At 43.0% G+C, this 144,179-nt stretch overlaps 2 protein-coding genes across 2 annotated transcripts; both read right to left on the bottom strand.

The window, feature by feature from the left end:
- Positions 1–45,617: 45,617 nt before the first annotated feature.
- On the bottom strand, positions 45,618–95,267 carry GPR63 (G protein-coupled receptor 63). The gene is made up of 3 exons (XM_084831220.1): positions 95,045–95,267; positions 63,204–64,596; positions 45,618–45,846 (listed from the first exon to the last, which is right to left on the bottom strand). Exons 2-3 carry the CDS (start codon positions 64,445–64,447, stop codon positions 45,843–45,845), a joined length of 1,248 nt encoding a protein of 415 aa, XP_084687346.1. The 5' UTR covers positions 64,448–64,596; positions 95,045–95,267; the 3' UTR covers positions 45,618–45,842.
- Positions 95,268–125,072: 29,805 nt separating this feature from the next.
- On the bottom strand, positions 125,073–133,409 carry NDUFAF4 (NADH:ubiquinone oxidoreductase complex assembly factor 4). Its single transcript, XM_084827148.1, has 3 exons — positions 133,235–133,409; positions 130,280–130,377; positions 125,073–128,605 (listed from the first exon to the last, which is right to left on the bottom strand). Exons 1-3 carry the CDS (start codon positions 133,356–133,358, stop codon positions 128,315–128,317), a joined length of 513 nt encoding a protein of 170 aa, XP_084683274.1. The 5' UTR covers positions 133,359–133,409; the 3' UTR covers positions 125,073–128,314.
- Between the last annotated feature and the right edge of the window lie 10,770 nt (positions 133,410–144,179).

A 144,179-nucleotide genomic window follows, 5' to 3' on the forward strand; every position in this document is an offset into this window, starting at 1 on the left:
CTTGCACAAGAATTTGTACATTCAACCCCAAGCTTTTTTCTCCCAATGGAAGATAAATCAGTTTGAATCAGATAATCATCTGCTCCAGTGGAATTAAAAGATCCACAATGAAAAATGAACCTGCCAAGTTACTATGGTATCCCTAATTTTTAGCAAGGGTATTTTTCACTAAAACCAATATCATCAGCATCCTTCCTGAAAGACAGTGTACTTCACTAACCTGTTATATGGTGACCAAATGACCAGTGGAAAAGCAACAAGAAGCCCTGTCCTGATGTAGCCTGTTCCTGTGCCTTTAACAGCAGCTTGATCTGTAGAACTGAGCAGGTTAAGCATTTAACAACTCATCACAGCTTCAGTATTATCACCAGTGAATCTCTGCAAATCAAGTTGCTATCGAAAGCATGAGAATAGTAGTTGTTGTTTTTTTAAAAAAAGAGCCCGTAGCTATGCCATATTTAGAAGTACTAACAAATCAGATATGCCTTCAATTTTTGTGGGTCAGAGATCTCCAAACACTATTTTAGTGCTTTAAAAAGACACTACCTGTTCCTTCATCCTCCTTATAGCGGAAGACGGGCCTAGCATGAGGTCTTCCGCAGCCTGAGGTGAGACAGAAGATGCCTTGCCACCAGAACGCCATGTCTTGCTCCCCCTTACTGCCACATCGGCAATACAGAGAGCTGTGTGGGCAGAAAAAGTGGCTGTGGGGCTCTTGCGAGACCTAGGGGAGCTTTTGTGAAGTTCTGCAGCCATTTCTTCAGGCCGCATGTGTCAAGGGAAAAAAAGAGTGGGCGGCCGCTTTACAGCACCCCGCTGGCTGCTCTCTTGCTGTGGAAAATGCCATGGCAGGAAAGCAACTGGTGGTGTTCTCTAGAACACCAGCTGGAGGCTACAGTGGCAGGCCCTCATGGGGCAGGGCAGAGCAGAGTGGTGCAGTCTGCTGTTCCCGCTGCACTGCCGCCTGATGCTGGCGCCTCACCCTGCTTCACGAGTGGGCCGGCCCTGGTGAAAGAACCTTCTTATCCGTATCTTGTTCGTGATCTGTCAAGCATCCTCTATGTCCCATGTCCCGACAACCACATCAGCTACTATTCCCTTGCTCAATCATCTCTTAAATACAACCACATCAGCTACTATTCCCTTGCTCAATCATCTCTGAAATACAACCACATCAGCTACTATTCCCTTGCTCAGTCATCTCTTAAATACCTCTTCTGTGAATCTACATTCTCTAACAGTAGGAGTTACAGATTCCACACACTCCCCCCACGCAATATCTAGCTAGAACAACTGTAGCTGCCATTAATAAATTTACAATCAATTCCTTAATACTTTTGCCTGAAACCTCCAGACAATAATTCAGTAATATAGTTAACACCTCAGATCTTACATTCTTTCCTGTATATACACCAAGAAACTGTCCTCTAATACTTTTGAACTTCAGGACAGTTCATTAATCAAATCTGCATCTAGACCGCCATGTTTCCAGCACCCAACCCTATTGATTTTATATATCCTCTTCAGTCTTTCTTGTGTCATGTACTGCTTTTATACTGAGCTTCTTTCAAGGAGGCACTAACCAAGACATGTTTATTAACTTCAAATGTTTCCAACCATGTTTTATCTTCAGTTGACCTCCTTACATATTTCCCCCATAGTTTCCTACAAGAAATATCTAATTTATTAAGGGTGCCATCCTGCTGGATTCACCCTTGCCTTGATAGTCATAAGCCTCTGAACTTGGGGGCCTACAAGTATCCACAGCAGAGGGGAAGGCATGCTGTGCCTCCTGCTCTGCAATTTGGCTAGATGGGCGTTTTCGCCCTCCCCGGCCTCCTTCCCTCCCCAACCTTCTTCCCTCCCCATCCCCGACACCTCAGCTAGATGGGCGTTTCCTTTCCGCCCTCTCTGGGCTCGCATTTGTGAGTTCGTAGAGGTAGCTGGCGCAGTTGTCTGTCTAAGGGCCATAGGATTGCTCTCCAAATGATTTAACTATCTGATAATGATGAGATTTTTAAAAATCTCCTCCAATTCAATATTTTAAACAGAGTCAGTTGACTAAGGGCGCAATCCTATGCAGATATGCAGCCGCCTCCGAACTCAGAGGCGACTGCCTATCCAATGCAGAACAGGAGAAGCACAGCAGGGATCATTCCCTGCAAGCTTCTCCTGCCCTGCATTTGCGGCTAGACAGACTATTTCAGCTGTCTAGCCGTGGGAGGGCAGTGCGGGGGAGGAGGCTGCTGTACAACACATAGGATGTGTTGTACCAGCATTTCCTCCCTCCCCACCCCAGAATACCCCCCAGAATGCCCTGTTTGGCCGCTCTGCACTCCTCTTGCAAGCTTGGAGCATGGGCAGCGCGGAAGGGGGGAAGGTTGGATCCCCGGGAACCAACCGCAGAGCACAGGCTCCGAGGTTGGTTCCCAGAAAACCAGATATCCTATGGCCATCAAGCCACTGACTAGTGGCCATAGGATTGCTCTCTAAGTAGCCTAATTTTCAATTCCTGTATAATAAACTTCCTAATTTGAAAATATTAAAACCAGGGAGGCATCTATCCTCCTCTGATCTCTAACAACATATAGCTGGGGATTACCCCTGATTCATACATCAAGTCTTGCAACTATATTTTTCCCATGGCTGAAAATACTGCCCTCACCTTATACAATGTCTTGTATTTAACAACTGAAATCAAAGGCGATATCTCTGGACTTAATTTCTTCATATATTTGAATCAAAATTTGTCCCAGAGTTACTTTAACATGAGTAAAATGTCTTACTGCATCTTTTTCCACCCATGTAACAACACCTAAAGAGATTAAATAGATCCTTGTTCCAGCATGCACTTAAAATTAAAATCTCTTCTAAACCAAAGCTTCATCCATAATAATTGGGCAGCTTCCAAATATGTCAAACAGGAGAAGCCCAATTCATCTTCATTATAGGAAGCTTGTATAGCCCTGGCCAGATTTCTTTCCCAAATCAACATCAACAAAATCAGATTTGTTTGGGCAGTATTTCTCCCTGTTCTTTGCCTCCTCTACTATCACTTGGCTCACTTTTGTTTATACGGTTCATCTTTCTGACCTCAGACATAGGCTTTTAGGCAGAATAGGGAGAGCACACATTTAGTTTAGTTTAGTTTAGTTTAGTTTAGTTTAGGCTGCAATGCTATGCCCACTTACCTATAAGATCGCGCTGTTAGTTTATTACAAAATGCCCATCTCAAAGATCACCTAAAACCAGTCCCCATCCAGCATGGGAATGAACAGCAAAAATAACCAGCCAGACCCTTAAAACTATCCAAATGCCCAGGAGAAGAGAAGCATCTTCACCTGGTGCCTGTCTGAGAGTCAGTGCCAGGTGAACTTCCTAGGGAGAGCATGTCGTGAGAGCCCAAGTGACAGCAGAAGGGGGCAGAAAGAGTAGCGCCCTAACAAACCTACTTCCTCCTTCTCCAGCCATCTCTCTTTCCCCTCCCCAAGGCTCCTCAGCAGCCTTAACCAGTACAAGTGTGGACCTTGCTGGGAATGAGGCAAGTGACCACAAAGGGGAAGGCTGGGCAGAGAAGGAAAAACACTGGCTTACCATCTGCTTCCTTTCCAAACCATTCTTGGCCTTCAACACTCCTGAAGTGGAGACAGAGCTTCAATTCCTATACTTGCCTGGGATAAAAATGGACAGGTGGCAACTATTCATATATGCCAGAGGAGCTCTTTGTGATCGGTGACAACATTAGAACAGGGGGCGGGGGTAATAACCTAGCACATAGCAACTTCTACATGAGTAGGGCTGTTGCTAGGCCTAGGCCCATGGAAACTCAGCCCTGAATCTATTTCCCAGGGTCCCAGATCTACAGAGCCCTGAGTGTCCATCGGTGCCAATAGATTTTTTTTCTCAGCTTAATTGCCATGCAGGGCACAATTTTCAAGGGGAATGGCAGTTGGGGACAGAAAGGTTCACTCCCCCCTTCCCACATGCTGCAACAGCCCCCCCCTCCAATTTCCCCTGCATGGCAATTAAGCTGAGAAAAAAAATACTCCATTGGTTTGGGAAGATATGTGTCAGGGTGCAAATTAATTTATTTTTTTAGTTTATTTGGATAAGAAATGTATGACTGGCCTTGCCGCCTGTGAAATTTAAATAAATCCTAGTAATCATTTCTAAATTTTCATATATGGATATAAATTAGCATATTCTGATTTGCAGATTTGGGTCCTAAGGGCCTGGGGCCTGAATCTTTGAAGTGCTTAGCAATGCTTCTGTACATGAGGGATAACATGCTTCGCTGAGTGAAAGAAAGAGGAGAGGCAGCAGATCAGCTGCAAGGCTCTTAGATGTATATACTTCTCATGGACCTCAGGCTGATGGCTCACGGTGCCAGGCAAAAGGACAGTAGTGGGGGTGTGCAGGGAAATCAGGAGCAGAATGAATCCACCTCACCTTGGGGCCGTGTAGTATACTGGCATTGCTAACTCACTGGAGGCTGGTGCAAAGCCCCTCGGATAGCTCCTTTAGAGTTCTGACTGAAACCCAGAGCGAATTCACTGCCCCACTGACAATGAAGCCACCAGCCTCTGCTGCAACTGGAGAGATTCTCAAATTAAAATGGTCTCTGAAACGGCGGTGGCAGGGGCGGGGAGGTAAGAGATACTTGTGTTTTGTCAAACTCTGCTCCCAGGCATTGCAATGGAAATGCAAAATTCATTGTAATCTATATTGTATTACAGCAGGCAGGAGTAGGGACAGCTTAACGGAGAGGAATTTTCCCTGATATAAAGATGCTTAAGACTTTACCTTAGCTGGTCATTTCCCAAAGTGGCATCACATTCAGGAGAATGCTAAAGGTAGCAATATAACACATTCTTACAGATGTAATTCTGCACCAGTGTGAAGCTCAATTAAAATGAATGGACTTCTGCATGCACAGTAGACACAGAAGTACAATCCATCTGATTTTGACTTTGGCCCACTAGGTGGTGCAACATTGCTACTCTCAAGTCAGCAAGGTGCTTGAGATCTGATTTCATCTGGTTCTATCAGAAGAAAGCTAATAGGAAAAAGAAACAAAAAGGAAAGTAACTTCACAGATAAATAAATAGGCACAGTGTTGACTTCAGCACTGCTAGTATTGATTTTGTCAAGCTGCACACCTGGCCTGATGACTTTTTTTAATTATGATGATGCAATGTATCACACAGATTGAATAGCATCCCTCATGATTCATATACTGCTAATGCAGCATGATCGGGTACCATGGAAACTGATACACAAAACTCTTGAAAGGGTATCTGATTCTTTGCTGCTCATGCCATGATTGCTACAGCTCTTTAAAACTGATGTACCACCCGAATCCCATGGCTTCTTTCCACACCAATGGCAGCAGCCCCAATGGACAGGACACACTGATGTGGGAAGTGTTCCTATGATTTGGGGAGCCCTGTTAAGACATATACTTATGTCTCAATGGATCTACTCAATGTTGAGAGGGAGCCAAAAGTCTGTACTCAGCTGATATGCATACAGCTCGTAGATACATAGGCATAGTTTGCACGCTCTCTGCAGATCTTTGTGAGAATGTGCAGAGATCACATGTGGGACCTGCTGCCATAATGCCACTGTCCTCCCTCCATGTGCCATATTTGTTCTCTGCGTGGAGTAGAATTACCAATGCAAAGTGGGAACATAAGATTTGCCTTATTGGATCAGAGACCAAGGATACATCTAGGCCAGGCATGCAGAACCTCAGGCCTGCGGGCCAAATCCAGCCCTCCAGGGTTCCGCAGATGCCCACGCCACCTCCTACTGGCCCCACCTCCTATCCCCCAATCACCAGTCATTTTGTGGTTTCCCAGCTTTTGTACAGTTTTCCCCCATTCTAAAAGGTTGAAATGCTTAGGCAGATAGAATATAGGAAGCTGCCTTATGCTGAGTCAGAACTATTGGTCCATCTAGCCCAGTAGGGTTAACACTGACTGGCAGAAGCTCTCAAGGGTTTCAGGCAGGATTCTTTCTCTGCCCTACCTGGAGAAGCCGGGGATCGAACCTGGGACCTTCTGTGTGCAAAGCATGTGCTCTATCACACTGAGCTATGGCCCCTCCCTTTAAAGGAGACTTAGTTAAGGTAAGATCTTTAAGCTAAAATAAGCTGGGATTTTTCCTATTTTTGGCCCCAACCCTTTGCTTCTCCCCCTCCGTTTTGCCTTAGACCCCGCCCACCTCTACAATGTGGCCTCCAACAGCTTCTCCAAAATGGAATTTGGGCCTTGGGTTGAAAGAGGTTGAACACCCCTGATCTAGACCAGAACTCTGTTTCTAGTCATGGCCAGCTGGTTGCCTATCAAAGCTCAAAAGAAAGGCAAGCTGGAGCTGACCACAATGATAAAGCAACCGTATAACAAATGAGACAGTCATCTAGCCAGGATTTATTTAGAATAACTTTTATTTGAGAAACCAAATAATGCTTCTCTGGTTAAAAACTATTGTGATTCTGATGAGGTTTGGATTTAGAGACAGGCAACTGCCTGGGACACTGGACTGTGGAGGTAGGGGAGACTGTTATGAGCTATCTCCTCAGCTAGCCATTCAACAGCTGGAACCAGGGCCTGGGTCAAAAGAAGGCATGGTGGGGCACATGCCGAGGGCCACATCCCAGCAGGACGCACTGACCAGACTCCCCTGGACCTGTTCCTCCTCCTCCCCATTGCACTCTGCCCTTGCCTTGGTCCATTGAGGGTGTTTGCCCAAAGGCCCTTAACAACCTTGGGCTGGCACTGGCTGGAACATATAGTACAAATGGTTCATATGGCATTAATAAATACAGATTTACAGAGAAAAATTGTATGACAGGGAGAAATTATGCAATACAATGGAACACAAGTGCAATGGTATAACAAACGGAGGAGGGTGCCAAAGACATTCCTTGCCTTGGGTGCCATTTTGATCTGGGGTTGGCCTTGGTTCTGGCGCAACAAAACTAGAGAGAAGCATCTTGACTGTTTATGTGCGGTGTCATTTTCAATATGGCACCTCATGCATTTTTTTTTCAGTTATTTAGGAAACCTCACAAAAATAAGCATTTGAATATTGCACAAGTAATCTGAAATAGTCACACATATTCTGTTTCTCAGATTTCCCCATCCCTTTACTATGTTAATGTGGGTACAAGAGAAATTGCTAGGCCAATGTTGTGTTTTTAAAAGACTGGATTTTCTTTATTACATATCCAGTAAAGGTTACAGGAATGTTACAGATAATCTAAGAAAAATAATCTCCCAAATATAAATTCATCAGAATGGAAGTGGTAGTGGGGCAAACTGCAAATTGGTGGCTCCTGAATATTGATTAGAAATAGTTGATTCAAAATAACATTCAAAAACTGCAAAACAGTGATGAAATTCCTTTGAATAACAAATATGCTGGATAGTTTAGCAATGCGTGAGAACTATATTGACCTAAAACACAACTGATTGAAGCTATTTATGAGAAAGTTTCAAGTCTAAAGCTTTGGTTGTTTCCAGATGGAGGGGGCTTAGCACTAGCAATTGGAAAGCACTGTACAGCTATTCCATATTTTCTTCCTTAATGGATTCCTTAATGGATCAAAAAAGATGGACGAAGCAGAGGGAAAACATGGGAGGGTTACAAGTGGAAGATGACATCATCTGGACACACCCTGCCTCCTGTAAAATTCTGTGAATGAGGCAGGTTGATGGTGCAATAAAAGCCTAACCTGGAAGCACTCCAAGATTCGTTTTGCTGAACCAAAATTAGGGTTTCAGTGAAAGTTGCTTTCTGGACAGTAAACTATTTCACAAACCATAAAGGTTTTCCTACAAATGACTCAACTTGGTGACAAACTGGGCAATGTGTTATGATGTAGGAGTAGCATAATAACTTACCATGTTGTAAATATGAATTTTACTGTCTTAACATTTTTGGAGTAAATCTGCAACAGAGACAAGTGTTACCTATCCAGATAGAGAAGGCAATTAACGTTGCAGGACTGGTGTTGCATGAGAAACAAATTGCCTCAAAAAGCGTATGTGCAGAGGGAGAAATACATCCAGCCATCTCCAAATTACAAAGCAAACATAGCAATACCTGGTTATCAACGCATTTGTGGGAAATCCCTTGAGGCTGCCTTCACCAGTACCCCGTGCCAATTTTTTTGTCAGTTTCTGAAAGGTATAATTCAAAACTGTAGCAAACCTGCTCTTAGGTCTTCGTATCAGAAATGACCAGAGACTCACCTTTCAAATACGAAGTACTTATCATTATTGCTCAGACATAAATGGTAAAGCAGTCTGTTACGTGGTGTCAAATGCCATCTTCAAAGACATTTATTATTGGTCACAACCTATAAGGAAAGATGTTTGGACATTTAAAGAAATGTTCACGGATTAGACTACCTAGCCATCCCTCAACCATATGACTGACCTGGTTTCTAGTTGTGAGAATATTACACTCCAGTAACCTGCACAGCATACGGAACTAAAAAGCTAATAGGATTTTGCAGAATTTAGGGACAGAGAAGAGCAAAGCAGAACATTTGTGGGATAGTACCTGTGTTCCTGATGTCTCCCTGAGTCCTATGGAGAAAGACTGCCGTAAGGGATACAGATTAATTTAAAATGTGTGAGGCTCTAAGATATGGTTCAACATAGGATCTTCTTCTCTTGTGGTCTGGATGCGTGGTATAGTGGTTCGAGTGCAGGATTAGGTTGAACCTGGGAGAGCCAGGTTCAAATCCCTACTCCAGCCATGAAGCTCATTGGGTGACCTTGGACCAGTCACTAAGCTTTTCTACATGAAGCATTTATTGTCCACTTGTGATTCTTATGGTTATTTACAGGTTCTTTAGACAATTGTGATCCACCAGTTTTGCTTCTGTTTTTTAAAAGCACTTTCCCAGGTTTTCTTAGAGGTGGGAAAATGGGATATCGTTTCTGAAAGTGAAAAGAAAGGTAGTTTCCTACTTGTGTATTTGCACAATTCTGCTATAGCACAGAGCCATCTTGAGGTTTTGTAGTGGAAAAGCAGGAAAGAAAAGGCTCTTGTGTAGACCTCGGATCTTAATTCCATGATGAAACCAAAAGCAGATACAGTGATTAAGAGCCTCGTGTACAAAAGCTCGCTATCTCTCAGTCTTACATTCTTCACTGGGTTGTTGTAAGAATAAAATTGGTGGGTGGGGAATGACTTGTACTCCACCTTGGGTTCTTTGGAGGAAAGGCAGGATAGAAGTATAATAAATAGATAAAATAAATTCCACTTTCAAAAGACTTTCAAATGAGGTGGCTAGATTGATAGCAGGGACCAGAAGGTCTGAGCAACTAACACCAATCCTGGCCTAACGGCACTGGCTGCCTGCATGTTTCCAAGCCCAATTCAAAGTTTTTGACCTATAAAGCATGACTCAGGACTGCAATACCTGATAGGGTGGCTTTCCTGGTATGAACCTACCCATACACTGTTATCAACATTTGAGGCCCTGCTCCCGGTGCCTCCTCTGAGGGAGGTTTGGAGGATAGCAACAACGGATAGGGCCTTCTTAGTGGTGGCCCTCAACTATGGAATGCTCTCCCCAGCGAGGTCTATCTAGTGCCAACATTGTTATCTTTCCAGTGCCAGGTTGACTTTCCCCTACTCCCAGGTATTTGACAGCATATGATGGGGTGCTTTAGATTTTTTAATAAGGTCATGGTAGTTTCATTGTTAATTGTTTTAAACTGATTTTTAAACTCTCGAATACTAAAAGTTTTATATTATGTTCTATCATATTATGAACTGCCCAGAAAGTTTTGGCTATTGCATAGAATAGAAATGTAATAAATGAAATTAAAAGCAAGCTTAAGGGCTATCAGTTGCACCTTGATGATCGGAAGCCACCAAACTTGGGGACTTCCAATCATCCAATGCAAGGCAGGAAGAGCAGTGGAGGCACCCTGCATTTTTCACTGGATGGGCTTTTTAGCCCATCTAGTAACAGTGCCCCCCCAGGGGGGGGCTGGCTGAGGCTCAGGAAAGCTCGTATCCTGGCCTCTCCAGTCTCCTCCCCTCCCAACCCACTGACACACACCCTTTGCCCCTCTCTGAGGTAGGTTTTCCTCAGACACTGTCTAGAGGCCATAGGATTACTCCCTTAATTGACTAGCTAGTATAATTAACCAACAGAATTCAGTACAGAATGGAGTATGACTCTATATGGAAGGGTAGCATGGTGAGGAAGGAAAAAAGCAAACTGAAGGCATTTCAAATGTAGCACTGAAAAAGAACATGTGACGTGAGCTGAATAGAAAAGCAAAGGAATAAACAAATATTCAACAGAGAGACAAGGGCTGATAACAAGTGTGAAGATTAGGACCAAAACAGACACGAGATTGGATCTCCTGGCTTTCTTCCCCCTGCCCATCGCTAGGGTATAGGGTGATTAAGCCTCTCTCCCTTCATCCTACCATGCCATTTCCCCAGTCTAAGTGACTTCCCCATATCGCTGCCATTAGCCTCCCTGGATTAAAAAAAATACAGGAGTGATACAGTAATTCAAGGTGGCTGCTTTGTGGTTTAAAAAAGCAAACAACAGAGATCTGAACATGGAGTTCCTGTAACTTGTCATTTTGGGTCCTAATAATTGGGGAACTATTCCAAGATATAACTGAAGGGAAATTGGAAGGAAGAGGAAGACGTAGATACTATTAGTAGATAAAGCAAAATAAATGAAAGAAAAGTTGGGAACATAGGCAGATCTGAAAAGAGATGTTAGACACCAGAGTGACCAGACAGCCAGGACTAGAGAACTGTGAAGGGCCTATACATGGATTAAGACATCAGAAAGAGACAGAAAATATTTTTTTTTTTTAGGTTAAAATTTGTCCCTAACTGTATTTGTGGAATTGACAGCAAGGAAAGGTTCCGTGGCTTGGAGTCTGGAAGGCATATAAATCTACTGTCTCCCTTCTTTCTGCATCAGGTTTGATGAGAAGAAACTAAAGAACTCCATTCCCCTCCAATTTGTATCCAGAGGTATCAGATCGTTTGCTTTTCTAGTGAAAGAACTATAGCTTTCCTTCTCCTAGAAAGAAACACTGTTAACTGAAGCAGCAATGTTCCATTGAAATCAATATCTTTTCTATTTAGATTTCCCACAGTACTCATGAACTTTGAACATGTTCATTCTTAAGCTATTTTAATGTGCCTCCTTAATAGGCAATATTCTACAACCCCTATCAGATGTTCTCAAACAGTGATCTGTGCAGCACTGTGGTGGTCCGCAAGCTCCATTAAGGTGGTTTACATAGAGGTTGCAGAACAACCAGTTTCAAGAATATCTGTACTTCTCTCTGCACTTAATTGGCATCCCAGCCGTGGAACGCCTTTGCCGAAGAGGTACATCTGCTGCCTGCATTGTGGTCTTTTCGGCACCAGGCAAAGACCTTTTTCTTTTCCCAGGCTTTCTAGTGCTTTGTTTTTGTTTTTAAATACGTTATTGAGCTGATTCGCACATGATGCCAATTCATGGGTTGTTTAACCCATGAATTGGTGGGGCCACGGTGGAGCGAGTGAGCGTGCTGCCCCCTGCGTGCTCGCTGCTTCCGCTTTGCACTCACGTTCATCAATAACCCAAGAATGCCCCGTTCCTGGGTTCTTTGGTGTGACACGCAAACCAGGATATCTGGATTGTTGAGGGACAAACAACCCAGAGCTTTAACCCAACAACAAACTATGGGTTCAACCTCTGCGTTGCTTGTGGGTGAACCTAGATGCCAAGGGGAAGTGGCCAGCGGGCCGGGGGTAGATGCCACGTGAGCCCAACAAGCCAAGAGCTGCCATTTTGTGTGAACTGGGCCATTGTGCTTTTAGATCTTTACACCACTGCTGGCTTTTACTCTGGTTTGACTTCAGCTGTGTTCTGTTTTAAACTTTCAGTGGTTTTATATTATGTTTTATCATGTTGTATTTTATGGTTTTGATTTTTGTGAACCACCCAAAGAGCTTTGGCTATTGGGTGGTTTAGAATGTAAGAAATAAATACTTTTTTTGTGACAACGGAGATCAAGGTTTTTTCTTTGTTTTTTAGGGCCAGATTTATCAAAGAGCTTAAGCAGGCCCTAGCCTAGGGCCAGTGATTGTCATAATACAGCACTGGTAGAGATGACTATTTGATTAAAGGGGCCCTTCTCAACAGTCTGGCCTAGCACTCAGGATTTTCTGGCTTTGATTATGTCAGTGCTGAACAAAAAAGTTTATTTAAGGCACAATCCTATGCATCTTTAGACAGAAACAAGTCCCAGCATTCCCCAGCCAGTTTTTTCCTGTCTAAACATGCATAGGATTGCACCCTTAGGCTGTAATCCTATAGACACTTACCTGGGAGTTAGCACCACCGAACTCAATGGGACTTACATCTGACTAGATATATAAATGCATAAGTTCATAGTTAATCAACAGAGTGGGGGAGGAGGATTAAACAATTGTAAGATCTAGATTTTTACTTTTTCACACTGAGAGAAATCAGTATCTTTTCTCCTTGGCCTAATTCAGCCTTCCCCAACCTGGTGCCCTCAAGATGTGTTGGACTACAACTCCCAGCATCTGCCAGCCATGTTAGGGCAATGTAACAGACTTCTTTGTGGGGTTTGTTTTCATGGCACCCCCCTTGATATGCTTTCACAGGCATGTAAAAACTTTTTTGTTCTGGCAGGCCTTTGAGGATAGCTAGTTTGGACCTGTGAGACTATGACAGATGGATACTATTGTTATATTTCTTGTTGACTTTTAATGTTTTGATATTTTATACAATTTTAAAGTTATTGTTGATTTAATTATATTTTAACTTTCATATGCTTCTATTTATAGGTTTTAAGTGTACAAGTTTTAATGTTGTAAAGCTGCCTTGAGTCCCAGTATTGGTAAAAAGGTGGGATATAAATATGATAATAATAATAATAATAATAATAATAATATACACATTTTCACAGCTTGTTGAGAATTATGTACATTGGTCCACAAATTAGGGAGGGGGGCACTATGGAAAAGGCCCTCTGCCTTCTTGACATCCTCTAAGCCTCCCTTGGAGGAGGGCCTCAGATAATTATCATAATACACAGGTAGGGTTATACCATGAAAGGAGCTCCATCAGGTATTGCGGTCCCAAGCCATGTAAGGATTTGAGACTGACAGATGGACCTTGAAACTGTTACTATTCATTTAGACTACTGCTCTTGGTAAGGTTAAAATATGTCTCTTGCAAGCGTGCTTGCATGAATGCTGGTAGAAGAAGAGTTTTATATGAAGCTTTGTGAGGCCCTTTTAAAGCAATGCCTCTGTCCTTCAAACAGCAGCAGAAGTTGCCTTTGGCATCTGTGTCTTCTTTAGTGGCAGCAAAGTGAAATCAGCTGGATTTCAGCTGCTCTTCTGGGTGTGCCAGAAGGTAATTGGAGATACATTTAATTGACAAACCTTCAATAGATGTGGGGCTGATGTTTTGCAGGCTGTGCTCCAGGGATTTACAGATCCAATTCTCTGCCAGGTAAGCCAAATTTAGAAAAGAAGGCCTACATCAAGTGCATGAGTGGGGCTCTTCTGCCTGCATAGATTTACCTCAACAGAGCGAGCAGTTTCCCCCACATGCACTTCCTGCATGGACAGAGGGCTTTTCTACACAAGGTATTTATTGTGTGCTCGTCATTCTCTACTCACGGTTGTTTATGGGTTCTTTAGATGACACGATCCTCCCATTTTGCTTCTGTGTCTAATCAGCAGTTTCGGTGAGTTTTCTTAGAGCTAGGAAATGCAGCATTTAATTGTGACTGTGAAAGAAAGTGCAATTTCCTCTTGTGTATTTGTGCTATTCTGCTATACCACAGTGCCCCCTAGAGTTACGTAGCAGAAAAGCAGGAAAGGAAATGCTCCTCACGTAGCGCTCAGATCTCCATTCTGCGACGAAACCAAAAGGAGATGTGGCGGATTAGCAGCCTTGTGTAGAAAAGCTCAGAAACTCCGTGTGTATGTGACTCCTATGGGGGGCTTTGAACTGTGATAATTCTGTCATATTTAGATAGTTCTGGAGTTCCAAAAAGGGCAACTGAAACCCTGCAGATGGATGTTCTCCCTCACAGTGAAATAAAAACAATTAAGCAGCACTTTAAAGACTAACCAACATATGTAGAGCAGGCTTCCTCAGCCTGGTGCCTTCCAAGTACGTTGGACTGGCGCTCCCATCATTCCCAGCCAGCATGGCCAATGATTGCGAATGATGGGAGTTGTCGTCCAAAACATTTGGAGGGCATGAGGTTGGGGAAGGCTAATGCAGAGCGAAGGTACATATGACGAGGCTTCTCAAGGAACCGACCTCCCCTCCCCCACCCTGCCTATGGCCCCGTCCTCAGAAAAGAAGCGCGGAGCGGCAAAAACAGGGCATTCCTGGGGGTGTTTCAGGGCAGGGAAGGCGGAAATGCTGGTACGACACATCCAACATGTTGTCTGGCAGCTGCTTCCCCCACTCTGCCTTCCCACAGCTAGACAGCCGAAATCAGCTGTCTAGCCGCAAATACGGGGCGGCTGAAGCACGGAGGGGATGATCCCCTCCGCGCTTCTCCTGCCCTGCATTGGATAGGTGGTCGCCTCCGAGTTTGGAGGTGGCCGCCTATCCCCATAGGATTGCTCCTTCCCAGCCTTATCCAAAGGCGGTAAACCTATGCCTCCATTATACTACTTTAGACTGCAGGAAAGGGCCAACCTAATGCTCCTCCATCGAAATAATTTTCTGTCCACACAGAACACCAGATGATAGGTGGAAGCATTCTAGCTTAGCCTTCTGTCTGCATTGCCATTTATTTAGGGGGTTGGATCCCGATTTAAGCATATGCAACTGGGCTTACAGAAACAGGCTTCCCTGCTCCCTCCTCTCCATGGCAGTTTCTCCAGCCCCCTGGAAATGTTATACAAAGGGCAACCCTACTGAATGGGGTAGGCTGTGGTGCAAGGGAATCCCCAATAACTCCATTCACGGAAGGTGCCTCCATCCAGTTTTTGGTGTCTTCCTGCACCACAGTCTACCCAATTCAGCAGGGTGCCAAGACTCTCTGTGTATCATTGGGGGGGGGGGCTGGAGGGGCTACACTGGGAAGGTGGGGAAGTCTGCTTCCACCAGCCCAGTTGCACACACCTAAACTTTATCTAACACTCTATGTGTGTGGAGGGAGGGGAGATTCATGGGAGATCATTCCATATGCAAGTTTCAACCCACAAGCTGTAGCTGTACAATCTAGACACATGTTTTCCACCTTAGTGCTACTATTTTAAACAGCCAGGATCCATTCCAAAGAGGCCTATGTGCATGGAGACCTGGATGGTAGAGAACTGGGTTGATGGGATGCATACCAGAGTTAAACCTAGGCAGAGGCAGGGGACATCAATGAGATAAAACTGTAAAGAAACCAGTGCAGAAGAAAGAAAGCCATAAACAAGAAACTTATTTTCAATTAGCTTCCTATAGTCTTTCCCACTGTTAACTCTTAGAGTTGCCAACTTTTTACCAGTCCCTGCTCCTGTGCCTTTATGAACATCTTGAATTAAAAGGTGATAATCTTATTCTCCATGCCATGAAAAGCTTTACCTGTCGATTTCTGCTGCTCAAGTTGCAATTAAAGATACCTCAGAGACCAGTCTACCTGTGTATTCAGTAGAGAACCCCTTCTCTGTATGTCACATATGATGGCTGGTTGGAACAAGAGATAGGGCCTTCTTGGTGGTGCCACAAATATTATGGAACTCCTTGTCCCATGAAGCTTGCGGGGGGTGGTCTTCTGCTGGCTAGTGAATACTTTTCAAAAAACAATTCCAGCAGCCTTTTGCCTTACCAGGTACCTAATGTTTTATCTGAAAACTGTTTTATTTATGTGCCTTCCTCTGTTTGTTTGGTATTGTTATTTAATTCTGATATTTTGAATTTACCATTGTAAATTGCCTTGAATAATGCAGATGCAATAGAAGGGTCGGGTAAACAACTGTATTAATTCTGAGCTGTTGACGTGCATATTAAATCTACATCTCATTTTCATACTGCTTTCTAAATTCAATATGAAAGCCCCATCATTGGAATCATGGGAGTGATTCATGATATCCTCACCATCAGATTTTGCTGACTGGGTACTTACAAAGAATTTTTAAAAGCTTACTTGTTACCCGTGCATGTGAATATTCTCACCTTTGCAGATGTTGATAGGTGGCCTGTGAACTACTTAATTCAGAGTGATAGCACAATTGCTAAATCTACTTTAGTTTTAGCAGCCAAACATAGGCTACAAACAATTCAGACATACATGAAAGGGATTTATAATTCAAATGTTGTACATTTGGGGGGTTTTGTTTGTGCAGAATAAACTAGAACAAGTAGGGACCTGAAAGAAAATCTCATAAGGTATCCCCAGCCCTTACTGGGGGGCTCCTGTTCTGGGCTCCAAGCAACCTAGAACAGAAGACATGGATGCTGTTAAGACCTCTTGAGGAAGAGAGGGGGAAAGGAAAAATATACCTTCCTCCCCACCCCACCCCAGGTTTCTCCTGCTGTGTTATAAACCACTAGAAAGCTCAGGTTTGGGGCTGGCTGCCAAGTCTTGAATCTTGGGTTAGGTATGGGAGAGGGGCTGGTTTTGAAGAATGGGAAAGGGTGAAAAGTGTCCCTGAAACATCCCTATACAGAGCAGGGAGGGGGGTGTTTTAACCTGGAATTATGCATCCCCTCAACCCTAATCTACCTCCATGCTTAAAATACTATATTTTTTTTGTTTTGTTTTTTTAAGGGGGCCGCGGTGGCTTAGTGGTTAAGATGCTGAACTGAAGACTGGAAGGTCGGCAGGTCAGCAGTTCGAGACCCGAGTGCTGCGTGACGGAGTGAGCTCCCGTCTTCAGTCCCAGCTTCTGCCAACCTAGCAGTTCGAAAGCAAGAAATTGCAAGTAGATAAATAGGTACCGCCTCGGCGGGAAAGGCAACAGCGTTCCGTGCGCCTCGGTGTTCAGTCATGCCGGCCACATGACCACGGAAGCATCTTCGGACAGCGCTGGCTCTTCAGCTTAGAAAGGGGGATGAGCACCGCACCCTAGAGTCAGACACGACTGGTTGGGGACACCTTTTTTTATATGTTTTTAGGAGACCGTGTAAAAGCCAGAATGGAATGGGCTGGAATGGCCCTTTTCTATTAAAAAAAAAAAAAAAAAGCATGCCAAGAATAGTGGCATGTGTTTGAAACACTTGAGAATAATATTTTAGGACTAAAATTCTTGCAATATTGTATTATTATTAATCCCATAATGCCCAGAACACATCCAGAACAGAACGGAATGGCCCGGAACCGACACTTCCGAATGAGTGAAATCAACCAAACTCACCAGTCACACATAACTCCATGACAGGGATGCAATAAGCCACAAAACATCCACAGAAACCATGTTCCAATACCTGTTCCAGGCAATCGTATTAAAGAAAAATGGCCCAGAACGGCAGCAACAGAGTGATCCAAATCAACCAAACTCACCAGTCACACATTACTAGATAGTGTTGATATAATAAGCTCCAAAACCTCCATGGACATCCATCTAGCCACTAATGCAGGGTGGCTGAAGTATGGAGGAGAAGATCCCCGCCCCCGTGCTTTGCCCACCCTGCATTGGATAGTTGGTATCCTCCAAGTTTGGAGGTGGCCAAGTATCTCCATTGGATTGCACCCTTAATGTGTCTTTCTGGACTTTTCTGGATTACCTGCACCAGGGGGCAGACAACTTGGTAACCCACAGATGTTTTTATGCTGACAAGTGTTTTAAACCAGAGCTCCCATAACTCCAGTCAGCATGGCCAATGGTCAGGGATAGTAGGAGTTCTAATCCAAAACATCCGGAGGGCACCAAGCTGCCTACCCCGATTTATACTAACATTCTAGTATTATGTTGTTATAATTATTAAGATAGGTCCATGGCATTTAACAGTGTTGTATAAGCAAAACAGTGTGGGAGATAACAGAGAGAGGAGAGAAAGGCTGAGACAAGACTAACAAAGAGGGGAGAGACAAAGAGGGAAGAGAGAAAGAGGAGTAGGAGACAAGGGATGAATATGATAAAAAGCCAGTTAGATTTACAGAAGCTTTATTTTAGTTGGGATGAGAATTAAGGTTTAGACCGAAGGCTCCATGCCAAAGTTGGGGTTTGAGAGGGGTGAGATTTGCCAAGCATTTGTGGAAGAAATTGGCATTTGTGGAAGAAATACTTGCATTCAGAAGTTCATGCATTTTTTAGCGTTAAAAAAATAACTTCTGTAAGGAATATTCAGCCCATGAGCTGATTGATGTTACCATTTACAAATCTATACCTTTAGCATTGTGGGTGCTGACTTCTAACTGCAGTGAGACACTCATGTCATTCTGCCAACATGCACTCAATCCAGCCCCCCTTGGCACCCTATGCAAAGCACTCAAGAAATCAGCAAGGGCTAAGGAAGAACCAGGGCAGTCATGGGCTGAAACAGTTATCTGAATAGGCTTTGGAACCTAGTTGTACACTTACATGAACAGCACCATTACAGTGACATCATGACTCTTCTTCCATGGTGAAGATTCTGTTAAATGGAGCCCTGCATGATAAAATACTTATTTAAATCAGTATCCTTGTTCTTACACTCATATGTCTTCTCTCTCTCTCTCTCTCTCTCTCTCAGTGTTCGTAAGTTGTTTTGAGCAGGAATGTTTCTGTTTTCCTAATGCGACAAAGTATTATGTCCACTGATGTCACTGTATCATCCTCATCAGCAAACTGCCTTTGAGCACATAAGAGCACACAGGAAGCAGCAGGGCCTGCACATACATAGCCTTTTTTTAAAAAGCTATTAGAAACCCAATGGATCAGCTATCTGGTGGAGAAAGGCAATGGTGGTGACTGAATTTAGCCTCTAAGTTTCTCTCCTGAATAACACGCCCCATCCCCATCGGGGTTTTCATATTCATAATGGCAGCTACATGCACCTGGCACTGTGGTTAAATACCCCACAGTGAGGCCAGTGTGTCGTGCAAACTGGCTCATCGTCACTGGGAAAATCCATTCAGTAAATATAGCCTCAGCTACATTGGGGCATCTATGCCTAACATCTCTGCATTGAATATATTATTTTCATTTTTCTTGGACTGACAAATCACAGCATGAAAGGGCTATTTGCTAACAAAACTAACAAATGCTATAGACAAGAAATATTAAAGCAACAGGAGAAAATAAATCTTCAGTACAATTCATCTCTGTATATGTCAGCAGACAGTTGCCTTTATCATTCATATGCAGCCTACATACCCACATTGTGTACACAATGGGAAATGGAGCGATTTGGGAATAATAAAGAACACTTATGATTTGTTTCCAGTAAAGCTATATCAATAGGATGCAGCCTGCCTTGCAAAGCTTCTGATATCAATCTGAAAACTAAAAGTGCTTGGCTTCTATTAGATCAAAATTAAGAGGTGCAGGGTTGGAGGCAGAGCACTGTGACAGAATCCCAGAAAGAGATCTTTCACAGTGATCTTTGCACAGACCTGTCAACATACTCCAGATAGTTTCATTTATTTATTGGTCTTCAAGCCTCTCTTCGCCTTGAGACAGGTTATGATGGGGAGTAAACTGGCACACACAGTAAATGTGAATGTGGATGCTTCATTTAGTAAATGGCTGATTGGAGGGGACTCCATGAGCAGAGATGGAGCGAGCAGGGACAAGGAAACTTTGTGTGGCTGGAGTTAAGGGAAGGTGACTTGGGAGGAACTTGTAAAAACCAAGAACAAAAATGGGATGGTACCACTAACAGGAAAAAGAGGGGGGAACTCCAAATGCCAAAGAAGATTTATTTGTAGGCCCAATGTGTTTCAGAATTCCTTCCTCAGGGGCACATTTTCAACAATGATCCCCCAATGCAAGGTAATAGGAGTCACTGGAGTGTTGCTTGCATTTGGTGGACATTGTTGAAAAAGTGCCCCTGAGGCAGGAATTCCAAAATGCTTTGGGCCTACAAATAAATAATCTTTTGGCTGGAACTTGCAGTGTATTCTTGTATGTGTTTGTGATCTGACTCAGAGAAGTCGGCACCATGATGAAAAAAAGCTCTTTAAGGTTAAAACATCTTCCCTCTCTATGAATAGTTTCCTAGGGAACTGAGGATCCAAGCAGTGGAGGAAAGCAGTAAGTATTGGAATGCATTTTTCCCAGTGCAAGTGGACGTGCGCGCGCGCACACACACACACACACACTTGCTCTTGTTCTACCACTGTGGCACCAACACTGATGAGCTCTTAAAATGCTGTCACTGCAGGATGATGACTGATCCAATTGGAGAAGCAAAACAAATGGTGGTCCTTATTCTTCCTAATTAAAACAAATTAGTTACAGCAACCTGCTGTCAGATTAATACTGCTCCAAGCAGATTGTTGTAATTTATTTAAACAGTTCCTTTTCGTTTTCTTTAAAAAATATACTTTATTTTACACGGTCTTTGCTGCCTCTGACGGCTTAAGGCTGTGTTCCCTTAGTAAGAAGTTTTTTTAGTTTTTGGTTTCCAGTTTGTTCCTGTTGTTATTATGTTGCATCAAAATGGGAATTCAAAATTGTTGTTTTGTTTTGTTTATTAAAACCCATTTTATCCCACCTTTCTAAGACACTTGAGATGGCTGACTACCAATCCATAAACAATTTTAAAAATGCAAAAGTAATCAAACATAAAACAAAAGCTAATAATGCCCCCCTTCAAAATCAAACAGAACATTATCCTTTGCTTGAAAGGCTGCTGCCATAAAGTGTTTGTCAAGTTTACTATTTAGAACCAGCCCCATTCTCCTCTTGTTACATAAATGATTCCAGGATATAGCACTGAAGTGATGGAAGTCCATTAGTTGAGGGGAAAACGCCTTTTCTTTTTTGAGCGTACAAACATTTAGTCTGTGTTTGGCTCTGATGCACACTAGTAGCATGTTGCTTGTGTTGTAGATGATTGGATGGAAACACTGCTGTTCATTTAATAGCCCAGCAGACCAGGGATTTTCAGCAGCATCTCAGACAGGGCCCTGAATGACAACGGGCTTCTTCACACGGAGCTTTTATCCTGCTATTGAAACTGGATATTCATGGAGGTTTGCAGGTCCTTTAGATGATGTCATGAACCTCCAGGGCATTTCCTGCACTGAATGACTTTTATTCCATTTTCAAAAAGATTGGAGATAATGAGCTATCAAATTAGGGCACTTGAGTTCTGCTTGAGTTCCCTTGTAAAAAAGGGAAAGCCGCAATAAGAGGAGCTAGACAACAGCGCCATCTAGTGGCTGTATAATGAAACATATAGAAGATTCAGATAAGGGGGGAAAGGAAGGGAAAGGGGGGAGGAAGCTCAGGTAACAGGAGGCCGTTGTGATCCTGCATTTAAAATGGAAGCAGAAAGCCCCGTTTTAAATACAGGATTTTAGGCTGGTGTAGAGAATACCAAGGTCATATGCTCTAATAGCCTGTTGTTGTTGTTCAGTCGTTCAGTCGTGTCCGACTCTTCATGACCCCATGGACCATAGCACGCCAGGCCTTCCTGTCCTGCGCTCTCTCCCGGAGTGTGCTCAAGTTCATATTCATTGCATCGGTGATGCTATCTAGCCATCTCATCCTCTGCTGTCCCCTTCTCCTTTTGCCTTCAATCTTTTCCAGCATCAGGGTCTTTTCCGGAGAGTTTTCTCTTTGCATTAGGTGGCCAAAATATTTGAGCTTCACCTTCAGTATCTGTCCTTCCAATGAGCACTCAGGGTTGATTTCCTTTAGGATTGACTGATTTGACCTCCTTGCAGTCCAGGGGACTCGTAAGAGTCTTCTCCAGCACCACAGTTCAAAAGCATCAATTCTTCGGCTCAGCCTTCCTTATAGTCCAGCTCTCACAGCCATACATTACTACTGGGAAAACCATAGCTTTGATTAGACGGACCTTTGTCGGCAAGGTGATGTCTCTGCTTCTTACTATGCTGTCTAGGTTTGCCATAGCTTTCCTCCCAAGGAGCAAGCGTCTTTTAATTTCATGGCTACAGTCACCATCTGCGGTGATCTTGGAGCCCAAGAAAATAAAATCTGCCTCTGCTTCCATTTCTTCCCCCTCTATATGCCAGGAAGTGATGGGGCCAGATGCCATGATCTGAGTTTTCTTAATGTTGAGTTTCAAACCAGCTTTTGCACGCTCCACTTTCCCCCTCAACAAGAGGCTCTTTAGATCCTCTTCGCTTTCTGCCATTAGGGTAGTATCGTCTGCGTATCTGAGGTTGTTGATAATTCTCCCAGCAATCTTAATTCCGACCTGTGATTCATCTAACCCGGCGTTTCTCATGATGTACTCTGCATATAAGTTAAATAAGCAGGGCGACAATATGCAGCCTTGTCATACTCCTTTCCCAATTTTGAACCAGTCGGTTGTTCCATGTCTGGTTCTTACTGTTTCTTCTTGATCCTCGTACAGGTTTCTCAGGAGACAGGTGAGGTGGTCTGGTAGTCCCATGTCTTTTCAGTATTTGCCACAGTTTGTTGTGATCCGTGCAATCAAAGGCTTTAGCGTAGTCAATGAAGCAGAAATAGATGTTTTTCTGGAATTCTTCAATTTAAGCTGAAATTTTGCAAGAAGCAGCTCATGATCTGAGCCACAGTCAGCTCCAGGTCTTGTTTTTACTGACTGTATAGAGCTTCTCCATCTTTGGCTGCCAAGGACATAATCAATCTGATTTCGATATTGACCATCTGGTGATGTCCATGTGTAGAGTCGCCTCTTGTGCTGTTGGAAGGGAGTGTTTGCTATGATCAGCATGTTCTCTTGGCAAAACTCTATTAGCCTTTGTCCTGCTTCATTTTGTACACCAAGGCCATGCTTGCCTGTTATCCTGGTGATTTCTTGACTTCCTACTTTAGCATTCCAATCTACTATGATGAAGAGGACATCTTTTTTTGGTGTTAGTTCTAGAAGGTGTTGTAGGTCTTCATAGAACCGATCAACCTCAGATTCTTTGGCCTCTGTGGTTGGGGCATAGACTTGAATTACTGTGATGTTGAATGGTTTGCCTTGGATTCATACTGAGATAATTCTATCGTTTTTGAGATTGTATCCCAGTACTGCTTTTCCCACCCTTTTGTTGACTATGAGTGCTACTCCATTTCTTCTAAGGGATTCTTGCCCACAATAGTAGATATGATGGTCACCTGAATTAAATTTGCCCATGCTTGTCCATTTTAGTTCACTGATTCCCAAGATGTCGATGTTCAATCTTGTCATCTCATGCTTGACCACCTCCAGCTTACCTTGATTCATTGATCTTACATTCCAGGTTCCTAAACAATATTGTTCTTTACAGCATCGGATTTTCTTTTCACCACCAGACACATCCACAGCTGAGTGTCCTTTCGGCTTTGGCCCAGCCGCTTCACTCTTTCTAGTGCTACTTGGAAATTCCCTCTGCTCTTCCCCAGTAGTATATTAGACACCTTCTGACCTGAGGGGCTCATCTTCCAGTGTCATCTCTTTTAGCCTTGTGATACGTTCCATGGGGTTTTTCTTGGCAAGAATACTGGAGTGGGTTGCCATTTCCTTCTCCAGTGGACCACATTTTGTCAGAACTCTCTGGCATGACCTGTCTGTCTTGGGTGGCCCTGCACGGCATAGCTTATGGCTTCACTGAATTATGCAAGCCCCTTCACCACAACAAGGCAGTGATCCATGAAGGGGAGTTGCCTGTTTTACCTAGCTTCTAAAGACAGAGTGGTCCTTTGCTTCTTGTATGAAGCATAAAGCTGTCATTTTCATCCCCACACCCCTTTCCAATATTAAAAGCTTTAATATGAAAGGCATTGGACTCATAAACGTGCCAGCATTTTACAGAAAGCTGAGAGAATACACCACCATCAGTATGCATGTGTTGTATTTCAAAGCCAGACACAAGGAAGGCATTTCTAATTAAAAGAAGGTGAACTCCAGTAGCATGAGGCCAAAATTCCTTTTGATTTTTTTACATCTTCAATTATGAGTTCTTTAACTTTCTTAAGAAAGATTTAAAAGAGAGGAAGATCAGGAGAAGTGTGGCAGCTTAAGCTGCTTGGAATCCATGCCACTATTTGTTATTCATCTCAAATGTCTGAGGTTTCTCAGCCAGTTCTGATGATGTGTTGGTAGCTGAGTTTTGAAAAAGTGGGAACTGTGATTTTTATTTGTTTATTTGATCCATGTATATATCACTCTTCAATTTGGCAACTCCCAAGATGGTGTATTATCATAACAATGCTTTCTGATAATATCCGCTAATTGAGAAAGGAGTGAATAGTTGCATGTAGTAATTGGTATGAACCTCCACAAAATACCTTGCATTACAAGTCTATACCTCTAGCTCAGTTTCAAACTGCAAAGCCTGGCATCTGTTCGTTTGAAAGAACTCATCACAAGTTGGATTTTTATCACAGCTTCAAAGTACCTTAAGCATTCCTATGCAAATTCTTTTCCTGAGTTTTGTTTTTTTAAGTTTAGCTGGGAAATATATGCTTTCTGGCTTCCTTCAAAAGTCTTGTTAATGTAGCTCGAGAATTGTCCTGTAAAGCATAATGAACAAAATGACAACTGACTGTTCTGCGGAAAAGTAATTCTGTAAGGATACTTACCCCAGGGGACTGCTTACACCTGCCGCACGCTGCAGTCCAGAAATAACCAAATTAATAAAGCTGCCAAAAAAGGAAGAAATTAATCAAAGCAACCTTCTTGATTTCTCCTTTCTGAGTGCCTCTTTTCAAGATCTTGGGAACAATTTTTCACACTAAATAATTTAGCTATTTCCATTCTGTCTTTCTCAGTGCTACTGCATTGCTAGCATTTTTCTTGATCTTAATTTAAATCCTTTCTCTTTACCATTTTATATTTGGTTGTGCATGAGTTAGTCTAACAGCCATAACAATTTCAATATGGTTAACTTACAGGGGCTAAGAGCTCATTCCTATCTGATGTTTTTGCATCTATTATTTATTTTATTTTATTTATTTTTAAAATTTATAAACAGGATCCCAGGGCAGCATACAAAACATCCAACACAAACAAGTCAGTATAAAAACCATACAATTACACATTCAAAAGCAAATTAAATAACAATGACTCTTCAAGCTGCAAACCAAAACAACAACCTATTCAGTTTAAAAGTAATCTAATTTTTGTTTAAAAAATAAACTCTTAAAATTCTAAAATATTTAAATGTTTAAATGCCTGGGCAAAAAGAAATGTTTTAACTTGGCACCAAAAAGAAAACAAAGTTGGCACCAGTTGCATCTCCTTTGGAAGGTCCTTTGCATCTAGATGGCTACAGTAGCCAGAAAAGTGGTGCAGATTAGACTGTTCTGCCTTCATAATGGCTGGGCACATTTTTCCGTGCCTTGGAAAAGCTCTGTGTAGATGCTGAACTGTGAGGGGCACTCTTTAGTCCTGTGAAGTCTTCTGGGAAATCATGAGCAGGGCTGCATGAACGCACATGTGGATCTGAGCCTTCACCATGCCCATGTCCCATCCCCTAGCCTAGCCTTCCCCAACCTGGTCCCCTCCAGATATTTTGGATGGCAACTCCCAGCATGTTTGACCATTGGGCATGCTGGCATGGGGCTGTTGAGAGCTGAAGTCCAAAACTTCTGGGAGGCACCAGTTTGGGGAAGGCTGCCCTAGCCAGAGCTGGAAATGCTTGAGAAACATATCCTCTTGATCACTAGGAACTACAAGCAAATGTCTTTGTTCCATGATCTGGCAAAATGGTTGACAGGGCTCTGGCAGAAGCCGTGAACAATGACAACAGGAGGGGAGCCTGGCTGACAGCTTTTTGGTCCTTGAATGGGCTGACCACAAGCAAGGCAAAGGAAATGATCAAATGGCTAAGGAACAAAGGCAGCTACTTCTTATGTTCTACAGCTTGGCCTCATTGGGGTTCAGTGAATAAATTGGGGGAGAGACACCCAGCGGTATCACTGGCACTGCAGTCGTAACCTTTGGTAGATATTGACTGATACATTCAAGGCCAATTTTGCAAAGAAAAGATTTTCCAGATCTTGCAAATACAAGAATCCTTTACTGAAAAGGAAATTATAATTAGTAAAGGTACCCTAGCACGATAGTATTGTCTGGTTTATTTGGCCCTTACGTGCAGCATAAATTTCTTTACTTGGCCCTTATACAGAACAGTTTAAAATTACTGTTTTAACATCACTTTCCCAATTTAACATCAAGAGATGGGCAGAGCAATCCTGGGGGGCGCGGGGGGGGGGAGTGGCAGATTGCCCACTAATTCCAAAGCCCTGCTGGCCAGGGCGAGTAGTGGAGGGGACATGATTTACCTTTTTGTTTCCTTTCCTGGAATTTGTTTCTATTTTCCCTCTGTTGGTTCCAACTCGAGGAAAATTATCCATGAGTCTGGCATCGGCTAAGGGCCACATGGGGCAATGGAGCGGACTTGGATCCAGTGGATCCAAGGCTGCCTCTGCCCAACCCCTGGAAATCTCTGCTTTGTGGTCTACCTCTGGCCATTTCTGGGATTTCTGCCCACAGAGCTTTTTATGGGTTTACGGGGGGGGGGGGGGCTTGAGAAAACGTGCCCCTTCAGAGTGGCAGAGCTCTTCTCTGTCAGCACACATCCACTCCTAACTCTCTTGGATGGCAATCCGGGGAAGTTATGATGGCACTGGGAGTTAGGATTCAGGTTTCCACTGAACAGTTATTAAGAAATGAAAAACGTAGTAGGGAAAATATATTTACATGCATGGAAATTAAATGGGAGAACTTTACAAATAAAAGCCAAGTGTATAATTAATGTCTTAGCAGCAATTTTCTCCTCAGCAGGTGGAAGCTGTTGTTCATGTAGCACTAACAGTTCTGTGGCACTATCGCCCACAGGCTTGGCTGGGGAAATGGCTTGCTATTCTTGGGCTGTGGTGCTATGCAAATGAACTGACTGAATTCTATGGTTACCCCACTTTGTAATGAATGTGACCAGGACATGCATTAGGAACAGGATCCTGGGCTGTTGTTCTCATTCCTCACCACCTATTTTGTGCTCAGACTTTTCTCGCTTTGCATCTTCATTCTGAAGGGTTGGGTTTGATTAATGCATGCCATGCCCAGGTTGGTAGAATGATTTAATGAAGGGCAATGCAAAACATCCTTAAAAGGCTTTGAGTTCTCTATAGACAAATTAAGGCACATACATACAAAGCTACAATATTCCACCAATTACCACAAACCGTTTGTACAATTCCTGCATCATCCTTTGATTATTATTTTTCTCCTGCAGCATGTGGCTTGATGTACTTGTCTGAGTCACCTTGAGCTATCCATTTGTTCGATGCCTCTGCTCTCTGCCGTGGGTGCACTGTGGTCTGGAATAGATTGCGAACGCTGATCCAATGGGAGAGAAAGAGATAGGCATCCTTTGGGCAAGAGGCTGAATTCTGTGGCCTTTATTCTAAAACTCCTCAGCTCTTAGAAGAGATTGGTTTCTCTCTCTCTCTCTCAAATCTTATACTACAATAAAGCACAGTGATTCTATATGAGAGGAGAGGAAAAGCACATAAAAATGAACCAGTGATACTGGGCCAGTGCAGTGAATTGCTGTGTGAATGGTTAAATTAAACCAGTGTGGCGTAGTGGTTAGACTAGTCTTCCTCAACCCAGTGCCTCCCAGATGTGTTGGATTGCAACTCCCATCATCCCCCACTGGCATGGCCATTCTGGCTGGTAATAAAGGGAGTTACAGCCGAATACATCCGGATGGCACCAGGTTGGGGAAGGTTGGGAAAGAAAGTCATGCTAGGAGTGGGGAGATCACGGTTCAAATCCACCTTCAGCCATGAAGCTCACTGAGTGACCTTGAGCCTGTCATTATCTCTCGGACTAACCTTGCTCACAGGGTTGTTGTGAGGATAAAATGAGACAGCCAGATGTGTCACCTTGGACTCCTTGGGGGAAAGCAGAGGGCGATATAATAGTGTCTTAGTGTGTTTTTAGAACTTTGTACTGCTGCTGGTTTTTATCTTGGTTACTTCTTTGGTTTTATTCTATTTTAAACTTATGATTTTATATTATGTTTTACTATATTATTGTATTTTATGGTTTTAAGCTTTGTCTTGTAAATTGCCCAAAGAGCTTTGGCTAATGGGCACTATGGAAATGTAATAGATAAATAAAATCATGAACGTTAACAACATATATAATGGACATTACGAGCTTTTCTACACAAGGTTGTTAATCCCTGTATCTACCTTCAGTTTTGTTTCAGAACTGAGATCTGAGCTCCATACCAAGAGCTTTTCCTTTCCTGCTTTTCTGCTAGATAACCTCTAGGTGGCGCTGGGCTATAACAGAATAGCACAAAACACAAGTCGGAAACGACCTTTTCTTTCAGAATTAATACCTCATTTTCCTCGCTCTAATACCCCCCCCCCCAGCTAAGTTCTCTTAAAAAGCAGACATGAAACTGGAGGGTCATGACACCATCTAGAGAACCTGTAAACAACCGTGCTTAAGGAATCACAAGTTGGACAATAAATGCCTTGTGTAGAAAAGCTCTATAACACAGCCTTCTATAACACTGGCCTGACAACTGCTTCTCCCTTGCAAAGCTGAGACTATTTGTAGAGGAGAAGGGGTGGGAGTAGGGAAAATGCTTAACTCTTTCTCTGCCAGCTGATTTTCCTCTAAAATTCCCACCCACCCACAGAAAGGAACTTGGCAAGGGAAAGGCAGCCAGTGTGTTTCTGAAAAAAATCAGAAAGGAAATGCTATGGATAATTTTAATGTTTTGTTGTTAGAAGTTTTGCCAGTTTTGAAGTTGCTGACACCTCCAACTTTTTTAGGTTTCATGCCAAATGAAAAGTAGCCCAGCTCTAAATTAAATTACATTCCCTTCCTTTTTGAGGGCTTCCTAAACTATGTATCCTTAAGTTACTAGTGTAAAGCCCATGTCGCCACAGGCACTAGCTGTCTGAGAATGATTGCAGGAAAATAGGTTTGGCTATTTCCCTTGTGATTGGAACAACTTTCAAGGGGCATTTCCTTCTTTGCCTGGGCTTCTCTACACCCAGCTTTCATCCTGCAATCAAGATTGGTTATTCATAGAAGTTGCAGGTTCTTTACATGATGTTGTCAACCTCCAGGGCCTCTCCCGTGCTTTGTGACCATTCCGATGTCTTTATTTGTAATGAGGAAAATGCAGTGTTTAAGAATGGTGATTTGAATTGGTCTGTGTAATTATGGAGTTGCACTGTAACTGCAGTGCCATCTAGTGGCTCTATAATGAAACATATAGAACTTGTAGAGAAAGTCATCATGGCGATCACTTGTGACTCAGTAAGATTGTCTTCCAGAGATGGAGTCTTAGCAGTGGGTCTGCAGGTGGCTGTGAAGGCCAATTCTGGATCTACACAGCCTCCCACAGTGAGGACATATGTTTCCAGCTGGAAGGAGGTCACAGTGAGGGTTTGCTTGACATGCCTTCCCTGAGCTCGTTTCTCCCTTTCGCTCTGTACTTGTGCTTCTTCAGAGTCCATAGCACCTTTAATATAGGCTGATCTCCAGTTGGAACGCTCATGAGTTAGAGCTTCCCACTTCTCAATGCTTATGTTTCATTTATTTAGATTAGCTTTAAGAACATCTTTAAATCTCTTTTGCTGTCCACCAATATTCCGTTTTCCATTCATAAGTTGGGAATAGAGTTGCTGCTTTGGAAGACAATAATCAGGCATTTGAACAACATGGCTGATCCAGCAAAGTTGATGTTGGAGAATCATTGTTTCAACACTGGTGGTCTTTGCTTCTTCCAGTATGCTGACATTTGTCCGTCTATCTTCCCAAGTAATTTGCAGAAGTTTTCGGAGGCAGAGTTGGAATCTTTCGAGAAGTTGAGAGTGGCGTTTATAGATGGTCCATGTTTCACAGGCATACAATAAGGTTGGTAGTACAATGGCTTTATAAACAAGCATTTTGGTCTCCCTGCGAATGTCCTGATCCTCAAACACTCTACACTCGCAGAGCTCAGGCGATGCTGAATTTCAGCATCGATGTCGGCTTTTGTGGAGAGATGGCTGCCAAGATTAGAAAAGTGATCGACATTTTCCAGCATCACACCGTTAAGCTAGATTGATGGCGCTAGGGAGGGATTAATTTGTGCTTGCTGGTAAAGCACTTTGGGGGGTTTTGATGTTAAGTGAGAGGCCAAGCTTTTCATATGCTTCTGCGAAGATGTTTAGGATAGTTTGGAGATCTTCCTCTGAGTGTGCGCAGATTACATTATCATCAACATATTGAAGTTCTATCACAGAGGTTGTAATTACCTTACTTTTTGCTTTCAGCCTACTAAGATTAAAAGTTTTCCATCTGTTTGATATATGATTTCTACACTGGTGGGAAGTTTCCCTTCAACAAGGTATAGAATCATAGCGATGAAGATAGCAAATAAGGTTGGAGCAATAACGCATCCCTGTTTAACGCCTGATCCCACATTGAATGGATCACTTTGAGAGCCATTGTTATCCAAGATTGTTGCCGTCATGCAGAGAAAGTAACTTCCCAGGAAAAGAAGAGGGAAGTGCATATAAAGGGCCGATCTTAATTCCGCAAAGAATCTAGAAGCAGAAGTCCTGGTAAAGTTGTGGGATAAAACGCCTGGTGCAGAGAAGCCTCTTCTTTTCTCAGCTTTCCAGTTATGTTCCACATCAGCTTCCCTTCAACAAGCACCCCAATAATACAACCTCTTCCCACTACATTAAAGCAAGTTTCCCCTTGCCATAGCAAACAGGGTCTTCCAGCCCACCTCCCTCCCTCTTATTCACCCGGACAATTAGCCTCCCTCCTTCTAATAAGAACTTCCTCCCATTAAATGAAAGCATAAACTGACCCACCCCTCCTCTGTTGCAGGGAAAGGGGGTGTTCCAAGCCCCCCCCCCCAAGAAGCCCCCCCACCTGGGTCTGAAAAACAAAAGATGAGATGGGGAAGGGGGAGAAAAAGCGCAATATTTCTCTCACTTGACCTGAGCCAGGGCCATCCAATATAGCGCCTGTCTTCCATCCCGCTCACTCCTGCTTCCATCCCACCCAGTACTCCCCCCACCTCACACACACACACACACACACACACACACCACCCAAGTGCAGGGCATCACGGGAGGAGCAGCAGCAGCCCCTTCCTCCTCGCTCTGATTTGCCCTGTTCAAAACAGTACAATTTGAGGAGGGGGTCCGTGGTTATTGCCCCTAGCAACCACCCTGAGGCCTAGCAGCACCCTGTGAAACCTGCCTGTGAAGCAAAACAAATAAAAACAAACCCAAACAGAACAAAGGAGCGTGGAAGGATGGAGGTTGAAAACACGTGATGTCAGATCAGGTGCTGTTTGGCGCGGACCAAATAAACTGGCACTGAACCATAGAGCAATAGTGGACTGTTTGATATGGAGCAAATAAACATACTGTTTTGGTATTAAAGCCTGAGCTTTGAACTTTTTTGAAGTTTCAAAATTTTCTGCACATCTACACTGCTCAAGCTTCAGTTGAAAATAAATGAGCAAAATTGGTCTGGTAGATCTCTAGTAATGTGTTACACTACCGTATTTTTATGTAGATGTGGCTCTTTTTCTCCAGGGAATTCCCAAGTGGAAGACAGTTCAAAGAACACTAATAGAATAGTGGCATTTGTTGCCCTTTAATATATATTTCTATGAAGACTATCAGGCTGAGCGATAATAATGTTATGTGCTTTCTACTTCCCCAAGTAGTAAAAGGTTTCAGGGACAACATTACTACAGGGTTGGGTTTCCTTTGGATAAAGAACACTGGAGAATTATGGTGTCTTTGTAATATCAGCTTTATTTTGAAAAAGATCCAAGAGCATCACTGGAAGCAAATACACACTCCTCCAATGGGCAGCAACTCCACTGACTTCTGCATCAGATTCCCAGAGATCTACTACTGTAGTTCCCGGCCTCCCATTCCTGACCAAAGACTCTGGGTGTTTCTAGGCAAGGCTTTTATCATGCCATCACCCTACCTCATTCACAGAACTTTATGGAGTGCAGATAATGTCATCTTCCATTATTAACCCTCCTGTGCTTTCCTGCCTTTTTACTTACTTCAGAAAATCTGTTAAGAAGAAAAAGACAGAAGAGCTGCACAATGCCTTCTCATTGGTACCACTAGGAGCCCTCCGTCTGGAAGCACCCAATTTAGTTAAGTCCAGCTCCGTCCAAATTCAAATGGAGTATAATTCACACATCTGCAGAGACCTGGTCACACAGCATGCAGGTGAACTCCAGACAAATTTCCACAGCCATGAAAGGTATGTTAGGGTTCTTTTGTCAAATCCCTGATTCCATCAGGTGACCTTTTAGGCAGAACCATAGCAAAAGACGTTCATAGGAATCAGACAGCCTAAACTTCCAACAGTACTATGACTAATGACATTTCAGTCTACACAGCGATAGAGCTGTTGCCCAATAAAGAGATCAAATCTTCAGGAATTCTTTTTTCCCCTCCTCCTGTGAATTACAACTGATTAGATTTTAAGCTGAGTTTAAAGTGTCATCTTAATAAATGTTTTGCAATCAAATTGATAGCTGAAATCTGGCGTGCTGCTAGCAACATTTAATGGATTTGTTCTATACTGCCCAATAGCCTAAGCTCTCTGGGTAGTTCACAAAAATTAAGAGCTATTACTCTGGTTGTCACACTTGTTGTTGTTCAGTCGTTCAGTCGTGTCCGACTCTTCGTGACCCCATGGACCATAGCACGCCAGGCCTTCCTGTCCTGCGCTCTCTCCCGGAGCGTGCTCAAGTTCATATTCATTGCATCCGTGATGCTATCTAGCCATCTCATCCTCTGCCGTCCCCTTCTCCTTTTGCCTTCAGTCTTTCCCAGCATCAGGGTCTTTTCCAGGGAGTTTTCTCTTCGCATTAGGTGGCCAAAATACTGGAGCTTCAGCTTCATTATCTGTCCTTCCAATGAGCACTCAGGGTTGATTTCCTTTAGGATGGACTGATTTGACCTCCTTGGAGTCCAGGGCACTCGTAAGAGTCTTCTCCAGCACCACAGTTCGAAAGCATCAATTCTTCGGCGCTCAGCCTTCCTTATAGTCCATCTCTCACAGCCATACATTACTACTGGGAAAACCATAGCTTTGATTAGACGGACCTTTGTCGGCAAGGTGATGTCTCTGCTTCTTACTGTGCTGTCTAGGTTGGCCATAGCTTTCCTCCCAAGGAGCAAGCGTCTTTTAATTTCATGGCTACAGTCACCGTCTGCGGTGATCTTGGAGCCCAAGAAAGTAAAATCTGTCACTGCTGCCATTTCTTCCCCTTCTATATGCCAGGAAGGGATGGGGCCAGATGCCATGATCTTCGTTTTTTTAATGTGGAGTTTCAAACCAGCTTTTGCACTCTCCTCTTTCACCCTCAACAAGAGACTCTTTAGATCCTCTTCGCTTTCTGCCATTAGGGTGGTATCGTCTGCATATCGGAGGTTGTTGATAATTCTCCCAGCAATCTTAATTCCGACCTCTGATTCATCCAACCCGGCATTTCTCATGATGTACTCTGCATATAAGTTAAATAAGCAGGGTGACAATATGCAGCCTTGTCGTACTCCTTTCCCAATTTTGAACCAATCGGTTCCATGTCTGGTTCTTACTGTTGCTTCTTGACCCTCGTACAGGTTTCTCAGGAGACAGGTAAGGTGGTCTGGTACTCCCATCACTTTAAGAATTTGCCACAGTTTGTTGTGATCCACACAATCAAAGGCTTTAGCGTAGTCAATGAAGCAGAAATAGACGTTTTTCTGGAATTCTCTTGCTTTCTCCATGATGCAGCGAATGTTGGCGATTTGATCTCTAGTTCCTCTGCCTCTTCGAAACCCAGCTTGTACTTCCGGTAGTTCTCGGTTCGCATACTGCTGAAGCCTAGCTTGTAGGATTTTGAGCATCACCTTGCTGGCATGTGAAATGAGCGCAATTGTGCGGTAGTTTGAACACTCTTTGGCGTTGCCCTTCTTTGGAATTGGAATGTAAACTGACCTTTTCCAGTCTTGTGGCCACTGTTGAGTGTTCCAGATTTGTTGGCATATTGAATGCAGCACTTTAACAGCATCATCTTTTAGGATTTTAAATAGCTCGGCTGGAATACTGTCATCTCCGCTAGCTTTGTTGTTACTAATGCTTCCTAAGGCCCACTTGACTTCACTCTCGAGGATGTCCGGCTCAAGTTCAGTGACCGCACTATCATGGCTATCAGGGACATTCAGATCTTTCCTGTATAGTTCTTCTGTGTATTCTTGCCACCTCTTCTTAATCTCATCTGCTTCTGTTAGGTCCCTGCCTTCTTTGTCCTTTATCATGCCCGTCTTTGCACAAAACGTTCCCTTGAGATCTCCAGTTTTCTTGAAGAGATCTCTAGTCTTTCCCATTCTGTTGTTTTCCTCGATTTCTTTGCATTGTTCATTTAAGAAGGCCTTCTTGTCTCTCCTTGCTATTCTCTGGAACTCTGCATTCAGTTGGGTATATCTTCCCCTTTCTCCCTTGCTTTTCGCTTCCCTTCTTTCGTGAGCTACTTGTAAAGCCTCATCAGACAGCCACTTTGCTTTCTTGCATTTCTTTTTCTTTGGGATGGATTTGGTTGCTGCCTCCTGAACAATGTTACGGACCTCCGTCCATAGTTCCTCAGGCACTCTGTCTATCAGGTCTAATCCCTGAAATCTATTCCTCACCTCCACTGTATATTCATCAGGGATATGATTTAGGTCATACCTGAACGGTTTAGTGGTTTTCCCGACGTTCTTCAATTTAAGCCAAAATTTTGCAAGAAGCAGCTCATGATCTGAGCCACAGTCAGCTCCGGGTCTTGTTTTTACTGACTGTATGGAGCTTCTCCATCTTTGGCTGCAAAGGACATAATCAATCTGATTTCGATATTGACCATCTGGTGACGTCCATGTGTAGAGTCGCCTCTTGTGCTGTTGGAAAAGAGTGTTTGCTATGATCAGCATGTTCTCTTGGCAAAACTCTATTAGCTTTTGTCCTGCTTCATTTTGTACACCAAGGCCATGCCTGCCTGTTATCCCGGTGATTTCTTGACTTCCTACTTTAGCATTCCAATCCCCTATGATGAAGAGGACATCGTTTTTTGGTGTTAGTTCTAGAAGGTGTTGTAGGTCTTCATAGAGGCCAACACAAATGTTTGTGATCAGTGAGTATAGCTGAACCAAGTATGATGTGCAACTCAGTCCTACACATGTTTGCTTGAAAGTAATGCTGAATCCACACATAGCAGTTTTACTGTTATCATACTGCGTTGATACTATTGGTGCAAATGACACCAATGAGCACCAACAGTTATCACTGCAGTATGATCACAGTAAACTGCTATGTGTAGATTTAGCCTAAGTTCCACTGAGGATGCTTCCAGACAGAAGGCTTGCTACAAATCAGAAAGAATTTTGCAGCTTTTCCATTTCTTCTTCCTTAATAGATTTTTTTCTGATTTTTTCAGGAAAAATCCTGAAGAAGTGATGGGAAAATGCAGGAGGGCTACAAACTAAAGTATATACAAGGGAAAGCCCTGGTGCTCTCTAAATCAGTAGGTGGAGGCAGCAGGTTATTTGTGGGGAGCACTAGGGCACGTTTGGACTTGGTAAACAGGCTGCATGACTTGCCCGGTAACCTCTAAGGGCCAGAGCCTGGTAGGGAACCTGTAGTACGGTTCCTTCTATAAGCTTTCTATCCTGGGGTTTAACATTCTCCCACAGCTACTGGAATAGGCCCTCTTCTGGCTCCATATATATAAATAGTCTTAAAGACACAGTCTACTTCACTGGGTATGGAATAGGAATACATAGTATATCCCTGTAACTCACCATCCATCACAGTAAGAGGCATCCATTATCTGCATAGCAAAAAGTAGGGATGGAGGAGAATTTCTCCACGAATCTCCGGGAGGCCGAATGCCAATGCATTCGGCCCCCCGAAATTGTTGGGGAAATTCTCCGCCACCCCCCCCGCCACCCCCGCGGGATGGGACTTACCTCCTTCGAATGTCCCTCTCGGCGGCAGGTCCCAGCAGTGTTTCGGCAGCGTTTCGGCGGGGGCGGGGGCAGCGGCCGGTCTTCTGACCGGCTGCCACCGCCGCCATTACAAAGTTAAGTAAAAAAAAAAACAACGTGATAGGCTATGTAACGATTTACGTAGCCTATCACGGCTACATTTTCAAAGTCAGCCGTGATAGGCTACGTATATCGTTACGTAGCCTATCACGGCTAACTTTGGAAAAAAAAAAGCGTGTATGCAAATGGCGGTGCCCATGGGCGCCGCCATTTGCGTTCCTTATTTGGGCACGGGTAGTCTATGTAAAGATTTATGTAGACTACGGCGAAAATAAGGGCAACGCTATTGCATTGCCCTTATTTTCGCCGTAGTCTACATAAATCTTTACGTAGACTACCTGTGCCCAAATAAGGAACGCAAATGGCGGCACCCATGGGCGCCACCATTTGTGTACGCACTTTTCCCCCCCCCAAAGTCAGCCGTGAAAATCTAGCCATGATAGGCTACGTAAATCGTTACGTAGCCTATCACGTTTTTTGTTTTTTGTTTTACTTTACTTTTTTTATTTCGCGGCCGGGGAGACGGGGCGCTCCCCCCCGGCCTGAATTTCGACGGCGAGGGATGGGGCGCCTCCCCCAAGGCCTGAATTTTGGCTGGGAGGGGCGGGGCGCCTCCCCCCCACCGCGAAGCAAGCTGTGGGACCAGGTAAGGGACTTTCGTCCATCCTTAGCAAAAAGACAAGAAAAAGATTATCTCTCTGCTTGATTCAAGGTGTTATGCCAGCATGGGTTCATTCAACCATGTTAGACCTTCTGGGTGTATAGGTCAGGTGGCAATAAATTCCTTATACTTTCAGTTTGGCCCTTCAGACCAGAACTGTGGAAGATATAGTGAAGGTATACTGTAAATTTTGGGAAGACCATTTTATTTATATCTCATGAGTGCTTTGTAAAGGGTCTAACATATTTGAAGTTATTAAACAAGCTAGGATAGCATAGTACTTCATTTCAAATTAAGATCAGAAAGGTTCCAATGGAGTTGAACTGCCATTACAGCCTTTAGTCATATAGTTTAGAAACCTTTGAGCTGAGAAGCATCAATTTACACTCTTTCGGTATAGATTACAAAATAAACCCTAGGAGAAAAACAATGGTGAAGCAGTAACTAATGGCCCAACAAACAAGCAGGAACTCAGGGATTTGGCCACACCATGAATATTTTTAAACCACTTCTGGATGCTCTGAGATGAGGAATTCCCCTGATGATAACTATCCCAGTTTCCCTGTAGTAGACAACTGATGACAAATTCATGAGAACAGCAGGTTCAGTTTTTCTGTCCCCTGATTAATTTCCATTGCTCAGTTTGGACACAATTTTGCCTGTTCTACACATGGGTAGGAGAGTATAGAGGGGTTCCCTTAGAACAGGGGTGAGCAACTTCTGGTCCTCCAGATGTTTTTGCCTACACAACTTTGATTATCCCATACCATTTCATATGCTGGCTAGGGGTAATGGGAGTTGTAGGCCAAAACGTCTGGAGGATGTTATAGATCAGACTGTAAATGTTCTTTGTGCTTCTCATGCTATCCTTGCACAGGATGTCTTGTTGGTGTACTGAGCACGCTTAACATGTTCAACCATTCCTGTTAAGTAGAGATCCTTCTATGCCACCTCTACATATTTTTATGTGTTTGGGGTCAATCTAAATTATCTTCCAGGGGTCCTTTACAACTCAGTGCCTCTGATTACAAAGAGGTTCAGGATCTCCCCCTCTAGTCTGTAACGTTTGAACTGGTAATCTTTTGTTTTGCTGCTAGACCAAGGGGAAGGGGCAAGTGAGGTCCGTGTGTACAGCAAGAAGTCAGGCTGTGCTTGGAGTGAATCTAAGATGGAGGAGACAGCTGATTTTGGCTCTCTGGAGAAAAACCTTAGATATCTGGGGCAGGGGGAACAGAGATCTGTTGGATTGGTAATGCTGTGGACCCTCAAGCTCAGTGTGAATACACCATTTATGACAAAAATGCCACAAGTCTCCAATATTCTCCTTCTCAGGAAACTGAAGTCTGAGAACCCTTGAAACTTCTCACCTTTTCACCTCTCAGAAGTGGGGTGCATGAACATAACAATATATTCAGTGCTTCACTACTGTTCCTTTGTCTTTAGGATGGGGGGAATGGCACAGTAGGAGGCATACGGACACTCCCAGAAGGAAACATTGCTAAGGCTAGTCCGAACTACAGAACGGGTAGCTCAAGAATCAGTATAGCTAAAGACTTGGCCAGTGAGGATGGTGTGTGTGTATCTAACACTTTGTTCCCAAAGAAGAACACTTGCAGATATGCCCTGAAGCAAGGTTAGTGCATATATCAGAAGTACCTATGGCATCTGTGACCCTTAGCTGCTATATTTAAAAAGACAGCACTCAGACTATGGGAAGCATACAAGAGGATGCTTGCTTAATTTAGCAATATGCCTTTCATAAATTTCACAGTTGCTTTAACTATTGCAAAAGCAACACAATGTAGAGATATATTTATCTTTCTGTGGATATATGCCACATAATAGTCCCTTGGCTGAGCATAATTCTGCCCTAACAGGCACTACCATAATTTTGCTGTTGATTTCAACAACACTAGAATCAGATTCTGAGAGTTCAACCAGTACAACCATTTTTGACAGACAAAAAACACATTTATTTTCATTTGAACTTAAAAAAAATATTCCTTTATTATTTAAAGTGTTTAGCATGGAGCAGGAAATCAGGAATTAAAATATTTAATTTACTAATATTTAATTTAATATTTAATAAAACCTCTGTTTTAAATCTTCCTGCCTATACAATTGTCAAGTATCCAATCTATATATATTTGTAACTGTTCTTGGCTAAGTTTTTACTTCTGCTGGCTCACTCACTAAATACATGGCACACATAAAGAAGGGCATTGCATCTGCAGAAAGGTGCCATGTAACAGGTAAGAGTTCATGTACTCTTAGTACTGATAGGCCCCAGTCAAGCCATTACTAGCATATCGTTTCACTCCTTGCCATTTCTCCAGCCATGAATTGATAGGATGGGCGAATAGCAGGAAATATACTGAGGCTGTCGTCTCAGCCACAGCACAAGCTCACCTACTACTTCCAAGTTGGTGAGTATGTCTCAGAGTTGCTAGGCAACCAATGCAGGCTTCTTCCATCAAACTTGGTAAAATGGCTGCCTGCAGTTGTAAGATTGTGGTGACACAATTGACCCTGAAAAAATGAGTTTTAAAATGTTTCAGGAACACTCCTACAAAAGGGAGCTTAACTCAAAAGGAGTTTGCACAGTCTTGAAAACTTAAGTACTTAAAATAAGATGGTGAAGGGAGACACCTACGTGAATAAATCTAGTTTCAGAATGATTAGGTTATGCGTATATAGGAACATGCTTCACGTTATATGAAGTGAATTTGTAGAAAATTATATTGCTATAAGTTTTACAAATATTGAATGTCTTCAGGAAAGCCAGTACAGCTGATCTAAATTTAGAAAGCCAGGACACCTGTTATTTGATACTACCCTAATTCAACACTTGCTTTAAAATATCCATGCCTCACTACTGCATTCAATTGCTTTCTGAGCACATGCATGAGAAGGCCTGTAGTTCAACAATGCACAAGTTTATCCATGTTCATTAATCTGCTTCCTGTTCTGCTTTCCCTCTCTCTCCAGCCTGTGACACTTGTGAGAAATAAATCTAAAATGTAGCTGGCCCAAGAAAAGGAACTAACAGAATTTTGTTGACTTTACCGCTTCCACCCACACCCTTTTAAAAATGGATTGTATACATTCAGTCAACCAGAGTAGAAAGAAATTTGTATTGCAGGACAGTAGGTTTTTACTAGAGATTATGCCATATTGGAACTTTGGAATTTTCCTGAGTTTGTGCCATATTCTTAGGGTCCAGTCAGACTCCAGTCTATGGATGTAGATAAGAGTGTCAGTGTGCCCAGAGACCCCCAGGCTGTGGTACAGAGCAATGGCACGCTCACAGAGTTCCAGAGGTCTAGAAACTGCTGCAGCCTTCAAAGCACAAATGAGACCTCCTCTATCTCCCCTCCCCCATGAACCTTAGAAGTAACTAAGGAAAGAAAGAAAAAAGGCAATACCTCTAACTGTTGTATGATAAACATATGTCAGGGATAATTAAACCACAGAGCTCTGATTTTTTCTGTACAGCTTGTCCTGTGTCCTAACATAGAATCATAGAAAAGTAGGGTTGGAAGGGGCCTACAAGGCCATCGAGTCAAACCCCCTGCTCAATGCAGGAATCCAAGTCAGAGCATCCCTCTAACAAGCAGAAGGCAGTTAGTTTTGGTCCTAGCTCTTTTGCAACTAAGGAACATCTGTATTAATAAGCAAAGAACTCTTCCCATAGATGCAGATGTGCCAATAATGGAGAAGGGGTGGGACTTGATACAGGATTCTATTCAATCATTTCCCCAGTCCTTAAAATTGAGTGAAATGCAGTAAAGAAAGTATGCATTGATGGCATCACACACTCCAAAGACTTAACAAGATTTATAAAATTATGTAGTTTAAATGGTATTTGACCTGGATTTTCTGCATATGTGGTAGAAGTGTCCATATGTTAATTATTTTCAAAGAAAAGTGGTAGCCAACATTGTAACAAACACAGACCTGCTTGTTAATTGCACAGACCTGGAAATGTAGCGATCCTTCTGTATATTACAGATTGGTCTAAAAGTACTATATTGGTCATTACCATGGATAAGTAACAAGAAAGGTTGCTGCGTTAGTCTGTTGTAGTAACACAAGTTAATGGAAGGCGCTGGAGAGAAACAGTAATTCAACCAAACATTCATCAGATTAATCCAGGAATTCAAGGAGAAACAGATTTTCGAAATAGTCCCTCCCCCAATTTTGTTTCTCCAATAATTTTGCTGATTTTGATTAGATATGCATTGGATTGTACTGTTAATCTCTGATTCCCTTCTCTCTACACACACACACCCTGCTCCCGATGCCTGTTAAACCTTTTGGATTGTTTTCAAATAAAGCATCTTTTTGCAAGATATTCTTATTTATTTATCCAAATGTAAAAAAAAGGTTTTCCCTAGCAGGTCAGGTTTAAAAATAGGACAGCAGGGAAAAGCACACTGTGACTTTATATTTTTTAACAAGCCTGCTTCAGTCACTACCTTTTATTTGGAGGAGTTTGTAACACTGCACCTCTTGAATACAATGAGCTGCTGCAGGAAAAATCCACCCACTCTGGGAAAGTATGCATTTTTCTGTAGATATTAAACTGCTGTCCACTAAAATAGTGGCCATGAATAAGGGGCAAAGAGGCATCCTTTTTTTTTATAGCAGCACCTACTCTGAATTTTCCAAAATTGAAAAAGGACCTCAGAACAGGGCTTTCTGGGGAAAATAAAATAGTGGCCACTTCAATTCTCCCGCCCTTGCCCCCCACCCAAAGAATTTGGCTTTGTCCCTGAAATATAAATGAACAAAACTGCCAATTTCATGGTAGATAAAATGGCTGAGAACTGTTCCTTATCAATGCAGTACAGCCCTACTTAAAAACATTGCTACCTTTAGGGCGCAATACTGACAGACAGAGGGCTTCAAGTTCAGAGCCCTCCGCCTATCCTATGCCCTACCAGCAAGAGCCAGGCAGAGAGAGAAGAGGACAATGGAGGTGATTTCGCCTCCATTTAAAACACACAGAAACAGCTAGATGGTCTTTTGAGCCTAGCTTTTGGTGGATGGGGAGGGGACTGGAGAGCCCATAGGATACATGTCTACTGAGAAGTAAGTCCCACACTGATTTCAATGGGAAATCAGGTAATTGTTTATAGCAGGGGTCCCCAACCCCCGGGACCGGGCCACAGTAGGGATGTGGGAACCCCCCCCCCCTTATCTTGGGTCCATGGGGGGGAGGCGATCCGTCCCTCCCCCCCGCCCCAGAATCCTCGCCAGCCTTGGCTGGCTCCGCTCCATGGCAAGTCCACAGAGCTGCCGGCCGGCTCCAGCCCTGTTCTTTGCAGTAATAGCCTATTACTACAAAGAACAGGGACTTAAATGGCGTCGGCTACGCAGACGCCATTTGCGTCCCAGTGGCCGGAAGTCCGCCCCCAGCCGGAGCCTGTTCTTTGCAGTAATAGCCTATTACTGCAAAGAACAGGGACGCAAATGGCATTCGCTACCCCAGTAGCTCCGTGGCCAGTAGCTCTGCGGCGAGTCCAGGGCTGATGAGGATTCGGGGGGGGGAACGGATTGCCCCCCCAGCGGACCCAAGGTAAGGGGGGTTCCCACACCCCTACTGCAGCCCAGTCCCACCCCCTCCTGGTCCATGGAAAAATTGTCTTCCACAGACCGGTCCCTTGTCCCAAAAAGGTTGGGGACCGCTGGTGTATAGGACTCCAGTCTAAATGTACAAGTTTGTATTTGCCATACAAATACAAATACATTTGCCATTTACTCAGAATAATAAGTTATACCATCAACTGGACATTACATTTCCCAAGTCCTAATAAACTTCCTAAACCTTCTGTTTGTCAGCCTGGAGCAGTTTGTTTGTTTGTTTATTAAATTTCTTAATCGCCCATCTGGCCAGTCACCTGGCCACTCTGGGAGATGTACAATAATACAGCAGTTTAAAACAATAAAATTCCACATTAAACATCGAATTTCTAAAAAATACCCTAACCCACCCCAAATGCCTGCCTGAACAACCATGTTTTTAATGTGTGGCAGAAGCTCATTAAAGAGGGGGCATGGTGGAGTTTCCTAGGGAGGGAGTTCCACAGAGTGGGGGCCACCACAGAGATGGCCCTCTCCCTCGTCCTCACCAGCCTAGTTGTCCTGGCTGATGGGACAGAGAGAAGGCCATCCGAGGCTGATGTTGTTGAGCAACCTGTCTGGTGTTGCTGGAGGCACTCCTTGAGATATAAAACCATATAGGGTTTTAAAGGTCAAAACCAACACCTTGAATTTGGCCCAGAAAACAACTGGTAACCAGTGCAACTCCTTCAGCACCGGAGTGATGTGATCACGCTGGTGGCTGCCTTTAATCAGGCAAGCCGCCGTGTTCTGCACCAGCTGTAGCTTCCAAACTGTCTTCAAGGGTAACCCCACATAGAGTGCATTACAGTAGTCTAGACGAGAGGAGACCAGGGCATATACTACCGATGGGAGCAGATTGTCGGGAAGGTAGGGGCACAGCCGCTATATCAGATGGAGTTGGTACAGCGCTGTCCAGCTCACAGCTGACACCTGAGCCTCCATGGACAGCTGGGAGTCTAAAATGACCCCCAGGTTGCGGACCTGATCTTTCAAGGGTAGCCGTATCCCACTCAACACCAGGTCAACATCCCTCAGCCTCCTCTTGTCTCCCACCAAAAGTACCTCGGCCTTGTCAGGGTTCAGCTTCAGATTATTCCTCCCCATCCAGCCACTCACCATCTCCAGACATTTGGACAGGGATTCTACGGCCAACCTTGGTGAAGATTTGAACAAGAGGTAGAGCTGCGTGTCATCCGCATACTGATGACACTGCACCCCAAACCTCCTGATGATAGCCCCCAGCGGCTTCACATAGATGTTAAATAGCATTGGGGAGAGGATGGAACCCTGTGGCACCCCACAAGTGAGCGGCCACGGGTCTGAAACCTCCTCTTCCAGTGCTACCCTCTGGTACCTGCTGGAGAGGAAGGACCAGAACTACCATAATACAGTGTCTCCAATGCCCAACTCCTCCAGGTGGTCCAGGAGGATACTGTGGTCAACGGTATCAAAAGACACTGAGAGGTCAAGGAGAATAAGGAAGGAGCATTCACCCCTATCCAAAGCCCTCCTTGTATCATCCACCAAGGCAACCAAGGCTGTTTCTGTCCCATGCCCAGGCCTGAAGCCCGATTAGAATGGATCTAGATAATTGGCTTCTTCCTAGTGTGCCTTCAACTGCATCTCCACCACCTGCTCAATCACCATGCCCCAAAATGGCAGATTCAAAACTGGACAAAAGTTGTTCAGGACTTGAGGATCCAAGGAGGGCTTTTTTAAGAGTGGTCTTATCACTGCCTCCTTGAGAGGCAGGAGGCATCACTTCCTCCTCAATGGAGGTGTTCACCACCACCCTGATCCCCTCACCCAGCCTCTCTCTGCAGCTCATAATGACCCAAGATGGGCAAGGATCAAGTAAGCAGGTAGTCGGCTTTACAGATGAAAGCACCTTGTCCACTTGGTCAGAAGGAGGAAGCTGGAATCGATCCCACAAAACTGGTTTGCCACAGACTGCCTCTCACTCACTAACTATCTACAGCGCATGGAATAGCACTCCTGATCCAATCAATTTTATCTGCAAAGTGCCTTGCCAAGGCCTCACAGGAGCAACTGGATCGACCAGGCTCCAGATCACTTGGAACAGCATTCTGGGACAGCACTAGGGATGAGTGGATTCCCTACCTGCCGGTCCATGGGGAATCCGCCTGCAGGGGGGGAGGTGATCCATTTTGACTTTGGAAATCTAGCCGTGATAGGCTACGTAAATTGTTACGTAGCCTATCACGGGTGTGTGTTGTTGTTTTTTTACTTTTTTTTTTTGCAATGGCGGTGGCGGCGGCAGCTGGTTGGCTAACCGGCCGCCGCCCCCAACCCTGCCGAACCGCCGCCGAACTGCCGCCGGGACCCACCGCCGATACGGACATTCGCCGAAGGTAAGTCCCATCCCGGGGGGGGCGGGGGGCCGGCGGAGAATTTCCCCAACACTTTCGGGGGGCCGAATGCGTCGGCACTCGGCCTCCCGAAGATTCGTGGAGAAATTCTCCACCAACCCTACTGTACACGCACATCAGAGACCACCTCAAGCACCTCGGTCAGGGAGTCAGTCGTGCAGCGGGGTGGATGGTACACGAGCAGAATCCCCAGACTGCCCTTCGGACCCAACCTCCAGTACATGCACTCAGCAACCTTGGTCTCCTGGAGAGGGGGTCTGGTGAGCAGTTGCCTTTGCTAGTGTAGAATGTGCTATTGTTTGAGCTGGCACAACTAATGTTGATTTATAGGATTGTCACATCTGTTAAAATCCAAGTTATTTAAACTTAACCTACTTTTCAATTAGGCATGTTCCCATTTCCCTCAAGAGTTAAGCATAATCGTATCTCCCCAATAGTTCTGGCAGCACAATAATGTATAATGTGGGAGTGTTAGGTTTTTTGAGTTGCTTTAAAACTGGGATAGAATACCTGGAGGAGGCAGTGGATACAAATCCATTCAAAGTCCTTATAACATCCATTTGACTTGCAATCCAGGGCTAATCAGGTTGTTGAGCGCTCAGCTCAGATAAATCCGCCTGTTGAGACTGTCAATTAGTGCCAGGTATGATGGCAGCTTGTTACATTTTCAAAAGGTCACCTAGACATTCATCTTTCCTGACACCCTATCGGAATTAGCTAGATATAAATAATACTTCACTGAGATTTATCAGTGTTGCTTCCACCTTATTTAGCACAGCACTAGGTACAAATATTTCAGAATATTTCAGGCTCACAGTGTTATGCAGCTTAGACTATATTTAGTGTCCTTATGTATAATGGCTGATTGGAGAAGGTTCATTCATCCTGCCAACAGATTGTGGGAGCAATTTTCTGCATGGCTGATTTCCTGAGTTAAAAGGAAACCATCAGGAGAAAAACACTGGTATTGGTCATCATCTGGAATGTGGAAAACAACAATAATGTTGGTTAGGTACAGCAATTTGGTCTACTAAAATGATATACATTTTTGTGATGAATTTTCTATCCTTTACACAGATAACTATACATAACATACATACAATAGTAGCATATTATTAATTGAACAGCAGTTCATACTCCCCATCTTTAAAAGAGATCTGTTCTTATAGGTCCCTTACCAACATCATTCTACATGTATTACGCTATTTTATGCAATACCCTGTAACTAGATTTTGCTTTGTTTTCCCTGCACAGGAACATGTTGTGCACTAAGCCCAGCTGGTCTGCATATAAAAACCTAGAATGGGGTAACTGTATCGAACATATTATGCCACTAACTGCTGGTTCATTTCTGCGCCCAATTCTTGCCTTTCATAGCTTGGGGTGAGGGAACTGGAAGGATTGCTCATTGCTGCCTGTACTTTGAGAATATCATTTGAGGCTTTTCTCTGGGTTCTCCTGCCATCTGAGGTGTGGGTGGTGGTTATTGGGAAGACAGCCTTTCCAGTGCTGGCCCCCCAGCTTTAGAATGCTCTCCCCAGAGAGGCTCACCTGGCATCAACCATGTGAAGACCTGTTTTTCTAAGGTTTTTAACGCGTTGATCTCTTTTTATTCTGCTCATATATTATTTTATGCTGCTTTTATAGATTTTAGGGTTCCGCGACGGATCTCGGTGAGGCCGAATGCCAGTGCAAATCCGTTGCGGAATGAAGCCCCCCCCCCCACGAAAGGCGCACAAGACTTCCTCTTCATAGCCGTGATAGGCTATGTAAATACTTAATGTAGCCTATCATGGCTAATGCAGGGACGCTATTTGCGTCCCTGCGGAGGCCATGATAGACTATGTAAGTATTTACGTAGCCTATCACGGCAGGGGGAAAAAACCCCAGCGTACGCAAATGGCGGCGGCTACCACTATTTGCGTACACTGGGTTTTTTCCCCCCTGCCATGATAGGCTACGTAAATATTTACGTAGCCTATCACAGCTAAATACAGGGATGCAAATGGCAGCGGCTATGACAGTTGCCATTTGCGTCCCTGCAGGGCTGCCCAGCGGCCAGATGTCTGGCTGCGGGCAGGCAGCCGGAGCCAGCCGGCGGCTCTGCAGCTTGGCCACGGAGCGGAGCCGGCCAGGCAGGATTCCGGGGGGAGGACCGGATCACCTCCCCCCCCCGTTGAGGATTCTGGGGGGAGGGACAGAGCGCCTCCCCCGCCAGTGGAAACAGAACGGAACGGAAGGGAAGTGTTCCATCCATCCCTAATAGATTTGCTGTTTTAGTTGATATTTATATAGTAAGTATTTTATGGTGTTTTAAATGTTTTATTCCAAGTGCCCCTGATAATCTACTTGAAAGATAGATTCATCTTAGTAATAAGTATTGTATATTACTATATAATATAACATCACCAGATGGTCAATATCGAAATCAGATTGATTATGTCCTTTGCAGCCAAAGATGGAGAAGCTCTATACAGTCAGTAAAAACAAGACCTGGAGCTGACTGTGGCTCAGATCATGAGCTGCTTCTTGCAAAATTTCGGCTTAAATTGAAGAACGTAGGGAAAACCACTAAACCATTCAGGTATGACTTAAATCATATCCCTTATGAATATACAGTGGAAGTGAGGAATAGATTTAAGGGATTAGACCTGATAGACAGAGTGCCTGAGGAACTATGGACCGAGGTCCGTAACATTGTTCAGGAGGCAGCAACCAAATCCATCCCAAAGAAAAAGAAATGCAAGAAAGCCAAGTGGCTGTCTGATGAGGCTTTACAAGTAGCTGAGGAAAGAAGGGAAGCGAAAAGCAAGGGAGAAAGGGGAAGATATATCCAACTGAATGCAGAGTTCCAGAGAATAGCAAGGGGAGACAAGAAGGCCTTCTTAAATGAACAATGCAAAGAAATCGAGGAAAACAACAGAATGGGAAAGACTAGAGATCTCTTCAAGAAAATTGGAGATCTCAAGGGAACGTTTTGTGCAAAGACAGGCATGATAAAGGACAAAGAAGGCAGGGACCTAACAGAAGCAGATGAGATGAAGAAGAGGTGGAAAGAATACACAGAAGAACTATACAGGAAAGATCTGAATGTCCCTGATAGCCATGATAGTGCGGTCACTGAACTTGAGCCGGACATCCTCGAGAGTGAAGTCAAGTGGGCCTTTGGAAGCATTAGTAACAACAAAGCTAGCAGAGATGACAGTATTCCAGCTGAGCTATTTAAAATCCTAAAAGATGATGCTGTTAAAGTGCTGCATTCAATATGCCAACACTCAACAATGGAACACTCAATATGAACACTCAACACTCAATATGGAACACTCAACAATGGCTGCAAGACTGGAAAAGGTCAGTTTACATTCCAATTCTAAAGAAGGGCAACGCCAAAGAGTGTTCAAACTACCTCACAATTGCGCTCATTTCACATGCCAGCAAGGTTATACTCAAAAGCCTACAAGCTAGGCTTCAGCAGTATGCGAACCGAGAACTACCGGAAGTACAAGCTGGGTTTCGAAGAGGCAGAGGAACTAGAGATCAAATCGCCAACATTCGCTGGATCATGGAGAAAGCAAGAGAATTCCAGAAAAACGTCTATTTCTGCTTCATTGACTATGCTAAAGCCTTTGATTGTGTGGATCACAACAAACTCTGGCAAATTCTTAAAGTGATGGGAGTACCAGACCACCTTACCTGTCTCCTGAGAAACCTGTACGAGGGACAAGAAGCAACAGTAAGAACCAGACATGGAACAACCGAGTGGTTCAAAATTGGGAAAGGAGTATGACAAGGCTGCATTTTGTCACCCTGCTTATTTAACTTATATGCAGAGTACATCATGAGAAACGCCGGGTTGGATGAATCACAGGTCGGAATTAAGATTGCTGGGAGAATTATGAACAACCTCCGATATGCAGACGATACCACCCTAATGGCAAAAAGCAAAGAGGATCTAAAGAGCCTCTTGTTGAGCGTGAAAGAGGAGAGTGCAAAAGCTGGTTTGAAACTCAACATTAAGAAAACTAAGATCATGGCATCTGGCCCCATCCCTTCCTGGCATATAGAAGGGGAAGAAATGGAAGCAGTGACAGATTTTATTTTCTTGGGCTCCAAGATCACCGCAGATGGTGACTGTAGCCATGAAATTAAAAGACGCTTGCTCCTTGGGAGGAAAGCTATGGCAAACCTAGACAGCATAGTAAGAAGCAGAGACATCACCTTGCCGACAAAGGTCCGTCTAATCAAAGCTATGGTTTTCCCAGTAGTAATGTATGGCTGTGAGAGCTGGACTATAAGGAAGGCTGAGCCGAAGAATTGATGCTTTCGAACTGTGGTGCTGGAGAAGACTCTTACGAGTCCCCTGGACTGCAAGGAGGTCAAATCAGTCAATCCTAAAGGAAATCAACCCTGAGTGCTCATTGGAAGGACAGATACTGAAGGTGAAGCTCAAATATTTTGGCCACCTAATGCAAAGAGAAAACTCTCTGGAAAAGACCCTGATGCTGTGAAAGACTGAAAGCAAAAGGAGAAGGGGACGGCAGAGGATGAGATGGCTAGATAGCATCACCGATGCAATGAATATGAACATGAGCACACTCCAGGAGAGAGCGCAGGACAGGAAGGCCTGGCATGCTATGGTCCATGGGGTCACGAAGATTCGGACACGACTGAACAACAATGTAATATAAATGTATTGATGTCATTTTTCTAATTACCATCTGGAAAATGTGCATTAGCCTCTCCTGTTCTTCACAACTAGTCTACTCTTCCATTAATCCTGTGTAGTCTTTTTCTAACCCTTTGCCACTTCCGTTGTTCCATCCCATCAGTTTTCTCCTTCTCAACTTATTGTCTATTGTATCCTTTCTTTCCTTCACCTGTCTCTGGTGTAGGCGTTGCCTCCTTGTCTTCCCAAGTTCTTCTAGTTCATAGGTTTCTACTCAAATACAGCCCTTCTTCCTGCTTTGACCTCTGCTTTCCTTCCATCACACAGGCCCATCTGTCTCTTGTTCCTTTGTGAAATTTCCCCAGGCCAAACCAGTTTCTCCACTTTCTTCATAGAATCTATACATACATTGCAATAATTTCTTGACTGGTCTTTCCTATTCAGAAGTTAAAATATTCATGCATTTTCCATGACTTCATAGCTCAACCAATGGCAGGTTCACAAGTAGGATCAGTTTTTAAATTACAGTCTTATCACTCCTGTTCTTATAAGACTGTATTAGTCTTATAACAAACTTTTGTTATAAACTTTTTTATCTAAAACAAACAGAGAGCACTTCAGAATGATGTATTATATTTTTCCAGAGTTGCCATCTTTCATAACTTTATCTCCCTTTAATTGTGATTCACATTATATAGGCACTATAGCCTTTGGCCTCTAGAGACACAAAACAGAATCTGTTGCTTAGTGATGGTGGCCTTCATGGAAATTAGTTGGAATTTCAAAAGCACAAAACATCTCTTATTAGGTATGGGTTTCAAAATAATGAATTCCTATGAGAGTGCTTATTAGGATCAGTGTAGAACCAACCTTCTATGAGCAACAGCAACAAGAGAGATCTTCAGTTCCACATTAACAAGTGACTATCTTTCCTTGTAATGCAATATGTCTCCAAATTGGGCCAACCAAATCTAAAATCTACACTGAGAGTACGTTATACAAATTGTTAATGAAATGAGGTAGTTAATCACATAATTTCCAAATGCAATATTAATTAGTTTTCAAAATAAAGAGAAAGGGCTGGAACAACACAGGGCAGATTCATGAGGAGTAGGATGGTACAGAACTAGCATTCATGGAAAAGATGGGGTACATTCTGCTTACAGTCAGGGCCAGAAATATTGGAACAAGGATAACTGTTTTGGCAGTTGGCCTCTGTACACCACTACATTGAAGTTGAAAGGGAACACACCCAGATGGGAGCGAAGTCAGGACTTTCAGCTGTAATTCAAGGGGTTTGACAAAAGTGGGGCACTAACCATTCAGGAAGGACAGCCAGTGGCATACACCACCCCCCATCATTGGTGGCTCATAAGTAATGGAACAAACCAACATCATTTCAAACTTAAGGATCGCCTTTAAAACCTGGATGAAAATCCTTTGCAGTCAATGACTGCCTGAAGTCTGGAACCCATGGACATGACCAAAGGCTGAGTTTCCTCCCTCGAGATGCTTTGCCAGGCCTTTACTGCAGCTGCCTTCCGCTGCTGCTTGTTTGTGGGTCTTTCTGCCTTCAGTCTTGTCTTCAGTAAGTGAAAAGCATGCTCTATTGGGTTGAGATCAGGTGACAGACTTGGCCATTGAAGAACATCCCACCTCTTTGCCTTGAGAAACTCTTGGGTAGCTTTTGCTGTATGTTTTGGCTCATTATCCATCTGCAATATGAAGCAGCGTCCTATCAATTTGGCAGCATTCGGCTGAATCTGAGCAGAAAGTATAGCCTTATGCACTTCAGAATTCATCCTGCTGCTTTTATCAGCAGTCAGGTCATCAATAAACACCAGTGACCCGGTTCCATTGGCAGCCATACATGCCCATGCCATAACAACTGCCTCCACCATGTTTGAGAGATGATGTGGTTAGGGATGTACGAAAGTCACTTACCTTTTTGAAGGGTGACATTCATGGTGGGGGGGAGGCACTCCGTCCCTCCCCCCGAAATTCTCTCCGGCTGGCTCCACTCCGCAGCGATTCTGCTGAGCCACCGGCCGGGGCCGCCCGCAGCTGGACATCCGGCCGCTGGGCAGCCTCCTTGTTGTTGTTCAGTCATTCAGTCGTGTCTGACTCTTCGTGACCCCATGGACCATAGCATGCCAGGCCTTCCTGTCCTGCGCTCTCTCCCGGAGTGTGCTCAAGTCCATATTCATTGCATCGGTGATGCTATCTAGCCATCTCATCCTCTGCCATCCCCTTCTCCTTTTGCCTTCAATCTTTCCCAGCATCAGGATCTTTTCCAGGCAGTTTTCTCTTCTCATTAGGTGGCCAAAGTATTTGAGCTTCAGCTTCAGTATCTGTCCTTCCAATGAGCAGTCAGGGTTGATTTCCTTTAGGATTGACTGATTTGACCTCCTTGCAGTCCAGGGGACTCGTAAGAGTATCACAGGGCAGCCTGCCCTGCACAGGGGCGCAAATGGCGGCTGCCGTAGCCGCCGCCATTTGCGTCCCTGTATTTTGCTGTGATAGGCTACATAAATATTTATGTAGCCTATTACAGCAAAAGAGATGGGCGCAAATGGCAGCCACTATGCCATTTGCGCCCCTCTATTTTGCCGTAATAGGCTATGTAAATATTTACATATCCTATCACGGCCAAAAAAAAGTGAACGCAAATGGCGGCCACTGTAGCCGCCGCCATTTGCGTTCCCTTTTTTTTTTGCCATGATAGGCTACGTAAATACTTACGCAGCCTATCACGGCTTCCGCAGGGACACAAATGGCATCCCTGCATTAGCCGTGATAGACTACGTAAATACTTACGTAGCCTATCACGGCTATAATGAAGAAGCAAATGGCAGCTGCAGCCGCGGCCACCATTCGCAAAGCAGCGCGAACGGCAGCAGGTAGGTGTCCCATTTCGCGTGGCTTTTGCGGGGTGGGGGGGCTTCGTTCTGCCATGGAATTCGGGGGGACGAATGCACTGGCATTCGGCCTCACCAAGATCTTGGCGGAATTCTCTGACATCCCTAGATGTGGTATGCTTTGGATCATGAGCTGTTCCTTTCCTTATCCATACTTTTTTCTTCCCATCATCCTGGTACAAGTTAATCTTGGTTTCATCAGTCCAAAGAATCTTATTCCAGAACTGGGCAGGCTTTTTAAGGTGTTTGCTGGCAAAGGCTAATCTGGCCCTTCTGTTCTTGAGTGTTACCAGTGGTTTGCACCTTGTTGTGAAGCCTCTGTATTTACATTCATAAAGCCGTCTCTTGACTGTAGATGTTGACAATGACATACTTACCTCCTTAAGAGTGTTCTTGACCTGGCTAGATGTTGTAAAAGGGTTCCTCTTCACCATGAGCAGAATTCTGCGGTCATCCACTTTAGTTGTCTTTTGTGGTCTTCCAGGCCTTTTGCTGTTGCTGAGCTTGCCAGTTAATTCCTTCTTTTTCAGGATGTTCCAAACTGTTGTATTGGCCACTCCCACTGTTTTTGCTATCTCTCTGATGCGTTTATTTTGTTTCCTCAGCCTAATGATGGCCTCTTTAACTCGCATGGACACCTCTTTGGACCTCATGTTGGGAGTTCCAGTGAACAGCTACCAAATGCAAATGTAACACTCAGAACCACCTCCAGGCCTTTTATCTGCTTGATTGGTCATGGGGTATCCAGGAAACAGGCCACACCTGGCCATGCAGCTGTTTGTCAGCCATTCGTTCCATTACTTATGAGCCACCAGCGATGGGTGTGTGTGTATGCCCCTGGCTGTCCTTCCTGAATGGTTAGTGCCCCACTTTTGCCAAACCCCTCGAATTACAGCTGACAGTCCTGACTTGGCTCCCATCTGGGTGTGTTTCCTTTCAACTTCAATGTGGTGGTATACAGGGGCCAACTGCCAAAACAGTTATCCTTGTTCCAATATTTCTGGCCCTGACTGTATGTAGAAGGGGATTTACTAGGTTCCACGTTTTCCATACCAAGGTTCTTAGTGGTGTTGCTGAAGCATGTATTCAATTAACAAAAAAACTTTTGTTTTAACATGTTTTATTAAGGGCTTCCCACTCAAGTTACAAAATGCTAGGAAATTACACCTGTTAAGGGCCACAGACTTAACAGATTTTTAGGCAATATGCATATGGTATGGCATCCTATGCTGTGCTGTGGCTGGTTTCAGCTTCACTACTACCAAACACCCTCCCCTACACTGCCAAGTTTCAGACAACTATTAGCTATTTTCTGGTTATAGGCCACAGAACCTATAGTCCCCCTAATTTCTGGTTATAATGGCAGAATGAAATTCATCGGTTACTCTTAACAACTGTGGCCCTATAATATGGGATGCTACAGGTGATCATTTTAATTCAGGAGATGTCATTGTGTAATTAAAACCTTGCAGCCACTTAGAAAGAAAAGGCCTTCAACAATATAAAATACTCTTAGAAGATTAAGAAAATCAATTATTCTAGAAGGCTTCCGTTCAGAAATGCATTCTTTCATGCAACGCACCCGTTTCCTCCCTTGGCATAACATCAGTCTAAAGAAAACAATTGTGTGAGAGTACGATACAACTTTGTGATTAGAAGGTGTGTAATGTTATTTAATTTGCCTCAGCTACAAAGAGACAGAATGGACAGTATGGGTTAAGAACCCCAATCCTATGAGCTGTTAACCTCAGGAAGCAGCTCATGGAATCCATTCATTATTATGGAATCCATTCATGACTCAAAAGAAAAAAAGCGAAGAGGAAAAGGAAAACATGTAAACTCAAGCACCAGTTCTTAAATGCACATATTAGTTCTTATAATGACCAACTGGAATGATCTATCAGCAGAACCAATGGAGTGACAGTGCCTCTTATCTCTCCCTCTGATGCAGCCAGATTATTACCTGGTACGCTATGGCTTCATAACTTTAAGGGTTTCAGGCTTCTACACACACATTGTATTCTCCAGCATATACTCCAAGGTAGCTTCCACCCTTCCCCAAGTTATACCACAACCAGGCTACTTCCAGTGCAATCCCATTTTATAATGGGAGGTAGGCTAGAGGTAATTCACTAGAGGTAACTAGGCCACTTACCACTATAAAAATAATTCTTACCTTTCCCAATACTCAGAAAACAAATGTATCGCTTCCAAACAGAAAGTTGAGTGAATCATAAAGGTCACTGTATTGTGTGGAAAATGAATCATACCCAGCATGAATGCCTCTGGCTGTCAGGAGCGCCCTAGCAGCCTCTTTCAGTACACTCCAATAGCCAACTCAAGACACAGATGAAAGGATTCTTTTCAAGGCTTTAATCGTCTTACAACTTAATAACTCTTTCAGATGCTAATCACCAGCGACTACGCAATGAACAGCAGAGTAACCTATGCTCTGAGTAGGCAGTTGATCCCCTTTTGAAGGAGAATCACTTGAAGACCCTGAACTTAAGGGCTAGGGAGAGATCCTCCCTCTTTCCCTTGGGTACACGGGAGGTGGCCGTTGCTTGCGCGCCAAATGGGCGCTACGCCTCCTTTCTGCGCCCTCCATCGCTCGTCGCTCCCTGCGTCTAACAAGCCCCCCTCCCACACTCTCTCACTGCCAGGATCACTATCTATCTCAGGAATGCCGGCAGGAGGAATCTCTGCCAGCTGCTGTGCCTGTGAAGGATGAGCTGGCTCCTCTCCCACGGATTGCTGATCCTCCTCAGAATCAGAACTGCTCTGGGGTTCTATCGGCTCAGTTTCCACCCTGACACTGGCATATGTTCTGTTTACTTCAAGCAATTTTAATTACTCAGCTATAGCTAACACTTCTACTTTAGGTGAAACAACAAAAGATTCGTTCATGCACTCTTCCACACATAGAGGCGGTGTAGAAGGCACCACTTGGGCGTATGACCACGCTGATAAGCTTATATTTTTAAATATGGTAAGCGTGTGTGTGCGCACGCGTGTAACACAGCTTCGTGTGAGTGGACAGGTTCATCAAGTCAATGATGCCCTTTATAGAAGCCTTCCCCCTTCCTATCATGCCTAAGATGGACAGAGAGCTTCGGCTATTGGGCGGTATAGAAATGAAATGAAATAAATAAATAAATAAATAAATAAAACAGTGCTACTGAGAAATGCCACTTATCAATATAATTGTCCTGGCTTATCAGTTACTTCTTCCATGCTGTTGTGTCAAGAGGACTGCTTTGCTTTCTTTGGAAAGGGTCCAGTGGTAGAGCACATGCTTTGCATGCAGAAAGTTCCAGGTACAATTCCTAGCATTTCTGTGTAAAAGAATCGGGTAATGGGGAAGACCTCTGCCAGTCACTAAGAGCAAACAGTACTGAGCTAGAAGGGTAAACTTCCCAGAGAGCTTCAGCTAATGGGCAATATAGAAATGTATTAAATAATCAGAAAGTCCAACCTGGTATAAGGCAATGTCCTATGTTCATGTGTGTGTATGTGTGTGGAGAATTTTTAGAGTGTATGAAGTAGCCCTTGGAGCTCAGCACATCCTGGAACTGGAAAGCTGGGTACTTATCATGAAGTTCCATTCCAATTTGGTATGAAGGAGACCGAATCCATCATGGGCTAACCCCACCTAAAACAGGCAAGGAACATGTGGCCAGGCTTTTTTTTTTACCTTGGTTCTGACCTCTGTGGCTTCTCCCAGGCAGTTCTTTTCTAGCTAACCATTTGGACAGAGTAGTTATTGAGGAGCCATTATTGTAGTAAGTAAAAAAAATGGAAGTTAGAAAGGAAAAGGGGAAACCCCTCTATGGGTATTGGTACACTCTGTGAGAAAAATTGTAATGAATACTAGTATCAACAGGTGTGATCAGCCTGCCAGAGGGTTCGGTATGGATGTCTCCTGTGCACCGAACTGGAATGGAATTTCATGGTAAGTACCCAACTTTCCATTCCCATCCGGTGTGAGGAGACATCCATCATGGGATGTACAAAAGAACCGCCCAGAGAGCTTTGGCTATTGGGCGGTATAGAAATGAAATGAATAATAAATAAATACTGTTCCCATAGGGCAGGCCTCAAAGCTGGTTGACCCTACCTGCTATAACACTCTACATCCAAAAGCTGCTTCAGCAGAAGCGTATTTGTCCATCCTATAATGCCTCACGAATGTGTGGTGTGAGGATCATGTGGCTGCCCTACAGATCTCTGCTAAGGGGATGTTAGTAGTAAAAGCTGCTGAGGAAGCCATGGCCCTGGTGGAGTGTGCTGTAACATGTGTGGGTTTAATGAGTTTTTTACCCTCAGAGGTCACAAGAATACATGCCTTGAGCCACCTGGCAAGGGTAGCTCAGGAATCCTTCTGTCCTAAGGCCATTGGATGAAAGGAAATAAATAAGGAATTCGGAAGTCTGAGTTCCTCAGTCCTCTTAAGGGAGATTTTGATGGCCCTTCTAACATCCATTGTGTGCCAGACCCACTCAGAGGGGGGAGAAGGATTAGGGCAGAAACAGGGAAGAACAATTTCTTGAGTTCTGTGAAAGACTGTTAATTTTGGGAATGAAGGCTGGATCCAACCCCAGTGTGATAGAGTCCTTACTGGACGCAGGAGGTGGTCCCTCAGGGAGAGAGTAGATAACTCTGAAACACTACTGGCAGAGGTTTTAGCTACCAGAAATAAAATCTTAAGTGAGAGAACGAGGATTGAAAGAGAAAAATGAGGCCTGGAAAACAAGATAGTTGAGGAGAAATAAGAACAAGCTCTGTCCCGGGGAAAGGCAAGGAATGAACTGATTGGGAGGAGCCACAGAGGCCAGGGACCAAGGCAAAAAAGCCTGGTCACATGTTCCTTGCCTGTCCAGGATAGTGGGAGGAGTTAACCATGATGGATGTGTCCTCACACCGGATGGGAATGTCTCCTATTTAGCATCGGGGTCAACTCCACATGGGCATAATGAGCATTGTGTGGGTAAAACATTCCATGGATTATTGGCACAGGAAACCACATGGAAATGAAAACTCCTGGAATGGGGCAATGATCTTTCCTTTACCAGAAATTGTATGCACAAATTCTCTTTCACCTCTTCCACCCACCTGACATTTCACTGGTATGTTTGAATGTCTTTATAAATGTAAATAACAGTTGCATTAAGCACCAGTCTTCACAATATGAGGAGGCTTGAAAATAATGCTTCTGATTTTTCAAAGACACAGAAGCTGAATTGTTATGAAAACATTTTAATAGGTCAGCATTTCAAGAATGGACATAATTGGTTAACAGTAGCAGAATCCTCCTGGACTGCTAGACAAAGTTCATTTTTTCCCTTGTTTTAGTTTTCCTCCATTTCCCCCCCACATGGAAATGATATGTACATCGTAACTTTAAGTTCAACTTTAGTTTAAAACTTTACATATGAGGTCTCCCTATGTATACTGATTTTGTGTAAAAAAGAAAAAGTAAACCATTTCATTAATGACCAATATTACCTCTTAAAAGAAACAGGTTTAAGAAATTCATCACTTTTTCACTTGCAACAAATGCATACTCTGGTGCTTTGTTTTCACATAGCAAAAATAAACTAATATGTCTTTCTGTGATGACAATGTTGCATAAACTGCTAATGGTGAATGTCACACAATAGAAAGATCATTAAACTCTGGCAACAACTTATACATAAATACAGTTCTTATTCAAATCTTATAAAAATATCAGGCAGAGGGGAAGAGAAACACAAAAACACACTATTTTTCTCTATATAAACAAAAAGGCTTACATAAAGTAGTAAATCCCCTCAAGGCATATATGACATCCCTCAAGAATTCCCAGTGAAAACAGATTTGTACAACAGATTTGTACAACAAATGTGACAGCTTTGAGAAATTTGCTTAGATAACTACAAATATATATATATATATATATATATATATATATATATATATATATATATAAACATTCACATTGATCTTTCATACTGCAACCCACTCCCCCATTTTTGTTCCCCAGTAATATCAAGCATACAACTTCAGGCAAAAATATATTTGGAAAGGAAACAAAACAATACAGTCCTTACCCAGAATTTCTTAACAGATTGATTTACACCCCAAATTAAAAATATTTATTTGTTGCCTTCTGAAATGCATATAAATGATTCTTGTAAACACAGGTGTAAACTTCATATGTGGCCAATTACTAGTAGAAGTGATGGATTCTCAAGTTTAGGAGAATATAGAAATTCATCCTAAATTAACAAGGCACTGTTCTAAAGCAACGTGTTAAAAGGAACAGAGCCACTGGTGCTTAAAACAAGGTAAAATGGTTTAAAATGTAAAATTGTGCATGCTTACTTTTTCCTTTAACATACAGCCTGCTTGCTGTAAATAGCTTTCCTGACACACAAATTACCGACCCCCCATTGGACTCAGAGGCCGCTTCTGGGCTTCTGGGGTGGGCCCGATTCAGCTCAGGCTGATCCCCGCCCCCGATTTACTTCAGCCTACGAAGCCGAAGCGGGATTCAGACATCTGAATCCTGCTTCACCCCCCCCCACATGCCACCCAGCCCCCAGATCCTTACCTGGGCCCTTGTTCCGGGGGAGTGGCGCCTCCATCGGGGGAGCTGCCAATGCCACTGCTGGGGAAAGCTGCTGCCGCTAGCTCCTAGGCTCTCTGGACGCGTGCCAGCAGCTGTTTTGTTGTTTCAGGGGATGGGGGAGCCATTTTAAAAATGGCAACTTCCTGTATTTCCATCCAGGTAAGAACCTGGGGGCTGGGCAGCAACAGCTGGGCTTCTGGATCACACCGAAGCGCTTCGGAATGCCCCATTTCGTGCCCCCCCCACCTCACTGGCAGCCTGAAGCGCCCTGCTTCAACTCAGAGCTTGGGCTTCAGGCCGAAGTGGTTCACAGCCCTAACACAAATGTCCTCTTTACATTTCCCCTTTCCAAACATAATACAAGTGAAAAAATACAGAGCACAAAAATGGAAGTGGGGTGGTGGTAAGAGTGATAGTGTGAGAAGTTTTATCTAGCCTTCTCTGGCTCTGAACTTTTTAGGGCGCAAACCTATGCATGTTTAGACAAAAAGAAGTCATACAGCTCTCAGCATTTTGGCTGGGGAATGCTGGGAGCTGTAGGACTTTTTTCTGTCTAAACATGTATAGGATTGCATCCTTATTGAAACAGACACTCCCTCATTTCCAAGCCACTAAAAAAAATGAAAGATGAGATTCCTGGGTTGCTATATTTTGGACTGGACACCAAATTCTGCACATTTAACCTGGATCCACTGAACGTTGTGAGATTTACTTCCAAGTCAACGTGATAGGCTCAGGCTGCACAAGTTCTTAATGTTTACAGAAGTCATCCTGTTTGCAAGGAATAGCTTATATGATCATAGGAAAACTGCTTTCTTTACAAAGATGCAGGAACTTTAAGGGGAGATTTCCATTTCCTGCACATGATGTCCAAGTCCATACCCTCAAGCTCCATACTGCTCTATATTCTCAGCTAGTCAGTTAGAGATATATGGTATGTAAAAGAATGGTTTGATCAAATATTGCATCTAATCTATTGGACTTTTCCAATCAAGGTAATAGAAGTACCTATTTATGCCAGAGCATACCATGCACTGCCATTTAACACAAGAGCCATCCCTTAGTTTCAAGGATGAGTTGTCCAAAATGTCTCAGTGTATATTCTTGACTCTGCTGATCTATTGCTCCAAGTTGCACTCATTAAAAAAAAGCATATGATAAAAAGGGAGGGGAGTTAGTCCCTGCAAGAGATCCAATCCACACAACTCCATTACACTGAGAGGTGCAAGCCTGGATCACTCAAGCACAGTGAAGAGAATGGATTGCATCCCGTGTTAGCCTGATTTAGGGTAGACACATCAAAATGAATGGAGCTTAAATTAGTAATGACTAACTTAAGTCTCATTCAGTTCAATGGGTCTACTCTAAGTAAGGCTAACATTGGATACAACCCAATATATTCCCATACAGCTATTAAAACTGCCTTACTAAGAGGGAGATAGTGTTTATGTATACCATTGCTGCTTTATAACTTCAATAATTTTTCACTTTCCAGAAACTAATGGATGCCCACAGCCCTAAACTTTATTTTATCGGATGATGCACCTTTCCCATGTCTTACAGCATTACATTGTATTACTTCTCTAACATATGCAGGGGGCTAAATCACATGAAGGGGGGCCACAGTTGAAAAGGACAGTGGGTCCGTGCTTCTGGGGCCACCCCCAAGGTCCACTTACATCCACACATGCAGACAATGCAGACAATGCTGGGAACCCACACATGGGTCAGGGTTCCAGCTCCTATGGAAGCCTGCAGGCATAGCGGTCTACATGCAGAAGCTTCTCTAGATCAGATGTACATAGTCAACTTGCGGATATTGTGGCAAACAACCATGAATTTGGAGACGGGACCAGCGATGTGGCCTCACTGCTCCTTTCAACATGTGAATTCCCTTCATGTAATTAAGAGATTACATTGCATTTCTCTGGAAGACAGAACAATGGTATCAGTTATTGACAGCAGTGGTAAGTTATTTTCTTAAAGAGTGATAACATTTTTAATAGGAGGTTTAGCTACTCTTCAGAGAGAAAATGAATCCACACTGCAGTCAAATAAACAGAATAAAGTAAAGGAGAATTGACAGCTATGAATCAGCAATTCCGCTTCAGACTATGAAGTGTTCTACCATGACACATTAAAAAAAAAAATATCGTAAGACATTTTCAGAGGAACTGCATTGCTTCTTCCCATATGAAGTTGTTCTTCCAGCTGTGCCATTTGCTGCCACCTCCTTCAAAAGGAGTGGTTTAAAAAGGAGAATGTCCTTAAAAGGAGTGTTCTTAAAAAGAACATACCTAGCCCTATTGTAAGCTAGAGCAGAATTGATGCTAGCTTTAATATGTTTACATTGCTTAAGTTCATTTAACAGATTGCAAATAAATATTAAAAGACAATTCCTGAGGGAAAAATTTGCTCATTTTTTCATCTTTTCTCAAACAGGAACAGATGTTTTCAGGGCAAACATCCAGACAAAGCTGGTGATTGATGCAACCCCTCAAAATATCTTGATTTGAAGAAAGGAGGGAGAAAAAATCAGGTCTGGTTCATAATGCAAGTGAGATAGCATATTAATTCCTGTGGGAGTATGAAAAATCCAGTTTACTCTCACCCTTTTAGGTTTTGCAGTCCAGTCAACTCCACCAAAAACCTCTCCTACTGAAAAAATCATTATATTATTAATGGTCCCAATTTATTATACAAGTTTGCATCTGCACCTTGTAGGAGTTTCTACATTTTGTAAATAAATGTTAATATTTCATTTTTGTAAATGGGCTTTAGCCTAGTTCCAAAGAAATGCACAGCTGGTTCCACAATCCCAAGCAAGAGTTGGACTTACATTTCTCAAACATCTGTACCACTATGCCACATGAAAAACCTCTCTTGAAATCTAGAGTAGTTTCAAAAAGCAATTTCTAGAATGGAATAGGGAGCTGGCATTTTAAAAGAAGCCAAAATTTCCACTGACCATTATCTAGGATACTCCTAAAGTAGCTCTTTGGATCCCAGCACTTTTATACTTAAAAAAAAAAAAAAGCAATATACTTTCCTTTGGCCAGGACTTGGCCTATGACATCAAACAGGTACAATCCACTGGAATTTAAGCTAGGTTTACATCCCGCTAAAATTAGTAGGACCCCAAGCCAAGTCTCATGTGCTTAAGCAACTGAAATTCATGGGTTTAATTTTTTTCCAATTTCAATATGACATAAGCATATTTAACTTTCTCTGGATCGCACTGAATATTCATATAATTCTTCATTTAACTACCAGATTTTCACTTAATGCACTGGATACTTCTGAGATTAAAGTATACTCAGAAACTGTAAATCTGTTGTTATGAAAACAAAGTTTGTAACAATGTTGTTTAATGAAACACTGCAAAAGTTGGATAAAAATCATATCCTTGCAGGAAGAAACAAAAAACACACAAAACACCACCCCACCTCCAAACAGTTCTTTTTAAAGTGCACAAAGATAGTAGAATCTATTTTAATGTTACTGCAACTCTCAAAAATGTTAAGTTAAATAGAGACTTTTTGGCTCTAGTGTTGTCATAAAGCAGCAACATCATTTACTTAAAAAAAAAAGTCCAGCTAAATGTACCGTAAAAGAGCAGCATTAAAAACATCTACAATTAAATGGATCTGCAGTCTTTAAGCATCAAACAAATATTCAAATATTAAAAATAGGTCTTCTTCCCCACCAAAGAACCCTGGAGGTAGTGGCCACAATCCATAGACAGCTACACATGTATGCAGGGGAGAACTGTACATGTAGCAGGAGTCTCTTTGAAGCTTTCACTGCTGTTCGTTGTCTGTAGAAGAGCAAGCCTGAATTACAGCTTGCCTCTTCAGCAACAGAAACGCCTGTGACAAACAGAAAACTCTGTCTGCATGCATCATTCTTTCCTCATGAACATGGAGCCTGTTTGGCTTGTGGCCAATAATGTGGTTTAGTCATACTGCAGTAGCAAAGCCTAATAATGATCTCTTCCTTGAAATCACACGTTACTGGAATACATACCAAACGTTATAAATATGGCAGCTAAAGAAGCAATTAAAAAAAAATCTGCCAAAACAACCATACATCAAAAAAAAAAAATCAAGGGTCCATTTGTTGCAAGTTTTACACTACTGACCGGTGCTCCCCACATACGTAAATGGCACTAGGCCGGATACGTCTCCTGGTGTGACCAGGCAGCTGAGGCAAAAACTTGAAGTACTTGGGCATCAAGTCTAAGCATGCATCATGAAATTTCTTGATCCTCCAATAGTAAATCAGGGGGTTCAGAGCAGATTTGAGGTAGCAGAGCAAAAGGAGCCAAGTGCTTATCTCAAAAAAGTTGTGCTTCTGATAAAAGTGGCTGTTGAACGTGGCAATAAGGCTGTAGGTGGTGAAGGGGGCCCAGCAGATTATGAAGACAACAAACAAAATCAATATGGTTGTGAAGGCACGCGTTTTAAAGCTCATATCAATGTTCATTTGAAATGGTCTCTGGAGGCTCATGAGACCAAGTTTGCTGGCTTGACTGAGGCATATGCTATCTGGGTGGCTATGGATACGAACTGCATTGTGCCGTACGGTGTTGAGGATGCCCATAAAAGAATACAACATCACCAAGAATGGAATGAAAAAGGAAATCAGTACCACCAGTATCACATAGGTACGGTAGCCAGAGCTTGTTGTGTAGCCAAACACACACTGAGGTGCTTTCGAAGGTATCTGTAGGCTAGGGTTCCCAACAGAGAGTGGGAAAGCCACTACGACAGCTGTAGCCCATGAGACAGCGATGAGGACCTTTGCACGGTAAGGATTCAGCTTATCCTGCCTCTGAACTATTATAAGGAACCTGTCAATGCTAATAATGAGCAGAATGGCAACTCCTTCAATGACAAACAGCCAGAAAAACATGGCAGAGACTCTGCAGAAGATATCCCCAAAAACCCACCGAGTAGTGATGATGGTTATCAGAGCAAAAGGCATGTTCAGCACCGCAAGCAGCATGTCTGCAAAAGCCAAGCTAGCTAGGAGAATGTTAATAGCAGATCGCATTGCAGTCTTCTGATAGACCATGAGGCAGACAACAAGGTTACCAAGGAAAGAAACTAGGAGTATAAATATCATGGCGGCAGAAAGAATGATCTGGAGTGGCAAGCTCAAGCTTTTGAAGTCTTGTAATGGAAGGGCAGATGTACTATTGACTGTCAGAGTAGTTATCTCAGAGGTAACCATGGCACCCAAATGGTATTTCAGTGGCTGTGTTGTGCCACTACGAACCAAGAAGTAGGGAGTGGTGATATTTGCGTAGGCATTTTCATAGACAATAAAAGTTGCATTTAACGTCCCAGAATGAGCCGGTGTCAGCATTGCAGAAACAACCATTACTTCAGCAGAGCAGAATGCAGAAAGATAAAAGAAGCTTCAAGGCATTTTAGTATGTAAGGAAGGTGTCATGATCCATGGCCATGGACCAAATTGTAGTTACATATCCAGCAGGGGGAAAGTAGAACTTCACCCTTCATGGCAGTTCTCTGAAAAATCAAACAGAAATTTAAAAGTTAAAAGTGAGCACAGTACTGCTGATTTTGCTGACACTTCTATGGACAAAGGCATATTGAGACCCAGTAAGTGGTGTGTGTGGGGGGGGAGGTTTATGCCACACAGAGTCACATTAGGGACAGGCAAACAGGCAGCCCAAATGACTGCGTGAACTGTTAACCCTTGCCAGGATAAGGACTTTTCTGACGTTCTTCAAGTAGTTGGGATTATACATGTGCATATAGACCTCATTTAGGCACCCCTTGCACTGCAACGTCCTCTTGACTGTTTCTGCTATACATTCTGGACAACCCACCGCTTAATTGGAGGGGTGCATCTGCATTGTCCCCCCACCCCTACCCTGTATTTGGCTTCCATGTCACACAAGGCCATCTGTCAGGCACTGTAGCCTCTGATGGGCAGGCTGAAAGCAAGGTAAAAGGCACCAGATTCCATAGTCTCCAGAAAAGGAGAGAAGCATTTCTTTTCCAAACAAAAAGCAATATGCACATATTGCAGAGGCATTCAGTGCTACATAAAATATGGCACAGGTCACAAGAGTCAAGAGAATTACTGAGTCAGTAACATTTACTGTGGATGTGTAGGTCGGTCTCCATCTGATTTAGCATGGTGCTCTGTAATGCTCCTAAGAAAGACTGGACTTTGGTAGTTAGAACATAAGAGCCCTGCTGGATCAGACCAAGGGTCCATATAGTCCAGCATTCTGTTCACACAGTGGCCAACCAGCTGCCTATGGGAAACCCACAAGCAGGACATGAGTGCAACAGCACTCTCCCGCCCATGTTCCCCATGTAACTGGTGCACATAGGCATTCTGCCTCTGATACTGGAGATAGCATACAGCCATCAGGACTAGTAGCCATTGATAGCCTTCTTCTCCAGGAATTTGTCTAACCCCCTTTTAATGCCATCCAAATTGGTGGCCATCACTACATCTTATGGTAGCAATTTCCATAGTCTGACTATGTGCTGTGTTTATGCATTTGACTATAGCTTGCTCTGTTCTTTGTTATTGTTCTAAAAATTAAAACTTTTTAAAAAATGTCTTAAATATCTAATATTTTGACCAGTCAAATATAAGTTTAAAGTTCAGCTCTCTCTTGTAACAGACTGAGCTTTTTGAGGATGTTCATTGTGATACTAGAGTAATAAATGTGTTTATACTTTCATTACAAAAGCTCTGTATTGTTTCTCCATCATTTTTTTTTTATGTACAGGTATACCAGCAGATGGGAAACATACGGGTCCTATGTAATAGGGAATCCACACAACTGTCACCTTCCAAAGAATAATGGTGCATGCATTTCCCTACTATCAAGCATATTTGTGACTATGTGAAATGCTAACATCTGTATGTACCCTGTGGACTGTTAATGATCAGTTAATATTAGTAGTTAATACCCTGCCAATAGCCACCTTGTCTTATTCATAAGCAGGATACCATTTTTCCATCTTACCAACACATGCTTATACGTAAAGGTTTAAAAAAAAATAAAAAAAAATCCATGCTATTATGAATATGGAATCAGTGTTGCTACTTGTGCCAAGCATGATGGTAAGATCTTGTTTACATGTATTAGACTATATAATCACTGATCAGAAGACATCCATTTGACTATATAATGAGTACTTACTTAGGGACATGCTCTTTTACACTTGGGAAAAGACAAGAATTGAACTTCTTTTAATAAAAGCCATTTCCAAAGCAGCAGTTAAAATGACTGTCAGCTGTGTTTAACCTGTTACACACACACATACACTTTGTTTTCCATTTCACTTTACTTTGATATTAATGCTAATGCAGTATGGACTAATGTTAATAATTAACTGGGGTAGAAACACTAGGACAACAACAAAGGAACATTTCAAAACTTTACTGGCATAAAGCATACCGTTATAGGTAAAGTTCAGCCAATATTATTCTTTCCCACAAAACGTTAATGTGCAATCTGCAACCAGCAAGGGAAATAAATTTGTACCACTCTTTTCAGTTGTGATGAGGAATAATTTATCATCAAAAATTCTGACAAGGAGGCCTACAAAGGCCTATGACTCAAATAATGCAGCAAGCAGAGAGGAGAGATGCTAACAGCAGTAGCCCACAGGGGAGTGATATCAAAGGAAGCATGACAGGAACAAATAATTCAGGGTAAAGAATAGCAGGTAACAGAAAACAAGGCAAGCCATTATGTTCATATGCTTCAATTATTTGCGCGCTCTCTCTCTCTCTCTCTCTATATATATATATATATATATATATGTCAGTCAATCAGTAAAAATAACCAGGCAGGTAAATGGAGAAACTGGAGACCTAGCATATATTGCTGAGATTATTCTTTAAAATGTTTCAATTCAAGGTAAAGCTTAATTTTGAAGAATAGCTGGTCCTTCAACTAAACTATAATTCATATGCATGAATGAAATATCTTCAAGTGGGAGGAAGGAAAAACTTCCTTGCTCCTGGAGAACGAAGAATGGAATCTAATGCAGAATCAGTTAGGTCAGAGGTGTGCAGAAGGTAGATCTCCAGATGTTTTGGACTTCAACTCCTAGAAACTCCTGACAGCATGGCTAATGCTCTGGAATGCTGGGAGCTGAAGTCCAAAACATCTGGAGATCTACTTTCTGCACACCCCTGAGTTAAACCACCTGTGTGGCACACCAACTGCTTAGGAGCTGTTGTGGGGACAATCCAAGCAGCTGAGAGATGTGTGTGAGAGCTGCTGCAACATGAATGGAGCCAGTCCCGTGCATCATTCCCACCTAAATGGCCTCCCCTCTCCCAGCAAAGTGCTAATTGGGAGGGAAGTACCAACACAAATGGCCCACCTACATGGTTCCTTTACTCACACAGGCACACACTGCAGCTGTACAGAATATAATGATTGAAAAGTAGCTCCTGCAAGGCTCAGTGAGGATGTATGAGATATTAGACATCATGGAATCTAAGCTTTTGAGAGAATCTCTACATTTGCACAAAACCTGGTAACTGAATAATTTTTGCCAATTCCTAGAAACTTGAGATTCCAAGTACTGTTTCCAGTAGTCAATGCTTTATTTATTCACTCAGCAAAGTGCACTAACTAGGCATCATGCCGTTAAAATTCACTTAGGGTGAGTCATCAAGGTAATATTTTCCTTGACAGGACACACAGCATAAGCCTGGGGTCTCCAATGTGATTACCGTGGGGGACACCTCTTTTGGCATCCGCAAAGCTCCCTTGCCCCTCTTGATTTTTATTTTGTTTCTTAAGACTTTAATTACTTTTCTTTTTAATTGGAAAGCTGGAATGCTGCAAAGCGAAAGGGTGGCTTCCAGCACCATCTTTATTTGGACTGAAAATTGTGGTTTTGTGTTTTAGAGCTTAGATCTCTCCTCTGCCTTGCAGTAAGGTTCTTGAGCAAAATTGTTTCCTTTTAGTCTCACTGGTTTGCCTTCTGGGAAATGAGTGTTTTGTCACTGGCCATGCCCCCATGGCAGCCATTTTGTGAGAGCGCTCACAATACTCTTTCAAAATCCCAAATGTGTCCACCAATTCCATAAGGTTGGAGACCCCTAGCATATGCTCATTCCATCAGGGCATTCTGCCTTTCACATGCAGGAGAAGGACCAATCATATGTCAGCTTGCAACAGCTGCCAATAAATGGGGGCAGTATAGAATTTCTGCTTTCAAAGGGACTGTTTGCTGTGCACATGCACCCTAAAAGGCACCTTGTGCAAACATAGTCTTATAAATACAGGATTTGTTTGAAATACAGGATTTGTTTGACTAAAAGCTACCTGAGACAACTAGGGCAAAGCCTGCTGAATTATAAGTACCTAATGCTTTTAATATTTAATGGTGGAAAGCAGAATGACATGATCAGATTTAGATAAAATGAAGAAAACAAAAGCTTCAAACCATCACCTTAGTTTTTTATATGTTCCATGATATTTCATTAGTAGGATATTGTTTATCTACAGCAAAAAGATAAATTTGCTGCTCTTCAACTATTTTGTAAAAATGAGACTGATGGATTGTAATAGCAGTCTGATGCATTCTACAACAAGCCTTTCATGGCTATTTTTTTTCCTAACCATAAAAACAAATATAATTGGGTACTCAGGAAGGCTCTTATTTCTCCTGAAAGGGAAGTAATAGTGTTACAGGGTCATGAAACTATCTCATTGTTCCCTTCCAGTTCTGTGATCTTAGTAAATTGCATTACACACACAACTTATGAAGGGGGGAAATATATATAGAAGAATAAGAAAAAAATAATGGCGGAAAACTGCATTTTCAAGGAAAGATAATCACCACTTGACTCTCTCCTTCTTCAAGAACTTATCATCCTAGGCAGTTCTGTCATTTGTTTCAGCATTAATGGAATAAGCTACCAAACATAATGACTTAAGATTTCCACTGAAAGACCACTACTTGTGCCTCAAATGAACTTATTAAAGAATGTTGGACTGCTAACACCTCGTGATTATCTACATCATCAACAGAATACATTTGCTATTCTGTTAAACCAAGGCAACTATCAACTATAACTGGCAACCTTTTCTCATAGACTAAAGTGCCAATTTATTATTTATAATAAATAAAAAATAACAAACTGTCATAAACAGGCTTGCTAAGATGTATTCAGCACTGACAGGAACTTGGAAGAATTAGGTCCATATACAGCCTTCCGGAGCTTCCCCACAGCTAATTTATCCTCAGTAATTATTAAAGAATTCATCCTATTCTATTTTAGAAGGAGCAATTATCAAGCTCATTGGTTATTCTGCCAATCCAGATCCCTAAGAACAATGTCATACGTGTGAGGGCAGGGGGCATGTTCACCATGCGGGTGAAAACATACTGGCATGTGACACAGAATAATTTGCCTATGCAGAATCCTAAAAGATTGTCAACTACAATAGAGCCTACTATGACTGGATGCAAAGAAGGAAAGGGTCATCTACTTTTAATGATTTGGGTTTTTACCCAAAACATAATTTTACCCAATTATGCAAAATTAATACACATATTTATCAATAATATTTCAAGTCAGCATGACATATATTTATATGACATATTATAACATATATATATATATATATATATATATTATACGTAAATCATTACAGTTTACATTTTCCTAGCTTTCATAATTTCATAATTTAACCACCTTAATTAACTCCCAAACTGTATTTACCAGTAATTTTGGAATGTTCTTTTGTTGATATCAGTGTCCCGCATTGATTCTTAAGAACGTAAGAAGAGCCCTGCTGGGTCAGACCAAGGGTCCATATAGTCCAGCATTCTGTTCACACAGTGGCCAACCAGCTGCCCATGGGAAACCCACAAGCAGACATGAGTGCAACAGCACCCTCCCACACATGTTCCCCAGCAACTGGTGTAGGTAGGCTTATTGCCTCGGATACTGGAGGTAGCATAGCGGCATCAGGACTAGTAGCCACTGATGGCCTTATCCTCCAGGAATTTGCCTAACCCCCTTTTTAAAGGCATCCAAATTGGTGGCCATCACCATGTTTTACGGTAGCAAATTCCATACTTTGACTATGTGCTGTGTGAAGAAGTACTTCCTTTTATCTGTCCTGAATCTCCCAGCAATCAGCTTCATGGGATGACCCTGGGTTCCTGTATTTTGAGAGAGGGAGAAAATGTCTCCCTATCCACATTCTCCACACCATGCATGATTTTGTACACCTCTATCATGTCTTCCCTTACCCTCCTTTTTCCCAAGCTAAACAACCTGAACTGTTGTAACCTTCTCTCATAGCGGAGTTGCTCCAGCCCCTTGATCATTTTAGTTGCCCTTTTCTGCACTTTTTCAAGCTCTACAATATCTTTTTTTAGTTGTGGTGACCAAAACAGTACACTGTATTCTAGGTGTGGTTTCACCATAGGGCAGTATGATATTACGTTTTATTCTCAATTCCTCTCCTAATTATGCCTAACATGGAGAATGCAGTAGTAAATTGCAGTAGTAAATAAGTACAAAACAAGTACAAAAGTGGATTGGGAATATGCATTGGCTCTACACATTTCACAAGATTCACAGTCATATCCAGTTGTGTTCCTCTGCTGAGGAAGGCTCTTTGCTTCAGCAGAAGCTATCGTGAATGAAAAGGGATGGAAAGTGATTTTTGCTGATTCCCACTTCCCTTTGGAGCCCCTTGCACCTCCCTCAATTTTCTCCAGATTGGGTGACTTTTTCAAACAGCAAGGGAGGTGGCGCAGGAGGCTGTAGGAGACAGAAGGAATGTATGAAAATCACCTCAAACCCCTTTCTTTCATGGGAGCCTGCACTAGAGCAAAGGGCCTTCTGTGAACAGAGGGACATGGCTGTATTAAACTCTTAAGTAATTTTTTTTAATCAATAGGGATTTGTATCTGAGAAGTGCTATTAATAGTGTTTATTACCATTGTCCAGAATTTTACTGCCTCTACTCTAAAACCACCACATATAAAAGATGTCTTCCTAATGTCTGAGACAATACAGCATTTCCTCTTCCTAGATTATTTTTTAATCTTCCAAGTTTTTAAATACCATTGAGACACCATCTTTTAACAGTCCTTTTGTATATTTAACAGTAATTTAAAAAATGAACATTTTGAAAAATTTAAAAAACCTTCAGGAATATCTCTGCCATTTTAACATATTTACTGTTTGTGGGTTTATCTTCAAATCTATATGACTACAAATACATTTTTGAAAATTATTTTAAATGCATCGATTTTTCAAAATTGATTTTTAGTACTTAAGATTATATATATTTCTGAATTCTCAGAAGTACCTTATTTGTAAGTACCAATAGTAAGGTAGTCTTCCATTCATTACACTAATTACTTGTTCATATCACAGAAATTCATAAGATTAAATACTTATTTGCTGTTGATTGATACCACGAAACTAGAGGTGTCAGTTCAATAGATCCAAACAATTCTAAATCATGCCTAATGTCCAACGGTGGGGAAAAAACTATAAACTGGAGAATTTACTTGAAAATTAAAAAGGAGTAATACACAGGCGTGAAGGTTTGAGGCCTACAGAGGCAAAGGGAAAAATGATCAGGCCTGGAGCTTTCTGTTGGGAGGGGATAACCTTGAGAGGAGTAATTTCATTTCTCCAGTTATGTGTCAGTTTCATTTCTCCACTTAAGTTTCATTTCTTCAAGTTTGAAGCAGTACTCAGTTTTGATGAAGGACGGTGTTTAAAGAGAGTGAGAGAACCAGTAACAGCAGAGACAGCCAGAGCCTGAAGTGAGAGCAGAGTCTGAAGCGTGAGGAGGAAGAAGAAGCCTGGAAAAGTCTAAGGACAACTAGAGCAAAGGAACTGGCATTTTGCAAATTTTCTTTTCTTTTACTGCCTTTTGTATCACTCAGTTCTATAGTGTAAATACCTTTACTTGTAATTTGTTTGCTTTAAATCTACTAGTAAACTGTTGTGGTTAAACCCTGTGTCTAGAGCGTTAGTCACCGCACGTCTACAGCCTAAACCCCACATTACTGGGAAGAGGAAGTTTAACAGAATGTGAGACTCTTAAGTAGGCAAGAGATCCTTAAAGAATTGGTCAGGATGTCCAAGTCATAAGGGGAACCTTGACAACGAGTGACAAAATGTTGAACATCTGCATGAACTCGTAGTAATCACAAAACAGAATTTCAGAACCCAATTGTACTGCCTAATCCAGGTGGCACTGCACATAAGGATCTGAATTCTTGTCCATGAGAACTAAGTTTGGAAGATCAACATGATCTTAAAATTAGGTTTGAAACAAACTTTAAATACAGAAACAGAAGGCACATTCCACAAACCAGGGCTTCTTTATAAACATGAAAAAGGTTGCATAGTTGGCACTATACGTTCTGTAACCAGGGATCCAGTCCTATAAACACTTATTTGGAAGTAAACCCTACTAGACTCACTGAAAGTTACTTCTGAGTAAACATACTCAGGATCCACCTGCAAGCAGATAATATGTTCACCAGGCAATTCTGCATGCATGTAACCTAGCTGTGATCCACAGCCCATTTACTCCAGAGCAGCTCTATTAAATTCAAGTGAGCTTTAGTTTCAGGCCTTAAGCCTTTGAGCCTTGCCTCTGACAATAATTCTCTGTGTGAACAAAGGGGTTCCACCCACATGCTACAGCTTACAGTGGAGTAGGCGAAGTACGTAACCATTTAGTATTGAGGATGCAATCAGAAAAGGAATAATAAGGATAACCAAAATTATTTTTGCTTCAGGTTGAGATGAAGACCTCTTATAACTTTGATATTTGCTTCCATTACATAAACTACTCTCTTTTTGTCAGTATCCTCCCAAACAGAAATAAAAAAGCTATGGCTGTAATACACAAAGAGTTGAATCCTACAAAGGACAAAGCACCTAAGCTCTACAGAAATTCATGCCAAGTTGCTCATAGGAAACACCTGTTTTATATGAATAAAAATGCAATTCTCAGAACACATACTTGGAAGTAAATTCCACAGAAAAATAGGAGTTGCCTCTAGTAAGCATTTTCATTCTATAAAACTCCCAAGTAACCAAAATGAAATAAAGTTTAATAAAATATGGTAGCAATGCAATGCAACAGCAGCAATGGTGCCATTCATAATATAGGGTTAGTATCAAAATTATTTCCAAAAGGAATTTAAAAAATAAAAGTAGCTCCCAAACAAAATAAAAGTTAACAAGAACAAATCAAGCTACCACTTTTTCCTATGCACTGACAGCCTTGCAAATGTGGGGAAATATGCCTGTTACTTAAATGTGTGCTGAAGTACTGCGATACAAAAGGTCATAAACTATTCTGTTGTTGCTCCACCCCTAGTTTCTGACTAGCTCTGTTGCTATAGATCAGGGATGGGCAACTTGCGGTCCTCTAGATTGTTTGGCCTACAACTCCCATCAGGCCTAGCCAGCATAGTCCATGGTGAGGGATTATGGGAATCGTTGGTCAAAACATCTGGAGGGCCACAAGTTAGCCACCTTTGCTATAGACTGAAGACATTAGTTCTACCTATCCATCCATGCATTTTGTCACTATGTCCTAGTTCTTTATTTACAGAAGATGATCGCTTTTTCTGTTCTTACTTTTTGGATTGTATCCAAGCACTGCTTTAGCCACTTTATTATTAATTACGAAGGCTACTCCATTTCTTCTGTGGTCCTCTTGTCCACAGTAGTAGATCTGGTGGTCATTTGATGTGAAGTGGCCCATTCCAGTCCATTTCAGTTCACTGAAACCTAAAATGTCTATATTTAATCTTGACATCTCCCCAATAACCACATCCAATTTGCCCTGGCTCATAGATCTTACATTCCAGGTTCCTACGGTGTGTTGATCTTTAGAACATCGGATTCATCGTTCACCACCAGCACTGTCAGCCGCTAGCTGTCCTTTTGGCTTGAACTAGCTGCGTCATCACATCTGGGCTAGTTGAACTTATCGTCTGTTTCTCCCCAGTAGCATTTTGACCATCTTCTGACCTGGAAGTATACCAACATATCTCTGGTTGTACCGATCCATTTCGTTTTCACAGCAAGACTACTGGGGTGGGTTGCCGTTACCTTCCCCAGGGATCGTATTTAGTCTGACCTCTCTGCCATGACCTTCCTGTCTTGGGTGTCCCTTCACGGTTTTGCTCATGGCATCATTGAGGTGCTCAAGCTTCAGCACCATGGCAAGGTAAAGATCTCCTTTGTTGGAGGGGGAAGCCTTACCACTTGGTAAAACACCTGATTCTTACATTAGAATGCATAGTAGAGAAAGATACACTACATTTGAACTAAGAACATAAGGAGCCATGCTGGATCGGAAAATCCAGTCCATCATTCGGTTCACACAGTGGCCAACCAGCTGCCTATGGGAAACCCACAAGCAGGGCAGGAGTGCAACAGCACCCTCCTCCCCAGGTTCCCCAGCAACCGGTGTACTGCAGCATGCTGCCTCTCTCTCTCTCTCTCTTTCATTTATATCCCACCTTTTTCCCTCTTGCAAGGAACCCAAAGCAGCTTACATTATCCTCCTCTCCATTTTATCCTCACAACAACAACCCTGTGAGGTAGGCTGGGCTGAGAGTCTGTGACTGGCCCAAAGTTGCCCAGTGAGCTTCCATGGCCAAGTGGGGACTAGAAACCTGTTCTCCCAGCTCCCAGTCCAACACTCTCACCACTACACCACTCTGGCTATATGTTACCTCCAGTATCCCAATCTCTGATGCTGGAGGTAGCATAGAGCCATCAGGATTAATAGCCATTGATAGCTTTCTCCACCATTAATTTGTGTAACACCTTTTAAAGCTAACCAAAGTGGTGGCCATCACTACATCTTATGGAAGTGAATTCCATAGCTTTACTATGCACTGTGTGAAGTACTTCCTTTTATCTGTCCTGAATTTCTCAACAATCAGCATCATGGGATGATGCCAGGTTCTAGTATTATGGAGAGAAAAAGTATCCCTATCCGCTTTTGCCACGCCATGCATAATTCTGTACCTCTTTATCATGTCCCCCCTTACTCGCCTTTTTTCTAAACTAAACAATACCAGCTGTTGAACCCTTTCTTCACATGGGAGTTGCTCCAGATCCTTGATCATTTCAGTTGCCCTTTCCTTCATTTTTTCCAAATCTACACTGTCCTTTTTTAGGTACAGTGACCAGAACTGTACACAGTGCTCTCAGTGTGGTTGCAAAATTGTAGAGATGCAAAATTTCTGGAAATGTTGAAGTCATAGGGGAAAAAAACGTTTTTTTCGGGGGGGGGGGGTCTGGACAAAATGGAAATTTTGGAAAAACTGCAAAATAAGCAATACTTTTTAGTGCTCTCTACAGATCTAAAGGCTTTACAGATCTAAAGTCACTTTGTTGCTTTAAGACAGCCTTCCTCAACTTGATGCCCTCCAGATATTTTGGACTTCAGCTCCCATCAGCCTCAGGCAGCATAGCCAATGGTCAGGAATGCTGGGCACTGTAGTCCAAAATATCTGAAGGGCACCAGGTTGGGGAGAGCTGCTTTAGGAACATGAACATGTTATTTTATGTATGACTTAGTTTGCTCATAAAATTATCATTATATTTTAAAACTAAAGTAAATTCAGTTTGTAACTTTGTAATTATTGTCTGAATAGTTTAGAACTACATTAAATGACTGCTACAGCATCAGAAACACAGAACTCTATAGAACATACCCAGGCTGTCAAGAATGCACATTTACTGTCAAGAACGCACAATGGTGACTCTACTCACATGTTGGGAAACTGAGCATAAATGTGTAGCAGTAAAATATACTTTAGATCAATAATTTTAATAAGGAATGAAAGAACTAACTATGCTGGGAATCTTACAGAGAGGATTAAAAAAATATTTTTCCCATGGCTTCATTGTTTCCAGACATTTTACATCTCTAGTAAAAGTATTCTTATTACATAGTTTTTAGAAATAATTTTGCGGGTTATAAACACTGGGTAACAATATATAAACACTTTGTCTTAAATTCTAAAAGAAAATATTTCATAATCCAAAGCTATTCAATTTTTCCAATTTTTTGGAAAAAAACAAAAACAGTCTTTGGAAAAACCCAGACCCCCCCCCCCCGCCTTTCCTAATTTTTTCTTTTTTCCCTGGGCCTTCACATCCCTAGGTCACACCGCAGATTTGTAGAAGGAGAGTATGATCTTGGCAGTTTTATTTTCAATTCCTTTCCTAATTATGTCTAACATAGAATTTGCCTTTTTCACAGCTGCCGCACACTGGGTTGACATTTTCATTGAGCTGTCCACCACAACCCCAAGAACTCTTTCTTGGCCAGTCACTGCTATCTCAGCTCCCATCAGGTTATACTCGAAGCTCAGATTTTTTGCCCCAGTGTGCATCACTTTATACTTGTTTACATTGAACCACATTTGCCATTTTGATGCTCACTCTCCCACTTTGGAGACATCCTTTTAGAGATCTTTGCAAGCCCGTTTTGTTTTAGCCACCCTAAATAATTTGGTGTCATCAGCAAACTTGGTCACTTCACTGTTCACTCCTAATTCCAGATCATTTATGAATAAGTTGAAAAGGATTGGTCCCAATGTGGACACTACTGTTTACACATCCATTGGGAGAATTTATCACTTATCTCTACTCTCTGCTTTCTGTTCTTTAACCAGTTATTAATCCATAAGAGGACATTTCCTCTTATTCCATGACTGCTAAGTTTGTTCAGGAGTCTTTGGTGAGGGACTGTGTCAAAAGCCTTTTGGAATTCCAAGTAAACAATGTCTATCAGATCACCCCATCTACGTATTTACTGACATTCTCAAAGAACTCTAAAAGGTTAGTGAGACAGGATTTACCTATGTGGAAGCCATGCTGATTCTTTTTCAGCAGGGCTTGTCCTTATATAAGCTTACCAATTTTGTCTTCAATCATGCTTTCAACCAATTTACCTGGAACAGACATTAAGCTAACTGGCCTGTAATTTCACAGATTCCCCCCTGGATCCCTTAAAATTGGTGTCACAGTGGCCATTCTCCAGTCCTCTGGTACAGAGGCTGATCTTTGGGACATGTTACATATTTTTGCTAGAAGATCAGCAATTTCATATTTGAGTTCCCTAAGAACTCTAGGATGAATACCATCAAGAAATTTAATCTTTGTCATGACTGGAACATGCACTTATAAAGTAACCCATTATTACAACGCTTCCTCATTTGGAAGCCTCCTTGATTTCGCTTCCATCTCAGAGAGACAGATCAACCAACCAAACATATGGTAGAAAAGGTTTGTTGTTAGTATTTATATTGTGTTATTTTCCTCAGTAGCAGGGGCAATTTTACCACACAGCAGGTGTAGATGTGTGGTAAAATGGTCATAATCACCCACTCAGGCAGCTGGCATACCAAGAAGGTACCATATAGTAAATGGCTGCATGGTGTGAAGTTTCCATATAGTAAATGGTTGTTTGTATCCAACCATGCTGTGCAGTGAAAATGGGACTGTTTGCTCCAAGCAAGGCTGAACTGTAGATGCTATATGTTGGTACTTGGGTATATACTGATCTTTTCCACTGCATAGTTACACACTGTCATGATAGTCTAACATCATATTGGGGCTTAGTTGATCAACACTGCATTTCTATAGTATAAAAATAATAATACAGTAAGAGAACACTGTATTGTTTCCTATCATAAACACGCATGTTGAATAGCATACAGGTTAATACTGATAGTTACATCCCCTTTTTCAATGGGATTTCCCTTTTGCTCTCCTCCCCCTGCACCCCCTGTGTATCTTGCCAATCTACTCCAGGGGGTCCCACAACTCTCTGGAGCAAATTTGAGAGGTGTGGGGGAGGGCTGCAGGGTGGAGGGAGAATATGTTCCATCAGCAGTGTCTGTTCTACTGGCAGACATATACTGTTGGATACAACCCGTGGTTTCAGATTATTTTTCCTCTGTGATTTAGTTAGTAATACACACAAATAAATTCACTGATACACATGCTATTCTTTCAATGCAACTTTGCTAGAGCATTATAAATTAGCAAGAATGTGACAAAACAGCAGTTCCAATGAAAGTAATAAGTAATCTCTTTAAGTAATAAACAGATTAACAATTATGAGCTGCATCACAGCACTGTCTGTTTCCAAGAAAGGGTCGTACTACATTAGATCCACTGAGATGCAGCTAGAGCGTTAGACTTGGATACAAGGAAGTTTGACCCCTCAGAGTGATGAAGTTTCTTAGAAGGCCATGGGCTAGTCTACATCTCTCAGCCTAGGCTACCTTGCACATTTTGTTCTGAGGCTGAAAATGACACCTGGAACTTCCTGAAGGAAGAACATTCTATAAAAAATAACAATAAAAAATAAAAAATAAAATAGCTTTTGTATTCTCACTGCATTCACCATTTCAAGGAGCTATATTATCCTCTCTTGACATTCTAGCTATTACTGCTCTTCAATTCACCAGGTCCTGAGAGGGATGTAACTGGGGCAGGTTTAGAACTAATTAGTGGTTCTAGTGGTGGGAAATCACAGGAAGCTGCATAAAGCTGCTCTGGACTTTCTAAAAGGAAGAGTTCCAGTTTCTTATGCCATTTCCAATATTGCTATGACTTTGGTCATGGAGGAGTGGAATGTAAAGTTCCTTTGTATATATTAGTGAGCAAGAAAAATTAACAAGTTATTTCCCAAAAGTCAGGAAATTAATATTTCATACTTCTGTTTTATCTGTCTACATGGGCTTAAAATACCAGTTCTAAACAGCATGATGTTCTGTGGACACTCTGCTGCCACTTCATTTCCAAGTCTGTTTCCTTAGCAACACTTTAATCCATCTGGCTGCAGGCTTCTAAATTTTACTACTCTGTTCTTATCTGTACCAAAAATAGACTACAAAGGAATTCATACTAACAACCATGCAAAGTCAATAACATAATTAATCCTACTAATAAAACAAATTGTGAGATTAGTTGTACATAATTAAAGAGAGTCTGGCTTATTATATATAAAATATTTATAGAGAGAGAGAGATAACTGAAACATCAAATAGCTACCAATTCAGGTTTGACTGAAAGATTTTGCACACCCTTCCCAGCCAAACACACACGCTAGACACTAGGGAAGTATGAACCCCTCACTGTCCAGTCGGGGGACTGTCTGTGGAGGGGCCATTCAGGCCCCTGTGGAATCCTCCAGAGCCCAGCTGCGTCCGCCAGAGTTGGCGGAGCAGCTCTCCAGCTAATGGTGGCTGCCATTAGCCTATCATGGGAAAATACAGCTGTAAATGGTATATTGTATGGCATTTGCAGCTGTAAAGCATTGACTTTGACCTAAATTGCAGCTGTTTACCACTATACTTTGGTCAAAGTAAGTGCTTTACAGCTGTCAAGAGCGCCCTAGCTGCCTCTTGCAGTCCCCTCCAATAGCCAACTCAGGACACAGACGACGAGGATTCTTTCCAAGGCTTTATTCCTTTATTACTTTATGACTCTTACAGATACTAATCACTAGCGACTAAGCAAGGAACAGCACTGGGAAGAGATAGCAGAGTAGCCTAAGCTCCAGGTAAGGCAGTTGGTCCCCGTTTGAAGGAGAACCATGGGAAGACTTTGAACTTATGAGCTATGGAGAGATCCTCCCTCTTTCCCTTGGGTCCTTGGGACGTGACCGTTGTTTTAGCACCAAATGAGCAGAGCGCCTCCTTTTGGCACCCTCCATCTGTCATCGCTCCCGGCATCTGCGCCAAGTGTCCAGGAAGCCCCCCTCCAGTGCTCTCTCACTGCTAGGGTCACTATCTCTCCCAGGAATGCTGGCAGGAGGAATCTCTGCCAGCTGCTGTGCTTGTGAGAGATGAGCGAGCTCCTCTCCCACAGATTGCTGTTCCTCCTCCGAATCAGAACTGCTCTGGGGCTCTATGGGCTCAGTTTCCACCCTAACAATAGCCACAAATGGCATACAATATGCCATTAGTGTATCGCGTCTTACAGGGAGCTGGAGAGCAGGCCTGTATGAACTCCTCTGGACCTGCAGGTAAGTGTGTTGTTCCAGAGGTCAGATTCTTTGGAATCCAGCCTCATATGAGTCCACAGCAGAATTCTCCAGCATCCCTAGACACCAGTGATCTTTTGTAATCAGCAAAAGAATTCAAGATGGCTGTTTAACATGGAATCAGTGCTATACCAGTGCAATTCTACACAGCAAGTCTTGATTTTGAAAGTTCTTCCCCCTTGTTTCATTGGCCTACAATCTGAAAACTTTCTGGTGAAGAATATTTTCAAAATCTTGTCTAGATAAGTTATTTGTTGAAGTATATATGTGCTTTGCCCCAAATATGTTATATAGTACATTGCACATACAAAGGACAAGTGTTGTTTAGATTACAGTTGAGATATAAAGAACTACTTAGGGGCCATCTACATGACAATGGAAGGTGAAGCGCTTCAGGGCATTATCGGCGGCCATCAGGGACACACAAAGCAAGAAAAGTGTACTGTACCTAAACCCCGGGTCACGGGTCACACAGAGCTTGAAATCAACATACTTCCGGGTAGAACGAAACCCCATCAACCCGGCAGGTGATACTCAACCAATGAGAGAGGCTTGTGTCCTGCCCCTGTCCATGCGCCCCCCTGCTACTATGTTAATATGAAAGGGAAAGTAACTACTTCACAATTCTGAAGTGTTAGGAATGCCTTTAATCGAAGAAACTAAAATTCCCAATTATCCAGTACAGCATCTGTAGGCTCCCCATGAGAGCACCCCACTGGCACAATTTCACCCCATTCCAGCAAGCAGTCAGGGAGTTACAGCTCCTACCCCCTTTTTCCAAATGTGCACCCCTTTCAATGAAGAAGCTGAGATCCCCAATTATCCAGTACAGCATCTGAAGGCTCCTGCTGAGAGCGCCCCACCTGTGCAATTTCGCCCCATTCCAGCAAGCAGTCAGGGAGTTATACCTCCTGCCCCCTTTTCCCCTTTATGCCCACTTCTCAATGAAGAAGCTAAAACCTACTATTATCTACTAAATCATTTGGAGGGGCACCCTCAGGGTACCACACCTGTGCAATTTCGACCCATTCCAGGAAACTGTCAGGGAGTTATAGCTCCCACCTCCTTTTCCTCCTTTATGCTCAAACTTGCTCGAAGTGGGCTAGATGAAACAACGATCATGTGGATCCACAGTTGGCTACAGAATCGGACTCAAAGAGTGCTTATCAATGGGACCTTCTCAAGCTGGGGAGAGGTAACGAGTGGGGTACCGCAGGGCTCAGTCCTGGGCCCAGTGCTCTTCAACATTTTTATTAATGACTTGGAGGAGGAGGTGCAGGGAATGCTGATCAAATTTGCAGATGACACAAAATTGGGAGGGATAGCTAATACTTTGGAAGACAGAAACAAAATTCAAAGTGATCTGGATAGACTGGAGTGCTGGGCAGAAAACAACAGAATGGTATTTAATAGGGACAAATGCCAAGTTCTGCACAAAGGAAAAAGAAACCAAATGCACAGTTACAAGATGGGGGATACGTGGCTCAACCACACTACGAGCGAGAAGGATCTTGGAATTGTCGTCGATCACAAGCTGAATATGAGCCAACAATGGGATGTGGCTGCAAAAAAGGCAAATGCTATTTTGGGCTGCATTAATAGAAGCATCGCTTCCAAATCCCGGGAAGTACTAGTTCCCCTCTACTCAGCACTGGTTAGGCCTCATCTGGAGTACTGTGTCCAGTTCTGGGCACCACACTTTAAGAAGGATGCAGACAAGCTGGAGAGGGTTCAAAGGAGGGCAACAAAGATGATCAGGGGACTGGAAACAAAGCCCTATGAAGAGAGACTGAAAGAACTGGGCATGTTTAGCCTTGAGAAGAGAAGACTGAGGGGAGATATGATAGCACTCTTCAAGTACTTGAAAGGTTGTCACAGAGAAGAAGGCCAGGATCTCTTCTTGATCATCCCAGAGTGCAGGACACGGAATAATGGGCTCAAGTTACAGGAAGCCAGATTCCGGCTGAACATCAGGAAAAACTTCCTGACTGTAAGAGCAATACGACAATGGAACCAATTACCTGGGGAGGTGGTGGGCTCTCCCACACTGGAGGCCTTTAAGACGAGGCTGGACAGCCATTTGTCAGGGATGCTCTGACTTGGATTCCTGCATTGAGCAGGGGGTTGGACTCGATGGCCTTGTAGGCCCCTTCCAACCCTACTATTCTATGATTCTATGATTCTATGATTCTATGTGCACTTTTCTGCTGCAAAAAAACCCACAAGCATCAGAGAAGCGCAAAATCATGGCTCTCAATGGGGACAGGCTGGAAAATGGAGGCTAGTTATTCTCACTGGCAAAAAGGAAATACAGCATATTTCTGAGGCTCAAAAGAGGGCTCTAGTGCTTTGATGATTGGAAAGGCAGGCTAGTTACTCTCTCTGGTGACAGTAGTGCGCTTTTCTTCTTCCCTTCCTTAGCTGTAGGTGTATCGCACGACTGTGAAATACTGAGGGTGGCCGCACTCTCTCCTTCCCTTCTGGGTATCCCTTAGTTGTACATGTATCACGCCACTGCGAAGTTGTAGGTGTATGGCAGTAACGCGACTCCGAAATACCACGGCTACAGGCTCCTGCTACTGGCTGCTCTTTCTTCTTCAGCTCTGTGTATTCTTTATTGTGCACAGCATATAAATGGGCTACTCCACTATTGTGAATGAAACAGCGCTACTGCTATTATGAATGGGAAAAGGAGGGTACTTACTGTGAAAGTAGCCCTACTGCAAAGGGGAGAAAAGAAGGAATAAGGTTGGGGGAAAGAGTGGCCCCACCCCTTGACCACATCAGTTGCAGTTCACAGCCAGTTCACAGAGGTACACCCAGGATTAATGCAGGGGGATGGAGCACACTGCTGTGGAACCACTCTGGAGCCGCATTTAAGAAAAACAATGGAGTAAAAGGATTTTTCAAATATGCACACTTTGGAGGCGGACGCTGCAGGATGGCGGTGGATTGGTGAAGTGTCAGATATATTAGACTGCAACACCCATCAGCTGGAGATGGTGGAATTATACTCTAACACATTTGGAAGGCACAGGGTTGGGGAAGGTTCAGCCTTCCTGAACCTGGTGCCCTCCAGATGTTTTGGACTGCAATTTCTATTAGCCCCTGCCAGCATGGCCAATGGTCAGGAATGCTGGGAGTTATAATCCAAAACATCTGTAGGATATTAGGTTAGACAAGCCTGCCATAGACCATTTCATTTTCAGTAGTCAATTCTTATACTTTAAAGTACAATGCAAAAAAATTATCACTCTGTGAAAGCATCTTTGCACTTCATTGCTGATGATTGCGTGCTCTCCCAGGCCTTGCCTTTACATTTCTGTGAGGCTTCCCACCACTACTTCTTTCTTTTAGTGATATTTAATGAAGGAATACACTCTTTAAAATGGTAATTCATGTGTATATCCAGTTCTATTTATGCATATACGTGATATTAATGCACAAGAAGTTGTGCCAGAATGGACAGGCCCTGAAACCAGTTATGCAGGGCAGAAAATTTTTCGTGGAAAATTTTCCAATGCATTATTTTTCCGTTTCATAAGTTCATTAGTAAAAATTAATGTATGTCAGATGGAAATATAATATTATTTGTATTCGTAATATTTGGTGGGTGAACACACATGTAAGGGCCTTCTCTGCACTGGCCCCACACCTTTGGAACAAGCTGCCATTGGAGGTCCGCCATGCTCCATCATTGTAGACTTTTAAGAAGGCCTTGAAAACATATTTTTCCTTGGCCTTCTATTGATATGACTGCTACTGTTGCTGCTGTTAACATCATTGTTGGTTTTAATTGTTTTTATGCCTTTAGCATTTTTAATATTTTAACTGTTTTTATGTATTTTATTGTTGTAAGCTGCCTCGGGAGGGCTTCTGCCCTGAAAGGCATCCAAGAAATATTTTAAATAAATAAATAAAATAAATAAAGAATAAATATTAGGCAAACTGGACAATTTCAAAGTTGTAATTCATGTTTTTTCAGGTGATTATCCTTAGCCGGTATGTGCGAGAATACATATATGTCATCGAAATACATATGTCAGAGTGAAATGCAGCTAATAAATAGTGACAGCAAAACTGAAAGTGCCCCAACAATTTTAGTAGAAGAGATTTGAATGCTGTTGAAATGAATGACCCTATGTAAAGTAACCTAATTTGTACTGGAAAAATTTCCAATAGAAACTGAAAATTTTCCTATCCAAATCACATTATGCAAATTAACCTAACTTTCTAATTCAAAATTTTCTGAAAAACCCACATCACTGCCTGAAACAGACATTCAAGCACTCATCTTGACATCAACGCATTGCAGATAGGAGCCAGATGCACACGCTTCTGCATTTGGATGACTTTATCTTCACTGGTCATTTAATTGTTTGCCTATTCCCAATTCTTACCTTAAATTATCAACAAAAAATAATGTAAGGACATGCTCAACACTTTGGGTGGTATCCAATGTTTTTCATTCCATGAAAGGACTCCTTCTGTGAAGGCAACTCTTTTTGTGACTGTAAACTCTTTATATACATGGAACGAAAAAGTTGGGCTGACCCATTCCACTGCAATCACAGTAAAACCGTAAATTAGCTTTCTGCTATTTTAAAGAAAATACAGATATAATAAGAAAAGGACATAAATACAGTGTGTGGGGGGGTAGGGGTGAGTGGGAGAACAACAAATTTGGAGATATGATTTTGAAACCAAATGTAGACTAGAGATGTTATTCTACTTATGGCAAAAATTTTGGAAACAGCTTCAGCAAATTATTTTGTAAACAAGGATTCTTAGGATAGGACTCTTTGAAGCCTCTAAGGAGAAAAAGCTGCACCCCATAATCGTAGATTGGATAAAGCCTGTGTAACACACACAGTTTTCTACAACTGACTACAATCATAGCCACAAATCACACCAGACATCATTTGCCAAACCAACAACATGGTAAGTAGGAGTGTGAGTGGAGAAAACCAGTAAAAAGAAAGCACCTCGTACACAAGTAAATTTTCACCTATTCCCCCCTCCCATTGCAATCCCCAGCACCCCTATCCCATGCCATGCTGGAGCTATCAGTGGCTACAAGGCTTTTTTTTTAAAATCTATTTTTATTTTATTTTTATAAATGAAATAAACACTACCAACAACATAATCAGAATCTTCAGTTTCCAACATTACAGTATTCTGAGGGGGAAAAAAGGGAGGATAGCAAAAGAAGGAAAAGAAAGAAAGAAAAAAGGATTATATTAAACTTCAATAAGAACAAACCAAATATCCAAATATAAATCCAATTGCAGATTATACCTATATAGCATTCTTCCAGACATTGCAAGCATTATTAAATCTTCAATCCGCTACACCACAAACGGTAAACCTTATCTTTCAGTATCATAACCACACTCTTATAGCAAAGGAATGGGAGCAAACAATCCATTTCCATTGGCCATATATTACCATTCAATTAACGCGTATTGATAAACGTTAAAGGTTTAGCCAACAAGAAATAGTAATAATAATAATCCCATGATGATGATGATGATGATGATAACAGAAAAAAAAGTTTAAGAAAAAGGCTGGACTAGATGGACCCTTGGTCTGATCCAGCATTGCTCTTTTTGTGTTCTTATGTTCATCAACTCTCACAAATCATTTTTCGGGGGTGTTTGGGACTGCAGTGGGGAAGATGAGTGGGAAAGCCCTGCAGTTTGAGCAGCCTCCCACACATACAAAGCTGAGATCCAAGCAATTATGGATCATGATTATAGGAAAGATTACATTTTTATTATACATTGATTTTGGGGGGAGAAATCTGAAATATATTCCAAAATTTTGTCTCACCTGTTCAAATTCCACCCAGTTTTCACTGATAAACCAGACAGGCACTCTGGGCATTTTTATTATCAAAGATCTATCACTTTAAATCCCAATTAAGCTCTAAGAGAAAAGAGATGCTACAGCAGGAACTAGAATCCAGCCCTGCAACATAGCACTCTTGTGCTTAGTTTCAGTGCTAACATCACTAGTGACCTTAATACCTTATCCATTTCAAAGGTCAAAAGGAAACATGAAATCCTTTTCCAATTAATCATATCATTAGAATAAGGGCTGCAACTCTTCTGAGACATTCAGGAATGCAGAATTTACTTAATTCAGGGTAAACAGTGCATTCATCTCTTTACTGTTTCTTCGCTACAGCTGTGAACAAATTTTAAAACCAAGGCAAAACACAGAGTTGGTTAACAGCATACAGAAGCTGTAAGGACCGTGATGGTACCCACACTCTTACAGTTGGAATGTCTTGTGAAACAGAAGGAGGTGGTACAAGGAATATTCCAAGAAAACGTTATTTTGTAGGGAATCTCTGCCAAGGCAAAATGTCAGTGACAGAATAGATTCCCTAAGTGGTTCAAATAAATGAAGGCCTGGAATTGGTGGAGAAGATTCAGCTGTGTGCCACACACGCATTCTGACTTTTAACTGAGAATGAAAAAAGCATTAACACATCAGCAGCTTTCAAAGCCTGGCGAGTGAGAACTTTGGTTCAAAGTTCCCCAAGCAGGTTGGAGTTCTCAGGTGTTGTCCACAGAGAACTCTTCATAATAAGGCTGTTTACTCAATATTCTTTGCATAGTATCAGCAATGTGTTGCATGTCAATTTGTAGTGCACTGATTCTTTTTGCTGTTGTTTTAAAGGCCACAAAAATGCATTTTAAACCTGGTGGGGTGGGGGGGAATACTACTGGGAAAAACTGGAATGGGGAAAGGGTTCAATATTGTGTTCCCTGCTCCCTCTGCTGATTCTCCACTATTAACTAAGCCCTCTGAAGGGGCCTTTTTTTTAGCAACAAGAAAGGGGTGTCAGGAGAAAGTTGTATGAGTTGTAAGTATTTATTTCAGTTACCGTAACATGCCATTTGGCTTCAGACAAACAATGTATTATGATGAAAGCCCTTTCAAAAGCTCAATTCTGTAGATGAGGAACATGCAGGTGCATTATAACTCTGGTAGTTAGTTTCAGAGGGCAACACTCAAAATAGAATACAGTGGAATGCAGAGAATAATTAATATAAAAAAACTCCAGTGTGTTTTGAGCCTACACCCTTTTAAGAAGAGACAAACTCCACTCATAGAACCATAGAACAGTAAGGTTGAAAGAGACCTATAAGACCATCAAGTCCAACCCCCTGCTCAATGCAGGAATCCAAGTCAAAACATCCCTGACAGATGGCTGTCCAGCCTCATCTTGAATGCCTCCAGTGTGGGAGAGCCCACCACCTCCCTAGGTAATTGGTTCAATTGTCGTATTGCTCTAACAGTTAGGAAGCTTTTCCTGATGTTCAGCCAGAATCTGGCTTCCTTGAGCCCATTATTCCGTGTCCTCCACTCCGGGATGATCGAGAAGAGATCCTGGCCTTCTTCTCTGTGACAGCCTTTCAAGTACTTGAAAAGGGCTATCATATCTCCCCTCTGTCTTCTCTTCTCATGGCTAAACATGCCCAGTTCTTTCAGTCTCTCTTCATAGGGCTTTGTTTCCAGTCCCTGATAATCCTCATTGCCCTCCCTCTGAACCCTCTCCAGTTTGTCTGCATCCTTCTTAAAATGTGGTGCCCAGAACTGGACGCAGTACTCAAGATGAGGCCTAACCAGTGCTGAGTAGAGGGGAACTAGTACTTCCCGGGATTTGGAAGCTATACTTCTCTTAATACAGTCCAAAATAGCATTTGCCTTTTTTGCAGCCACATCACATTGTTGGCTCACATCCACCTTGTGATCTACAACAATTCCAAGATCCTTCTCACTTGTAGTATTGTTGAGCCATGTATCACCCATCTTGTAATTGTACGTTTGGTTGCTTTTTCCTAGGTGCCGAACTTGGCATTTGTCCCTATTAAATGTCATTCTGTTGTTTTCAGCCCAGCGCTCCAGCCTATCAAGATCACTTTGAATTTTGTTTCTGTCTTCCAGGGTATTAGCTATCCCGCCCAATTTTGGGTCATCTGCAAGTCTGATCAGCATTCCCTGCACCTTCTCCTCCAAGTCAGTAAAAAAAAATGTTGAAGAGCACTGGGCCTAGGACTGAGCCCTGCTGTACCCAGCTCGTTACCAATCCCCTGTTTGGGAAGATCCCATTGATAAGCATTCTTTGAGTCTGATTCTGTAGCCAACTGTGGATCCACCTGATCATTGTTTCATCTAGCCCACTTTGAGCTAATTTGCTCATCAGGATATCATGGGGCACTTTGTCGAAAGCTTTGCTGAAGTCGAGGTATATTATGTTCATAGCACTCCCATAGTCCACAAGGGAGGTTACCTGATCGAACAATGAGATCAGATTAGTCTGGCAGGATTTGTTCTTGACAAATCCATGTTGGCTTCAAGTAATCACTGCATTCTGGTTGAACATCAGGAAAAATTTCCTGACTGCTAGAGCAATATGACAATGGGACCAATTACCTAGGGAGGTGGTGGGCTCTCCCACACTGGAGGCATTCAATACAAGGCTGGACAGCCATCTGTCAGGGATGCTTTGACTTGGATTCCTGCATTGAGCAGGGGGTTAGAATCAATGGTCTTATAGGTCCCTTCCAAACCAATATTCTGTGATTCTATAACAATACAGAGAAAGCAGTTTATGGCAGAAGACACTTATTGAAAGCAATGGGGAGGGGAGGGGAGGGGAAGATACCCATTTCACACACAGGCAAACTAAGGCAGGAGGGAATTAATGTCAATGACTGCAACAGAGTGAGTGAGTTTGGGTTACATTATCACAGCATATTAAGTTCACAGAACCAATAGAGTGGCTTAAAAAAAAGTGGATTCAGATTCCACCTCTGTGTTGTAATTAGGTTCTTGGGCAAGTTACTTTTCTTTTAGCATAACTTTTCCTTCTGGGGAATGGGTGTTTTTTGAGTGGCAACATCCACCATGGCAGTCATTTTCTGAATGAGAAACCCCCCAACAGCCGTTTTGTGATAGCACCCACAACACTCTCTCAAAATTCCAAATCTGTCCACCAGACCAAGAAGACTGAAGACCTGTGACGCAGCACTAATTTCTGGAACTCAACTGAAACAGAAATGAACTAAACATTAAATCCATGAGGTCAAACGATTAAGGTTCCAGAGATGAATTAATTGTTCAGGCAAACATATGGTACAGTAGTCCTCCACTGTATTATTCCATCTAAGAATTCATGTTGCGGAATTATTTATTAAAGCACCATTTCCAAGGTTAACATGTCAGGGAAAAGGCATTTTAATTTGTTGGCCTACAGAGTCCTATATTCAGTTACATGCAAATGCTGATTTCAGTAGAATTTAATATACACATAGTGAGATACAGGCTTGTAGCCCACATGTGCTATATCTGCAAGACCTTTGATTGGTTGATTATTTTACCTGCATTTCCAAAATAGTTCCTAACTATATTCAATAACAGGAAGTCTAGTAAGCTTACAAACTTCATTAATTTGAAAAGCCTCAGGGTTTTAAGCCATTAAGAGTTTTGCTTTAACTTCACAGAACTCAAATGAAAGACAACTAGATTATTTAAAAAAGAACTCTAAACTGACGAATGCTGAAGTTTGGCTACCGTACGAAAAAGCAAACCCAATTGTTTAAGTGATGTAAGTTTTAATATTCATGACAGGAAGACAATACTCAGATTTGTGAACATGCATGAGCTGTTAACAGCCATAGAACTGACACCGAGCACAATCCTTCAGAAAGTTCTCCTCCACAAATTTCATCAAAATTAGTAAGGGCGGCACAAGAGTCTACTTCTCAAACATGATAGCAAATTTCCTGGCTATACATAGGAGTCACTGGAACAAGCTACAGAATAATTGTCTTGCAGGAAGTGCATTCTAAGAAGTTTGTGGATGAAAATTCAGTTGCTTTGAGAAAATGTGTGCACAGTACGATGTAAGCAGATAAATGTTGGGCTAAGTGCTCAGCATATTTCTTTAATCCTCATTTCAGTTTTTATAGTGTCCAGGACACATTTGTATGCATTTCCTGTACAAACAAGCTTCCTCCTCTTGGTACTGGAGACTCAGGTTTTTATGTTTTTTGTTTTTTTTTTTAATTGCAAACATGCACCCCAAAAGGAGTGGGGGTGGGGAGAAAATCTTGTAATTGTAAAGTATATGGGCTTGCACAATGTCAAAAATAAATCTATCCATGGAAGTTTTTGGATTGTGAAGCCAGACTAATTGTAGGAATGTTTGCACTTCTTCAATGAAGACTAAACGCTTGGGGGGTGGGGGGGCAGCTAGAAAAGTACAGCACTAATTTATTACAGATATATTGCTTGCTCTTCTGTTTCGGACGGTCAGGCAGACTCAAGCACTGACCGGCTGAGACCTGCTAACCTTTAATATTGTAACAGTACCATGTATCCTCAGATCATTCTCTGGGTGCTGTTGACAGAATACAAGATGATATACAGAATAACCACTTTCTGAAAAGTCACTCATCTGGTTAGAGCAATACATCATAGTGCTGCTACAATCAGTAAACACACAGCATTGGTATGGTACTGCCCATCTGAAGTGCCAATTTGTTCTTTTAACAATAGAGAGATTGAAGTGGAGCATTAATAAAGTAGGACTTGAGTACAACTCTTCTACTTCTCTGAACAGGATACTGAACAAGGCACTACAGTAAAATATTTCCTTCTTATACACAGTAAATGAAAAATCATTACTTATATTAAAGATGTATGGGTTGGAATCTTAGTCCCAGTTTTTATTTTATGGTTGTCATTCCCTCATGGCTTAATCCCAGGATGCTCTTTAGATGAACATGGAAGCACCAGAATCATGCTGAAACACTGATCTTCCAACCTTTTAAAATGTTAAAACTAACAATACGTAAGTACACCAGTTCAGAAGCAATTTATTTAGCTACCTAAAATAAAGTCATGGCTTTTGGTCAAAGAGTTTAGTGAACAATTCATGCAGAAGCAAGGTCGCACTGAAGACTTCCAATTCCAGATAAAGTTGCTAGAAATAACCACCATATACAGAAATATCTAGAACACTACTGTAGAGTAAAAACATTAAGGGTGCAATCCTATGCACATTTAGACAGAAAAAAGTCCTACAACTAACTCCCAGCATCCTCCAGAATGGCTGGCCGGAGAGATGCTGGGAGTTGTAGGACATTTGTCTGTCTAAACGTGCATAGGACTGTACCCTAAATTGCTCAAAATGCATTACCAACAACGCACCATACATCTCTAGCAACTTAACCAGTCAAAGCAGGATGCAATGCATTAGGTAACTGAGGCTGTATTCCTCAATATCCTTCACTGTATTTCTGATGATTGGGCTGAATGCCGTTGCTTATGCAGCCAAAACAGCAATAAACCCACACCCACGAAGGAGGTACCCCAAGGTTTACAGAAGTATTTTAAAAAGTTTTTAGGAAAAAAATCCCCAAAGGGAGTGAAAAACAAGAACAGGCCAATGAGGACTCAGTGTGCCATTGAATGCTGACTTGATTGTTAGAAGAGAAAAAATGGAAAGTTAGGTTTTGGGGGTGCGGTGGGAAAATGGAAAGGAGTGACTTGAATCTTGAACAGCTGCACTCCTCGCTGTAACATTTGTTACAAGTTCCACTGGAACTTACATGGGAGTAAATTACATTGAGCTCAGTGGGACTTTCTTCTCAGCAGGAATTAATACTTCCATGCTGCAAATATGGGATGGTGTACAGTAGTGAAAGTACATGTAACGGATGACGCTCCTTGGCTTTTCAAAGTACCCCTGGCAATATCAGCCTCACTTATTACAGATATCCAGACACAGCCTACTCAATCTATGAAAGGTTTTTGGCTGCAATCTTGAAACTACTTGCTTGGAAGTAATTCCATCAGGAACTCAATCCCAAAGAAACAGATATTAAGACTACAGGAGTCTATATTATATCGGTCTCTTATTCTCTATTTGCTACACAGTTTGCCATGTACTTTGTGGCCATCAAACCTAAAAGAAAATATGTTGCCCAAAAAGAAAGAAGAGAATTTTGTTTCACATTCCTCTGGGGAATGTGCACCATATTTGGCTTGCTATATATCCTCCTTTATTAGTTAGATGTGGGGAGACATTAGCAGCAAGTATGAAGCAGGCATGAATGGTTCTTACATGCATGCACAACTTGCAACCCACAAGGCCTAACATAGCCCAGCAGTAGCATACGCAGCTCAGCATGGGTTTGATAAACCTTGATAAACCACCTGTATGGGGCCAGAATATATAGCTAGTGAACTACATTTGACTTGGTGCATCACAAGTTGTGCACCAATATAGGCCAGTTCGTACATCACAATAACCTAGATTTTTTTTAATGGGTTATTGTGAACGCAGCAGCATATTTATGCATGCTGCCCGATTGCTCCCGCTACAAGTGAGAGCAGCTAAATAACCCAGGGATGCTCCATCCCTGGATTGTTTACCATGACTTCTGGACTAGGAACTCTGACTTGTCTCTCTGTTGACAAGACAGAGTTGGAATCAGGGGTTTAACGGGAGCAATAAGGCAGTGGGCACAAGCATACTGTCATGTTCACAATAACCCAGATTTTTTTAAAAAAGAAAAGAATCTGGGTTATTGTGACATGATAACTGGGCTATGGTTCCTCAAAGGCCTTTCTGTTATGTCCACAAGCTGTCTTTTATTTAAGTCTAAAAAAAAGCCTTTCGAATAAACAATGAGGAGAGCGACTCTTTTCCTGAAAGTAATTACCCAGACACAAATATTAAGACAGAAAAGGTCCATGCACACAAGTATACAATCACCTGTTTGTCTAATCAAGAGCCTACATATTAACTGTAGTCTTACTCAGTGCTACGAATTCTGCAACAGCAAGCTGCAGTAGAACTGCAATCTCTCCAAGGATGAATTTAGAGCACAATGTACTCTAAGAAATAACTTACAGGGTTGATTTGAAAACAGCTTACATTTGAACTGTCTTAATTCTTGCATTGCAAACCACTTTGTCACCCTGTACAATACAATGCTATACAATACATAAATACAGCACAAGTCTTTTTAAAAAGTTAGATGAAAAAATCTTGATAGAATGAGGTTAGTGGGAGATGTTCTCCCAATTTCAAGTTTCTCATGTTATGGCATATATATAACAGATACACACGCATACATACCAGTCTAGGGCTACAATACTAAACATACGTCCCAGGAAACAGAATCCCATGGATCTAAGAAGGACTTCCAAGGAAACATGCATAGGCTCAGGATGTAACACTGCAAATCCACAGCCATATCAAACTCAGCTGAACTACTCCTAAGTGGCTAGTACATTTAACTTTAGTTGTGAAGAACAGGAAATATGTGGTAAGCAAAAGTAAATAGATGACAACCATTTACATTTGAGCTATGAATTTGCTTTTAATTACAAGATGACAAGGAGCCTTCACCATCTACATGAATCACAGCTCTCTGTTTTGGTAGTTCCCTAATACTCCATGACAAACCATTATAACAACATTAGATTTTATTCATTTTGTGGGGCAATAATCCTTAATAGTAACCTAGATTTAAGTCAGATACTGGAAGGGGGAAAAGAAAAACATAGAAATATTAACTAAACAAATTAATCATTTAGCCTGCAATCCTATACATGCTTACTGGGGAATAAGTCCAGTGGGACCTGAATAGGATTGCTCTGTTAAAATACTCTGATAAAAGTAACTTTTAAAACATTTTTTTAAAATGTGGTAAGGGATCTCATTTTTCCAGAGGTGCAGGCTTTCTTTTCCTTTTAACTATGATTGCATTTTCACCACTTCAGTATAGCCAGCACAAGTACTCAAAGTTTGAAAGCCCTTATTAGCACCTCAGACATACAGCAAGTATATAGATAAGATTATAGTACTGTTTCACTTCCTAATACCACCCCTAGGTTCTATACTCAAAACACCAACATGGAGTACCTACCTACAGAAACAAAGCCCCTTCCCATCCACCTTTGTACCACTCTAACTATGACAGGGTATTAAAGTGTGTTAAGGGATAACTAACCGGAATTACTGACTTCTGGGATACAGCTTAAAAAAATAACGACACTTCCACTGTTTGTTCATTGCTAACGATGTTGACGTTGTCACTGGGGTACAGGCAAAGCTTAATCTGAGACGGAGAGGGTTCATCAGGAACCTGTTCTGAATGCTACAGTCTAATTCTGGGACATGTCAAATCATACGATGCTCTTCCTTCATCTCTGTGCAACTACAATCAGCCCTCAACGATACATCTAGGCTTTGAGAGATGCAAGCAGGCTCCAGCCAGAAAAAGTATCATTGTAGAAATGAAAACACTGGATTCAGGAGTCCGGATACAGATAACTGATTTTAAACGCGCCCCGGCAGATTTCAAAACCACAGACATACCACAAATACAAAATTAAACTTGTGTGCCGTGGTAACGCCAGCCTTTCCTTCATTAGATACTCACAATCACCAGTGCGGATTAGCATCTGAACTTGACCCATAACAATGTATTCAAAGAGGAGGGGAGGAGAAAGGAAGAGAGGTATCTCACCCGTAAGGTTGATAAGGCGTAACAAAGCTAGGTTCGATATCCCCTCCCGAGCATGCACCCTAAAATATGAAGTCGTAAGAAAACTAGAGCGAAGTACCGCAATTAGTTCCCTCACCTTCTGCGTGATGATAAAAAAAACACGCACACGACCGTCCAGATATCACTGCGAGGTTCGTCAGGCACTTTAATTCACAACCACACCCCACTGTTTTTTTTCGGGGGTGGGGGGAGGTCCCAAATCCCCCTCTCGACGCACACACGGCTTTAATCTGCTTCTACACATACCAAATGCCTCCTCCTCCCCTCGAGGTTTAACCTCACCTCAGAGCAAAGAGAACGCCCCGCAGGTCAAAGCAGGGAGAGCGCGCGAGCCGCTTTCCTCCGGGAACTTTCCTGACCGCGAGCGAGGCTGTGGGCAGTTCGCTCCTGCCCCAAACTGGAGAGGAGAACAAAAGCTTATACGCCGGGAGGAGACGACGACCAAGGCAGCGAGTGAGGAGCATTGCGTTGAGGGGTCTCTCTAGCTGGGTTTCTCCCACAGCGCAGCCCGTCTTTTCCTCCCCCTCCTCAACACAGCCCCCTCCATTAGCTCCGCGAGCGGTGGGAACCTATCAAAGCGAGCAGCTCAAAGGGGGCGTGCGAAGAAACCTGCCCCTCTCCCTCCCTCCGTCTCCAGTGTTTTGCTTTCCCGGCTGAACTAGCCGCTGCTGTCGCCAGCTTTCGGGGCGGAGTCCCAGGCCGAGAGGGGAGGGGATTCCGGGCGCCAGGCGTGCGCGCAAGCGGATCAGCGCGCTTTCCGGGGGCGCATCTTCCCCGCGGCGTGGGGCACGGCTCCCAGCCCAGCTACCGGCGGCTCTGAGGTGCGTGGCGCTGGTTCCCGCCCGCGGACGCCTCGCCGCTGCACCGGCAGTCCGCGCTACCGCCGGCCGCGAGGAGCGTGGGTGAGCGACGCTTGGGCGTGCGCAACAGAGTGGGAAGCGGGGGAGCTGCCACCGCCCCCAAACAGCCTCCTTTCTTTGCTTGCAACGAACCTCCGTTGCTAGAACTACGATTTAGGACGCTGGGCGTCAGCATTTTTCACGGGGGAAACGGGCTTTACGTTCGTAACTCCATTCCTTGGGTTGTAGCTAATGTTAGCCTCACTTAGGTCTCATTCATTGCAATGAGTCTGCGCCCACAGTGGTGCTAATCCTACCCACAAATATGCTGTAGCGTAAATACAGTAGGGTAGTAAACGGCTGCCACCTGAACAGGGCCAGGATGATGGGCTTAATTTAATATATTGACGGTTATTTAATATACTGAGTTATAAAAAGAACAACATGCTCTTGGGGTGTGTGTGTGAAAATAATTATGGGTGCAATCTTAAGCATGTTTAGATAGAAATAACTCCTACAGCTTCCAGTATCCCCCAGCCAGCTGGGGAATGGCTGGCTGGGGGATGCTGGGAGTTACAGGATTTATTTCTGTCTAAACGTGTATAGGACTATGCCTTAAATGCATTTTTAAGATGGTAGAAGAAAAGGTGCCTCAGTGGCTTAATGCAATGACACGATTGGAACTTCTCACTGGCTCTGTGCTTGCAGCCTAGTATGGTAAAGCACATTCAGCCATTGAGTTTCTGTGCAGAAGAAAATTGGCCAGCCTGGTTTGTTTTTGTAACAAGCCCAAGCTTCAGAGCAAGAACAGCTTGAGGATTTAGAATGTGGGAATGTCAAGCAGCGATGGCCTTAAGGACCAATAACCAATCTTAATGCCATGGTATCAATTGCAAGGGGGTAGATGGGCTCCATATTTCTGAGGTCTACAAAGAACTCTTAATTGGGGGGTGGGGCTATTTGTGTGCTCATGCCATTCTTTTTCGGAAAGTTTGTTGCTCTGAAGAAAACATCCCGCAAATGCTGTTCCCCCATCGTTCTCAACCTGCAGGCTACATGATGTTAACAAGTATGAGTGGTTTAAACAGGGGTGCAGAACCTCTTTCAGCCCAAGGGCTGAATTCCATTCCGGAGAAGCTTTGGGGGGCTTCATTCCAGTAGTAGGCGGGACCAAAGGCAAAAGAGGGCAGGGCATAAGGGGCCAAAAATAATAAAAAAAAAAACATACCAGCATATTGCAGCTTAAAATGTCCAAAATACTTGCACATTTTAGCTAAAAGCTCTTACTGCCAGTAAGTAAGCCTTAGAAAAGGCATTTCAACCTTTTAGAATAGGGAGGTGGGGTTGCACTGCACATAAGCCAGGAAACCACAAGAGGATCAGCATTTGGGGTAAGGGCTGTGGCATGGAGAAGAAGGGGACACACCCATCTGGGAAACCCCGGAGGGCCTGATTAGGACTGCAGGAGGGCTGGATTTGGCCCCCAGACCTGAGGTTCTGCACCTCTGAATTAAAGGGATATCTTACATTGTCACAGACTGTGCTGGGAGAGATCATAACTCAGTGGTAGGGCACATGTTTTGCATGCAGAAAGACTCGGGTTCAATCCCTGGCAACTCCAGTTTTTTAAAAAAAGGTTCAAGTAACAGGTGATGGGAAAGATCCCCTTCCTGACACTCTGGAGAGCTGCTGTCTGTCAGAATGGATAGTCCTGGGCTAGATAGTCTGACTTCATATAAAGCGGCATCCTGTGTTCCAGTTATACATTGAGAGAAAGGCCTGGAGGCCAGTACTTAATCCAGTTTCCCCTTTGAATGATCATCCCTGGTTGGACTCTGCTAGCTATGGCAGTTTGACTATGTGCAAAAGTAAATTTGACCCTGCATATGAGATTGGGCTCCCTTGCTATTTCATTATAAAGGCAAAGCCCCTTGGGCTAGAGCAGGAGTGGGCAACTTGTGGCTTTCCAGATGTTTTGGCTTACAGTTCCCATCAGCCCTTGCCAGCATAGCCAGTGGTGAGAGATCATGGGAGTTGTAGGCCAAAACATTTGGACAGCCACTGTGGATGTATTCCAATATATGCTTAATCCCTGTTTCTTCATAGCTCCCTTATTTGGGGAGGGGTATATGGCACTGTTCATTTTTAGAAACAAGGTAAACAAAGGACTATTTTCTGGACACAAACCCTTAGGACCTCATAGTCAGATGACATTATGGGCCAGGTAAGGTAGCAGTGCCTCATGATTATTTGATTTTTTAAATTGTTTTCCATCTTTCAAATTCCTGTAACTGTAAATTCCTGTTCCCAATAATAAATACCCCTTTTAATTTTTGTGATGAGATTGTGTGGATTCTTTGCTCGAGCCCTACCTGCTGCAATTCCTTTGTAAAGGGTTTGTGGGTATCCAACAAGTATTGGGGCCATGGTTGGTTTTGTTTCAAGGCTTCGTGTCAGATTTAGTTTTAAGTGGCAAATGGTGGCGGCCATGGGCACAGGAGTACCATTGACAGTGTTTCTACCAGTGGTAGGGCACATTCTGGGGGCATATTAGAGGTGGCTTTGGATCTTCTGGGCCCAAAGCCCCCTTGCTCCCCCAACATGCCCCTGGATTGCGACCCCAGTCTATTCCAGCTCCAGGCTAAAGTAGGAATTTCTCCTCCCGTGTGCTTTCAACTGGAGGGAAAATTTAAAAAGCAAAGATCCACCAGAAAAAAAGCAAGCAAATGTCCCCTCCACTTTTCACCCTTGTTGGAGTGAACCAGCATGGTTCAAAGTGCTGTGTGACCCGTCACAGAACTAACCCACCCTGCTTAGGAGTGCTGTGTTGAAGAATCAACAATAACAACAACAAAAACACAGTAAAAACAGACAGGCGTAGCAGGTAAACCCAACCTAAAAAACAAGAGGAGTAGCCACCAAATAATTGTCTGTTATTCAGCAAGTTTTAAAACCAAACCAGGGTAATAAAGTACTACTAGCCAAATTCCAACCAATATACAAAGAGACTAATCAACATGGGTCACAGTCCACCCAGAACATCTGTACAAACCCCATTAAAATGAACAGTGGTGCTCTTCCAGAGATTCCATTCACTTCAGTTGGAGCTTGCGTGAGTAATTTCCCTACCAAATGTTCCCCATCTATCAGATGTCTCCCATTCTGCCACCCTGACAGCACAATCCTATGCATGTCTGCTCTGAAGTTTCATTGTGTTCAGTGGGAGTTACTCCCAGGCAAGCATGTATAGAATTGCAGCCTTAATAGTGCCCAGAATCACTCACCTTGCCTCATGATATAATTTTATAACATTCAGGGTTTTTCTAGATGAGGCTTTTAATCTGCCACTTTACTGAGGCTTCTGCTTTGGATTAAGATCTCCTTTATGCATGTTCTTCTCAGGGTTTTTCTCTTTGTCTGCCTTTCTGTATGTTCCATTACACAATCACTAGGTGGTGCTCTGGTATAGCAGAATTGCACAAATACACCAGGGTTTCATGCCACCATTCACGGAAATACCAGACTTTTCTCATTAGAAACACACACACCGCTATAATGATTTCAAAGAATGGAAGAGGCCCTGGAGGAGGATGACATCATGTAAAGCGCCGCCAAACTACTGTGAGTGAGGAATCATTAGTGCCCAATAAATGTCTTGTGATGAAAGGCTCTCAAAATGGTGTTAGATGGGGGAAAGCTATAAAATCATAACATGTATGGAGAGAGTTTTAAAAACACCAGTTACTTCACAAAATGGAAACCAGGATCATAAAACCTTTGTTATTGGCATAACGTATTGACAAAGTATGCAAGTATGTACTCCTTTTATTTATTGAAAATAGAGAAATCTGTTGTTCCAAAAACCCTAAATAGTGCCTTTATAGAATTCTTCAGACTAATGTGTTTTATTTCTTTAACATGATATCACTGGGGAGAATGTGACAAATAGAAATAATAGCCATTGAGTATCCCATGTGGAGCTGAGACTGTGTAGTTTTCTTTGAAATATCAAGGTCACTGGGTGTGACGTTTCAGTTTGAAATGTTAGAATTTGCGCTCTATATTACTGACTAAAAAGTATAAGGTGGCAAGGAAAGAATAAAGTGAATGAAGAGCAGTTCCTACTAGAGTTGATGGCTTCTAGGAGTAACCTGGAAACTAGAGTAACTCTTAGCCTTGACCTAGGCAATTCTAATCTAGGAATAAATTTGATGGATGGAGATTGTGACTGGCATTTTTGGAAGGGTTCTGATCTTTTGCATTGTTGCTGTGATACTTCGGAATTTCTTAAGGGAATACTTCTCCTGAGCAACAACAATTGTTTTCCTTCTAGTTTTCATAGTGAAAATTTACTGATGAGACTTTGCCATTGATCTGTTTTGCCCTTACTTTGGAGACCATGTTCCAGTTGGCTCCTAGAAATGCTCTCTGGGCCTGTAAAGCTAGAAAGAAATTTAATAGAGCACTGATAAATTGCCCTTTCATAGCTTTGATTGCCTTACTCATTCTCATTACACTCCAACTTGTTAAGAAGCGATCAACACAGAAGTGATAAACAAATCCAGAGACTTGCATTTACATTAGAACTGAAACAGCAGTGGTGGCTGGTTTAGTTTATAACTAAATGCCGACATAAGGGGGATGCAAGTATGAAGGAATGATCTAGGATGAATGACTTCTTGAATATTCTTAAAGCATGTGCTTACATCCTGTTTTACAGATAATCGATTAAATATTTAGGACACAATACAATCAAATTAAGTACTTTTCCAGTTTATTTCAGTGAGGAGTGATTTAAACTCATGCTTAACTTTTCCATTGAAATCAGTTAGCTGCTTAAGTTTTACTGGCTCAAAATATTGCACAAGATGGCATTACTAGAAGCAATCTTGTTTCTACATAGAAACTGAAAGTTCAACTGACTCCAATGAAATCTACTACTACTACTGATACTACTATTTCATTGAAACATGAAGCTTGATTTCTGTGTAAAAAAGAACTCCCAAATCCAGCATGAAATTTACATGCTGCTGTAAATTTACATGCTGCTTCACATGCTGCTGTATCACTACCATCTACATGGTGTAGTTTTGCAAAATAGATACGAATGTGCTTTCCCATCCACTGTCCCAGGTCACACTGTACATTGTTATGATGCACACATCATAACACATCATTATGGTGTTCTTATTAATCCCCAAATACTGACTTGAGGCTATTTGCAAGGCTAAGACTTCAGCTCTATGGATTGTTGATAAGCAATCCTTATAGTGGAGCTAAGGGCATCCTGGTCCCCCTAAACTGTTCTCTAGGGAGAATTTTATATCTGGGTTGTTGCAAGGGTTAGGGGAAATAGACTGAGTCCAGGAGGCCATAATTTTAGACTTGTAGCATCTAATGCAAATACTTTGCTTCTTCAAGTATCGCTGGAACAATCTGCTGAAATGTCTGAGAAGGAAAGTACAAAATTCTGCCATGCTCTTACACATAAACCTTTCCCTTCCCTTCTGTTTTCTGGAGAACCAATCTCTAGAATGCTCAAGAGGTGCTAATTATACCTCTGACAAAGAGCTTACTTGGCCAAGCAGAGGCAACACTGCATTCCTCCATGAAATTAAATCAAGCCAACAGAGTCATAAGCCATGCCTTGTTCTTGGCTTATAACTCTGGCTTGTCTGGGGAGAGACAAGGCAGAGTTCCCGGTTCCCATGTCACAATAAACAAACCACAGACAGAAGATCTGCTAGCACACTGCCTCATTCACGATAAGCCAGAATTCTTTAGCATTCTAGGTTATCATGTGGTGTGAATGCGGTCGATGTTAGGCAGCTTCAACATCGCCCCATATTCTTATTTACTTGTGCATGTGTCTGAATTTGTAGGCTTCATGTGGACTATTTATGTGGGTAAAGACCTGAAATCATTTTTTTGACATAGATTTTCCATTTCTTTTCTCTTCATCATTGTACATATTCCTATTAGACTTTCCTCCTTATCTCTTTCAGGTATTTTTAAATTATAGAAACTACCCATAGCACTATTATCTATGCTCTAATTTTCCATTAGATGTATTTTACTCTCCATTTTTTTAAAAGAAGAAAGAATCATCACAGTAAAGAATAAAGGTAAAAAGCCATGTAATGAAAAAGGATGCCACAACATGAGTAGGTGCCTGTGAATTAGAATATTAGACATTTACAAAACCTTTACATACCAATGTGAAAAATGGTTTAATTTTTCAATTTAACCCTCCCTGTCACTCCCTCTAATAGTGAACTCAAGTGGTGAGTACTGACAGAAATTGAGGCTACTGAAAAACGACAGGAAGGTATCAGCAATGTTGAAAGAACCCCAAGATCTGCAGAGTATTTTTTTAACTTCTAAAAAAAATTCTAGGGGACAAACATTATGAAAATATGCCCAACCAGGATTGATAATCCTCAATAGCCATAGAACGTTGAGTGTTGGGGAGCGGGGGGATAAAAAAAATGAGGTGGGGAATGGAATGCCCTGCTTGAGCTCCTTACAGCTCATAGTATCCTGGAGGATAGCATGGCTGGAAGCAACTGGGACCCTGAACACTCCTGCTAGGAGGTGAGGAAACGTCTTCTTGCAGGTTCTTGTTCTATAAAGCTTTAGAGCACTGTGTTTACAATGGGTGAAATCCAGTTAAGAGGTTCTGCTGATGGAACTACTTCCATCAGCAGAACAGAGAGGGGCCGATTCCCCCTCCCAGCACCCTTCGGTGCACCCTTAAAATCTGCTGTGGAGGGTTGGATGATCTTCTGGAGCTGATTTGGTGGGCACAGGGAGCTGCAGAGGGGAGGAAAGGAAGAGAAACTCTTGTCACGAGAGCAGACTTGCGTTCCTGTGACGTTGGATTTTGCCCCATACCATGAAGTATATAATGGAAGTAGCAACAAGTCATAGATGTTAAGTTAGATCCAGGATCTGTCTTCCATGGATGGAAGGACTGTGCTCACAGAAGGTGCCTCCACCCAGTTTTCAAGGATCTCCCCTCCCCCCTGCAGCACAGTGCACTCCATTCAGTAAGGTCCTCCAACCTTCTGTAGTGTTTTCAGGGGCTGGAAGGACTGCTGTGGGGTGGAGGGGGCAGGGAAGTCCACTTCCACTTGCCCAGTTGCTTGCACCTGTAACAGGATCCAACCCATATATAGCAGAACATGTGAGATAACCAAACTTTGGGAAAGTGCTTTCTTATAATTGAGGTAAGCAATTTGATATCAAAAAGAGCTGAATCCATTTCTCTGTGAATGAGAGAATTGACATGGAGAATTACAGCTCTTCCTCCCAACGCTGCGCAAAAGAATGGATAGAAGAGCAGTGAGTGTTGGAACAAATCTTCAAATTAGATTAATTTAGCAATGCTGTGTGAATTAAATGGAATTGCCATGCCAGAATCAAACAGGGTGCCATGGGAATTAGGCACTTGCTTTCATTAGGACCAGAGAGCTTGAGTACAAATCCTTTGCAGTGTCCTCACAGAAAAACCTATTAATCAGCTTCTGATGGCTCAGCTTCTTTTCCCAAGGAAGTGTTGGCAATTTCTACTCTTAAAAAGTTGTGCACCATAGCAACAGTGGAAAGCGTTTTTTGATTGTTGTTTCTGAAAAAAAACTAGGCCAAGTGTATATTTCTGTAAATGTAGATAGCAAGCAAGGGAATGGTGAATGGCAGCAGCACAAAGCGCAGAGGCCCTTCCACATTAAACAGGGGGTCATTCACCATCAAATCCTATCTGATACTTTGAGATGTGGATAATAATGCATTATGTTATTTTTGTAACTGTTAGTGTTATTTTCTTCCCTGCCTTCCTGGTAAGCACAGCTTTGTAAATTGATGCCAACTTTTTCTACGGGTGATGAGTGTTCCTCTTGAAGCCTTCACACTTCAGACAGATTTTTTCTGCTTGGTAACCTAAGAGAGATTCTACACGTTACAGAGGACCACATTTTAGACCACAAGTGGAAGGCCCTAAAGGCCTTGGTTTTTTTAAATGCTTTCTGCAGCAAAACATTGCTAGCATATTGGATGGAAAGGTTTAGGATAGCCTTCCCTCTGATGTGCTAGGGTTTGGTTCTTTTACATGGGGAACCTCCTGCCTGCAGTCTGACATGGTATAGTCCAGAATTCTGCCATTTCAGTTTGCAACCTCATTTCCCATAATCTGTAGAATCTCTCAGAGGATGCCAGGCAGGGCTGTGAACTCTCAGAGAGAAGCCTATGCCACCCTTGGCAACAGTTTGTACCTATTTAGGGAGCTCTGCCTAATTGAGAACCACAAGCCTTGGGGAAGAAATTAATGCTAACCCTTTTTAAAAATAAACTTTAGTAGGCGTTCAGTATGGAGAATACAATAACACTATTATTCAGACCGACCCTCAGGCTGCGTTTGTGTGACACGGCCACCCATCCTGGTGAACAAGCTACACAGTGTGGGTTCTTCATAGAACAACCCACGGTGAGCCCAACAGCTGATTGGGCTTACTGTGGGTTGTTCTCCTCCTCCTCTCCCCCCGCCCTGTTTTCCAGCCAGCTCTGGCATGTATCCCAGGGGATTTGGCACAAGAATCCGTCTTGTCTTCTCGCCCTGTCCACCTCCTTGCTCAGATCGCAACCCTATTTGCATTCTCCTGTGGGCTTTTTAATTTATTTTTTCAGCCCCCGACATTTGCACAAACTGAGCCGATCGTTTTTTAATGTATTTTTTGGTCCTGAGAATTTGCACAAATTGCTTCTTTTTTTTAATTTGGGGGTGGGTGGGTGGGGTTTTTTGGTCAAGACTATGTATAGACTGATTGGAGTCTCCATCAAGTGCTTTTAAGGGAGATCTACACTCCACCCCCTTTTCACACCTCTCATTCAAAGTTACTGGATTGTCCTTAAAAGCACTTGCTGGTGACTCAGGGAGGGGTGCAATGGAAGCGGGGCACCTCCAAGTGTCAGTGCAACACTTAAAACCCTGGACATCACCTTGCTAAGGGGGTGATGTTGTCCCCATTTCCCCACCTGTTAACGGCTGTCAAATCAGCCTATATGCAGTCTTGTCTTGCATGTGTGTATGCTGTTGGCAATCTCCTTGGTACAGAGTAGAGAATCCCTTTCACCCAGGTATTTGGCATGACATGATGCTGTCACTTTGGGAAGTTCAGCTGAGCACCTGATATCAAGATCAGACAGTGTGGTGTAGTGGTTAGCGTGTTAGACTGGTACTTGGGAGATCTGGGTTCTAGTCCCCATTTGGCCATGAAATTCAGTGGTGACTTTGGGCCACTCACTGACTCTCAGCCTAACCTACCTCACAGGGTTGTTGTGAGGATAAAAGAGGATGGTTGTGTAAGCCAGCTTGGGTTCCTTGCAACAGGAAACAAGGTGAGATATAAATGTAATGAGAGAGAGAGAGAGAGAGAGATGGGGCTTGCATCTTGGGCTGAATGGGAAGTATTTTAGCAAGCAGTCTTGTCATGACACAGTACAACCAACATCAAGAGGCCCTTTAGATATGTGTATCTCTGAATGTGTGCACAAATGTGTGATTTTATGTTTTCATAGAACAATAGGGTTGGATGGGGCCTATAAGACCATCAAGTCCAACTCCCTGCTCAATACAGGAATCCAAGTCAAAGCATCCCTGACAGATGGCTGTCCAGCCTCATCTTGAATGTCTCCAGTGTGGGAAAGTCCACCACCTCCCTAGGTAACTGGTTCCATTGTTGTATTGCTCTAACAGTCAGGAATTTTTTCCTGATGTTCAGCCGGAATCTGGCTTCCTGTCACTTGAGCCCATTATTCCATGTCCTGCACTCTGGGATGATCGAGAAGAGATCCTGGCCTTCCTCTCTGTCACAACCTTTCAAGTACTTGAAGAGCGCTATCATATCTCCCCTCAGTCTTCTCTTCTCAAGGCTAAATATGCCCAATTCTTTCAGTCTCTCCTCACAGGGCTTTGTTTTCAGTCCCCTGATCATCTTTGTTGCCCTTCTCTGAACCCTCTCCAGCTTGCCTGCATCCTTCTTAAAGTGTGGTGCTTAGAACTGGACACAGTACTCCAGATGAGGCCTAACCAGTACTGAGCAGAGGGCAACTAGTACTTCATGGGATTTGGAAGCTATACTTCTATTAATACAGCCCAAAACAGCCTTTGCCTTTTTTTGCAGCTACATCACATTGTTGGCTCATATTCAACTTGTGATCGACAACAGTTCCAAGATCCTTCTCGCTTGTAGTGTTGTTGAGCCAAGTATCCCCGATCTTGTAACCGTGCATTTGGTTTCTTTTTCCTAGGTGCAAAACTTGGCATTTATCCCTATGAAATGTCATTCTGTTGTTTTCTGCCCAGCACGCCAGCCTATCAAGATCACTTCGAATTTTGTTTCTGTCTTCTAAGGTATTAGCTATCCTGCCCAATTTTGTGTCATCTGAAAGTCTGATCAGCATTCCCTGTACCTCCTCCTCCAAGTCAGTAAAAAAAAATGTTGAAGAGCACTGGACCCAGGACTGAGCCCCGCTGCGCCCTGCTCATAACCTCTCCCCAGTTTGAGAAGATCCCATTGATAAGCATTCTTTGAGTCCGATTCTGTAGTCAGCTATGGATCCACCTGACAGTTGTTTCATCTAGCCCACTTTGAGCTAGTTTGCTTATCAAGATATCATGGGGCACTTTGTCGAAAGCTTTGCTGAAGTCGAGGTATATTATGTCGACAGCATTCTCACAGTCCACCAGCGAGGTTACCTGATTGAAGAATGAGATCAGATTAGTCTGGCAGGATTTGTTCTTGACAAATCCATGTTGGCTTCGAGTAATCACTGCATTGTTTTCAAGGTGCTTACAGATGGATTGCTTCATAATCTGCACCAGAATTTTCCCAGGGATTGATGTCAGACTGACTGGTCTGTAGTTCCCAGGTTCTTCCTTTTTAGCCTTTTTGAAGATAGGGACCACATTAGCCCTCCTCCAGTCATCTGGCACTTCCCCCGTCCTCCATGATTTCTCAAAGATAATAGTGGCTCTGAGAGTTCTTCTGCCAGTTCCTTTATTACTCTAGGATGCAGTTCATCTGGTCCTGGAGATTTCTCATTCAAAGTAAATAGGTGTTCCTTGGCCATATGCCTATCGAGCTCAAGCTGCAATCCTTCCCCTTCAGCCTGTACTTCGCCTTTGCCGGGGGGGGGGGGGTCATAGACCCTCTTTCGGGAGAAGACTGAGGCAAAATAGGAATTGAGCACTTCTGCCTTTTCTTTGTCATCTGTTATCATTTTGCCATCCTTATTTAATAGCTGAACCACCATTTTTTCCTCTGCCTTTTACTACGCACGCAGCTGAAGAAAGCCTTTTTGTTGTTTTTAGCATCCCTCGCTAACCTCAGCTCGTTCTCAGCTTTAGCCTTCCTGACTAAATTGCCATCCCTGCAATTCTGTGCTACCTGCCTGTACTCTTCCTTTTCGGGGAATACATTTGTTTACAGTGTAGTGGGCACAGTTGTGCCTTATCCCAGCTATATATTCAGTTACTTGACTTCGCCACAGTGCGTAACAACATATTTAATAATCGTTACTTAGAATCATAGAATAGTAGGGTTGGAAGGGGCCAACAAAGCCATCGAGTCCAACCCCCTGCTCAATGCAGGAATCCAAGTCAGAGCATCCCTGACAGATAGCTGTCCAGCCTTGTCTTGAATGCCTCCAGTGTGGGAGAGCCCACCACCTCACTAGGTAATTGGTTCCATTGTTGTATTGCTCTAACAGTCAGGAATTTTTTCCTGATGTTCAGCCGGAATCTGGCTTCCTGTAACTTGAGCCCATTATTCCGTGTCCTGCACTCTGGGATGACCGAGAAGAGACCCTGGCCTTCCTCTCTGTGACAACCTTTCAAGTACTTGAAGAGCGTTATCATATCTCCCCTCAGTCTTCTTCTCAAGGCTAAACATGCCCAGTTCTTTCAGTCTCTCTTCATAGGGCTTTGTTTCTAGTCCCCTGATCATCTTTGTTGCCCTCCTTTGAACCCTCTCCAGTTTGTCTGCATCCTTCTTAAAGTGTGGTGCCCAGAACTGGACACAGTACTCCAGATGAGGCCTAACCAGTGCTGAGTAGAGGGGAACTAGTACTTCCCGGGATTTGGAAGCTATGCTTCTATTAATGCAACCCAAAATAGCATTTGCCTTTTTTGCAGCCACATCCCATTGTTGGCTCATATTCAACTTGTGATCTACAACAATTCCAAGATCCTTCTTGCTTGTAGTGTTGTTGAGCCACACGTCCCCCATCTTGTAACTGTGCATTTGGTTTCTTTTTCCTAGGTGCAGAACTTGGCATTTATCCCTATTCAATGTCATTCTGTTGTTTTCTGCCCAGCGCTCCAGTCTATCCAGATCACTTTGAATTTTGTTTCTGTCTTCCAAAGTATTAGCTATCCCTCCCAATTTTGTGTCATCTGCAAATTTGATCGGCATTCACTGCACCTCCTGCTCCAAGTCATTAATAAAAATGTTGAAGAGCACTGGGCCCAGGACTGAGCCCTGTGGTACCCCACTCGTTACCTCTCCCCAGTTTGAGAAGGTCCCACTGATAAGCACTCTTTGAGTCCGATTCTGTAGCCAACTGTGGATCCACCAGATCGTTGTTTCATCTAGCCCACTTTGAGCTAGTTTGCTCATCAGGATATCATGGGGCACTTTGTCGAAAGCTTTGCTGAAGTCGAGGTATATGATGTCTACAGCATTCCCACGGTCCACAAGGGAGGTTACTTGATCAAAAAATGAGATCAGATTCGTCTGGCAGGACTGGTTCTTGACAAATCCATGTTGGCTTTGAGTAATCACTGCATTGTTTTCAAGGTGCTTCCAGATGGATTGTTTTATCATCTGCTCCAGAATTTTCCCAGGGATTGATGTCAGACTGACTGGTCTGTAGTTACCAGGTTTCTCCTTCTTACCCTTTTTGAAGATTTTTAGACAGTGGTTCTGAAAGTTCTTCTGCCAGTTCCTTTATTACTCTAGGATGCAGTTCATCTGGCCCTGGAGATTTGAACTCATTCAAAGTAATTAGGTGTTCCTTGTCCATATGCCTATCGATCTCAAGCTGCAATCCTGCCCCTTCAGCCTGTACTTCGCCTTTGCCAGGGGGGTCATAGACCCTCTTTTGGGAGAAGACTGAGCCAAAGTAGGAATTGAGCATCTCTGCCTTTTCTTTGTCATCTGTTATCGTTTTGCCATCCTTATTTAATAGCTGAACAACCATTTCTTTCCTCTGCCTTTTACTATGCACGTAGCTGAAGAAAGCCTTTTTGTTGTTTTTAGCATCCCTCGCTAACCTCAGCTCGTTCTTAGCTTTAGCCTTCCTGACGCCAACCCTGCAATTCTGTGCTACCTGCCTGTACTCTTCCTTTGTTACTTGGCCTTCTTTCCACTTCCTATATGTGTCCTTTTTTGTTTTCAGGTCATCCTTAAGCTTTTTGTGAGTCACATTGGCTTCTTCTGTTGTCTTCCACCTTTTCTTCTTGTTGGAATAGTTTGTAATTGTGCCTTGAGAATTTCCTTTTTTAAAAGCTCCCACCCATCTTGGACTCCTTTTCTTGTTAGCGTTGCTTGCCATGGGACCTTACTGATCATTGTTCTGAGTTTATTAAAATCAGCTTTCCTAAAATCCAGGGTACGCGTTTGACTACACTCGGCTTTTGCTTCCCTTAGAACCAAGAAATCGAGTACAACATGGTCGCTTTCCCCCAGAGTCCCTGTAACTGCTACTTTATCCACTAAGTCATCTCTGTTGGCTAGGACCAAGTCAAGGATAGCCGATCCTCTAGTTCCTTCCTCTACTTTCTGTAGGAGGAAGTTATCCACCACACAAGTCAGGAATTTCCTGGAGGGGCCATGTTTTGCAGAATTTGTCTCCCAACAAATATCGGGAAAATTGAAGTCCCCCATTACTACTACATCATGCTTCCTTAAAACATTGGCTATTTGCTTTTCAAAAGTTTCATCCTCGTCTTCTCCTTGATGAAGAAACTTCACCTTGATGGGTGGCCAGTAGTAGACTCTGACCACAAGGTTTCTTTTATTCTTTGCTCCATTTATTTTGACCCAGATGCTCTCGATGGGGCTACCAAGCTCATCCTCCGGTATTTCTGTGCCGAGATATGTATTTTTCACATACAGTGCAACCCCACCTCCCTTTCTGTTCCTCCTGTTCTTTTTGAACAAGTTATATCCTTCAATTGCTGTATTCCAGTCATGAGAGTCATCCCACCAAGTCTCAGTTATACCTATCAAGTCATAATTTCCCTCCTGTATTAAGAGTTCAAGTTCGTTCTATTTGTTTCCCATACTCTGGGCATCAGTATATAGACATCGAAGACCATGTGCTTCATAGTCTGGCTTTCTTCCTACATGTGTCTAAAGGCTATTATTGGGCGCTGTCAGAGCTGTTCTCTCCGTTGCAGTGCATGCGCCTACATCCATTGTTATTCCCAACATTACATCTCCCTTCCCCTTAGGATTCAGTTTAAAGCCCTCCTGATGAAGTTCTTCATGCTGTGGCCAAACACATTCTTCCTATCCTTTGTGAGGTGCAACCCGTCCCTTCCCAACAGCCCATCTTCCAGGAAGTATAGCCCATTGTCCCAGAATCCAAATCTCTCTCGTCAGCACCACCTTCGTAGCCAGTCATTCACCCGGAGTATTTTTCGTTCCCTTTCTGTCCCTCTTTTAACTACTGGAAGGATGGATGAGAAAACTATCTGGGCCCCAAAGTTCTTGAGTTTCCTTCCCAAAGCTACAAAGTCTGACGTGATTTCTTCGTAGCTCCGCTTGGCGGTATCATTTGTTCCCACATGGATGAGAAGAAAGGGATATCTGTCAGTGGGCTTTATGAGCGCAGGCAACCTTTCAGTCATGTCTCTAATCGTCCTCCCGGGAGACAACATACCTGGTGAGTCCACGGGTCTTTGCGACATACTTAGGTCTCGATCCCATGCAGCAAGGAGTCTCCCACTACTACCACTCTTCTTCTTGTTGTAGGCCTGGGTTTCATCGCCTCTGTTTGACTGACCTTCAGCCTCTTGCTCGCTCTCATGTAGGTTCCCCTGTGATTCTTCCTCTACAGGCTGTCCTCCAGTCTCATCCGCAAGTACCTGGAATCGGTTCCACAGCTCCACTGCTTCCACTGGTGCAGAGTGGCGTCTAGTTCTTCTTCTCCTAACTGTCACCCTTTTCCAAGGAGTATCCTCTACTCCGTTTTTCTTCACCTCAGCATTTCCCACTGCCTCATCTTGCTGTTGCTCTTCAAGCTTCTGGTCTTCCCTTTGCTGCTGTAGTTCCCCCATTCTGTCCAAGAACTCTTTGTGTTCTCTTATTCCTCGGAGGTCAACAGTCGCTGCTCCAGTCCATTACTTTTTCTTCCAACAGCATGAGGTGCAACCCGTCCCTTGCCAACAGCCCATCTTCCAGGAAGTATAGCCCGTGGTCCCAGAATCCAAATCTCTCTCGTCGGCACCACAGTTGCACTTGTTGCAGGTGTAGGCCATGTTGTTCTCAGGCAAGAAAACAAACATTGCACACACTGTCCTTCCATTGCCTCTTTTCCCTTTTTGTGTCTAGCTTTGTGATTGTTCTAGACTAGCCTGTGCCTGCTCCTCTACTCAGTAGAGGTTAAAAGCAGAGTCCTACTCTTAGACTCTGTCTCCTTTGTCTCTTTTGTCTCTTCTACCACTGCAACTCCCCTGGCCAACTCCTGTTTGCTCCCCCTGTTCGCTCAATCTCTGGGAGCTTGTTTGTTTCTGTAGTCCCTGGACCAGCTGGAGCAGCTTGCTCTGCTCTGCTCTGCTCAGCTGGGAAGCGGGAAACAGACTGAAGCTTCCTGCCCACTCAGCTGCTGGGAGTACTTAGGCCACACACACCCAATTCAGTTGGAGCTCTCAGAAGCACCTGGTGAGCTCACAGCCACTCGGATAAAGGGCAGCCCCCTGGGCTTCCTGCAGCCCACTTACCTCTTAGCCTCTGTCTCCTTTGTCTCTTCAACCACTGCAACTCCCCTGGCCAACTCCTGTTTGCTCCCCCTGTTCGCGCGCTCTGGTCGCTCGCTCTCTGGGAGCTTGCTTGCTTCTGTAGTCCCTGGACCAACTGGAGCAGCTTGCTCTGCTCTGCTCAGCTGGGAGGCGGGAAACAGACTTCTGAGAAAGGTCATTAACAAAAAATGTAGGCAATTTTTGAATAACTAAGTTTAAAGTGTTGCACTAGAGTTTGTAGTAACTCTTACAACTATGCATATCTTTCATGGTGCTCATTGTCCGTTTTAAAATCGCCATGTTTGTGTTACTTTTACTCTGCATTTCTTTTGAATTGTAGTTCTCAGGCCGAGAATAATGCAGAGTGACCCAGTCCGGAGATCCAAACACATTCATATCCACACAAGGATATCTTGCATGCACTGACTTTCTCATTCATTTAATGGAAGGACCAAAATATATGGATGTTTTCCTTTGCAAATATGGATTGGATCCCTCCATCTCCACTGGAAAGAAAGAGGAAGTTCTTTCAAGGGAAAAACTCTGTACATGCATCTGTAGACTCTGTCTGTCTCTCTTTCTCTCTCACACACATGCACGCACGCACGCACCAAGAAACATATCCTTACCCCCAGGGTGATTATCTTCCTTACGTAGCTTCCACAATCCTTAATCCACCTTTACCATAGATCTCTGTACTCTTTTACCAAATGTCAGAAGAGCAATGTGCAGATGGATTAGATCAGTGATGGGTTGCAGATGTGAAGGTGTATGGGGTTGCATGTGTGAATGTGTGTGTATGTATGAACATGTATGAATTGGACTGTGACCCCCTGCCCACTTCTGGCTTGTAGCTCCCAACATACTTGTCCAAGCTAATTCGGCCCTTTGGGCAAAAAAGCTACCCCATGCCAGCATCAGACATTGTGCCATACATGAAGCTGGGTTTGGTGAAACCTTCAAACATACATTGTCTCTGGGCACCTGGCATGATATTTGTAGGTGCTTGTGTAGGCCATGCCCTGTGCATACATATTTCTTCTTTGGACTGCAGCAATAATGCTCTACAATACAGCATTTTAGACTACTCTGGGGAATGTTTTAAATGGCTGCAATAAACTGAAAGGAATGAAGGAGTGTGAGCTGGTGTTGGTGTTAGAGCAGTAATAACAATAGCTGCATTGAATGTGAAGACACCTCAACTAGTGTGAATGCTAGTTAGCTTTGTCACTAACTGAAGTGGAACCAGGGCTTCTAAATGTAAATTTTCTGAAACATTGACCTTGAGCTAATGGAAGTTTTCATGCAATTTTGTCTAGCCTGGGAGCCAATTGCAGCCTACTGCTGATTAGGAGATATTGTTGAGCTCTCTCACACTGAAATACACATTCTGTTAGCTTTCACAGAGAGTCAAAACCTGTAATTTTCAAAAGCTTCATCCCCTAATACTCAGCCGTACTTAATAAAGGAATCTTTATGGCTGCATTTATTTTTAAACTCTTTCCACGTTGCCGGAGAGAGAAGGGGGGGAAAAGATAAGATTTTCAAAAAGCAGAAAACTCAATCAAGTCATGACAATGTTTGCATATGTGATAGAAACTGCAACCCTTTGAAGAGACTGGGGTGGAGGGGCGGTTGTGAAGTCTAAAGTGTTTTAAGTAGTGAATATAAAATTAAGCTTAATTGTTTCCTTTCTGAGCAGCACTGTGTCTGCATGGAAACCATGGTAACTGGGATGGCATATGCTGGTACCTATTTCCTGAGTGATAACAGTGAATGTAGAGTAGGCATTGCTCTTGACAACAAAGCCACGCTAATTGGAGTTCACAGAGTGTGTCCCACAGTTCCAGCTATTTTTCTTGTCCCATGCCAGAAAAGGACACTTTTTGTGTGTTTTATAGGAAAACCTCATTTTCAATAACAAATCTTTTAAGGATATGATGATATACAAAAGATAAATTTGAACAAAACAATTCAGTTGGATGGCCATAATATAAAGCTTGGGTCCCTTTTCTCCCACAGAGGTTTGGAACTTCATGACTCATTCCCACTTAACATGTTGAATGTTCACTTTAATTGTATTAAGTTCTGTGTGCAGACTATGATTCTGTGGCATGATGCAGAAGACAATCATAATGTGGTGGTAGGCACAGAATCCAACTTGTGAAAAACGTCAGCTTTCATTCTTTTTAAAATAGTATCTTTGTACCTCTTGTAGCTGTGAAACTATGCTTAAAAGGATGTGGGCCCCCTAAAACCTCAGGAACAGTGAAGCAAAGCGGGGAAAGGGGGCAAAATAAGAGTTCTAGTAGTAGGGGCATCGTCAGCATCCTGGGTATCTCCTTGCCTGTCCCCATGACTAGCAAAATCAGAATAAATGTTAAACAACAGAGCCTTGCGTCACCATAAAGACTGACAATTTTTATTATGGCATAAGCTTCCATGGACTAGGAAGTCACTTTATAAGATGCATAAAGTGTTGTTTTAAGTTGGCATAGTTGAGGGCGAAGTGGGGAGAGGGCTTGCAAGCAGTGAGGATAGAGGGAAATGCAAGTAGAGACCGTGGCTATTACATTTATCATTGTGAAGTCATCCTTCACAAAGCAATGGTGATAGCAACACAAATATCCTGGCATTGGTGAGCTTATTAACACCTGTAGTGGGATCAAACCTATTATCTTGATTTAGACTATAGGTAAATTTATGGTTTTGACCTGTGTTTAGTGAACTGCCCACAGATCTTCAACTATTGGGTGGTAGATAAATTTAGTAAGTAAGTAAAATGAAGCTATAAATAAGTTTACATCCTTTGCAGTCATTTCAACAATTCTTGTAATAACACTACATGACTTGTCTTGGTTACCATAGCTTTAAAAGCTACCTCAATATAATATTATGATATATTTGAAAAGAGAGTTTGATTTTTTTAAAGTTCTCCCAAATTTACCTTAACAAAGAGAGTCACAAAATAGGTTCTGCCATTATAAGCCTTAAAGTTCTATTGCTTATAAAAATGACACCTGTGGAACTAATAATGTTAAAAATTGGCATCCATGATCTACCTGATGAGGTCTACAATTATGCAAACGAATCCAATTGCTACTTACCCTCCATGCACCCACAGTTTTCCTTGGTTAGCAAAAATGCCCCTCATTGTCATGATCTTGCATTACCTTATGAAGCATCTAGCCTTACTGCTAGAAGAGGGCTCCATCTCACGGTTTAACCCATCCTGCCAGCTACTGATGTAATCAACAAAAGGGCATGGCTCAGAGGAGGATTCTTCTAGCAAAACAGTTAAGCTCAGATGCTTCATAAGGCAATACAGAGGACCAGGCCAACATGGGTGTCTTTGCTGGTCCCATGCACTCCATACTCCCCATCTGAATTTGGGACTGAAGGATGAAGGAAAAGTCTGGTTGCACGGAGGGTAAGTTGTAAGCAAGAACCATTTGTTGTGGCGAAGGGGCTTGCGTAACTCAGTGCTATGCCGTGCAGGGCCACCCAAGACGGACAGGTCATGGCAGAGAGTTCTGACAAAATGGGTCCACTGGAGAAGGAAATGGCAACCCACTCCAGTATTCTTGCCAAGAAAACCCCATGGAACGTATCACAAGGCTAAAAGAGATGACGCCGGAAGATGAGCCCCTCAGGTCGGAAGGTGTCCAATATGCTACTGGGGAAGAGCAGAGGGTATTTCCATGTAGCGCCAGAAAGAGTGAAGCAGCTGGGCCAAAGCCGAAAGGACACTCAGCTGTGGATGTGTCTGGTGGTGAAAAGAAAATCCGATGCTGTAAAGAACAAAATTGTTTAGGAACCTGGAATGTCAGATCAATGAATCAAGGTAAGCTGGAGGTGGTCAAACATAAGATGGCAAGATTGAACATCGACATCTTGGGAATCAGCGAACTAAAATGGACAGGCATGGGCGAATTTAATTCAGGTGACCATCATATCTACTATTGTGGGCAAGAATCCCTTAGAAGAAATGGAGTAGCACTCATAGTCAACAAAAGGGTGGGAAAAGCAGTACTGGGGTACAATCTTAAAAATGATAGAATGATCTCAGTACGAATCCAAGGCAAACCATTCAACATCACAGTAATTCAAGTCTATGCTCCAACCACTGAGGCTGAAGAAGCTGAGGTTGATCAGTTCTATGAAGACCTACAACACCTTCTAGAACTAACACCAAAAAAAGATGTCCTCTTCATCATAGGGGATTGGAATGCTAAAGTAGGAAGTCAAGAAATCACCAGGATAAGAGGCAGGCATGGCCTTGGTGTACAAAATGAAGCAGGACAAAAGCTAATAGAGTTTTGCCAAGAGAACATGCTGATCATAGCAAACACTCTTTTCCAACAGCACAAGAGGCGACTCTACACATGGACGTCACCAGATGGTCAATATCGAAATCAGATTGATTATGTCCTTTGCAGCCAAAGATGGAGAAGCTCCATACAGTCAGTAAAAACAAGACCTGGAGCTGACTGTGGCTCAGATCATGAGCTGCTTCTTGCAAAATTTTGGCTTAAATTGAAGAACGTCGGGAAAACCACTAAACCGTTCAGGTATGACCTAAATCATATCCCTGATGAATATACAGTGGAGGTGAGGAATAGATTTCAGGGATTAGACCTGATAGACAGAGTGCCTGAGGAACTATGGACGGAGGTCCGTAACATTGTTCAGGAGGCAGCAACGAAATCCATCCCAAAGAAAAAGAAATGCAAGAAAGCAAAGTGGCTGTCTGATGAGGCTTTACAAGTAGCTCACGAAAGAAGGGAAGCTAAAAGCAAGGGAGAAAGGGGAAGATATACCCAACTGAATGCAGAGTTCCAGAGAATAGCAAGGAGAGACAAGAAGGCCTTCTTAAATGAACAATGCAAAGAAATCGAGGAAAACAACAGAATGGGAAAGACTAGAGATCTCTTCAAGAAAATTGGAGATCTCAAGGGAACGTTTTGTGCAAAGACAGGCATGATAAAGGACAAAGAAGGCAGGGTCCTAACAGAAGCAGATGACATTAAGAAGAGGTGGCAAGAATACACAGAAGAACTATACAGGAAAGATCTGAATGTCCCTGATAGCCATGATAGTGCGGTCACTGAACTTGAGCCGGACATCCTAGAGAGTGAAGTCAAGTGGGCCTTTGGAAGCATTAGTAACAACAAAGCTAGCGGAGATGACAGTATTCCAGCCGAGCTATTTAAAATCCTAAAAGATGATGCTGTTAAAGTGCTGCATTCAATATGCCAACAAATCTGGAACACTCAACAGTGGCCACAAGACTGGAAAAGGTCAGTTTACATTCCAATTCCAAAGAAGGGCAACGCCAAAGAGTGTTCAAACTACTGCACAATTGCGCTCATTTCACATGCCAGCAAGGTGATGCTCAAAATCCTACAAGCTAGGCTTCAGCAGTATGCGAACCGAGAACTACCGGAAGTACAAGCTGGGTTTCGAAGAGGCAGAGGAACTAGAGATCAAATCGCCAACATTCGCTGGATCATGGAGAAAGCAAGAGAATTCCAGAAAAACGTCTATTTCTGCTTCATTGACTACGCTAAAGCCTTTGATGGTGTGGATCACAACAAACTGTGGCAAATTCTTAAAGTGATGGGAGTACCAGACCACCTTACCTGTCTCCTGAGAAACCTGTACGAAGGTCAAGAAGCAACAGTAAGAACCAGACATGGAACAACCGATTGGTTCAAAATTGGGAAAGGAGTACGACAAGGCTGCATATTGTCACCCTGCTTATTTAACTTATATGCAGAGTACATCATGAGAAATGCCGGGTTGGATGAATCACAGGTCGGAATTAAGATTTCTGGGAGAATTATCAACAATCTCCGATATGCAGACGATACCACCCTAATGGCAGAAAGCGAAGAGGATCTCAAGAGCCTCTTGTTGAGGGTGAAAGAGGAGAGTGCAAAAGCTGGTTTGAAACTCAACATTAAAAAAACTAAGATCATGGCATCTGGCCCCATCACTTCCTGGCATATAGAAGGGGAAGAAATGGAAGCAGTGACAGATTTTACTTTCTTGGGCTCCAAGATCACCGCAGACGGTGACTGTAGCCATGAAATTAAAAGACGCTTGCTCCTTGGGAAGAAAGCTATGGCCAACCTAGACAGCATAGTAAGAAGCAGAGACATCACCTTGCCGACAAAGGTCCGTCTAATCAAAGCTATGGTTTTCCCAGTAGTAATGTATGGCTGTGAGAGCTGGACTATAAGGAAGGCTGAGCGCCGAAGAATTGATGCTTTCGAACTGTGGTGCTGGAGAAGACTCTTACGAGTCCCCTGGACTGCAAGGAGGTCAAATCAGTCCATCCTAAAGGAAATCAACCCTGAGTGCTCATTGGAAGGACAGATACTGAAGCTGAAGCTCCAATATTTTGGCCACCTAATGCGAAGAGAAAACTCCCTGGAAAAGACCCTGATGCTGGGAAAGACTGAAGGCAAAAGGAGAAGGGGACGGCAGAGGATGAGATGGCTAGATAGCATCACGGATGCAATGAATATGAACTTGAGCACGCTCCGGGAGAGAGCGCAGGACAGGAAGGCCTGGCGTGCTATGGTCCATGAGGTCACGAAGAGTCGGACATGACTGAACGACTGAACAACAACAACAACAACAACAACAGTAGCATCACTGATCACAGGGCACATCAGTTAAGACATCAACTCTAGCATCCAATTTCCTGGCTTTCTGAAGATTGAGCCAATATGAATTAGCCTTAACTCTGGTCTTAAACTGGCAGGATTTTTATTAATTGAATGTCACACACCCCCAAGAGGGTTCAGCTGTGTGTTGCCATTCAAAGGACACAATCCAGCCAAAATTATGTACTTTGGGGGCTTCTTGATTTACACAAGAGAGATGTATAGTGTCCTATTCAGTTCAGTGGGACTTACTCCAAGGTGAGTGTGCATAGGATTGAAGCCTTACATGTTCTTGACTCTTTCATTGAAATCAATGGAACCTAATAGCACTTGATTTGGGCTGGATCATATCCAAATTTATGCATTAAAAACCAAATGTATTTCTACTATTTTTCTGCATCTTTGAATAATCTGCTGCCAGAAAGAGATTTAAGGGCACATTATCCTACTTCAGCTTTGTCAGAAGATGACTAATGTGAGACTGAATCATTTATTCAGTTTTGATTAAGTGATGGTTTCTTAAAGGAAAATTTGCAAGAGTAGCATTCTTACAATGACGTACTAAAATAGTTCTCATTAAAACTAAGGGCATGAAAAGGATTTTGCAGAAGTAGATACACTGGAATTCATTTTAGTGGTCACAACCTGGCTAGATTCAAGCAAGGGAGTCTAGAAAGGGCTAGCCCAAGAGCAGTAATTGAATCCATTAAACGATCTATGTATTCACAGGCAGAGCAGCTCCGCATCTTTAGTAGCACTGTGAATTAGCTATCTCAATAGTGCCTCAAAGACAGGCTGCTGTGTTTAAACCATTATGATGGAAATGTATGCAAGTCTGTGGCAGCTATTTTAAAAAATACTGCACAAACATTAGCCAACAAACAAGAAATCCAATTCCTGCTTAAGGAACATTACCCTCAGCACTTTAAAGGAAATGCCAACTAATGGAACAAAAGGAGTGAATGAGAGCCAAAACAAATTACTTTAAATGTTTCTGAAGCAACTACTTTTCTCATTTTTACTCTAGAGTAAAATCTGGATCAGGACCTTAGCATGGAGGGTAGGGGGGCTTTTAAGATCCAAACTGGGCGCCCTGCACCTATTTTAGAGTAAAAATGAAAATAAGGCATAGCTGCTAGACGCACATTTTAAAAATGCTTGTTTTGGCCCTGAAGAGTAAAATAGTGGTCTTCTAGCTAGGGTGCGTTTGGACTTAAATGGAATCATGTATCAAAGCAAAAGCAAAACACCTTATTGTAGCTGCTTATCTATATAAAGTAGTCATTAGGGTACTCTTTACACTACTGTTTTTCACCTTGCCGAACACATAGCTTCTCAGTGGCAGCTATTTGAAGTCTGAAAGCACCCCACTCAAAGCATGGTTTTGGCCTTGAGCACCAGCTCTGGAAACATAGGGAACAGCTATCTGAGAGTCCAGTGTTTTTGTATGTCAAGAAGCTGAAGAAGGAAAGCTTTGGGTCAAGGCCAGTTCTGCCATGTAGCAGGTTGAAGTGATTTGCTTCACCATGAAGAGGAGGAGGAGGTAGATGAAGGCCGGAATTGGCAACTGAATGGTGAAGCAAGGGTTGGCCCTTGCGGGGATGGGGCTGCTGTTTGGATCCTGCTTCAGGCAGCAAAATACCTTATACCAGGTCAGCTCTGATCCTTCCGTGTCATTAAAAGCAAAACAGTGTGTGAGCTTTTATCTCAAAGACACCAGCTTTGTTTGTTTCTACTTATTTAGTGATTTTTATCTTGCCCTTCAAAATCTAAACTTTTTAAGACATTTCATGCCAACATGAAATCAGTGTAGCTCTGATCTTTTTTAGTGGGTGCCATTAACTGGTTTTTTAGTTAACACAGTGTGTCCACCAGCCTGACAGATTGCTTGTGCACCAGAAAGGATGGTGGAGGTGGAAAGAGTTTGCATGCTGCTTTCTTATTTCATTGTAAAATGAGTAGAACAAACAAACAACAATCAATTTTAAGCAAGAGGCATTATCCCCTCTGTTAAGGCATTGTTACAAACCATGTTCTTATTTATTATCTTTCAATGGACTTGCTACTTGTGCACATTATTTTCATCCAAGCTTGAGCTCCACAATAAATCAACCTCTCCACCTTTGTCCCACAACCCATAAAACATCTACAAAATAATATTAAAAAGCTGGCAGATGGCACACACCCATACAACTGCAGAGGAAGATAAAGGCTATTCTATTTACTTTAGAGCATGGTAGGCTGTTGCAGACTTATTGTCTCCATGGAAATAATGGTTTATAATAATGGTAAGATAAATAAAAATTTTGAGGTGGGTGGGGAGGCATTATCCGTTGTTCTCAAACCGGGGAGTTAATAATTTCTCTTCTGAATACAATAAGTGTTTGGTTATCTTGTATGTATAGAATATATATCATATAATACAATGTATATAAATCACTACATGGATTTTAACATATTATTACACAAACTTATACATCAGTTTATTATAAAACTGCTGTATCTTCCCTTCTATTTCGATAGCACAAACTGTTTTCATTCTCCCTGCTGTTAGGGCCCATCTATAGGGTAAAGTGCCACGAAATGAAAATAGATTGCAAAACCAGCTTCAGTTAGCACGCTACCCTGTGTCTTTTATATGAATAGTGGTGGTGAGTGGACAGCTCACCTGCAGTCGTGTCTGTAAATGTTATTTTCTCCAGCTAAGGAAAGGCTCACACCATTGAGTCACACTAATGTCACACGAAGCCATGCAGACTTGAGCAGCAAATTTTATTTTTCATACATTTTTCACTACCTCATCTGACCCGTAACTTCTTAACACATAACTAGACTAGTTTTTATTCTGTGATTGCACTGCTCAGATACTACTGTATACAGAATGTAGTATCTTCCAATCTCAGTTTCTGTTTCAAAAGAGCACATTTCTAGACCTTAAGGGCACAATCCTTTGCATGTTTTGAGAGAAAAACTCCCACAACTCCCAGCATTCCCCAGCCAGCCATTCCCCGGCTGGCTAGGGATTGCTGGGAGGTGTATGACTTTTTTCTCTCGAAACGTGCATAAGATTGTGCCCTAAAGATGTAAAAGAAGGTTTGAAAGCATGTAAGCAAAGCATCAGAAACCTGAGGCAGGATTGAGCAGGATTTCTAACAGTCAGGATTTCAATGTGCTATCCCTTCACCCTGGATAGCACAAGCCAAATCACTTAAACTTTTTTTAAAATGCAGATTTAAATGTTATTTATGAAATGCATTTACCACCTTTGAAAAAAAAAATGCCCATAATGATTTGGTTCATTTATGCAGGTCACAGAATTCCATTTGTCTTGGTACAGAATTTGAATGAAATTGGCCCAGAGGTTTTATTTTAGAAAACGCAGAACCTACAGAGATTTGAACCTAATGGCCGCAATACAACAAGACCCACATGCTTGGAATGTGTTATTTGGCTGTTCAGTTCTTCCCTGTCCCACAAAATGTATCATCACAAATTGCTTTCAATACAGACATGTACTTCAAAAGCAGTTTGCCAGTCAGGGTTTTGTTTTGGAAAAGGAAAACATCTGTGAATAATGGAACGTGTTATGAAATCTGATGGCTCAGTGGCAAGCAACTGCAATTGGGATGGGATTCTATCTTAATCCTCCTTCACAAGATTTTCTAGAGATTCCCCCTTTCAGTACCTCAGAATCAGACAAATCTGCTGATGATATTGGGTGGGCAGGTGTTGCTGAAACATCACAACTTTCATCTGAGACAAATAATGGAAGAATCTGGGTAGAAGGGATTCACTTGCATCCTCTAAAGCAGCCTTCCCCAACTTGGCACCCTCCAGATGTCTTGGAATACAACTCCCATCATGCCAAGTCACTATGATCATTGATGGTTGGGGTAATGGGGGATGTAGGACAACACATCTGAAGGGCACCAGGTTGGGGAGGGCTGCTCTAGAAGTAGATTGTTGCTTTGGAAGCGAAGAGGAATATTTGTCAAGACTGGACAGGCTGATGTCTGTGATTGCCTCTGTGCTATCAGACATAAGCCACATACTTTCAAACAGTATGTTTAGTAATATGAAGTTTCCACTTCTGTTGTTTCAGGACTGATTTATTCAAGCCTAAGGGTGCTCCTATAGTCAAGTGTCATTGTTACTGCTCCACCCGCATTCCAGTCAATTGCTAATCTTGACCTTATTTATTTATTTATTTTAATTTATTTTATTACATTTTTATACTGTCCCGCAGCCAAAGCTCTCTGGGCGGTTTACAGAAGTAAACCTTAGTGGCAACTAAGGGCCTCTTCACACATGCATGTACAGCACTCAAAGATTCACAGCTGAATGTGTGAATTTACTCCATTAGAAGAACATTGAGTTTGAGGCTACATTAGGTAAGATGAATGTTCTGTCTCTGGTCTTTGTTCTGCAAGGACTTATTCATACTTGCAAGCCCCCAACTACATGGTGCTGTTTTGAAGCTATCATCATGTCTGTGAATTGTAACGGGGATTTCTCCTATATTTCAAGATTGTATACCGTCAATAGTTATAGAAAAAAAATCTAACTATTATAGTTTTCATAAAAATGTACTTTAAAGTTAATTGAAAACTGCAATTCTGGAAAGACTGAAAACATCCCCCATTGGGAGGCTGTTATGAGACTGGTGGATAACTTTTCCTCCTGGTGAACCCCTTTTTTATGTGGGTTCCCCAGGAAAATAATTTCTAATAGGCTGCCACCAGTCAAGATGAACCTCCTGACACACTCTAGTCTGTCCAGTTGCTTGGGAAGTTTCGGGGCCCTATTGCCAAGGACCCCTCCCTTTCACCCAGCTTAAGGGAAAAATAAAAATGAAAATTGCTTTGGACTTTCCTTCCCAAAGCCCAGAAACAGAGAGCTTACCAAAACCCTTTAAAAAATCTTAAAACACAAGTGATAGCTTTGTAACCATGCAGACTTTCATGTGGAGAAGAGTACAGTGAGAAATCCCTTTTAGAACAACTAGCCAAATGTTCAAATATAAAAATGGATTTATTCAGGGGGGAAAAGAGAAACAAAGCAGAGTGGGGATCAGGGAAAGCAACAATCACACACATACACAGAATTCCAGAAAAAATGCAAAAAGTCAATCTAACTTCTCTATCAGATGGCTTGTTCTAAGGTTTCAGGGTGGTTTGTAAACCACCCTAGCCAGCTAGCCTTGCTGGGTTTGGATGTCATGACAACCCACATGGAACGAGGCTAATTATGCTAACTAGGCAGCTTGTGACCAGCACACGTAGGGAGAGAAAATAAGCCACTGCTGCATTCACACAACACACTAACCCACACTCAGTGGTTGAGTGTGGGTTGTTTGTTGAACAGTGGGTTAGCATGTTGTCCAAACCCAGGACATTTCCCACAGAGTGGCTTGTTAACCATGCAGTGTAGTTTGTTAACCACCCTGAACAAACCAACGACAAACCATGGGTTCTCAAGGTGTCTTGTTTGAGAAAAATAAGCCACACTGCATGATTAACAAGCCACCCTGTGGAAAATGCCCTGGGTTTGGACAACACCCTAACCCACAGTTCAACAAGCAACTCACAATTCAACATTAACTCATACTCAACCACTGAGTGTGGGTTAGCGTGTTATGTGAGCCTAGCCAGTCTAACTTACCTGGTCACATGGCTTGTTCTAGGGTTTCAGGGTGGTTTGTAAACTACCCCAGCTACCCCCACTCGCTGGGTTTGGACATCGTAACAACCCATGTGGGGCGAGGGTAATTATGCTAATTAGGCAGCTTGTGACGGGCACGCATGGGGAGGGAAAAGAAGGCACTGTGGCTTATTTTCCCTCCGTGATTGTTTGAACCCAGTCACTAAGTGGCAGAGATAATATGTTCATGCATGTTATCTGTCCCACTCTTTATGCCGCAGAGATATTTTGTTCCTTCCTAAAATGGAAATATGGGGGCAAGGATGGGCTGCTGTAGCCCAGCCCGGTGCTCTCCAGATGCATTGGACTACAACTACCATCACCTCCATGTTGAGAGTTGTTGTCCAATGCATCTGGAGGATGCCAGTTTCGGGAAGGGTCTTGTAATAGCTGTGCACTCAACTATGAAAGGAAGAATGAGGGTAGGCAAAGGTGACTATTTTTTGGCTTCCATTATGACTGCTACTGTGACTTTTCTAGCCTTCTTAAAATTTAACTGTCCATTAACACATTAGTGGACGAATGTGCAATAATCTGTTGTGCCAGTTAGCTTCTATAATCCAAGTCTGAAACACAGTATTACATCCAGGGTGGGGTGGGGTGAGTTTTCACTTTCAAAGTTAGCAGACAGCAAACACTACATAAATAAAACTACAGTTATAATCTCATCAATATTGTGGTTATTGTATAGACAATATGGGGAAGGGGAATTAAGTTGCATTCAGCTGGTAGTATCATGAATGATTAAACGCAAATCAGTTGACAAATTCCAGAAGCAGGCCTGCATTGAATTGCAAATAATAAAATTACTTCTCTTGCCTGTAGTCATTGTTCTTAAAAATATATCTTATTTTCAAGAAGATAAAGATGAACATGTAGCTTCCATAAGATTCATTCTGTCTCACAGCCTTGGCTTTATCGTTTTAACCACCTACAGCACAAGTCTATGCATGTTTACTCAGAAGTACATCCCACTATATTGAATGGATCTTACTCCCAGTTAAGTGTGCATAGGACTGCAACCCTAGCAGCAAACCTTAGCTCAAAAAAGCTGCTGCTGTTTATCTTCTCTGGAGTGCTGGTCTCTGTTACATGTGCAGAGATTCCAGCTGCTGCTGCTTTCTCCCTCACACTTCCAATTATAGATGTAGTTCACAGGGAAGGTGTCCAGCTATTGCCAATACAATTTGCAGCTTACTGCAGCTCTCAGATTCGCTCTTTCCTCTCTACCAGAGAAGTCAGCAGGGCCAATTTGTTCTCACATTGTTTAGCTTTGTGAATTTCCATTCTCTGTTTCACCAGAGAGCCACTGGTCTCTTCAGGTGCTCTAATTTTAGACCCCAATCTATAAGGTGCTGCATACTTCCCATTTCCAGACACATGCACCCTCACCATTTCGGGTTTAAAAACAACCTGCTCTAAACAGAGATGGTCACAGATGTTTTTGTATGAGTCAGAAAATCCAAGGAGCAGACATCCTCCCTCCTCCACTTGAAAAGAAATAGCCAGTCAAGGCCTTTAATATCACCCAGTATCTGCTTCCTGAAGGCAGACACCTGAGGGGCCCTTCAGACACAACCTTAACAATACTGGAGTTGCCGCAGTCTGGAACTTTCCCATGCCCTGAAGGGTATGTCAGAAGCCACAGTTTTTGTGGGAGAAAGCCACAATGTGGCCAAAATGATGTAAGAACTATGCAATAAGACTCCTCCCGCATAACCTGTGGCCTTTGACATTACCTTTGTGGTACAAGGAGCCCCCTCTACACAACTCCCCCTCTCCCATAGCACAGTAAGACTGTGTCACGTTTCTTGTATGTGTGACTGTATATTTAATTAAAATGTTATATGAATGAATGGCCGTGTAGGTGGAACTGCATCTCCCAAAAGCTTATGCCATAATAAATGTCTTAGTTTTAAAGGTGCTATAAAACTATGCAACAAAAACAGCAACAGACTAATACGGCTACCCCTCTGGAAATTATGGCACAAATCTAATATGCACAAAGATGTGCACATACTAATGGTCTATTCACACGAGTGCTGTAAAATGTAATGCCAGAGAAGTTCACTCAAGGAGAACAGTGACAGCTTCTATGAGCCAGGTACAGAAGAAATCCTCACTTAAGAAACCTTCCACTTCATCTACCATTTCTTATACAGATACTGCTGCACACGCACATCATGCACACATAACGCACTGGAATCTATTAATATTTGAATCTGCTTTTAGTTCCAACTATACATTTAGGCCTGGGGTTAAGTACTCAAGCTTCCTCTTATGCAGAAGAAATTAGATGCAAGACAAAATATTAATTGAACCTTTTATTAAAACTGCCAGGTCAATCGGAAGCTTTTTATGCCTTTTCATTTCGCTCTGATCAAAATGCATCCACCATTCTTAGTGTTGCCAAATTTGGTGCAGGGGCATGTAAAACCCATCAAGAACTGATCAGAGACTCTGTGAAGCTCCTTAAGAGATTGCAATATGATCATAAACTTCATAATATTGTTGCCCTCTTTTTCTCTCCATTTTATCCCACCCCACATTTTTATTTTATGTATTCCATGTGTTTTATGTTTTTACTTGTCACGCTGGTCATGGACCGTAGCAATAAATGATTGATTTCTGTGAGACAAATGTGCAATACAATAGTATATATTTTAAATCTAAGGAATGAAACAGACAAAAAAGGGAGAAAATAACAAAAAAGATGACCTAAATACATTTTTACACCTGCAAAAAAAATCTTCCATAAATTCTCAAAGGGTACAAGAGACCTGTCTTCTTTTGCATCCAGTCAACCTAAAGCAAAATATGCCCAGGGAGGGCCACTAGTTATTTTAGGGCCAGTTTTATGGTGCATAATAAATACTTTTGATGCAATCCTGACGCCTGGGAGGGCATCCCAGGGGCCGTAGACGTTTTGGATTTCCCCCTCCAACAGCAGAGATTCAACCTCAGAGGGGGAGGTCTGACATCACAAACCCGCTCCCAGCCACAGTCAGTGGCCCTTGCCACTCTGATGTCAGTAGAGGCAAAGGGGGGGCATCCTGTGGGGCATGGGTGGGGGAGAAGCTTGGATCCTCAGGATCTATAATCTTCTCATTCCCCCAACAATTGAGGGAAATGGGCACGAGCTCTAAAGTGTGCACATCTCATTCATTCCATGTATACCCCACCTTTCTTCCACTGTGGAGCTCAAGGTGGCTACATGTGGTTCCCAGGTGGTCTCCCCTCCAAGCACTGACCAGACCCAGACCTGCCTAGCTTCAGCAAGGTGGCTGCCTCATGTGCCTTCAGACTATGACCTAGTACCACTTCCTCCCATTGCAACATTTTAATCATAAAAATTAAAACAAAAAACAGCAAAAGGGGTGGGGAGGATGCTGCTCAGTCCCTTCCCCACTGCTGGCATGAGCATGGCAGGGGTTTAGATAAGACAATTCCTCCAACCCTGCATTTTCCCTGCCCCCACTGGTAGTAATGCTGTGCCTGTAACCTGCAGCCAAACACAGTACATAGCAGTAACAGTGCTGGAACTAGAAGTAGAACACCTACATCTGAATCAATATATATTTCAGCTGGTCATAAAAAACAGGATCAAGAAGCTGAGGCAATACAGCTGCAGAGTTCACTCTTCATGGGCATGATTCCAGTAATTAAAAGGCATGAACCAAGGGCAAAAAAGAAAAGGAGGAGAGACCGCAACAACTCTCAAGGGCTTTGATAGCCAGGGTTACATCCGGTAAGCCACCACAACCAAGTGAAACTGTATTTGGCTTAAATGCCATTTGTTTAAAACATCCATAATCATGCCAAATTTAAAAGAATGCCTATACCCATAACTCACATTTTCCCCATTTCTTATTTTGCCCCTTTTTTAACCAGACAGAGGAACTATCCGTACACACACTCACTCGCACACACATTCTCAGAAGAAAAACACAGTGCAACTCTGCTTTGCTTTAATTAGAACTATTTACAGAATGCTATGACGGCAAAAGCGACTGCAGAGCTGAGAAGATCAGGTCTAATGCATTTTTGTTGTCTGAGGTCTGAAGAAACAATTGCTTCTGAACAGATCTTGCTCCAGGTTGCCAACATTTTCAGAATACTTAAAACTTCTTCACAGATTTTGCCAAGAGCCGTCTCCCACTTTACAACGGCGTGCCCAGGATGGGTTGTGAATGTGGAAGTGACAGATAAAATGGAGATACCACTTAAATTAGGCACATCTGATGGGGGGAGGGCAGAGGGATCAGATGTGTAGTTTACAGAAGATTCCAGGATGTCAGTCAAGATTTGGCAGGCATTTTTAACTAGGTTTTACGGCTTTTTTGTCTACATGAGGAAAGATTTCCATAGCAAAAGGGAGGAAGAATGTTACCAAAGCAGTCACCTCCTTCAAATCTAAAGAATATTCCTCCGCTATTTTTTCTGCAGTCCATGTCTGTGGAGAGTGTTGATGATTACTAAGAAGTGTCAAGGCTTCAACTACTGAGATTTTGCCTTTGGGAATACTCTGAATATCCAGGAGACCCAAATGGCCTACTTTTGTAAGTCTGTGTTCTTCTTGCTTAGATGGGAGGCCTCCTCCTTTGTTTACCTAGGACACAGGAAAGTTTTTTTTAATGGTTAGATTTGAATCCACAAGTGTCACATGTTCCACCACTCCTTAAATTACAATGTTTTTCCTTTTAATAGAATGTGAAACATTCTAAATCTATTTCTGCTCTGAAAGTGTGGTACTTAGGGCGTTTCTGCACAAGGCTTTTGTTGTGCCCTCACCCTATCTCCTTCAGATTTTTATGAGTGTTCCAGATGATGTTGTCTTCCTCTTGTAACCCACCCATGTTTTCCGTCTTTTTTCTTACCACAGAAAATCCATTAAGGAAGAAAAGATGGAATATCGGCACAATGCCTTCTAATTCGTAGATGGCTAAGAGCCATCTGTCCAGAAGCATCCTCAGACTGCTATCCTATCGTCATAGAGGTCATAGGCAGCTTCAAATCCCCTCCTTTGAGAGTGAAGTGAGAGGTCCAACCTCAGAAGCAGAGATCCAGCCTCGCAAACATCTGCCCAGCCACTACGGAAACATCTGAGGCCCTGGCCACTTTAATGTCAGTACCCCCCAAAAAAGGGCATTCAGTGGTTGTATTGGGGAAAAGCTTGGATCCACAAGATTAGCCTTCCCATTCCCTTGACATGTCCCTGAAATGGGGGGGAAACATGCAAGCAATGGGAAGGAAATTGTAAAAGTAAAGAGTAAGACCCAGAAAGGGGGAAGAGGAGAACAAAAAATGTCACTCCTCCCTTTTATCCTGCCAGTATGAGAGGGCTGAAGTGATAGCTTGCAGAGAGCTTTTGAGATTAGGCCAAGGGTTCCAGGTTGCCCACACCTCTTTTAAAACACCATGAATGTACATGGAACTTTACAGAGTAACGTGCAGGGAGACAATGTGTTCCTGCCCAGTGGATTTTACAGTGGATACATGAACTCCTTGCAGGTGACTATGAAAGAGGAAAAGCTACACAAACTTTATTAGCACAAATAACGAGGAGTCTTGTTGCACCTTAAAGACTAATAAATCTTTTTCAGGCATCAGCTGTCACAAACTATAGCCACATCATGCTCAATAGTCAGCTCCAGGAAATGCAGGTGCTCATGTTGTTACTATTGCACTTTAGATCAGCCTTCCCCAACCTGACACTTTCCAGATATGTGGACTACAATGCCCGTTATCCCCAGCCAGCAAGGCCATATGGGTGATGGAGTTGTAGTCTGACACATCTGGAGGGTGCTAGGTTGGGGAAGACTGAACTAGATTATTATTTTCTACCCGTTTCATTTACCTCCTCTTCAGCTTTTTATGTTTTGCTGCTGCCAGCAGCCATCTTCTCTTTAGAATAATTGTATGCGTCCTTATCGGTAACATCAAAACCTTGACAAACTAAACATTCTTTCATGTCTCAAAGGTGTGTCCTAGATTCCCAGACATCTTTTCATTGCTTCATCTACGATTTTCTGTGTTAGGCTGTAGCAGGATGGCATGGTCCACAGTGTTAATGATCAGCATGGAAGTACAGGCACAGACCTTCCTTACGCTTAGGCCTTAGAGGACTGCATGCAGCTCCTGGGTTACAGGTTGTGCACCCTCTGACATTAAACTCCAGAAGCATCTTAACATTACATGACCAAACCCTGACACTACTCTTTTCGCTGGTTTATATAAGAGGTGACCGAGCATGTGTTTATTTCAGAAAGATAGCCTGACTCACATGCATGGGTGGATCTTTGGAAGCAACATAGACTTCCTTTAATAAGGTGTGAAGATGTTCATCTTTTTTCTTGATCTCTTCTTTGAATCTGTCAGAGTCTAAGGAAAGAGAGATTTACAACATAAGTCAATTATTTTCCATTTTCCCCTAGCTTAAACGGCATATTACAGTTCTTCTTGAAATCACAATTCACTTATCTTGTATGCATGTAGAAAGTACATGGAGGGACCAATCCTATGGCTGCTAGACCGCGGAGTGGCAAAAAAAGGGGGTGGGCATTCTGGGGTGGGGAGAGCGGATCTGCCTGTACGACACATCAGCAGCCTCCTCTTCCGCTCAGCCACCCCACAGCTAGACAGCAGAAAACGGCTGTCTACCAGAAAAAGCAGGGCAGGAGAGGCACAGAGGGAACAATCCCCCCCCACCCCCGTGCTTCTCCTGCCTTGCTTTGGATAGGTGATCACCTCTGAGTTTGGAGGCAGCCAAATCCAGATAGGATTGCGCCCTTAATTTAGTACAATGACACTTGCACAAACTTTTGTAAACGCATACAGCTGCTGATGTTGTTATATTTCCAGGGAAAAAACTGGTGCTACTTATTTTATTCGTACCCCGCCTTTCTACCAAAAAAAGGCACTCAAGGTGGCTTACATAATCAAATAAAATTAATTAAAACAATAAAATACATTAGAATAAAATTAAAACGTAACAATTATGGGGAAAAAATCTGATTAAAAACAGCATCCACCCCAACAGCCCATTTACTGGCCAAAGGCCTTCTGAAATAAAGAAGTCTTTGCCTACCAGCGGAAGGGCAGCAGAAGGCGAGTGAACCTAGCTTCCTCTGAACAGGAGTTCTACTAGTGCTAGTTTAGAAATCCACATTTACGCAAACACATGTACTTGCCTTCCACCAACACCGTTATCTTTTCAACACTAGACAAAGACTTCTCTTTTAGGTTTTTATTATTGCGATTTTCTTTTCTGAGGCCTTATTTTGTTACTTAATGTTGTTTTAAACCTTTGTTATCGTGTGAGCTGCTCTTAGAACTCTTTGTTCTAAGGCAGCATATAAATATCGAACATGCATATACAACACTGTGCTGGCTTATTAACAGTTTACCCAGGCCAGTGTCCCATTATCAAAAGCAACTAATGTCAGATCTTTTCAAAGTAGTCATTCCCAGAAAGGTACAGGAAAGGGCACCCAAAATTATCAAAGGGGTGGAGCAACTCCTCTATGAAGAAAGGTTACGTTGTTTGGGGCTTTTTAGCTTTAAAAAGGGGGAGTTAAGGGGATGGGGCCTGACAGAAGTGTGTATCATTATACATGGTATAGAAAAAGTAGATAGGGAGAAGTTTTTCTCTTCTCTCGTATAACAGTGGAATTCAGGGTCATCCAATGAAGGTGAGTGGTGGGAGATTCGGGTCAGACAAAAGGATTCTGCTTCCAGGCCAAGACTGAAACTAATTAAATTAAATTTACTGGAGCCCTTTTCAAGCATTCTACTTACCATGTTGAAACAGCACGTGAAAAGAGGAGCACAGATACTGGAGGTGCTCCTCTTCAGACAGTCGCCCTACATGCATACAGGGTGACAACTGCGAAGACGGGGGGGGGGGGCGCGGCTGGAACACTCCTTCATGCATTCTTTCAACACGGTAAGTAGAACGCCTGAAGAGGGCTTGGGTCACCTTAAAAAAGGACTCCCCCCTCCCATTTTTAACCTACCCATCTTCAAATGAGATTAGGATGGTGTACACCATCTTGCCATTCTGTCCTCATAACAACCACCCAAGGTAGGTTAGGCTGAGAAATAGTGCTTCGCCCAAGGCATCTAGTGAGCTACATGGCTGAGTAAGGATTTGATCCTTACACTCGGTCCACTACATCACATTCGGAAATCACTGCTTCCAGAAAGCATCTTCCAGCAATTTACTGCTTTTTGTGATTCTTAGCAAAAGGGCATATGTCCTAGCCAAATAAGCTGGTACCCACTGATATTTTAATATATAACACATTTCGGGCGCAATCCTATGCAGGGTTAGACAGAAAGAAGTCCTACAATTCCCAGCATTCCTCAGCCAGCAGGGGTCAGGGATGCCCATTTCCGCCCGTCCTGTTTCACACAAGTAAATCTGGGCCCAGCCCTTGCAACACTGTAATTGTAACTGAAGGGAAGCTGCCTGAAGAACAGAAAAGAAGCGGCTTCCCTAAGCATTTATCTATTGATTTGCATATTTTCAAAATAAGTACGTCATAAACAAATCAATTAAAACGTAATAAATATAAAACGGGGGAAATAAAGTTTAAAATAACTGTTGGAACCAGGAATCCAGCATCCACGGTCTGTCCCAGCACCTCTCGGGGCGCAAGCCCGTGTATGTTTAGACGGAAAAAAAGTCCTACAACTCAGAGCACAGCTGGCTGAGAAACGTAGGGGTTTTCCCCTGTCTAAACGTGCGTAGGCTAGCGCCCTCAGTCACTTGAGTTTAACATGCCAGACTACAGCTCCCAGCCTGCAAATCCCACCAGACCACGCATGCGCCCGGTCGTGATAGGCCAGCAAGAGCGAGACGCGACCCCGGGACCGGGGAGCGCGTGCGGCGCTGCCAAGCGATCCCGGCACAAAAGGCGACGTTTCAGCGTCACACTCGGGGCTCCCGATGCAGCGGCCCATGCAGGTCACGGTCACGTCCTCTGGGCGGGGCGGAGAGCGATCGGAAAGGGACTGCGTTCCCCCGCTATTAACATTTACCGCGAAGGCTGCCTGCTACGTCCAGCGACTGCCAGGCGCCGCAGAGCAGCCGGGTCCTGCCACAAGGACAGCGCAAGCACCCATCCCTCAAGAAGCCCCGCTGCTCACGCATTCCACCCCGCCCCCTTGCCTTTAAGCCCCGCAGCCAAGAGAGGCGGCGGCGCAGCTTAAGGCTCTTTGCTCTCGGCTGACTCACGGTCCTGCGCGGCTGCAGTGGGGTAACGCGGGGCTGGCGTGGGCTTGGCTCTGGCGATTTCCCGGTGCGCTCGGCTCTCCAGGTTGAACTTGCTAATCACGCGGGTCACCCTGGCTCCCATCATGCCGGCGCGCGCCAACTGCACCTCCAAACGCGACCGGGAGCCGTCTAAGCCGGCCGTCCGGGTCGAGCATGCGCAGAAAGAGGCGAGACGCCGCGGGAGAAGAGCGGCCGCGGAGCGCCGCGTAGTGGGCTGGAGGCCGCGTCGGCTCAGTGCAACCGTGGGAGCCTGGCAAGAGCAGGGGCTCCACTGGCGGACGCTCCCAAGCGTTTGTGCCGCTGCTCTCTTCGGATGCGCCCGGACGAGGGCTGTAAACTTTTTATTGCGCCCTGGTCCTGCGGCTTCATTCTACATGGCGGCGGAAGGAGTCTTCCGCTCCTGGCAGTCCCGTGTTTTCTCCCTCGCCTGTCTTTTCCCTTCCCACAGAAAACCCGTTAAGGAAAAAAGATGGAATAGCTGCACAATGCCTTTTGAGCGGTGGCGCTAGGAGCACCCTGTCTGGAAGCACCTTCTTTGGGTGCTTCTAGACGGAGGGCTGCTGGCATTAACAGCAGAAGGTATTGTGTACCTATTCCAACTTTTTCCTCCTTTACAGTATCGAAGAATCAGCAGGAAAACACAGGATTATGAGGCTACCAGATGAAGCGTTTACTGTGCAATCGCCCTGCCTCGTTTGTGGAATTTTATGAGAGGGCCAGAGGACCACGTCTTCCGTTTGTTTTACCATTGCTGCTTCTGTCTTTCTTCTTATCAGAGAAAAATATGTTAAAGGAAAAGAGACAGAAAGCTGCACAATGCCTTTTGACTGTTTAGCACTAGCAGGCCTCTGTCTGGAAGCACCCTATAAGACGTCACCTAAACCCCCTGGAAAATTTTGTGAATGAGGCAGAGCAATGATGCAGTAAAAGCCTTGCCTGGAAGCACCATGATTTGTATCTTCAGACATTGGATGCCGCTGCCTTTGCTCCTTGCTTTGCACTATACTTGTGAGACAAAATCCATATTTTTTTTCTTCACTCAGTTGCAAAGGTATAAACTTAAGGCTGCAAAATCCTGTAGCCACTTACCTGAGAGTAAGCCCCACTGAACTCAATGGGTATTATTTTTGAGTACACATGTATAGCGTTACACAGAAAGGCGACTGTCTTATATATCCCATACAAAGACAGTAACATTATTTTATTTAAAAGATTTGTCTACCCCATCTTTCCACTTCACAATCTTCAACAAGGATTATAAAACAGGCCGCTACCATATGGGTTAAGTCCCTCCCCCGCTGTGCTGTGGTCCCAATCCAAAGTATGGTGCCCCTCCTCCCCTGCATGGCTGCAATTAACACAAGGGAAAGGATTCTTTCTCTACTGTTTTCTATCAATTAGATTGCAATCCCATTCACACTTACCTGAGAATAAGTCCCATTTTAACTGTACACCAGCCTAAAATCCTGCATTTAAAGCAGGGCTTTCTGCTTCCATTTTAAATGCAGGATCGCAACTACTCCCTTTTTCACATGCTTCCTTCTCCTCCACCCCCTTCTCCCCGTATCCGAGCCTTCCATTATCTCACTCTTCTTCTTGCCACTTTTCCTCTTTTCACGGAGGGCATTCAAGCGGAACACAATGCGGTAATTTTATAACTCATTGTCTGCGATCTATTTAAAAACAGAACAAAGGGCATTTAGTGCAGGAAACGCCTTGAACGATCGTGGCGTCAAGTGAAGAGCCCGCAAACTTCCGTGAAGGAGCAATCGCAGGAGAAAAGCTCCGTGTGAAGGAGCCCTATATCTTGCCTAGCTGTCACCACAGGGTTGCTTATTTAAAGCATTTTTACCCAGCTCTGCAGATAAGAACGGTTCGAGAGAGGCTTAGAAAGATCAATAACAGGAGACTCCCTGCCCACAGGTAATCTAAAAGATCTAACACAAGGGGGGGGGGAGCAAACTCACGTGCTAGTTCTTAGTTACAATCTGCTTATAATGACCAGCTGAAATAGAAACAGCTCAAGAAGAAGAAGAGGAGGCATTAGTTGCAGGTCTCACCTGAGCAGATGGAGTGGCTCTGCTTCCTTTCTCATCCTCTACTGCAGCCTGATGATGGCACAGCTGCTGTTTCATGCCATGAAGGAAGGAGAAAAAAGACAGAAAGAGTCTGTTGTCAGATGATCTGATCAGAGAACAGCATGAAATGACCAGGCAAGAGTATATAAACCGATCGGCGATGATTCACCTTGTGTTTCAGCATAGGAGTTACTTTCTTAAAGATGATGGCCTTCACTTTCATAGCATTCATATTCCAGGGTGTCACAGAGGACAATCAAGATCAAAGGTCCTACAGGTCAGTCACAGTAGTTTGGACACCAGAAGCTAATGTCTGTCTGTACATTCCTGCATTCTTTTCATTGTATTCATGGACAAAGTAACTGTAGTGTCCATCCACTGTGAGATTTGGTTCATAATGTTGCGCCCTGGTTGTAGAATATAGTAGGGCACTTAGAGATGTTCATTTTTAAAACAGAAATTCAAGGCAGGTGTAAAAAATGGGTCTTGGTTTTCAGTTGTATACACAGTTACTTGGCAGTAAGTCCCATCAGTGCAGGCTCCAGGACTGGGCAAGACACCCTGAAAGAGCCTCCTCCCTCAGTGAGTCTACCTTCTCACAGCCATTGTCCCCTGCTGCTATTGCTCCTCAGGCTCTTTCTCATCACTGCTACCACTTGCTTGCTTGACAGGCAAAGAGCCGGTGAGCAATCAGGCAGTGGCTCCCCCCCCCCCAACTGTCTGATGAGAGGCAGGTGAACAAGCAAGTTGAAATAGTGAAGAAGAGGAGCAACTCCAGGGGGCTCTTGTGAGTAGGCCCCTGCTGGGGTGAGGGTCCTTTGCAGCTTCCCAACCATGCCTACCTTTGACACTGGCCCCGAGTCCCATACTTCTAAGGAGGCTTCTAAGGAGATGCAGAGGATTGTGCTGTTCTCATTCATCCACTTTCATTCAAAAGGGCAAATTTCCATCTATTTGGAAATCCATTCAAACTATGATGGTAGTTTCCCCTAGAGCCAGGAATCCGGATCCTGTGCATGTTTGCTCACATATTTATTTTAAACATTTCTAGTCCACTTTTAAGGGCAGCAGCCCTCCAAAGGAGGCTTACAACAATTGAAAAAATCCCATATAATAAAAATTGATGCAGCAAAAATTTGGAAAGATACATAAAAATAACAAATGGGAGCAATGAAAACAATTGACCTAGACAGTACTAAAAACCTACAAAACAATTGCAGCTACAAACCAGTCCAGTAAAACATAACCAGGGGAAGGCCAGAGTAAACCAGTAAGTCTTCAGGGCCTTCCTAAAAGCCTGCAATGATGGGGTCTGACAGACCCCCAATGGCAACCAATTCCAGTGGTGAGGGGCTGCTGCAGAAAACACACACTCTGGTGTACTTGCACACCTAGCTGCCCTCAGAGGTGGGCAAGTGAGAAGGGCCTCTGGCTGATCTTAGGTTTCACCAGGTGCAAAGGAGGACGGAATTCCTGCACCTTTAATAGTTGTATAGGAAAGGAATTTCAGCAAGCATTGCTTGCCATGTAAGCTAAATGTTGAAACTCCCTTTTCTACACAACTATCGAAGTGCAGGAGTCCTGTCCTCCTTTGCATCTGGCCTAAACTGTAAATCCCGTCTCACTGCACTCAATGAGATTTATAGGTAAGTATGCATAGCACTGAAGCCTTAATGAGTGACTGAGCTTGCTACCTATCTGGTGGTTCATACATGATGCAGAGCACCTCATTATGAGTAGCTTTGCAATGGATGGAGTCATTGGTGAAGGTTGCTATGCTTATTGGATTTCCAGAAAACACGATGACTTTGGAGATCATTTCATATTCAATAGAGCTGTTGTGCTACCACATAGCCTCAAGCATCTAAGTGCTGAGCCCACTGACTGCACACACTTCGTATTTGCCAGTCATCTTCACTCTTGCCAGTGGAGATTTCCCACAAGGACCATTCCTCAAAGAGAACAGTCATTTTCTTTATAGATGCATAGTTATATAACTTGGTCTTGCAATCTGCTCGAGGCTGTTTGTCCCATGTGAGTAGATTGACAGAACAACTTATCAAAAGTGACCAGCTTCCTGCTTATGTTTTACAGAAAGGTATCCAGCTACATTCTGGCATATGATCGCCATGGCCCTTAAGAACGTTATCCTAATGCGATAGGAGTTTTATTTTTTTCCCATCTAAATGCTGTTCATAATATACCCATACAAAGATTGTGTCTTGTTTTTAGTTTTGAGGTTCAAAAATCACATAACTTTGAAAGGAGTTCAAGGTGCTCTGATAACTTCTTGTCTGGATTACTGCAATGTGTTATACATGGGGCTGCCTTTGAAAATGGTCCGGAAACTTAACAGCTGGCCCAAAATAGGGCAGTAAGATTGTTAACAGGGACTGGCCAGCGAGCACATACTATGCCAGTACTTTTTCAGTTGCACTGGCTGCCAGTCCATTTCTGGGCCGGATTCAAAGCGCTGGTATTAACATTCAAAGCCCTTAATGGCTCGGGGCCAGGTTCTCCGAAGGATCGCCTCCTCCCATATGTGCTTGCCCAGACCTTAAGATCATCCTCAGCAGCCCTTCTCCATGAGCCCCTACCAAAGGAAGTGACGTGGGTGGCAACTAGGAGGAGGGCGTTTTCTGCTGTGGCACCCCGGCTGTGGAATGAGCTCCCTAGTGAGATTCGCCTGGCACCTACATTGTATTCCTTTCGGTGCCAGGTGAAGACCTTTTTATTTTCTCAGGCATTTTAGCTTTCTAGACTTTTAGCTTTGCTGTTTTAAATCTGTATTTTAAATTCCTGCACTGCTGCTAGGTTTTATTGTGGCTGTATTGTTATATTGTGGTTTTAATGTTCTATATATTTTATATTGTTTTATTGTGTGCCATTTGGTTTTAATTTTTGTGACCCGCCCAGAGAGCTTTGGCAATTGGGTGGTATAGAAATGAAATAAATAAAGAAGGATCCTAATTAACTGTTCACTAGTGTTTTGCTGTATTAAAGGGCGATGCAACTTTGTTCATCCCTTCAAACAAAATATTTTTAAAGTATCTTTTACTAAGTCAACTATCTGAAAATGTTGCAGCCTAATGATAGGACTTGAGTTGACAGGAGTTGCTGATGTTTGGAGTGATCTCAGGTAATGACCCTGTCTGTTCATTATCCTTTGATCAAAGCAGGGTGCTGTAGGAAAACTACCCAGGACAATTTATTATCACATTTTTAAAAATCATGTCAATCCTCCAAAGTACTCAAGGGGGCATACCTGGTTCTTCCAAGTCCTATTTTATCTGCACAACAACCCTGTGAGGTAGGTTAGTCTGAGAAAGTGTGATTGGCCCAAGCGGGCTTCATGGATGAGTGGGGATTTGAACCCGGTTTTCCACAGTCCTAATGCAGCATTCTAACAATTGCACCATACCATCGGAAGATGGGACTCCCAGGTCGGAAGATGGTCAAAATGCTACTGGGGAGGAACAGAGGATAAGTTCAACTAGCCCCAGATGTGATGACGCAGCTAGCTCAAAGCCGAAAGGACGGTTAGCAGCCGATGGTGCTGGTGGTGAACGACGAATCCGATGTTCTAAAGATCAACACACCATAGGAACCCCGAATGTAAGATCTATGAGCCAGGGCAAATTGGATGTGGTTACTGGGGAGATGTCAAGATTAAATATAGACATTTTGGGTGTCAGTGAACTGAAATGGACTGGAATGGGCCACTTCACATCAAATGACCACCAGATCTACTACTGTGGACAATTAAGAAATGGAGTAGCCTTCATAATTAATAAAGTGGCTAAAGCAGTGTTTAGATACAATCCAAAAAATGACAGAATCTCAATTTGAATTCAGGGTAAGCCATTTAACATCACAGTGATCCAAATATACGCCCCAACCACAGATGCTGAAGAAGCAGAAGTAGATCAGTTCTATGAGGATCTGCAGCACCTACTGGATAGTACACCAAACAAAGATGTTATTTTCATTACAGGAGACTGGAATGCTAAGGTGGGTAGTCAAACGACACCTGGAATTACAGGCAAGCATGGTCTGGGAGAACAAAATGAAGCAGGACATAGGCTGATAGAAGTTTGCCAAGACAACTCACTGTGCATAACAAACACTCTCTTCCAACAACCTAAGAGACGACTTTATACATGGATGTCACCAGATGGTCGACACCAAAATCAGATTGACTACATCCTTTGTAGCCAAAGGTGGTGGACATCTGTGCAGTTGGTAAAAACAAGACCTGGAGCTGATTGTAGTTCAGATCACGAACTTCTTATTGCACAATTTAGAATCAGACTAAACTCCCTGGAAAAGACCCTGATGCTGGGAAAGACTGAAGGCAAAAGGAGAAGGGGACGGCAGAGGATGAGATGGCTAGATAGCATCACGGATGCAATGAATATGAACTTGAGCACGCTCCGGGAGAGAGCGCAGGACAGGAAGACCTGGCGTGCTATGGTCCATGGGGTCACGAAGAGTCGGACACGACTGAACGACTGAACAACAACAACAAAAGAGAATAGGGAAGACCCACAGATCAATTAGATATGAGCTCACTAATATTCCTCATGAATATGCAGTGGAGGTGAAGAATAGATTTAAGGGACTAGATTTAGTAGATAGGGTCCCGGAAGAACTATGGACAGAAGTTTGCAACATTGTTCAGGAGGCGGCAACAAAAAAGGTCCCAAAGAAAAAGAACCCAAGAAGGCAAGATGGCTGTCTGCTGAGACACTGGAAACAGCCCAAGCAAGAGGGAAAGCAAAAGGCAACAGTGATAGGGGGAGATATGCCCAATTCAGTGCAAAATTCCAGAGGTTAGCCAGAAGAGATAAGGAATTATTTTTAAACAAGCAATGGGCGGAAGCGGAAGAAGATAATAGAATAGGAAGGACAAGAGACCTCTTCCAGAAAATTAGAAACATCGGAGGTAAATTCCAGGCAAAACTGGGTATGATCAAAAACAAAGATGGCAAGGACCTAACAGAAGCAGAAGAGATCAAGAAAAGGTGGCAAGAATATACGGAAGATCTGTATAGAAAGGATAATAATATCGGGGATAGATTTGACGGTGTGGTCAGTGAGCTAGAGCCAGACATCCTGAAGAGTGAGGTTGAATGGGCCTTAAGAAGCATTGCTAATAACAAGGCAGCAGGAGATGACGGTATCCCAGCTGAACTGTTTAAAATCTTGCAAGATGATGCCGTCAAGGTGATGCATGCCATATGCCAGCGAATTCGGAAAATACAAGAATGACCGACAGATTGGAAAAAAATCAACTTATATCCCCATACCAAAAAAGGGAAGCACCAAAGAATGTTCAAACTATCGAACAGAGGCACTTATTTCACATGCCAGTAAGGTAATGCTCAAGATCTTGCAAGGTAGACTCCAGCAATTAATGGAACGAGAATTGCCAGATATACAAGCTAGGTTTAGAAAAGGCAGAGGAACTAGAGACCAAATTGCCAATATGTGCTGGATAATGGAGAAAGCCAGGGAGTTTCAGAAAAATATCTATTTCTGTTTTATTGACTATTCTAAAGCTTTTGACTGTGTGGATCATAACAAATTGTGGCAAGTTCTTGATGGTATGGGGATACCAAGTCATCTTGTCTGCCTTCTGAGGAATCTGTATAACGTCCAAGTAGCAATGGTAAAAACAGACCACGGATCAACGGACTGGTTTAAGATTGGGAAAGGAGTACGGCAGGGTTGTATACTCTTACCCTACCTATTCAACCTGTATGCAGAACACATCATGCGATGTGCTGGGCTCGATGAAGCCAAGGCTGGAGTTAAAATCGCTGGAAGAAACATTAACAATCTCCAATATGCAGATGATAACACTTTGATGGCTGAAAGCGAGGAGGAGCTGAGGAACCTCATGATGAAGGTGAAAGAAGAAAGTGCAAAAGCTGGGTTGCAGTTAAACCTCAAAAAAACTAAGATTATGGCAACCAGCTTGATTGATAACTGGCAAATAGAGGGAGAAAACGTGGAGGCAGTGACAGACCTTGTCTTTCTAGGCGCAAAGATTACTGCAGACGCTGACTGCAGCCAGGAAATCAGAAGGCGTTTACTTCTTGGGAGGACAGCAATGACAAATCTTGATAAAATAGTGAAGAGCAGAGACATCACACTGACAACAAAGGTCCGCTTAGTTAAAGCAATGGTATTCCCCGTAGTAACCTATGGTCCTTATGGACCATAAGGAAGGCTGAGCGAAGGAAGATAGATGCTTTTGAACTGTGGTGCTGAAAGAAAATTCTGAGAGTGCCTTGGATTGCAAGAAGATCAAACCAGTCCATACTCCAGGAAATAAAGCCAGACTGCTCACTTGAGGGAAGGATATGAAAGGCAAAACTGAAGTACTTTGGCCACATCATGAGAAGACAGGATACCCTGGAGAAGATGCTGATGCTAGGGAAAGTGGAAGGCAAAAGGAAGAAGAGCCGACCAAGGGCAAGATGGATGGATGATATTCTGGAGGTGACGGACTCGACCTTGGGGGAGCTGGGGGTGGCGACGGCTGACAGGAAGCTCTGGCGTGGGCTGGTCCATGAAGTCATGAAGAGTCGGAAGCGACTCACCGAAAAAACAACAACAACAATTGCACCACGTTCACCAATTGAACAATTGTCAAACAATTTTGACAAAGAAAGGAAGCCTCTTAGCAGCAATAGGCCAATTGCACAGCTGTACCAACTGATTCCTATAAAGCAGGGGTAAGCAATCTTTTTAGGTCTTTGGGTCTATTTGGCAATTTGAGAAACTGTCCTAGGCACCACCACAAAATGGCTTCCATGGGAGACATGGCTAGCACCAAAGACAAGTAACCCACCTAAAAGACTAAGTACAACAGAGAGATGGGTTCTGAGCCTCAACACACAACACTCCTTTGAACCCACAGTTTCCTGTGCCAACAAAAACCTATTTCATGTAAGGTAAACTCTTTTTCTCTCTCCGCTCCTTCTCTGCCAATTCATTCCCCCCCCCCGCCATATCTCCCACCCCACCCCAGATCACCACCCATATACACACACTCCCTCACTCTGGATCTACACCCACACATATGCACACTCTCTCACTCATGTTGGACCACCATCCATACACAAAGACACATGCACTTTCTTTCACACTCACACACATGCAATCACCCCATGCATGCATGCATGTATACACAAACACACACACTGTGCAAGTATCACACACAGTATCTTTCAGGATCCCTCCAAAATCCATCTTCTCTCTGGATCACCCCCCAAACCCTTTATCTCTCCCTCTCCCACCGTCCATGCATGGGGAACAGTGGCGACTGGTGCTCATTGGGGCTGGTGGGGCAGATACTCAATATTCTACTGTGATTGTTGGAGGAGACAGAAGAAGATCATGTGTGGCAATCGGCAGCTGAATGGCACAAATATACCTAGTTGTGGGGGGATTTCGCTGCCAGAGGTGGGTGAGGGAGAGGCAGCGGTTTGCTGCCCTATTTGCCCCAAATGTAGAACCACTTGTGGTGGGGAGCCAGCACCTTGTCAGTCCTTCTGTGCAGCAATTAGGTTTTTTTTAAAAAGCTTCCACTGGAGTCAATGGAAGCGGGGTTTTTTTTAAAAGCCTAATTACCATGCTGGAGTGGGACAATTCAGAAGACTCACAACTGGTGTACAACCCTGTGTAATGCAACCCCACTGAAAACTGCCCCATCCCCTTGCACAGCAATTAGGCTTTTTTTTTTTTTTTTAAGCTTCCATTGGCACCGATGAAATAGCTTTGTGGTCTGGAGGTTAGTTCCAGGTGCGATCTCTGGCATCACCAGTTAATCCTATAGCAGCTGATGGAAACAATCTTTGCCTGATACCCTGGAGAGCGGCTGCCTGTCAGAGGAGAAAGTACTGGCTAGATACAAATAATCTGACCTAGTATAAAGCAGCTTCCTCTGCTCCAATGAAACAGACAAATGACATTTGCAGTTTACAATACGTGATCAGCTGGGTTTCCAACCATTCAGTATCTAATTAGAGAATGTGGCAGATCCAATTCAACCAGAGTAACATCTTGTTGCAGAACAAGACAAGCTTACTTGGGAAAATAGTGTCATTACTGTAGACCCTGAGTTCTCAGACTACATGGGACTTTCACAGAACGATTCCTTTGAGGACTACATTTCACAGGTAGATCAGAACTTGCAGAAACTCACGTGCAATCAAAAGCTCACAGCTAGCTCTCTGTTGCCTTCACAGTCGACAGGGCTTTTATGGCACACTGTTCATCCCAGAAAATATTTAATTCAGCTTGCCACTTTGCAGATGATGTGTTAACAGAGCAGAAATTTCAGGACAATATTTTTTCTGTCAGAAAAGCATCCAAATGTTTTCATGTAGTAGCACGCACATGATTTAAGACATTAAGGCACACTTTGTAGATTTGCAGAAGAATACATTTTGGATGCAAACATGCTCCCATAGTCCACACATGGTGGAAGCCTTTCTCTTAAAGCAGCGATGTCAAACCCCTTTCAGCCCAAGGCCCAAATTCAATTCTGGAAAGCTCCTATGCCAGTTACAAAGGCTTAGGAGAGACATTTCAACCTGTTAGAAGAGGGGAAAAAGCCATGCAAAAAGCTGGAAACCACCAAGTGATTGGTCTCAGGCATAGCCACCTTGCTGAAGCTAAGCAGGTCTGAGACTGGTCAGTGCTTGGAGGGGAGCCCACCTGGGAACCTTATGTAGTCACCTTGAGTAACACAATGGAAGAAAGGTGGGATATAAATCTAATAAATAAAAGTGATTGGTAGTTGATGGAAAGGGGCG

This window comes from Heloderma suspectum, chromosome 1, assembly GCF_057233095.1.
Source record: "Heloderma suspectum isolate Gila_16-S chromosome 1, 16-S_ref, whole genome shotgun sequence".
In the NCBI taxonomy this organism is placed as follows: domain Eukaryota; kingdom Metazoa; phylum Chordata; class Lepidosauria; order Squamata; family Helodermatidae; genus Heloderma; species Heloderma suspectum.

Coding starts and splice junctions, on each gene's coding strand:
- GPR63 (XM_084831220.1), bottom strand. CDS start 64,447: ATGGTTGTTTCTGCAATGCTGACACCGGCTCATTCTGGGACGTTAAAT.
- NDUFAF4 (XM_084827148.1), bottom strand. CDS start 133,358: ATGATGGGAGCCAGGGTGACCCGCGTGATTAGCAAGTTCAACCTGGAG. Junction 130,378..133,234: donor CACTGCAGCCGCGCAGGACC/GTGAGTCAGCCG, acceptor CTCTTTCCTTAG/ACTCTGACAGATTCAAAGAA. Junction 128,606..130,279: donor CCAAAGATCCACCCATGCAT/GTGAGTCAGGCT, acceptor CCTGTGTCCTAG/GTAAACAAAGGAGGAGGCCT.